This window comes from Carcharodon carcharias, chromosome 15 (genome assembly GCF_017639515.1).
Source record: "Carcharodon carcharias isolate sCarCar2 chromosome 15, sCarCar2.pri, whole genome shotgun sequence".
Taxonomy (NCBI): Eukaryota; Metazoa; Chordata; class Chondrichthyes; order Lamniformes; family Lamnidae; genus Carcharodon; species Carcharodon carcharias.
In genome coordinates, this window is record NC_054481.1 from 6,156,193 (window position 1) to 6,271,979 (window position 115,787).

The window sequence follows — 115,787 nt, forward strand, 5'->3', positions numbered from 1 at the left end:
ACCAGGGACGGGAGGCGGTTACAAAGTCAGGACAGGCAACGGAGTTGGTCTCAAACCCAAATCCAGGCTCGCAACCATATCCCTCATCCTACAGTCCGATCAGCACCCTAACAACCACCACCTCCCCAACCCCAATCCTACAGCCCCATCAGCCTCTCCCCCCAGCCCTATGGTCCCGCCAGTGAAGTGTGCCCCATTTCCACCCTCCCCCCCCCCCCCCCCCCCCCCCCCCCCCCCCACAAAAGAGTTAGTCTCCCTGGCTTTTGAATACTTCAATCAAATCTCCTCTCAACTTTCTCTTCTCCAAAGGAAACAGTCCGAACTTCTCCATCTATGTAGCTGAAGTTCTTCACCCCTAAAACCATTCTCATGAATCTTTTCTGCCACTTGACTTGATGGAGATGAGATAAAAATCCTGTTCTATTTAGTGTCAAAAATCATCCAGTCAGGTAATAAAGAGTCTATTCACTTGCCAATTAGCATAGAAAGGTAGAGCACCATGAGGATGGACATGCCAGGCAACTAATGAAGAGGGTGTAAGGGCAGGCAGTAATGGTAGGGAGCCATGTAATGAATCTTCCAGGAATATGTCCAACCACAATTGACAATTCCAGAGTAGATTGGTCAATGTTTAATTCCCATTCAATACAGAATTGAAATGGCAAGAAATGAAACCCGGATAATTAGCAAAATTAGCTTCAAAAAAGTTTAAGATTCCCCCAAAAATTGACAGACAAAAGTGGGAATGTGCACAACCTGAGGAGATGATTGTGGGCCCTCTGGTTAACATTGGTAATGTACAAGCAGCCAGAATTAGAGGATAACAGGTAGGTTGTGGTGTTGGAGGAGACTATAGAGACAGGGAGGCTATGAAGAGATTTGAAAATTAGGATGAGAATTTAAAAGTCAATATGTTGCTTGACTGAGAGCCAGTGTGGATCGGCGAGCACAGAGGAGTTGGGGAAATGGGACTCACTGCAAGTTCAGATAAGGGCAGCAGAGTTTTGGATGGCCTCATGTTTATGGAGGGTAGAATGTGGGAGACCAGTCAGGAGTGCACTGGAATAAGTCGAGTCTAGAGACAACAAAGGGTTAACACAAAGGGTTCCAGCAGTAGATGAGCTGAGATGGGGCAAAGTTATAGAGGTGGAAATAGACAGAACTAGTGATGGCATGAATAGATCATCAGAAGCTCATCTGAGGATCAAATGTGACACCAAGATTGCAAACAGACCAGCTTAATCTCTGACCCCAACCCTCTCCCTGGTGACAGTCTATGGCTAGGGAACAGAGTTTGGAGTGAGAGCCAAAAACAATGGCTTCAGTCTTCCCAATATTTAATTGTATATTTTTTCTTAAAGTCCAATGAGACATCTTCCTCCACTTCAGTGCTGGATGTGAAGTGATAATAGTAAATGCTCAAACAGATCTGCATAACTATCAGTGGTCACAGAACAATAGGCTAAGGACAAACAGGAAAGCATTGGAGTTCCAAGGGAAGGAGGGATGGAATATGTTTTACTAAGATATCTGATTATTATCTACAAGTAATGCCTGTGCATGGAAACATGGGGCTGGGACAACATTGACCATGAGTGATTAATATATAACTCTAATGATAATAATAAACATAGGCAGAAGGATTAATTAACCACAGTAGATGTTTATTTTAATTTAAGTAAATAAGTCGTCAATAAACTGTTCTTGAGAGGATCAGAGAACAAATAAACCACGGCACTTCATCTGTACAAAGTACTCCTTGAAGTAGGCAAATTGGGATGTACAAGGGTGAGTTTTTCCAGGAGGTTGAGAGCTGGAATGAGCAAGATAGCCAAAGCTACTTTGTTGTGCTGTATGCCGTATGATTAAAGTCTATTCCATATACTCCATTAGCAAGTGTCAAAAGCTGCCAGTGAATCATGGAAGGAGATTGATTAACAACTAACTCAACAATGAGCACAATTTATATTCTTTACATCAATGCTTTTGGATGAAATATTCCATTATTTGTCTGATTCAATAATGTATTATAAGTAAACCAAGAGATCTTTATTATTCACATTATCTTCATTTCCTGGATAACACTTCCCCCCCACCACTTCTAGGAAATATATTTTGTGCCATCAGAGCTCATATCCCCTTCAAAACTTTGTAAATACATTGCTGCAAAAAAAATGCATGCATTCACTTCAGTTTTAATATCACTAATGGAATATTGGATCTAGATATAACTTAAATTATGACTAGTTCATATCCCATTGTACCCTAGTGCACTTCCATTGAAAATGTTTCACTCCAAATGTCATACATAAACCCATTATGGTTTCAGCTTTCACAGGAAAACAAAAATGTGGAATGAGATCCTAAAGTACAGTACAAAAAGCAATTGTCACTCCCCATAGTCAGCTCATATTATGAACTTACAGTCAATACTTTTTAAAAAATTGGACACAAACAATGTTAAGGTAGCTACTGCAAATGATGTGACCTTTGGCACATGGACTACAGAAAAGATCAAGTCTCTGACAAAGACCTAAATAAATATGTACATAGGTGAGGCTATCTCTCAACCATCTGTGGAATTCACACATCACACTGTTTAAGGATGGGCCAATACCTAAAGACTATGGAGTTTCCAGACTGTGTCTCCAGGTTTCATCCTGGACAAAAGGGAAGGTTGAAACTCAATGGGCACTACCAATACCCCACTGTATCACGATGGCCTCCCCCATTCCAAAATAGTCTGGCTGGGCTTCAGAGGTGTTAACCCAGTGGTCATGTGATCAAAGCTGGTTTCAGGGGCTGCACCTGCACCTTTATTACCCCAGGACCCAGCAGATCCATCAGAACCATCCGTTGTCAGCCAATCTCAGAACCAGGCTCTGAAACTAGCTGCAAGTCATCAAGCAGCCAAAATACTTAACCTGTTCCAAGTTCAAAGTTCATCTTAGAACCAATCTCCTATATATTCGACTTCAAGAAACCTCGCACTTGCTTTGAACCCTTCACTTTACAAGGCCCTCAATTCAACCTTAAATCATTGAATCCATTCAAGAAACCACAGGCCTGCTACATGGGAGACTGAAAATTATAAATTAGACAATAAATTAAATGTAATCTGTAAAAGTGCACCATTTTTATCTGAATCCAAACTTTGTGTCTATAAGCGTGAGACCGAGTGTGTGACATTGCATTAATTCAGGGTAAGTGTATGAGAATGAACAACTTTACTTTAAACTTATGAAAGCTTGCTGATGAATTGTTTCATTGGAATACACACTACGAGGGTAAGAGAAGACACACCCCTTACACCCCTTTCCATACGGAACAGAGTGACTATAGGCAATAAGAAACAAAATACATTCTGTCCATGATGCATTTAACTGGCTCAGTTATCAGTGGCTTTTATCATAAGCCTTTATTCAGGGCTGCTTTTCCATCGAACATTATTTCTTTGACTTGTCCGCTTTTTATGGAATTGTTCCATATTTTTTGATGCTACTTTTTAGCTTTTGAATTTTGTAGGTTGTCATTTTTGCTTTCCATCCTTCCCGACATCAGAAGTGCCACTCACAGCTTCAGCCCCCTTTCCCATTCACTGGCATCCCTCCCTTATCTGAGTGCTGCTGCTCATTGAAGAGATTCTGGCCGCTGAATACTGCAGCGGAAACTCTTCTTCTCAACAATTTTTGCATACAACATTTAGCAGCTGAGGTGTCTTCCATGAGCAGCAGGATTTCTAAGTGTGTGTGGAAGAGAAAAGGGCCAATTAACGTGGATTTTTTTTTTCTTAAACCAGAGTTGCCAGTCCCACTAAATAGTGGCTGTTGATGCAAATCATTGATATTTAGCATGTACAAAAATACACACTAGACAAAGGTAGACAAAAGCGAATGGGATGCAGGTGAGGGCAGAGAGATACTTTACAGAATCTTTGCTCAGGAGATGCATTGAGCTGAGTAAAGCTCAGGTCAGGGTGGATCCTGCACAGTCCTTGGAAGGGTGGCCTTACCTCTTTCCAAGCTTCGATTTGTGAAACCACAGCAAACTAAACCAATTTTCTCACTGCATTACAATCCATTTAAGGCAAGAATATTCTTTTCTTAGCCTATCCTCGCTCTTCCCAAGGTTTACTTTAAGAACTTTAGCATCTTAACACATCCAACAGGCTGCACATCTCATCCATTGAATTACCCTTTTCAGTGGAATCGCTGTTTTTCTATAGGAAAACATTAGGTAGTCAGTTTGAAAAAGCAAAACATAGTGAACACAAAGTAAATGTTTTCCGATTAGACATTATAAACTGAATAGCGTTTTCCTTACCCAAAAGGATATTTTTTTTTAAAAAACGTATTTGTTTCCTCATAAGACATAGGCGCAGAAATTAGGCCATTCGGCCCATCGAGTCTGCTCCACCATTCAATCATGGCTGATAAGTTTCTCAACCCCATTCTCCTGCCTTGTCCCCATAACGTTTGATCCCCTTACCAATCAAGTACCTATCTATCTCGGTCTTAACTACACTCAATCACCTGGCCTCCACAGCCTTCTGTGGCAATCAATTCCATAGATTCACCACTCTCTGGCTAAAGAAGTTTCTCCTCATCTCTGTTCTAAAAGGTCTTCCCTTTACTCTGAGGCTGTGCCCTCGGGTCCTAGTCTCTCCTACTAATGGAAACATCTTCCCCATGTCCACTCTATCCAGGCCTTTCAGTATTCTGTAAGTTTCAATCAGATCCCCCCTCATCCTTCTAAACTCCATCGAGTAAAGACCCAGAGTCCTCAAACATTCCTCATATGTTAAGCCTTTCATTCCTGGGATCATTCTTGTGAACCTCTTCTGGACCTCCAGAGCCAGCACATCCTTCCTGCGATACGGGGCCCAAAATTGCTCACAATATTCTAAATGTGGTCTGGCTAGAGCCTTATAAAGCCTCAACAGCACATCCCTGCTTTTATATTCTAGTCCTCTCAAAATAAATGCCAACGTTGCATTTGCCTTCCTAATTACCGACTCAACCTGCAAGTTAACCTTAAGAGAATCCTGGACTAGGACTCCCAATTCCCTTTGCACTCCAGATTTCTGAATTCTCTCCCTATTTAGAAAATAGTCTATGCCTCTATTCTTCCTACCAAAGTGCATGACCTCACGCTTCCCCACGTTGTATTCCATCTGCCACTTCTTTGCCCATTCTCCTAACCTGTCCAAATTCTTCTGCAGCCTCCCCGCCTCCTCAATACTACCTGTCCCTCCACCTATCTTTGTATCATCTGCAAACTTAGCCAGGATGCCCTCAGTTCCTTCATCTAGATCATTAATGTATAAAGTGAAAAGTTGTGGTCCCAACACTGACCCCTGGGGAACTCCACTAGTCACTGGCTGCCATTCTGAGAAGGACCCCCTTATCCCCACTCTCTGTCTCCTGCCAGACAGCCAATCTTCTATCCAAGCTAGTACCTTGCCTCTAACACCATGGGCTCTTATCTTACTGAGCAGCCTCCTGTGCGGCACCTTGTCAAAGGCCTTCTGGAAGTCCAAGTAGATAACATCCATTGGCTCTCCTTTGTCTAACCTACTCGTTACCTCCTCAAACAATTCTAACACATTTGTCAGGCATGACCTCTCCTTGATGAAACCATGCTGACTTTGCCCTATTTTACCATGCACTTCCAAGTATTCTGAAATCTCATCCTTAATAATGGACTCTAAAATCTTACCAACGACCAAGGTCAGGCTAATCGCCTGTAATTTCCCGTCTTTTGCCTCACTCCCTTCTTAAACAGGGGGGGTTACATTAGCGATTTTCCAGTCCTCTGGGACCCTCCCTGACTCCAGTGATTCCTGAAAGATCACCACTAATGCCTCCACTATCTCTTCAGCTATCTCCCCCAGAACTCTGGGGTGTAATCCATCTGGTCCAGGTGATTTACCCGCCTTCAGACCTTTCAGTTTTCCTAGCACCTTCTCCTTGGTAATGGCCACCATACTCACCTCTGCCCCCCCGACTCTCTTGAACTTTGGGGATGTCACTCATGTCTTCCACTGTGAAGACATGCAACACATTTGTGTAAATAATTAAACTTGTGCATGCAATATGTATCAAATCTTTTCTTGTCCTTTTCAAGATCAGTTTCTCAATTTTCTCCTCAATTAGTTTCTCATCTCAGGTATTATCATGACGGATCTACACTGCATTCTCTCTTTGACTTCAATGCCCTTCCAATAAAAATGTTTTGTTTTCGCCAATGGTGATGGTTGCTTTAAAGCCAGTCACAATGTGCAAGGAGTTTATAAGCCAGCTGCAATTAAATTCCACATCTCCAGCCTACAAAAGCCGCAAGTACAGTTCAAATATTTATAACATGTTTTGAGCTATTTGTAGGACTAATTTTTATCAGCCAGTTTATTCTGAATTTAGCTGTCAGTTATTTAAATCTGCAACTGTTGTAGTGTGAGTGAGTGCATGCACATGTGTGTGTGTGTGTCGGGGTGGGGGTGGTGGTGTGGGCAGGGAGGAGGAAGGAGAAACTGGGATTATCATAATAAAAAGATTTGCATTTATATAGCACTTTTCATGACCACCTGATGTTGCAAGAGTTTAACAGGTAATAAAGTACTTTTTGAAGTATAGTCACTTTTGTAGTGTAGGAAACGTGGCAGTTAATTTGTCTCAGCATATTTGAGTTGAAGAAGCCAATTGGAACTGACAGGGTTAAGTCAGGGTGATTCAACTTCCACAGTGATGAGAAAAATTCTGTAAATAAAACATTCATGCAAATGAATAGTATTTTGTTATAAGAATTGTAGCTTTGTATTTTTTCAAGGAGCAAAATATTAACATTTCTACTGTAAACAGATATATCTTAATATTCATTTGTATGTTCATTTTTTTTTTGTCCCATAGATTCACCTGAACCCAAACTCAGATCTGATACTGAAATACTCCACCAAATATTGAAGATGGGTGAAGATTACAGCAGCTGGATGGGTTAGTTCCAGTAGCTAAAATAATGAAAGAAGTTTGTTATGGTGGGCTGCGCATTCCTGAAAGCTTACCTAGATATCAAAGCTATTGAAGGTGCTCTCAAGTCAAAGGCACAAGTCGATCCACTGAACTACTGCCAAGAGCACTGGTTCCTTGGTGTTTCATTCCCCACCAGCAAATCACTGATTACAGCCAAAAGGCCCCTTCAAGAGCATTCTATTGTAATATCAGGACTTATTGTAAAATCATTTGAAATTGGAAGAAAGTGGACGTTGGTCTAATGTAATGCAAACAGTGGAGAAAAAAATGGTTTTGGAATAGGGTAAAAATATTTAGTTTGTCAAAAATGAGAATGAGGCTTTGGGGAGGGTACAAACAAAATTGCTTTATCTCAATTTTTGCACTTTGTTAGGTAAACAATATTACAGCTATATCACCAAGGCTTGTACCTTTCAGCATCAGTAGCATGCAACATGTTTACTACATCGGATGTGCTTTATAGAGTATTAGTAAATTTGCTGACTTCATTGTAGAACACTTCAGTACTACACTTAGGCCACTATGTGGTTGCAGTAAGCAACATATCATGCACTTCAGGTCCTCAAATACCCTAGAGCAATGCTACAGAAGATCTACTTGTAATGATATAATGAGATGATGTTTAAATTCAGCCAACCAGCAGTTTTATTATTCATTCCTCATGATTTACAATATGCACATTAACACAATTGTCAAAAATAAATGCAGTACCATAAAGCACTACAAATCAACATTTTGATGCCTTGCACCTATTATTTAGATCTTCATATTTATAGGTACTATAAATACTTAAATAAGGAAGAATGTACCACCTTAAAGAAAAACTCAAATCTATATAAAAAAGTCAGAGGTATATGAAAATACTTTGTTTTATACAAAACTCCTTATAAACAGATGCCAATTACCAACTTAAAAGGTTTTACATTCAAGTTTTGGTTCACTATAATATGTTTAACTCCTCCAATTTCAGGCAAACCTGAAAATATAACTAAATTACAAAAGACCAGAGTCCATTGCCATTTTGTAAAAGGTTCCTTTTCTGCGGAGAAGTTCCGGTGCAGTATCAAACTCTATAATCCGGCCCTTGTCCAGAACCATAATCCTGCAAAAACAAAAAAGGACTTCAGGAAAATACCCATGTTTGTGGTGCCCCTGAATATTAGCCACAGTAAATTACACAGAATATATTTTTAACCACATAACGGGTTTTGAGCCCGACTCATTGTTTGCCCATTAGATTGTCCATCAGCAATGTAGGCACCAAATCAAATTACCTGCCTTTTTAATGCTAGCAACATTTCTGAACAAATTATATTCGTAAACACGCTTATAGATTATCAGTGGGAAAGAATCAGGAATATTTTAAAATAATTACCCTGAATACCATCATGACTGTTCACACAAGCTTTACCATTAACTCATTCTGCCACAGGCTAACAGTTCCTAGGTTGCAATGCTCAAACACCATATCATTCAGTTTGCTGCAGGAGGATGTAAACGGAATCCCAGGCTGTTGTAAGTGAAGTGCAAGACTCTCTTACTCCATTGTCCATAATATTAACATAACCAGGGCACTATAAAAGCAGGTCATGCTTCAGCCAACCTCCCATTTTTATACCACAAACACATAATAGGTGCAGCTTCGTCTCAATTTTCTACCTCAATTCAGGAGTAGCAGATTTGGAAAAGCATCATGTACATGGTCCGTCTGTTTAAAGGACTCCCTCCACCAGATGGTGGTGTTGCTTTACTTTTACATAATCAAAATAAAAGTAAAACCAACCATCATCTGCTGAATCTAAATTGGCATATGTACTGGTTTGGTATTGAGTACCTTGCTAAAACATGAGCCAAAGTAACAATTTGGCTAGGCTATTTTGCCACTAATTAATTTAACTTCTAAAGAAGAAAATCTGGTCTACAGCATATAAGCGGCACAAAAATCAGTTGTGGATGTCCAAATTCAAGTAATTTACTATGCTGTGGAATGAAGACACTTAGTTCCCAAGACTGAATTTGAACGTGCAATGTAATTTTATATTTACAAATGCAATTACCCTCAGAATACATCATATTAGCATTTTTGACAAATTAGCATTTGCAAGAATAACTAATTTATGAGGATTTCACTTCAAAAATACGCTGCTGAGAGAACATACTTCTATCTCAACCTGTTTTTAAATACATATTTTTTTTCTCTCTTCAAGTTTCTGCATGGAAGTTAACATGTGGCTTATTCATGTGCTTTTGAACTTAGTCAATTATTGGATGCACATGCAAGATCAATTGCTAAAGTTTCCCAAAATCTACCCCCATAGGGGAAGCATAGATTCTATATCCTTCCATGAGAGTACCACCGAGATTGGAACTTGCCACGGGGAGGAACCGGAGGTATGACTCAATACACTGCAACACCACAATACTACAAAATATACAGTCCCCTGAATTCAAAGTGCTCAGTTATGCACTGTTATCTATGTGATTCATTCAAATTATTGGATAATTCAAGCATTATAAAAAGACTTCAAATTATCAGGAGTCAACTATGTGTACCAGCTCTCCAAACGAGCATCATGGCTTAGTGCCATTCTCCTGTTTTTTCCTTGTACCCTTGCACATTGTTCCGATTCAAATAATCTATTGTCCTGCAGAATGCCTCGATTGAACCTGCCTCCACCACATCACAAGACCATAAGATGTAGGAACAGAAGTAGGCCATTCGGCTCAACAGGTCTGCTCTGCCATTCAATGAGATCATGGCTGATCTGGAGTTGAGGATTATCACAGTCCTGTCTTTTCCCCATAACCCTTGATTCCCTTACTGATAAAAGTGCGTCTATCTCAGCCTTGAATATATTTAACGACTGAGCCTCTACAGTCCTCTGCAGTAAAGAATTCCAGATTGACTATCCTCTGAGAGGAGAATGCACTTCCAGGAAGAGCATTCCAGACATGAACCACTCACCTTGTAAAAAAGTTTCTCATCACATCCACTTCTTTTGCACATCACTTTAAATCCGTGCCCTCTCGTTCTCGATCCTTTTACGAGCAGGAACAGTTTCTCCCTATCGACTCTATCTAGCCCCCTCATGATTTTGTATACCTCTATTAAATCTCCTCTTAGCCTTCTCCTCTTCAAGGAATACAGTCACAACCTCTTCAATCTGTCTTCATAAGTTTCTCAGCCTTGGAACAATTCTTGTCAACCTCTTCTGCTCTCTCTCCAATGCGATCACATCCTTCCTATAGTGTGGTGCTCAGAACTGTACACAATACTCCAACTGAGGTCTAACTAGTGCCTTATATAAGCTCAGCATAACCTCCCTGCTCTTGTATTCTATGCCCCTGTTAATAAAGCCCAGAACACTATGTTTTATTAATTGCTCTCTCCACCTGTCCTGCCACCTTCAATGATCTATGCACATACACATCCAGGTGTCTCTGCTCCTACACACCCTTAAGAATTGTACCCATCATTTTATATTGTCTCTCCGTGTCCTTCCTACCAAAATAAATCATCTCACACCTCTCCGCATTGAACTTCATCTGCCACCTATCTGCCCAATCCACCAGCTTGTCTATGTCCTTGTGAAGTTCTATACTGTCCTCTTCATAGCTTGCAATGCTTCCAAGTTTTGTAACATCCGCAAACTTTGAAATTGTCCCCTGCACACCAGGATCTAAATCATTAACATATATCAGGAAAAGCAAGAGTCCCAATACCAATCCTTGGGAAACTTCACTACAAACCTTCCTCCAGCCTAAAACATATCCATTGACCAATACCCTCTGTTTCCTATTACTCAGCCAAGTTTGTATCCACATTGCTACTGTCCCCTTTATTCCATGAGCTATAACTTTTCTCACTAGTCTGTCATGTGGCACTGTATCAAATGCCTCTTGAAAGTCCATATACACCACATCAACAGCATTACCCTCATCAACCCTCTCTGCTACCACTTCAAAAAACTCCAAGTTAGTTAAACACGATTCCCCCTTTAGAAATCCATGCTGGCTCTTTCTAATCAACCCATATTTTTCCATGTGACTGCTAATTCTATCCTGAAAAATTTTCTCTAGAAGCTTCCCCACCACTGAAGTTAAACTTACTGGTCTATATTTGCTGGGCTTATCCTTGCAATCTTTTCTGAACAAGGACGTAATGTTTGCAATTCTCCAGTCTTCTGGCATCTCCCAAGTCTAGAACAGACTGAAAGATTATGGCCAATGTCCCTGCAATTTCCACTCTTACCTCCTTCAATATCCTTGGATGCACCTCATCCGGTCCCAGTGCCTTGTCAACCTTAAATACCGGCAGTTTATCCAACACTTCCCCCTTATCAACTTTGAACCATTCTAGTGACAGAGTTTCCTCCTCTGTCACCGTGGCGTGGGTAGCACCTGCTTCCTTGGTAAAGACAGGCGCAAAGTATTGATTTAACACCTCAGCCATGCCCGCTGCCTCCATGTGTAAATCCCCTTTTTGGCCTCTAATCAGCCCTATTCCTCCTTTTACCACCCTCTTACTATTTATGTGCTGATGGAAGACTTTGGAATTCCCCTTTATGTTGGCTGCCAATCTTTTCTCATGATCCCGCTTTGCTTTCTCACCTCCCTCTGAACCTTCTGTATTCTGCTTGGTTCTCAATTGTATTTTCTACCTGACACCCGTTATAAGCACACTTCTTCTTCTTTATCTTAATTTGTATCTCCTTTTTCATCCCGGAAGCTCTGGATTTGTTTGCCCTGCCTTTCCCTTTTGAGGGAATATATCTTGGCTGTGCCCAAACCAATTCTTCTTTGAAGGTAGCCCATTGCTCAGCTACAGTTTTTTTCCACCAACCGTTGGTTCCAGTCTACCTGGCCCAGCTCCATTCTTGCCCCACTGAAGTTGGCGGTCCCCAAGTTAATTATTCTTACTCTGGGTTGCACATTTCCTTTTCTACCATCATCATAAATCTTAGGATACAATGATCACTGTCTCCTAAATGTTCCCCACTGACACTTGATCTATTTGGCCCACCTCATTTCCAAGAACCAAGTCCAACAGTGCATCCTTTCTTGTTGGACTGGATACATACTGCCGTAGAAAATTTTCCTGAACACAATCTAGGAACTCTTGCCCCTCTCTTCTCTTTACACTATCACTGTCCCAGTCTACTTTTGGGTAATTAAAGTCCCCCATTATAACTACTCTACAATACCTGCTTCTCTCTGTAATTTCCTTGCGGATTTGTTCCTCTACATCCTTCTCACTAGTTGGCAGTCTATAAACTACACCAACCAATGGTAATTGTAACCTTTTTGTTCCTTAGCTCTAGCCAAATTGATTCTGTCCTTGAACCCTCTGGAACATTCTCTTTCTCCAGCACTGCAATGCTCTCAACCAATACAGCCACCCCTTTCCTATCTTTTCCGAACACCTTGTACCCAGGAATATTCAACACAGTCCTGTCCTTTCTCGAGCCAGGTCTCTGCTATCGCCACAACATGGCAATCTGCACCTGTAACTCCCCAATCTTATTTACTATACTCTCTGCATTCACATACATGCACAGTAACCCTGATTTAGACTTCATGACTTTCTCCCTTACTCCGACTCCACCTATTAATTTACTATTCTCTATACTAGTGCTATCGGTCTCTCCCCGTTTTTTGTGCACCCTGGTGTTCCTCTCGAATACTCTCTCCTGGTTTCCACACACCTGCCAAGTTAGTTTAAAGCTACCCCCAACAGCACTAGCAAAACGTAAGGAACTCCGTCCCAGCTCTGTTCAGGTGCAACCTGCCTGGCTTATACAGGTCCCATCTTCCCCAGAGCCAGTCCCAGTGCCCCAGGAATCTAAAGCTCTCCCTCTTGCACCATATTTTCAGCCACGCATACATCTGCCTTATCCTCCCATTTCTGTACTCACTTGCACGTGGCACTGGGAGTAATCCGGAAATTACTACATTCGAGTACCTGTTTGCTAATTTTCAACCTAGCCCCCTAATTTCTGATCATAGGACCACATCCCCCTTCCTAACCAAGTCATTGGTGCCAATGTAGACCACAACCTCTGGCTGATCACCATTCCCCAGGAGAACGTCCTGCAGCCGCTCTGTGACGTCCTTGGTCCTGGCACCAGAGAGGCAACATACCATCCTAGAGTCACGTCTATGGCCGCAGAAACGCCTATCTGTTCCCCTAACTAATGAATCCCCTATCAATATTGCTCTTCCACTCTTCTTCCTCCCCCCCTGTACAGCCGAGCCGCTCGTGGTGCTACAAACCTAATTCTGACTACACTCCTAAGGAACCAACACCCTCACCAGTATCCAAAACAGAAACCCAATTTGCGAGTGGGATCCCACAGGACTCCTGCACCGCCTGCCTGCTTCCCTTGGGCCACCTGGCGGCCACCCATTCCCTTTCTGCCTCCATGCTCCTAGCCTGCGGTGTGACTACCTCTCTGAACGTGCTATCCACATGGCTCTCAGCCTCACGGATGCACCACAGTGACTCCAGCCGCCGCTCGAGCTTCAAAACCCAGACTTCAAGTTCCTGCAGCTGGCAGCACTTCCTGCACAAGTGGTCAGTGAAGATGCCAGCAGTGTCCACAACTTCCCACATGTTAAAGGACGCGCATTCCACGCGACCGAGCTGCCTTGCCATGTCTTTACTTTGGTTTACTTATATTACTTTATTTTACTGACCCTGACTTAAATTTACTCCCCTATTCCAAGTGTTTCTTGTTAAAATCCAAGTAGCTTCTTCTTTAAAGGTAATACACTTTTCTAAATTAACAACTATTTAAAGGATACTCCCTAACAGCAGTTTCTCACCAACCAATGAACTTGCAGTTTTCCTGTGATGTCACTTCATTTTGCTTCTTCAAATCTGGCATTCTAGAGCCAAAGCTGAACCTGTGCGTGTTCTCCAACTAGGTTCGCTCTCTGCCTCTCTCCCGGCTAATTCTAGATTTTTATTGAATTCAAATTTCACCATTAGCCATGGTGGGGTTCGAACCCAGGTCCCTAGAGGGTCTCTGGAATACTAGTCCAGTGACAAAACCACATTGCCACCACATCTCCCCAAGCAGGCACAGAGCATGTAGGGACCTAAAATTAGCCTGGGGACAAACCTCATCATCCCTCAATAATAACCTGCTGCACTCAGCAGACAAGGAGGACACACAGAGGGACCAACAGAGTCCTCCTTTAAATAGGCAGATTGAGATCCAATGATGCAATTGCGGTAAAGTGGCAGACGATGGCTTAGGATTGACTCGACAAAGCGTTTCCAATCATACAGGCAAAATTACTTCCTGTTTATTAATTAATGGCATAAATTGGAGAATACGGATGCAATTATCCAACAAGTTCCAGAGATAAGATCATGTAAATTTCAAGCTAAATTTTATATTACCGTGTATAATCCATAATGGTTTTGAGACGATGTGCTACTGTGAGCACAGTACATTCAGCAAACTGGTTTCTTATTGTTGACTGGATGAGTTCATCTGTTTCTAGATCCACAGCAGCTGTAGCTTCATCAAGAACTAGAATTTTAGATTTCCGAAGAAGAGCCCGTGCTAAACAGAGCAGCTGTCGCTGTCCAACACTGAAATCACAAAACATTTTGATCTTGTGTTTATTGTTTATCCATACAGTGCCTTGATGTGATCCATATTCCGAATCTAAAATAAACCATGCCTTTCTGACCAAAATGAATTTTGTCTGTTTGCATTATAAAATGCTGAGTAGGGAAGATCGGTAGAGGATTTCCAGAGATTTTCTCCCACTCATCCACTAACTTCAGCAGAAGAGTTCTAAAAACCAAACATTTAGATCGGATCAATTCAGTACATTAATATTGATGGAGTAAATGGAATTTGTTATACGAAATACCAATTTCTTTGGCCCCCTCAAAGTGAAGGGACATATTTCTGATACATGCCATGAAGCACTAGACACAATGTAGTGTATATCCCAGTAATTTCACCATTTTATTGATGTACAGCTTTCTCCTGTAGGATGGGAGAGGAGAGAGAGAAATCACCCCAGATTCATAATGCTATTCTAATCTTAGCTGACTGATACTTCGGCATTCTAGTATTATAATTCCAGTAGTCCTTTTACAATAGGGATAACTTTCTTCTCTAGCTTCCTTTCAACTTTCTAACTTCCCATTATAACTTTCTGCCTTTTACCCTTTAAGAGTCAGGACAGATCATTTGGATTATGTGCATTTACCAAAAAATATAACAGCGTGCTTTTGCCACACTTCCTGAGTCATAATTTTTGAAAGAACTTACTTGCAGCTGAATTTTAGAAGTGACCATGAGCACCATCATGGGTAATCGACAACTATATTGACACATTAGAAACAGCACACTAATGGGCTCTAATGTCTCACTTCTTCAAATATACCAGCTACTTAATGTTACGCTCATTTAATTTGGTAGTCATAACTGAATCACTTCACAATTTGCAAAGATCTTTAAACAACAACTGAACTCAGGGCGCCACAAACTTATTTAAACAAATAAACTTGTAAAATTCGAGAAACTAAAAGTTGCTATCAGAACCAATCAAAATCTGTTTCTATTGTTATCACATTATCGCTAGATTCATCAGATCGGACTTATAAATTGAAGTCTAAATGCATTGTTTCAGGAAATATCAAAACCACAGGTTTTGTTTAGTGGTGTTTGTTTAATAACTCTCATTCAAAATGAAATAGACAGAATTAACTGCTACGTTATAATGTTAAAACATATATGTTTGCATTTTACCTGAGATTCTCTCCTCCTTCAGAACATTCATGATTCAATTTGTTAGGCAGACCAGACACAAAAGTTTTCAGGTGAGCCAGTTCCAAAGCTTTCCACAAGTCTGAATCCGAGTACTGATCAAAGGGATCCAAATTCATCCGAAGTGAACCAGAGAACAATACTGGGTCCTAATTAATTAAGTTCATATTGTATGGTGTAAGAATTACATTATACTTTGTAGCTCAGGTTTACAAAAATATTATACTTCAAATAAAATCAGACTGCAATTATGTACCTGAGGTATGATAGTAATCTGAAACCTGAGGTCATGAAGGCCTATTTTTGCAATGTCTATTCCATCAATAGAGATTTGTCCTTCAGCAGCTTCAATTATTCGAAACAGGCCAAGTGCAAAAGAAGATTTTCCTGCTCCTGTTCTCCCAACTATTCCAATCTACAGAAGAAAAGATAAGATTTTCAGTGAAATTTAAAACACATCATATCTACAAATAAATATGAAAAATCAAAGGCTTGTGCTATCATATTGTACAAACATACCATATCCAAGAAAGCAGAACTATTTCATAGACCCTATAACAAATAAAACTTATAAACATAGACATGTAGTTAAAAAAGGGACAATAGCAATGTTCAAAATGCATGCTATTCCTTTGAGACTTGGTATTAGATCTATATCCTGTTTTTTTGACTTTTTAAAATAATATGTATTCAATATTTATTGAACAATTCTAATATTCAGCAACGTTTTCCTCTCTATATACATTGACAGTTTTAGATTTGTTATAATTTACACAAGTGCTCTGGAGCCGTCAACAACAGGGGAAAAACATGTTTCCAGGGAAAGAAAATACCAACCAGTTTCTATGTATTATTAGTACAAGAATCTGAGCAGACTGCATGGTGGTAATTGTAATCTGTCATGATTCACATTACAACTCTACTCATTAAGCTGCAAGCATCTGCTGTAAAAATGTCCCAAAACTTAACCATTTTCAACCGGATTTACATTCCATAAATTTCATGAATGAAAAATAGAAATTGACAAACTTTTGCTTGTTTCAAGAAATATTTAGATGTTAAAAATTAATCAGCAGCTGAGTAAAACCAGGAGGCATTAAATCTAGAGTTAGCTTATTATGCAAAGATGGCTACAGTCAAAGCATGAGCACCAACTCTGCTAAACATTAACTTTTACTCAGTGATATCAGTCAAAGTTCCATCACTCACCTTTTCGCCTCCATTTATGGATACAGTGATGTCCTTCAGGGCCAAGTCAAGATCTTCTCTATACCGTAATCCATAGTTTACAAATTCTATCTTGCCTTCCGCAGGCCACGTTTCAGGTGGTCGATTATTTCTAATAATCCAACGCGCCTAAAAAGAGAAGCCTGGATCATAACGCCATTTCCGACAGTTATATTCGCCAGAATGTTCTGTACATTTGTTCTAAGAACTGCTCCATGTTGAGGCCTTTTATTATCAAATTGTTGAGGAAATATAAATTTAAACCCACAACTACATAAGAGTGGAAGACAATATGGCTCAAAATGTTTTTATTAATCATTCTTTTCTCAAGTCATTGAGTAAATTTTTAGCGACATAGTTTTACAATTTTGCATTAAAAAGGTAATATTAATGGCAGCAATTCATGTCATCAATGAGGGTCCTGCCAAAAAGCATTCTGGGATGTACTTGAGATGCACAAGTAACAGTAACATCAGGTCAGGGGAGTCCTGACTGTCGTCTGATTGGCAGGAGATGTCGACTGGCTAGAAGCAGCCGAGCTGTGATGGTGTGTATACAAACTGTCCTCCTCTTTGAACTCCTTGTGGGGCAAGAACTGGGTGTCCCCGGTTGAGCAGGGTGACTCCATTCCAGCAGTACTTGGAATTCCCCAGTCCCAAACCCTCTCCGACTGCTGACCTAGAGAATCCAAAGCACTTCCCAATCACCAGGCTCAATTTCCCTCCACCCACTGACCAGGGGTGGTTGGGGTTGGGGGGGGGGGGCGCATTCCAACAAATACCTGGCAGCAACTGTCACCACCTGCAGCCAAAATCAGGGCTACCACCCAAAGAGTCTAGGAAATTTTAGTTAATTGTGATCCTGCCATTAGGATTAGCAGGGGTCTACATCCCCCGACCGATCCAGGTGAGGCACCCAACTACTGGGCTTATGCAAACACCAAATGCTATAAATTTATGTTTCGCAGATTGAGATGTCAGAACAAGCTTGGTGTTCCAAACCCAAGACTTCCAATCTCAGAGGACAGATCTGTTTTATTTTCTAATTTGAATCTTACCTCTTTGGGAGTACCAGAATACTCTTGCACTCTTTCCACTGCAACAATATTAGTTTCTACTTCAGAAGTCATGCGTACCAGCCAGTTTAGTGTCGATGTTATCTAAACAATAATGAGACATTTTTAGGGGACATAGGAACAAGAGTAGAACATTTAGCCTTTTGAACTTGTTTACCATTCAGTTTGATCTCCTTCTTATACTGTCCCTAGGGCTAGAGGACAACTTCCTTCACACTAAAAATAAGTTCTCGGGTGACTGAAGAGTCCACTGCATGACCTACAGTCTCTGTCACAGGTGGGGCAGACAGTGGCAGGGGTGGGTGAGGTGCCCGGGTTCCCACTCGCTCCTATCGCTGTCGCTTGGTTTCAGCTAGACCTTGGCGATGAGACTCGAGGAGTTCAGCTCCTTCCTGGATGCTTTCCCTCCACTTCGGGCAGTCTTGGGCCAGGGATTTCCAGATGTCAGTGGGAATGTTGCACTTTTTCATGGAAGCTTTGAGGGTGTCCTTGAAGTGTCTCCTCTGCCCTCCTGGGGCTGGCTTGCGGTGTTGAAGATCCGAGTAGAGCGCTTGTTTCGGGAGTGTCATGTCAGGCATGCGGTCAATGTGGCCCACCCAGCCCAGCTGGTCGAGCGTGGTCAATGTTTCAATACTGGGGCTATTGGCCTGAGCGAGGACACTGATGTTGGTGCACCCATCCTGCCAATGGATCTGCAGGATCTTGCAGAGGCAGCGCTGGTGGTACTTCTCCAGAGTTTTGAGCTGCCTGCTGTACATGGTCCATGGCTGAGCCATATAGGAGGGCAGGTATCACTACTGCTCTGTAGACAGTGAGCTTGGTGCTGGGTTTGAGGTCCCGGTCATCAAACTTTCTCTTCCTCAGGCAGCCGAAGGAACTCCCTCCCAGCAGCACTGTGGGTGTGCCTACATCACATGGACTGCAGCGGTTCAAGAAGGCAGCTCACCACCACCTTCTCAAGGGCAATTAGGGATGGGCAATAAATGCTGGCCCAGCCAGCGAAGCCCACATCCCATGAAAGAAACAAAAAACTTTGCTCTCAATTAAATTAAATTGTCATTACTAACAAAAAATAAGTAATCTGCACAGTTGTCAGAGTGAGGTAATCTCTCAAGATATTCTGCCATTACTGAAAGCTACCATGTGGTATCAAATTCATTACTTTATAAAAGGATCTACTATTATTGTCATTCAATGCTTCAGGACAGGAAAGTATTTTTCACTTCACTTTGCATATCTAAAGGTATAAAAATATTACACTACTCCACTGCATCAGTGTAACAGCAGAGGCTGGATATTTTGTGAAGAGTGGACCACTTTGTCACCCCTTCAAAACTTTTCCACCATCCAGAAGGCGCAATTCAAGAATTGCCCCTTGCCTTGCCTGTGGGCAGCCCCACAATGACACTCAAAAAGATCAACATCATTCAGGAAACAGCAATTTGGTTGAGTGGCACCTGCCACCAGGCTCATTATCCACCTTTGCCATCACTGGTATACTGTGGCTGCAGTATGTACAGAATGCTGCAGCAACTCGCCACAGTTACCTTGACAGTAACCTTTATGGCCAAGGACAAATGCGGCAATATTGAAGGAATACAAGGCACATCACCACGCCCTCAAGACAATTAGACACAGATAGTATATGTGGTCTTTCCAGCTGTTCCCCCAGCCCAAGGAAAAATTTAAAAAAGGAAAGCCAGAAAAAATACAGCAGGCTAAAACTGATCAGCTCAAAAGGGCAGTGAAGTTTTAAACTTTTTTTATTCATTCACGGGATCTGGGCATCGCTAGCTAGGCCAGCATTTATTGCACATCCTTAATTGCCCTTGAGAAGGCGGTGGTGAGCTGCCTTCTTGAACCGCTGCAGTCCATGTGGTGTAGGTACACCCACAGCGCTGTTAGGGAGGGAGTTCCAGGATTTTGACCCAGCGACAGTGAAGGAACAGTGATATATTTCCAAGTCAGGATGGCGAGTGACTTGGAGGGGAGCTTTCAGGTGGTGGTGTTCCCTTGCACCTGCTGCCCTTGTCCTTCTAAGTGAAGATGTTGCAGGTTTGCAAGGTGCTGTCAAAGGAGCCTTGGTAAGTTGCTGCAATACATCTTGTACCACTGTGCATCAGTGGTGGATGGAGTGCCAATCAAGCTGGCTGCTTTGTCCTGGATGGTGTTGAGCTTCTTGAGTATTGCTGGAGCTGCACTCATCCAGGCAAGTGGAGAGTATTCCATCACACTCCTGAATTGAGCTTGCAGATGGTGAGTAGGCTTTGAGGAGTCAGGTGGTGAGTGACTCTCTGCAGAATTTCTTGCCTCTGACCTGCTCTTGTAGTCACGATATTTATATGGTTGGTCCAATTCAGTTTCTGGTCAATGGTAGCTCCCAGGATGTTGATAATTGGGGATTCAGTGATGGTCATGCCATTGAATGTCAAGGGGAGATGGTTAAATTCTCTCTTGTTGGAGATGGTCATTGCCTGGCACTTATGTGGCACGAATGTTACTTACCACTTGTCAGCCCAAGTCTGATTATTGTCCAGGTCTTGCTGCATTCGGACATGGACTGCTTCAGTATTTGAGTCGCCGCGGATGGTGCTGAACATTGTGCAATCAGCAGCGAACATCCCCACTTCTGACCTTAAGATGGAAGGAAAGTCATTGATGAAGCAGCTAAAGATGGCTGGGCCTAGGATACTACCCTGAGGAACTCCTGCAGCTATGTCCTGGGAACTGAGATGATTGACCTCCAACAACAGCCACAAGCATCATCCTTTTTGCTAGGTATGATTCCAATCAGCGGAGAGTTTTCCCTGATTCCTATCGACTTCAGTTTTGCTAGAGCTCCTTGATGCCACATTTGGTCACATGCTGCCTTGATGTTAAGGGCAGTCATTGCTCAAATTCTAGAAATTTTGTGGAAACTATCATGATTTTAAAAATTAAGTCAGCTATAATGTAGTTTAATTGCAAAAGTTTATAATGAGTAAGAGTATTAATATTAAAATTGTAAACATATTTCTCCATACCTGTAGGGCATAGGATATAGACAACCCAACGATCCCTGGACTGACTGTATCTCTGTAAGCCACAGCAAACAGGGCAGCAAAAAGCACAATGCAATTGCCAACAAACTCCAGTCTCACAGCCAACCACCTGGTGGAATGTTAACAAGATGAAAATAGTTAATCTAATTATTGTGGGATCGGTCAAACTTGCTCTCCTGCTCCCGCACAAGTGATTTTGGAACATCCCACAATGCTTAGTTGGTGTAAGAATAATAAGCACCAGGCATCTACATTAAATCTGATTTGACAATCAAGACTAATTGAGCATTCATTCATTCACTTTTAATGACTTCTGCATTCCCAAAACAGTGGCGTGAATGACCCAAATGTAGAAGTACAGTAACATTATATTATTAAGTTACCTGTTGGCAACAATACTGGGGTAATAAGCTTTCTGGTTTTCATCTACTCTGAAGTCATTCTGGTGTATAAAACGGTCTTCTTCTCCAAAAGCACGGATAACACTAACACCAAGCAGAGTTTCATTGAAGTTTGAAAATATGGGTGATCGGCTGGCTGATTCTAATCTTTTCAACTGACGTGAGGTAGCCACATAGTACCTCTAAAAATAGAAAAATACGTTAATGAGTTAAAATCATTTTAATTGTCACCAAAAATAGATACAAGCAGCATTTGTTTCAATTAAACAGAATTAGTCACATCTCTTTCACAAGCCCTCACTCTAGATTTGCTACAAAACTCTCAAGAGGTAGTGCCCATGTCTTCTCCATTAAGTATGCTTCAATAACAATTAGTCGGCAATTATTTCCTCTCCTATAGTCATACAGCAGGCTTCCTGTCATATCTTAATTTCTGGGTCACAGACAGTTACAACCATACAATTGTCTCATTGGTAAAAGGTCATCTTTAGAAGCCAATTGTGAACATTATGGCTCTGACATAACAGAATAACAAACCTCCATATTCCGTAATTTAAACAGAGACTTGTGAAGGAAAAGAGGTACCAGAGTAGGTCATTCAGCCCCATCATTTTATTCTGCCACTCAATTAGATCATGGCCGATTTGTACTTCATTCCCATTTAGGATGTTGAGTGGTCAGCTGCCGTTTGCTGAAAGAGTGAGTAATGAATCCTGAGAGGGGTTACAGAAAAGGAGGCTGGTCCTAGAAACCCACAATTCCTGCCTTGCAGAAAGATCAAGACAAAAACTTTTAAAGAGAATTGCAGCTATTTGTGTCTCTACCCGATTCTGACATTTTTATTTCCTTTTCAGATTTCCAACATTTGCACTATGTTACTTCTTGGTCATTCAAGTGCTGCCCCAAATAAAGAAAGGGAAACCAAAGCCCCCTAATTGGCAGCCGTTTGGGCCAAATTCAGGTCACAGCTAGTGATAAGTTCGAGATGAAAAGAGAAAATCAGGAGGACTACAGAGAATGACAATAATTATAAAACCCAACAGGCACATATTTACAGAGTCATTCCAGAATATTATACAAACTTGTTGGGCTCTAGTTTCTTAGCCAATAAAATTTGAGGTACTAAAGGATCTTTAGGATGCTCATGATGGGATCTCTGTTCTTGTCTCTGTGTATAAGAACTAGTTTGTCTGAACTCCAGTTATACTATCACAACAATGTGTTGTGTGCATATGGAACATTAATCTTTAATTTCATCAGTTGATCAGATATATATTGAGCTTCTTTAAAAGAACTTTTACCAAAGACACTGAAGTCACCTAACTTACAAATTGGCCGAGTCTAGAAATATCTGAACATGGATTTGCCACGAGACAGTGATAAGCAGTTCCCCTGATGCACTTCAGACCTGCCTTTTACTGTCTAAACTCTCCACAAAACATAAGAACAATGGGCCTCTAGACTTTCTGACCCCAGAAACTATCAGCAATAATGAAGGACTAACACAACTTATTACGTAAGGAGGGTGCTAAGTGCAAAGAGAATCCAAGCCATTTGGTGAAGTCAAAATCAAGCCACACAGCTTTTCTTTACTTAAGTAATTTATTAACTTTGTTCAGTCTCATAAGATCTCCTCTCACACCCAGTGTCCCAGCTGTCCCCTACTTGTATGTCCTCAAAGTACTTAATTAAACAATGCCCTTCGCTTGTGTATATTAATATAATTAAGATACCATTAACACCAAGGACCCCCATCTGTTTCGAAGGCATCTTGATAGCTTTCACAATGGGACATCAAGGCTCTTTCATCAACATGGATCACCCTGTATTGTGTGCCAATAACAGTTATCACATGACCAAAACTCCACATGTGAAAAGTTATGATTATAAGCTTGCCTGTTGGTTACTCTGACAACCAGAAGAAGCCTGCAGAATGGAAAAGTAACACCATCTCTCTCTCCCTGCTGTTCTTAAGTCCAGAACCCTATCCCAGTTAGAATGTGAAATACACCACAGAGATAGAGAATTTCAATCAAAAGGGACTTCAGGTGTCATAGTATCCACTTTGGAAAAAGACGAATTGCAGTTTAAGAGACTGTCTCCTGAAATTACAGCATTCATCAGCTGCAGCACATCCAAAGCATAAGAAAATAGTTACAATTACTGCATTAATTTGAACTTTGTTTCCAGCTCATTTGCTGTGATTCAAACAATATTTTAATGTCAGGAATAAAATTATAACATTAACCCAGGGCTACTAAAGTAAAACAATTTCAGAAAAAAATAAAAAAAGACATTGCACCTACATTCTTCTTAACTGGATATTCCTTTTTCTATTTTTTTTATATTAATTCACAGAATGTGGGCATTGCTGGAAAGGACACTACTTAATGCCAATCTTGAATTACCATTGAGAACATTTCAGGAGGCAACTAAGAGTCACCCACATTGATGTGGGTCTGGAGTCGCCTTTAGGCCAGACCAAGTAAGGATGGAAAACGTCCCTCTACATACATTTAAACTGAATCTTCCTCTTTTCTCTAATATTGCTCTATTTTAACTACCCGCCCCTTCAGCCACCCCAATTTTTTGAGGCTAAGTAACTTTCACATGCCTTTTCTCTTTGAGCGTCCTGTCCCTACTGTCCATTTCAGAGGCAGGACGAGAACAAGGTGGGATTCATTGCTTAAAAAAATTGCTTCCCAGCTCTATCAGCTGCACCACAGCTTAGTAGTGCCCAGATCAGTAAACACAGCTGCACTAGCAAAATAATTAACACTGTGGGCTTATGAGCTCACTTTAAATAAACTCATCCATCATCATTGGGTCCTTCCCTCTCCAGTCCAAGCCACAGCCGATTATTAATGCATCGACACAAGCATGTGACAAACAGTAATATGTTGATGCAAGTGTGTCTCAGAGTAAACTCTTGCACACTTACGAAATACACTTCACAGTGAGGGAGCAAGACATGGACACTGCTAATTTGGTGCCACTAACAGTTAGGTAATAAATACCTAAGCTTTTGGCGTCACTTTTGAAACCCAGTATTATTTCTCCACCTAATGCTCAATAATCACAGAGGTTAAAAAAAAAGTTAAAACGCATTTAAAATTTCTCCTGTATTATTGAGATATTGTAAAACACTTAAAAAAACACAAAAAGCATTTTAAGTGCAATATTTTTGCATTATGATGTAGCATTTTTGATTTTTTTTTTAAATTACGCTTCAGCATATTTGGAATTAACAAAGGAAAGCCATCCTCTCTTTAAACCAACTGCAGATAAATGTCAGACAAGTAGCTGGGTCAAAAACCCAGTGAACCTGGTACATCATTAAAAGAAATAACAACACGCACCTAAATTCTAAATTGTTTTCACTGCCTCATGTTCCAAACAGAGGAGCAAAATTGGTGGCTTTGCTTTGAAAATCTCCCATGTAAATTACAAAAATTCAAATATTCTAACTTATTAATTTTCATATGGATATTATGATTTGTGAAATTAATTATTTCATGCGTTAAGTGGACTGCTTCAAAATCACTAGATTTAGAATTTAATCAGAGTGACCATGCGAATTTTATAATTAGTGCTTTAGTTTTCTTTCTACCTGTTTCAGAAAAATGTCTTGAATCTAAGTCCAGCCTATGAAACCTGAAATGTGACATACATTATAAAATGTATAATCTCTTACCATTGGTGCCTATAAAATTGGGTAGAATGATACACGATCACATAATTGCTACTATATTTTCTTCACTGATGCAAAAGGTGGCTAAATTATGCGATTATGGTCTTAAGTGCCTAATGCACAATTAGCAACTGCCCAGAGAACCTTTAAGACATTTAAATGGTAGAGTTGCAACACAATTCCTTATTCTAGGAGATGCTACTCCAACTAATTCTAAAATATTTTTCTAAACCAGATTTATTTAGGATGAGTGAGCAGTTAAAATTTGACTTAATTCTTCAAATTGAGCTGTATCCCACGCATGTTTCAGATCATAAACGATCTGTATTTTTAACCACCAATATGCATACTCTTGTCATGGAGCCAACATCATTAGATGCCACTGTTAGTCAATAGTTTATCTAGTTAAAACTAACTAGTTTTAATCAGAATGTCTCATGTTAAATAAACAGTACCACTAGAAACAAAACAGCCAATGGTGCATTAGCCTTAAAACCTGCTGTGTCACTCTTGCTTTTCAATACCCACCAGGTTGACAGGCATTAATTAATTACTTTCCAAAAACAAGTTTGAGCCCCAATTTTTCAATAATTTTATGGAGACATTATTAAAAATATTCTGTTCTCTATTAATGTCTACAATAAAAGACCACCAGCAGGGTTGCTTTGCAGCAGCTTTGAGACTGACAGACAGTTTGTGATTTGCTACTTCAGATAATATTTTTTACTAGTCAGTGATTTTAGACTTTTTAATATCAAATGTTAGAAAATTTCATTGTTGTACTATGGAAGTCACACAATGAACTGAATTACTTTTTTGTATCACCAAAAGAGCAAGCACCTAGCATTCCATGGCTCCATGACTACAGAACTGTCATGGAATTACTCTCCTGGCTTTTTATTTCCTCCTCTGAACATCTCTCATCAGTGTTACTGCTGCAGAACAAATTACCTGGTTTCCAAATTCCAGTGATGTCAACCTACCTAAATTTCCTAATGATATGCAGCTTTTTATTGATATATGTCCCCCATGAAAGACTTGTTGCAGAATCCACATTTGCAGTAGCTGCAGATTGTTGACCCGAGCACAAAAAACAAATCTTAGAGGCTCAGCATGAGAGCAAATTTATATCCAATAATCAGCGACCAGACAGGAAAATGAAATTCTGAATAATTTTGCAAAGAATGACTCCTATACAATTTTTGTTAAGCACAACTATTTCATTAATACTGACCTGTACAAATATGTAGATAAATCCCAAGGGTGGTATGATGACTGTAGCTATTGGAGTGGCCACTAAAATCACCGTGCAAGAAACAAGAACATTAAATAGTGATCCTAAGAACATTTTAATCACTACTGGAATCACCGAGTCTATTGTATCGATTTCTTTGGCAAAGCGGTTTACTATGTTACCACTAGGCGTTCGCTCAAAAAAGCTCATTGGTGACATCAGGATATCATAGAGCACGTGATCGTGGAGCCAGCGTGAAGCCGATATTCCTCCAACACTCATCGCCACCGATGAAGAGAGTACAAAAAGACCTGCAAAATTTTAACAAAAATTTAGTTCCAGACCTACGAGCAACAACAACACCAAAGGTTGTTTAGCAGTTATTTAGCACCTTTAATGTGGAAGCACATCCTCAGGCACTTCAAAGATGTAGGTAAAAGAAGAGCCAAAAGGAGGACACTTTAGGTAGGGTAACCAAAAGCCTGGTCAAATATATGGGTTTTAAAGGAGAGGGGAAAGTTTAAGGCAGTGAATTCAGGCATGAGGTCTAGGCAGTTGAAGGCACAGTCAACAATGGAAAGGTGATGCACAAAATATTGAAGTAGGGAATGGTGAATTAGGGAAGCTGTAAAGCTAGAGAAAGCTACAAAGAAAGAGAGAGAGAGAGAAGGGAAAATCAATGCTTGGGCTTAGTGTGGAGAATTGTGAATCTGAGGCATTTGGCACCGAAAGCAATGACAGAGGTGAAAGGGCAGGACCAACGCAAGACAGGGCATCAGACTTCTGCATGTGAAGTTGTCGAAGCATTGAGCATTAGAGGTCAGCTAGCACAGCAGTGGAATAAATCAAGTCGGGGCGATAAAGACATGAATGAGGTTTATGACAGGTGGACTGAAATAGAGATAGAGGGTGGCAACGTTATGGAGATGGGTTGAATAGAGATGAAAACAAGCAATACTATCAAGATAGAAGCAGGCACACTTCATGTTTGAGAGGATGTGGGGTTAGAAGCTAAAGCTGGGTCAAAAATGGCACTGGGGCCATCAACTGCATGGATCCTCCTAACAGTGGCCAGGGAAGGAGCTGGAATTGGTAACAATGGTATGAAGTTTGTAACTAGGTGGGAAAACAACTTTGATCATTAATGAGGTTCAGGTTACGGTTACAATGGCAGGGGGCAGGACTGCACAGGGGGAGGAAAGTAACAGAGGCAATTAAACAGTAAGTCCCTTTCTTGGTAATAAGCAAATTCATGAGCTCCTCATAATTGTTTTCATGAGGACTAAGGGAATAGAGACAAAGGGTTTGAAGAGATGGACTGTAATGCAGAAACAAAGCCAGTGGTTATCTTTGCTCTCTAGGATCATCCTAAGGTAGTATGCAGTTTTGGAAGAGGAAAGAAGGGTCCAGTTGAACTTGATATGGTGCACCCAAATCTGGACGATGAATGGTCAAGCAAGTTGCGTGCCATATATGGACATATTTGCATCCATTAGACTTGAGTGTGTAAAGACGAGGGTAATTATAAGGGGGAGGAAAGGGAGGGGAACGACTGGGAGAGGAACACTGAAAGCTTTCCTCAGGAAAAGGACGTCAAAGTTTGAGCTTAGGACAAAGATACAATTGAACAAACCAGGTGCTGCAGGTGTGCCAATAAAAGAGGTTAGGTGATTAGCAGATTTTAAGTGCAGTGGTGGTTGACTTGTGGTGTGGCGGAGGGGCAGTTAGCTGTGGAGGGGAGAATGCAGGAGAAGAGTTAAAAAAAGTTCAAAGTTAAATATGATTTATTTTCTAATATAATTCTGATCAATACATTTCAAGAACATCTACTATTATGATGCCAAGTCAAAATATACAAAAGCATATTTGTTTCACTATTTTGAAGAATGTAAAACTGCAACTTTCAGTTTTACGCAAACTAAAGCCAATGACTTGAGTTATCTGCAATAAAATCTAACAGTTGTGACAAATAAGAGTCACGCCTTAAAAGCAACAATTTATCAAAAGAAACTACTAACAGGAAATGCAATAATCCAATTCTGGTCCAAACGCCCCAGACTAAAACACATAATTGTCCTTAACATATTTTCAGAACCAGCAAACTTATATTAAGATTGCAAACCAAAATCATTTTCACAAACCTTGAATTATTCCAAGTGCGCCATATACTCCTAGTCTGAGTGAAGTATGCTGTTGGGTGCCATTAACAACTGGATCATCTGTCCATAAACTCAACCAGTAATTAGAGGATAAAGAGGCTACATGTTGGCATAGGTAGAATAGAACAATGCAGAAAGAAGTGCAGGTTCCAATTGCCTTCATATATGCCCAGAAAACAGAGGACTTTACCTGAATTTAAAAAACAACATTGTTAAAAATATCAGAATTACAAGCAAACAGATCATCAAATTGAGAGAAAATACAAAGCCACACAATAAATGCTGCTTACTGCATAACCTTGAGGTTAATGATTCACACTCCAGGCTGACAAATACCTAACCATACATGAGGAATTATAACAGTTTCTTTTGCTTTGCTTCACTATGAGATGAATGTCAACTTAAAGAAAAATTGCTGCCATCCATTTCATCACCAGGCAAACACAAATCCAATTAAACAAAAGTGATTTGCGTATCACCAGGTAAGTTGCTTGACACATCAATTTTATTGCCACATATACCACCTTGAAGTCAATTCGGCCCAAACAGATTCTACATATTTCCTTTCAAAAGAACATTTTGATTTGGAAAGGTGCATCATAGCTTACAAAAATATAAAGAAATTGATTCTGTTTATTCATTCTCACGGGTGTCACCAACAAGGCCGGCATTTATTGCCATTTCCTAATTGCCCTTAGGAAGGCTTGATTTTTTACAAAAAGGTGAAACCATAACAACTGTGTGGTTCCTTTTGAGAAACATTGTAATTGGTTAAAGATTCCTCAAACCAATCTTAGAATGATTTAAATGAACTAAGAGGTTCCAAATCTCAAGTAAACATTAAATTTAATTAAGCTTCTGAAGCTGAAGGCTTCATTTGAGTTACTGCCATACTGAAATTCCTACTGCAGTCAAGCACTTACTTTACAGTTCTTGACCTACTGGCATGATTTTGTCCGAGTATAATTTGAGAAAATGTCAAACTGAAACTGCTCCTTAAAATGCGACATATTAGAAACTTACAGATTTGTTCAAGCATTACATTGATCCTACAACATTCCACAAGTCAAAATATATATAAAATGTTAAATAAAATAGAAGACCAGATATATCAAGATGCCAAGCATGGAATTAAAAGATTTAGAAGGAAAGGAGAACTGAGAGAGATAAGTAGCTCCAAAGTTTAAGAAAAGAATGATTTAGAATGATTAGGGAGGACTATTTTAACATCGTGAGGATTGCATAAAAGAGGAGCGTAAGTTTAGAATTTGGAGGAAAAGTTCAAAAGAATAATTTTTAAAAATCAGTAAAATAGACAGGAAAAAAGTTACCATAGCAAGATGACAATCTTTGCACACATATGCAGACATAATTAGATTGGATTCATATCATATGCTGCACCCTGTTGCAACATTACACATCTACCACCAATAGAAATCTCGCTCTGAACACTCAGCCAGCAGATCCATCTTCAATTCTTTGGTGCCAAATGGGCAGAACAATATTTAATGCCATATCCAGGTTAAAGGGTGATAAAATTACAACACGTAGTACCATCCTTGAAAGTTACACGTGGGGAGGAGGCAATACATTAACAAGAGCTAATACGATAAATAGAATAAACTCTGCTGCCTCTCTCGTGTCTAGTTTCAGCACAATTAGATGAAAGATAAAGACTCCCCCTATTTTACCATCTTCTGACCTCCATCTGAATCCGCCAATTTAATGGCGAACACCTATGCCCACCAGGAAACGGATTGAAGTTGCCCAAACCTATTTCTTAAATCAGCAAACAGGGCTGTGTGGGCCTGAACTAGAACCTCGAGGAGAAAGACCAATGTCTAACCCATGATGTCACCGAGTCCCTGGGAATTTTTCCATCTGCGTCAGCCAACATAAACTAATGAAAAAGAAACCAGATCTCCATTTACGTGAACTTCTTGAGCTCAATCATAAAAATATTGTATACACACTCGTACATAAACTAGCCTATTAGGCAAACGCCAACCAAGCTAGTAAAACGTTTAGTTTCTACATTATTAACCTTGCGCAATTGAAAAAATATGAAGCTAAGTGTATCTAGGTAGTAGTGTTTTTCAAGCTTACAATAAAATAAATAGCGTTCCTTTCCTAAGTAAATACTGAGACCGCTGGAACACTAGTATCCTTTCCAACAACACTAAATTTGGCACACCCATCAGGGGAAGTATCATTGACAGCATCAATCAGGTGTTCATGGATTAGAGAGTTTCCCACACAAAAGGTTGGAAGGGTGATGATTGGGGCTTAAAACAATGACAATTTTTCAAATTTAAATTGTGCAGTGACTAAAGTAGCCTTCAAGTTTAATTGGAAGACTTTCACTCATTGTATGCAGGCAAATCCGATATAAAGATTTATGCATTTCCTTACTCTACCAGTCAGAGCTTTGTCAGCTTCTGTCAGTTTCAGACCAGCTGCTTGTTTTGCTTTTTCCCTGGCATCTACTGGATTCGATGCATTTTTCTGCTGCGAAAGTGTTGCTTCCTCATCATTAGATGCTGAGCTTGATTTGTTCATTCTATAATTATCAAAAGAGAAAGTAACGGTGAAGTACAGTGGAATCTCTCTTTGATCATTTGTCTCAAAGTTAGTAATGAGAGGTTTGGCTGAATTAAATGAAAAAGAAATTTCAATAAGTTGTGATTATCAATCTCATTGGGAATCCAATGCTGTACAGAGTCACAATCACATACACTCCTAAGGTTTGCAAAATATGGCTCAAATTAAGATAAAAGCAAAAAAACTGCAGATGCTGGAAATCCAAAAACAAAAATACTTGGAAAAACTCAGCAGGTCTGACAGCATCTGCGGAGAGGAACACAGTTAACGTTTCGAGTCCGTCTGACTCTTCAACAGAACTAAGGAAAAATAGAAGAGAGGTGAAATATAAGAGGTTGGGGGGGGGCGCGGTGATGGGACAGGTAGAGCTGGATAGAGGGCCAGTGATAGGTGAAGATAATCAAAAGATGTCACAGACAGAAGGACAAAGAGGTGTTGAAGTTGGTGATATTATCTAAGGAATGAGATAATAGCTGACGTTAAGGGTAGAAAGCAGGACGAGCAAGGTACAGATAGCCCTTCTGGGGGTGGGGTGGGGGGAAGGGATCGAAATAGGCTAAAAGGTAGAGATAAAACAATGGATGGAAATACATTTAAAAATAATGGAAATAGGTGGGAAAAGAAAAATCTATATAAATTATTGGAAAAAAGGGGGGGGGGGATCGGAAAGAGGGTGGGGATGGAGGAAAGAGTTCATGATCTAAAATTGTTGAACTCAATATTCAGTCCAGAAGACTGTAAAGTGCCTAGTCGGAAGACGAGATGCTGTTCCTCCAGTTTGCGTTGAGCTTCACTGGAACAATGCAGCAGGCCAAGGACGGACATGTGGGCATGAGAGCAGGGTGGAGTGTTGAAATGGCAAGCAACAGGGAGGTCTGAGTCAGACCGAAGGTATTCCGCAAAGCAGTCACCCAGTCTGGGTTTGGTCTCTCCATTGTAGAGGAAACCGCATTGGGAACAGCGAACGCAATAGACTAAATTGAGGGAAGTGCAATTGAAATGTTGCTTCACTTAAAGGAGTGTTTGGGCCCTTGGACAGTGAGGAGAGGGGAAGTAAATGTGTTGCACCTTCTGCAGTTGCATGGGAAGGTGCCTGGGAGGGGATTGAGGTGTAGTGGGTGATGGAGGAGTGGACCAGGGTGTCCCAGAGGGAACGATCCATGCGGAATGCCACCGGGGGTGTGGGGTGAAGGGAAGATGTGTTTGGTGGTGGCATCATGCTGGAGTTGGCAGAAATGGCGGAGGATGATCCTTTGAATGCGGAGGCTGATGGGGTGATAAGTGAGGACAAGGTGGACCCTAACATGGTTCTGGAAGGGAGAGGAAGGTGTGAGGGCGAGTGTGCGGGAGATGGGCTGGACACGGTTGAGGGCCCTATCAACCACCATGAGTGGAAAACATCGGTCAAGGAAGAAGGAAGACATGTCAGAGGAACTGTTTTTGAAAGTGGCATCATCAGAACAGATGCAACGGACGCGAGAGAATGGGATGGATTCCTTACAGGAAGCAGGGTGTGAGGAGCTGTAGTCGAGGTAGCTGTGGGAGTCGGTAGGCTTGTAATGAATATATGAATATTGGTGGACAGTCTATCACCAGAAATTAAGACAGTGAAGTCAAGGAAGGGAAAGGAAGTGTCAGAGATGGACCGTGTGAAAATGATGGAGGGGTAGAAATTGGAAGCAAAATTAATAAATTTTCCCCCCACCCCACCCCCACTAGGGCTATCTATACCTTGCTTGTCCAGCTTTCTACCCTTAATGTCAGCTATTATCACATTCCTTAGATAATATCACCACTTTCAACACCTCTTTGTCCTTTTGTCTATGACATCTTTTGGTTATCTCCACCTATCACTGGCCCTCTATTCGGCTCTACCTGTCCCACCCCACCTCCCTTAAACCAGCTTATATTTCACCTCTTTTCTATTTTTCCTTAGTTCTGTTGAAGAGTCATATGGACTCGAAACGTTAACTGTGTTCCTCTCCGTAGGTGCTATCAGACCTGCTGAGTTTTTCCAAGTATTTTTGTTTTTGTTATGGATCAAATTAACTTCGATGCAAAACTTTTCTTCTTTCAGTTGCAAATCTACTTGCAAGACCCATTCTCTGGGATATACTTTGCTTTTAAAATATATAGTATAACATGGATTATCACCTTTTGTTAGCATTCTTTTTTATTCATTCAAGGGATGTGGGCTTCACTGGCTGGGCCAGCCTTTATTGTCCATCCCTAGTCACCCTTGAGAAGGTGGTGATGAGCTGCCTCCTTGAACCACTGCAGTCTATGTGGTGTAGGTACACCCACAGTGCTGTTAGGGAGGGAGTTCCAGGATTTTGACCAACAACAGTGAAGGAACTGCAATATATTTCCAAGTCAGGATGGTGAGTGGCTTGGAGGAGAACTTCCAGGTGGTGGTGTTTCCATTTATCTGCTGCCCTTGTCCTTCCAGGTGGTAGTGGTCATGGGTTTGGAAGATGTTATCTAAGAGCCTTCGTGAATTCCTGCAGTGCATCTTGTAGATGGTACACACTGTTGCTACTGTGCGCCGGCGGTGGAGACTGTGAATGTTTGTGGAATGGGGTACAAAGCAAGTGGGCTGCTTTGTCCTGGATGGTGCCAAGCTTCGAGTGTTGTGGGAGCTGCACTCATCCAGGCAAGTGGAGAGTTTTTCATCACGCTCCTAACTTGTGCCTTGTAGATGGTGGACAGGCTTTGGGGAGTCAGGACGCGAGTTACTTGTCACAGGATTCCTAGCCTCTGATCTGTTCTTGTAGCCACAATATTTTTATGGCTAGTCAATGGAACCTAGTAATACCCCCAGGATATTAAAGTGGGTGATTCAGTGATGGTAATGCCATTAAACGTCATGGGGTAATGGTTAGATTCTGTCTTGTTATAGATAGTCATTGCCTGGCACTTGTGTGGCACGAATGTTACTTGCCACATGTCAGCCCAAGCCTGAATATTGTCCAGGTCTTGCTACATTTAGACATGGACTGGTTCAGTATCTGAGTCACCGCAAATGGTGCTGAACATTGTGCAATCATCAGCGAACATCCCCACTTCTGACCTTATGATGGGAGGAAGGTCATTGATGAAGCAGCTGAAGATGGCTGGGCTAAGGACAGTACCCTGAGGAACTCCTGCAGTGATGTCCTGGGGCTGAGATGACTGACCTCCAACAACGACAACCATCTTTTGTTGTGCTAGGTATGACTCCAACCAGTGGATAGTTTTCCCCCTGATTCCTATTCACTCCAATGTTGCTAGGGCTCCTTGATGCCACACTCGGTCAAATGCAACCTTGATGTCAAGGCAGTCACTTTCAACCTCACATCGGGAGTACAGCTCTTTTGTCCATGTTTGAACCAAGGCTGTAATGAGGTCAGGAGCTGAGTGACCCTGGCGGAACCCAAACTGGGCATCAGTGAGCAGTTTATTGCTAAGCAAGTGCCGCTTGATGACACTGTTAATGACCCCTTCCATTACTTTATGGATGATGGAGAGTAGACTGATGGGGCGGTAATTGCCCAGGTTGGATTTGTCCTGCTTTTTGTGTACAGGACATACCTGGGCAATTTGCCACATAGTTGGGTGAATACCACTCGATGTCACTAATAAATCATATCAAGAAACCTCTTTACTCAAGAGTGGGACTCGCTACTACATGGAGTGGTTGAGCTGAATAACAGATGCATTTAAGGGAAGCTAGATAAGTAAATGAGGAAGAAAAAAATAGAAGAACATGACAGTAGGATGAGAATAAGGTGGAAGAGATGCATGTGGAACACAAACACTGGCACAGATCTGTTGAATCAAATAGTCTGTTTCTGGCAGTAAATTCTATGTCATGCCAATTGATTTGGATGGCCTGTAGGTCTTGGTGTTTCATCAAAATGCATCCCTTAATAATGCTTCTATTTTATAAATTTTTGAATCTGTTATATTGCAGATTTTTGTGGAATTGGTAAAGGAAGAAGTTCACACCAGGTCTGTTGTTTCATTGAACTACACAGCAGAAAGCAAACTGGCAAATTTGATATTTCACACAATTAACAAAGTTTCATTATATTTGAATGTATGTTTCAAAGGTAGTTTGTTTCAGCATACAATGACAGCTCAAATTTACATAGAAAGCATACCTTAGGAGGACATTTTGTAATGTCTTGCGTGGAATAATGTGATTATGATCCTGTCTCGTTTCTGCTTGGTCATCCAATTCTGAAACATGAAAGAATTTAAAAATGAAACATTTTAGTATCTTTCTGTTGAGCTAGGTGGGAGAAGGGCAATTATGGTCTCAGATTATAAGAGTTTAAATACAGCAACAGTACCTGTTTAGCAGTATCTACCAGCATCAAACTACAGGCTAAAGTAATTTTTTTATGTTGCTATCATTTTATGACATGAATTAGGGCATTCTTCAGGTGTACACCTGAATATACAAAAGGCACTGCTAAATTTTTTTTTAATATAAGGAACTAGTCTACAAATAACGTTTCTTTCCTCATTTACCTAAAGAATCAACCATTGACCTACAGAATGGATAAAGTGAACATCAAATTTACTAGGTTCCAGGATGGAGCATGTGCATTGAATATTATGTTAGAGTTTAGAATCACAGAATTACAGAATAATTGCAGTGCAGGAGGCCATTCGGCCCATCGTGTCTGCACAGCTCTCCGAACGAACATTATGGCTCAGTGCCATTCTCCTGCCTTTTCTCCATAACCCTGCACATTGTTTCTATTCAAATAATCATCTAATGCCTTCTTGAATGCCTCGACTGAACCTGCCTCCATCACAATTCCAAGCAGTACATTCAAGACCCGAACCACTTGCTGTGTGAAAAAGTTTTTCCTCACATCGCATTTGCTCCTTTTGCAAATCACTTTAAATCTGTGTCCTCTCGTTCTTGATCCTTTTACGAGCGGGAACAGTTTCTCCCCATCTACTCTGTCCCTCATGATTTGAATACCTCTATCAAATGTCCTTTTAGCCTTCTCCTCTCTGAGGCGAACAGTCCCAACCTCTTCAATCTGTCTTCATAACTGAAGTTTTTCATCCCTGGAACTATTTTTGTAAACCTCTTCTGCACTCTCTCCAACGTGTTCACATTCTTCCTAAAGTGTGGCGCTCAGAACTGTACACAATACGCCAGCTGAGGTTTAACTAGCGTCCTATACAATTTCAGCATAACCTCCTTGCTCTTGTACTCTATGCCCCTAATAATAAAGCCTAGGATACTGTATGCTTTATTAAGTGCTCTCTCCACCTGTCCTGCCATCTTTAATGACTTATGCACATGTACACTCAGATCTCTCTGCTCCTGCACACCCTTTAGAGTTGTAACTCTTGTTTAATGCTGTCTATGTTCTTCCTCCAAAAATGAATCGCCTCACACTTCTCTGCCTTGAACTTCATTTGCCACCTATCTGCCCAATCCACCAACTTGTCTATGTTGTTTTGAAATTCTACACTGCCCTCCTCATAGTTTACAATGCTTCCAAGTTTTGAATCATTCGCAAACTTTGAAATTGTCCCCAGCACTACCAATATCTAGAACAAAAAGCAAGGGTCCCAATACCAACCCCTGGGGAACTCCACTACAACCCTTCCACCAGCCTGAAAAATATCCATTAGCCATTACTCGCTGTTTCCTATTACTCAACAAATTTTGTATCCACATCGCTCCTGTCTCCTTTAGTCCATGAGCTATAACTTTTCTCACAAGTCTGTTGTGTGGCACTGCATCAAATGCCTTTTGGGGGTCTATATACACCACATCAACAGCATTGCCCTCATCAACATTCTCTGTTATCTTTTCCAGAAACTCCAGCAAGTTAGTTAAACATGATTTTCGCTTAAGAAATCCATGCTGGCTCTTCCTAATCAACCCACATTTTTCCAGCTGGCTATTAATTCTATCCAGAATAATTGTTTCTAGAAGCTTCCCCTCCACCGAAGTTAAACTGACTGGTCTGTAATTGCTGGGCTTATGCTTACAACCTTTTTTTTTTAAACAAGGGCATAATGTTTGCAATTCTCCAGTCCTCTGGCACCTCCTGAGTCTAGGGAAGACTGAAAGATTATGTCAATTTCCACACTCACTTCCTTCAATATCCTTTGATGCATCGCATCTGGCCTCAGTGCCTTGTCAACTTTAAGTACAGACAGCTTATCCAATACCACCTCCTAATCAATTTTGAACCCTACTAGTGACAATTTCCTCATCTGCTTCCATGGTAAAGACAGATACAAGGTATTCATTTAACACCTCAGCCATGCCCCCTGCCTCCATGTGTAAATCCTCCTTTTACCACCCTCTTACTATTTATGTGCCTATAGGAGACTTTTGGATTCCTTTATGGTGGCTGCCAGTCTTTTCTCATAGCCCCTCTTCACCTCTCTTATTTGCTTCTTCATCTCTCCTCTGAGCCTTCTGTATTCAGCTTGGTTCTCAATTGTATTTTCTACCTGACACCTGTCATAAGCACACTTTTTCTTCTTTATCTTAATTTCTATCTCCTTTTACATCCAAAGAGCTCTGGATTTGTTTGCCCTGCCTTTTCCTTTCGAGGGAATATACCTTTGTTGTGCCAGAACCATTTCTTCTTTGAAGGTAGCCCATTGTTCAGCTATTTTTATCCCGCCAACCTTTGATTCCAGGTGCCTGGAACCATCACAGAGGATCTCCAGCACAGCACAAATGACTAAAAATAGTTGTTTGCACCATTTCTATTTTTAATCATTCGTACTGTGTTGGAGATCCTCTGCGGTGGTTCCAGGTACCTGGAATGGAATTACCTTAGTTGGGCACAGACTTTGCCCCATAATTATCGAGATGTGAATCTACTTTTGGCTATGTCAACAGGGAGAAGCATTGTGTGCACGACACAGGGAGGGAAAAATTGAAAGTCATACTGTGTCACTCTCAAATAAGAGCAACTTGTAATCATAAAACATAAATATCTTGCTTTTAAATGAAGAGCAGAAAAGAACTCCTTATAGAAGAGAGCAATGGGATCATGAAATTGTCATCTATTTATTACGGGTACCCAGGGTGGAGAATGGGATTAAATCGATAACCCGGGCTTTTGATTTTAGGATCAAGAAGAAACTTCTTCGCGCAAAAAAGTCTTACTGGTGATTAATTTTAATATGTAAAATGAGGAACCAAGTCAAGTCAACGCATTGTCTGTTCAAATAGGTGAACTATCCTAATTTTCCTACAATGCCCTCTTAAAAAAAACCACATTTTAATTGAACTTATTCCAATTTTAGCTTACATTCATTTAGTTCAGCAATATTTCAAATTCATTTTCCAAAAAGAAAATCCGCATTAAATTATTTGCATGCAAAAAAAAAACTGAGCAAGGATGCAATTAAAAATGCAGCAACACTACACAAAGCACCAGGAATGCAAATTTAGAGTATTTTTCCTTGAAGATTGCAATGGTGGAGAAATTTGATCTCCTAGACATCCAGAATATCCTCCACCTTTTCACCGAATAACTGGCATCTCCAAAATGAAAGGTGATACTCAAAGAGTCCTGCATAATAGTCTGTGAATCTTACCAAGATAAAACATTGGAATCAATCCAGGCAAAATCCAAACACAAGGATACAAGGAGGACATCACCAAATAAATGCATTTAGGCTACATAATTTTGAAAGTTGAATAGGAATAGGACCATCTTCGAAGTCATAGTAGCAGGAAGGGATTCTGGTCAGACATTTGTAACAAATAAGTCTTATTTTACACTCAAGCAGAAACAATTTCCATAACAGTGTTAATGTTCATACATAATGTGCAGTCTGAGCTGGCATCAGAAAAGGTTCATCTTAAAATAGCTTGCTTCAAATACTGCACAAGTTAAAGCAAATAGTATTTTTCATATTTATAATCCTTGTTCACCAACATTCTCTTAGGTTTCATGCTGCCACACCTACTTTTTTCAGCTGTGTAGGCAAGCCTGGAACCCTGGACAGTCTCCATTCATGGCAAATACTTTTGTGGAATATACCTAGAAATGGTACTCCCCTCCATACAATTACTCTGTGCTCCATCAAAATGATAAAACTCACTCAATAAAAAGCAGATTTCTAATGTTGACTAAGATTAGAATATAAAAATCAAGCAGTTTGGATATCCAACACGTTACAGTTAGAAATTAAAACAGAAAATGCTAGAAATAGGATCAAAAGAATTTAGTCCTTCGGGCCTTCTCCACCATTCAATTAAATCATGGCTGTTCTTCTCCATGTTACTACCTTTGCACCTAATCGCTTACCTAACAAGAATTTATCTACCTCAGTCCTAAAGGCTCCTATTGTCCTGGACGAAAGTTCTAGATTTCTACTACCCATTAAATGAAAAAATGCCCCATGAGTTCAGAGAATTACATCGTATATACAGCACAAAACACTATTCGTCCTAACTAGTCTGTGCTGGTATATATACTATACCTCATCTCCACCTTTCATTACATCTTTCCATTCCATTTTTCTCTCATTTACTCATCTGGTTTCCTTTTAAAAAACAGTTAAGTAATTTGCATCATCCATTTCTGGAGGAAGCAGGTTCCACATTCTAACCTTGCTGAGTCAAGAAACTTTTCACTATTTCACTATTGGATTTATTGGTGCTAGCACTAACTGAGCAAAATGGGAAAGGGAGAAGAGCGCCAGTATTAACTGACTGTAAATGGGGAGGGATTGAGAAGACAGAATAGCACTGAGCAGGATTAGAAGTGAGAAGACTGCTCCCAGGGCCTGAGCAGGATTTGGAAGCCCTCCTGAATGGCCTAGTTCTTGGCCCCTTTTTCTTAATTCCCTCACTGAAGGACTTCATTTCTCCAAATCTACCCTACCAAAATTTTAAATACTTCCATCAGGTTATCCCACAATCTCCTAAAGTCTAGGGAATACAAGCCAAGTTCTCACAACCTGCCCTCACAGCAGATCCACCAGCGTCTGACTAGGGAAGGGTCAGATTAAGGTTTCAGGTATGGACCCATTGGGCAGAATACGTACCTTGCCCAACTTTCTTTTCTATTGACGTTCCTGGTGTTTACATTCCTGTGGGAGTTGAAAATCCTGCCCTTGCCTGACTCAAAAATTACGCTTGCATTTGGGAAAATTCCAGCTGTTTATTTCATTTCCAATTTCCAGCACTTTCACATTTTTCTCTTCATAAATATTAGAAGTCATTGCATTGAGTAAATTTTAGCAAAATACTTTGATGTCTGTAATTTTCCATATATGAACACAAACAAGTATTAAAATTCTGATTCTGATCTAACAATGAAATGTGACTATGCATGTCTTTAATTAAGGTCAATTTAATCATGCATATAACTCTCTACATAAAAGTTATGGTGTTGGATATTCTTACTTCAAAATTCATCATGCATCTACAGGTTTTTCAGCTATGCCGCTGGCTATAAAAAAATGGCAATACAAACCTTCCTCCTTTTCCACACTATTGTCAGTAGCTGCATGACAGGAAAGGAAATAGTTGATCATTTTGAAAAAAGATATTACTTTATGCTGCACCTTAATTAGGGCTCGTAGACGTATCAAATGTTTATGAACTGATACAAAAGTAAAACATCAACATCTGCTTTACACTGAATGACTGCCATATACAAAATAAGAATTTATATCCCATAAAATTACCTATTTGCACCTAAAAACTTTATTGCACTTTTTGCTAGATCCAGTTTCAAGATTAAAAAAGAGGTGTGTCCAATCAAGAACAAAAGCATTTAAAAAACACATACAAAAATTATAAAATGTCTCCCACCCCAATTTTCAAATTATCATATGGCAGATTCCTAACATCAGCAATTGATTTCTGACTCCTCAAAGCCTTTCCACCATCTACAAGGCATATGTCAGGAGTGCAAATGGAACACACTCCACTTGCCTGATGAGTACAACTTCAACAACAATCAAGAAGCTCAACACCATTCAGGACAAAGCAGCCCATTTGATTAGCACCCCATCCACTACTTTAAACATTCAGTCCCTCCATCACCAGGGCATGGTTACAGCAGTTCGTACCATGTACAAGATGTACTGCAGTAACTCCTCACACCTCTTTGGACAGCACCTTCCAAATCCACAACCTCAACCACTTAGAAAGATAAGAGCAGCAAGAGCAGCAGACACATGTGCACATCACCACCTGAAAGTTTTCCACTAAGCCACACAACATCCTGACTTGGAACTATGTTGCTATTCTTTCTCTATCATTGAGTCAAAGACCTGAAACTCCCTCCCTAACAGAACTATAGGTGTACCTACACCAGGTGGGCTGCAGCAGTTCAAGGAGGCAGCTCACCACCATTTTCAAGAGCAATTAGAGATGGCTGGCCTTGCCAGCGACACTCACATCCCAGGAACTAAAAAAACAATTAATCTTTTAAACATGAAGTCCACTCATTAGCTGAACAATTACTGTCCTGAGCAGAATAGGTTCAATACACTTTAACAAATAATCAGAGTGACTTTCCAAATCAGGAGTACAAGCAAGTTCTGCAATCTTAGTAACAATTACAACTTGCATTTATACAGCGCCTTTAATATAGTAAAACATCCTAAGCCACGAGAGCAAAATTGACACTGTACCAAATCTTTGATTCTAAATTCAGATGCAGGAGCGCAGACAACAAGTGACCAATAATCTGATGCCTGTCAAACAGCTGTGCAGATAAAATGGAAGATTTTGAAACCACACTAAACTGGATTTTTACAGCACTGGCAGAAGGCAATATTGAAGAGGTGCTTTTGCAGAATACAATGGATATTATATTTTGAAATAACTCACCTTCATTTTCTGTAGGAGCGTAAGTGCGAAGGAATTCTGCAAATGCCCCATTTTGTGCTAAAAGTTCCTTGTAGGTACCCGACTCTGAGATTTTCCCATTGACCATCACAAGAATCCTGTCCATTTGATGTAGGAAGCTAACACCATGAGTCACCAGGACACGAGTCTGTGAATAAAGTTATTTTTACCCAGATGTATTTATTATGCTAGGTGAGGGACAACAATGTTTACAACACAAGCTAAATTTCTAAGGTCGCTCACCTTGCCTTTGAGTAAACCTTTGGGTCCGATTACTTTCTCGAAAATATGCCGACCAACATGTGCATCAACAGCAGAGAGTGGATCATCCAAAAAATAAACCGAATTATCACTGTAAACTGCTCGAGCAAGACTCACCCTCTGCTTCTGACCTCCTGATAAATTCACACCCTGTAAAAGGAAACAAGATTAATTCTAACTTAGAAATTTGATTATTTGATCCTGCTTATATAAACCTTCGTTTGGACATAAGTATACTATTCGCGTTAAAATGGATCACTGTGCCAATTTCTGGCCTCCATCATTGTAAATCTTTCTATGTATCTTAGCATGGATCTGAACTGTTACTCCTGGAAGCCTCAAATGTTGGATGCTATTAAATATAAGACTGAAGGATTCTTACAAAAAAATGGAAAGGGGCCAGTGAAAAAGAGCTTTTCTTTCTCCAAGATACAGATTTCAATAATTTGTCATTTGCAGTTCTGCTGTAGGTGTAGACCATACTCAGTACTTTTTGGAAATTTATATAGATTAAGGACTTAGTAAATAATAAGCGCTAGAAGTGTTGCTTTTGGTGACATTATTTGAGCAAGTATCTAATATACAGAAGAAATTCTCAACATAAAGAGCATAATCCTTATATTATTTATGCCCTTTTTGTTTAAATGTTTCTTCCTCTTTTTAAATTCCCAGCCAAGATGATGGTCAAGAAATTTGACACTTGCTAACCAGACAATAACCTGCATATATTCAATTCCTGATTTATTCATCTCCCATTCAGCGTTTTCCACTGCTTCCAAATAATCAAACAAACAATTGAAATCCACCATGTGGCAAATTCCAGCCACAAACTCATATGAGCTGTTAAATGGAGTTGAAGTACAGGTTAGCCATCAGCACACTCAAGTCTACTGCTATTCCTAATGCTCCTATATATGCACACAAGTATATCCTGTCAAGCACTGTGTTTACACAATGTTTTCTACCTTTTTTTTCTATTATATTTCTACCAGGGGCAACATGTGATCCACCAATACACATTAATCTATCATCATACATAAAGAAAATAAATGTCTTGCACCCACAAACATTTTAAACCTTACTCTCAGACTTTTATTTTAAAGTCACTAAATCTAAAAGCATAGGGATCACATATTTATAAAATGCACATGCATACTGAACCTTCTCGCCAATTTCTGTCTCATCTCCTGCAGGCAGACTCTCCAGGTCAGGTAGAAGTGCACAGCTCTCAAACACTCTTCTGTACCACTCTTCCATTAATTCCTGACCAAAGATAATATTGGCTCTTAAAGATGCATTTTGGATCCATGCTTGCTGTGGGACATACGCCACTGAACCCTGTACATAAATAGAAACAAAGAGTAATTTTCTTTTCTAAATTTTGTCCTCAATGTACTCTACATTTTCATAGATTTGCTATTTTAAATAAACAAGCATGATAACTGATACAACACAATAAACAGGAAACATTCACAGCAAGGAAAACTTATGTTCAATTGTTCCCACATAACCTTAGGCTATATCTATATAAATAATGAATTAGAACAAAATCACAATACCAAGCAAAACAAAACAAAATTATCCCACATGGCATGGCACAGGACACTGTATTATTTCATCTCATACAGTGTAGTTTTGTTTGTCCACAGGAACATTCAAACCTCTGGGCTTCTGGTAAAGGTTAGGGCATTTGGAATCAGGGACAAATGGCTGAATGGATAAATGTGCTGAAATGTAGAATGCAGGGAGTCAGGGTAAAGGGTTATTTATTCAGATTGAAGGAAGAGAGAATGCAGTTTTCCACAAGGATCAGTGCTGAGATCACTGTTATTCATAATTTACATTAACGAATTGGATTGATGAATAAGTAACCCAATGCCAACATTCGGAGATGATACCAAATTCGTAAATGCTACCGCTGGAGTGCAACATAACACAATAACATATCAGAAAACTTGCAGACGGGGCAGTTAAGTGGCTACGATCTTCAACATAGATAAATGTGAGGTAATGCACTTTGGTAGGAAAAAGCAGAAACGTCACCTATACTGTAGAAAATAATGAAACAAATGGGGTACAAGAGCAAAGGGATCTCATGATACAGGTGAACAAATCATCGAAAGCAGGTCAGCAAAGCAACTGACAGTACTAACAAAGCACTAGGATTTATTTTCAGGGATATAGGATTCAAAAGCAGTGAAGGTGCATTAAATTTATACAGAACCCTGGTCAGGCCAATCTTGAGTTTACCATGCACAAATCTGATCTCCATTTATAAAAAGGACACAGGAATATTGGAGGAAAGTGCAAATATGATTTACAAAGATGGTGCCAGAACCGAGGAATTACAGCTTTTTTTTTGGATCAACTATGGCCCCCACTTAACAGCACTGTGGGTGTACCTACACCATTTGGACTGCAGCGGTTCAAGATGGTAGCTCACCACCACCTTCTCAAGGGAAATTAGCAATGAGCAACAAATGCTGGCCCAGCCAGCAACACCCACATTCCATGAAAGAACTTATAAAAAATGTTTGGCATACACAGACACACACTAGTATGTTGAACGATCTCCAATTCCATCCACTGAGAAAACCACACTTACCTATTCCGTTTACCCAACATGAAGTCTACAAATTCTCCCAAAATGGACATATCCTATTTACCCAAGCTCATAGAGCATAGGTGCAAGTTTACAAAGCCAAGGCTTATGAATCCTCTAGTATGTACAATGGCTATACCACTAAATTAACATAGCTTACTGGAGCAGAGCACTAGTAAGCTTTTGAAGCTTGTCCAACCAGGACTACCCTACCCATTAAGGCGTTGCCTCATACAGTTAGTCATCAAGAACCAAGTGCAAAGAATCCGAGTGATCAGTGACAGATATGCTCTACCATGTTCCATTAATGGGCAAGGCCAGCTGGTTGATCATCAACAGTGCCCTGGGGTACTATATACTTGCATTGCTCAGGTATCATTTTACCACGTCAGGTCAAATTAGTATTGAACCATCAGCAAACATCTTTTTAATTATTCTAAATGATACTGACACAAAATTAGGAGCGAGAAGCAGCAGCAACCCAATCATAGTTGGCACTAAACCTTAACTACACGAATGTGTGTTCTTTATCCAATTCCAGGTTATGCCAATGTTTTAGTTATATCATTTTCGTTTCTTGTTAATTTGGAATTTTGAGACACAAGAGGAAGAGGGCAGAAAGATGATTTACCTTAACAGCAATATAACCTTCTATTTTCTGCATTTCCCCAAGCAATGCAGAGAGCAGGGAAGATTTTCCACATCCAACATGTCCAACAACAGCCACAAGAGAACCTTCAGGAATTTCTACATCAATGCTGTGAGAAAAATATTGCGATAGAGCAATAAGTGTATAGTACAAAACAGGAAACTAATATGAAAAGGCATTAAAAGAAATTTAGTTCTCAGCAGTAGTAGAATAGTAAAAGCATGTCAAGTATCTGTATTTGATCAAATACTGTCCGAATACTAGTGTTGCCTTTGCTATAACTTCTTGCCAATTATTTTGCTCTAGACATACATAAAATAGGGCAAGGCTAATTGATCATACACTTCATTTGCTATAACATACAAACATTCATTACCTGTAAAGTTACAGCTATTACTATCCTAACGGTTAACAAATCATTAATAGTAAGTTATGATTACTGAACTTTACATAATTCACTTCTATAACTTGAAACAACATTACTTGTGGTCTCAAAATTAGTTAACATTGCTTTTATGTACTCAGGTGTTCAAATAAGTATATTTAAAGCTTTTAACCATTTACTCAAGATGACAATTTCTGCACTGCTATGTCAATAGGCAATATTATTGTACTGTTTAATGAAGTCAGTTATCAATCATAGAAAGGCTTTGCTATCATATAATGGCTTTTCAATTATGGTCATTAAATTTTAAAAAAAGTTTATTTTAAAAAAGACAACTCTAACCAGATCAAGCATCTCCAATATGTTTTTGTTTGTGGGTTAAGGGTATTTCCCCAAGGGGCACTGGGGAAACTTACTAAAACAATCTTGCGGGGGGTGGGGGGGAATAGTATTGGAGAGGCAGCCATGAGGGACAATGGGAGGAGGAAAGGAAAAAAAGAAAGAGAAAGGGAAACGGGAGAAGGGAAAATGGAAAGAGAACAACAACTTGCAGTTATAAAACACCTTTAACAAAGTAAAATGTCCTAAAGTACGTCACAGGAGTGTTATCAAACCAAATTTGACACTGAGCCACTTTAGGGGGTCATTACCCTAATATCTCCTTAGACCTAATCAAAGAGGTAGGTTTTGAGGAGCATTTAAAGGAAGAAGGGGAATTAGAAAGTCAGAGACATTTAGGGAAGGAATTCTAGAGCTTAGGGTCTCGGCAGCTGAATGCACGACTGCAGATGGAGTAATCAAAGTCAGGAATGTGCAAGAGACCAGAAGAGCAGAGATATTTTGGAGGGTTGTGGGGTTGGTGTAGGTTACAGAAATAGGAAGGGGTGAGGCCATGGAGGGATTTGAAAATAAGGATGAGACTTTTAAATCAAGGCATTGCTTAACAAGAGGCAAATGGAGGTCAGCGAGCACAGCAGTTATAGGCGATTGGGACTTGATGCGAGTTAGGACGCCAGCATCAGAATTTTGAATGACCTTAAGTTCATGGAGGGTGGAAAATGGGAGGCTGACAAGGCATACATTGGAATAGTCAAGTGTAGGGGTAATAAAAGCATGGAGGAGAGGTTTTGTCAGCAGATAAACTAAAGCAGGCAGAGTCAGGTGATGTTAGGAGGTAGAAATGGGCAGTCTTAGCAATAGCATAGATGTGTGGTCGAAAGCTCATCAACGCCAAATACAACACTGAGGTTGCAAACAGTCTGGTTCAGCCTCAAAAACAGTTGACAAAGCTGAGGAAGACAGTCAGTGTCTAGGGAACAGAGTTTGTGGCAGGGAAGACAGAAAATGGCTTCTATCTTCCCAATAATTAGTTATAGTTGAGAAACTGTGTGGTCAGCAGTTTAGTAGCCATGAGATCCACAGAACACAAGTGCTTGAAGAGGGCATGTGGGGAGATAGAAGAGAAATTTTTTAAAGAGGCAGGTTTGAAGGTTAGGACAGGGTAGGGAACCTTGAGGGAAGCTTATCACAATGGATAAAGGGGAAGGACATAACGTGGAGGTGGCAACTGAACAGATGATTGATCTTAGTGACAAAGAACACCATAAGCTCCTCACACTTGTGGCAAGTGAGGGTTGAGGACAAAGAAGAGGGGTTTAAGGAGGCAGTTCATGGTGGAGAAAGAAAAACCAGTCGTTACCTTTGCATTCTAGGATGACCCTAAACAATTGAGCAGTCTTGATTGGGAGAAAGCTCCAATAGTGCTCAATGCAGTTCAACCAGATCTGGTGTTGGATTGCTCAACCAGCTGTGCAACAAAATACATTCAAATTTGTACCCCTTAGACTCAAGGCAGCAAAGCTGCAGGCCATATCATCAGCAACTACTCAGGTGGAACAGAGTAAGGACAAGAATAAGGAACAGGACACCATAGGTGGAAGGAAGGTGGTGACTGAGTAGACTAACAGCTATAGAAATATTGTGATGAATGAAGGACCGAAGGATATTCAGTTTGGAGTTTGAAAGTGCAGTTGTAACTGGCCTGGGAGAGCTTTGTCCAGGGTACATGCAGAAGGCAGCTGGAGAGAAGTGAAGAGGACTACTAGGAAGTGATCCAAGATGGCCTTGTGTGTGATTTAGACTTTGAAAATAGAAAGGTCAAGTGAGATGGCAAGGTCAAAGAGGTAGCATGAATACTGCTAATTATTTTTGTTAACGGCAGTTTTTAATGTCCTTTTGTTTTAGTAAATCTCTAATGGTGTTTAGATGGTATATCTGAGGCTGACCTTTCCCCCCACCCCACACCAAATTAGCCAAACAAGCATAGTATAGGCACAAAGACTCTATAATAGCTTAATATTGTCCAAGATGTAAACAATCACTTTTCAGAGATCACTATTAAGAGTTGAATGCTGTTGGAGCAACTGTTGTTTTGGCATTGAGGAAAATAGTATGGTGCATAATCACAGTAAATATACTATTTGTGCCAAGTTTTGTTCATTTATATGCATAATATTAATTACATTTGTCTTGGTTTTTACCTTAAATTTTTATCTGGTAAGAGTGTATATTATTTCATGGTGTGATTTTGAGAAGGTCACACATTATTCTAATAAAATAGGTTACAAAGGCAAGCTCTCAGTCACTCACATTTCCAGAACCGCTTCAGCCAATTCAGGGTCGCAGGGAGTGGGAGCCTGTCCTGACAGGCAATGGGCGCGAGGCAGGGTGTACCCAGGACGGGACGCCAGCCCTTCACAGGGCACAGGACACATCATGCACACACACAGGGACAATTTACCGTAGCCAATCCACCTAACCAGCACATCTTTGGACAGTGGGAGGAAACCAGAGCACCAGAGGAAACCAGAGCAGCAGGCAGAAATCCATGCAGACACGGGTCGAACATGCAAACTCCACACAGACAGGCACCAGAGGCCAGGATCGAACCTGGGTCCCTGGAGCTGTGAGGCAGCAGCGCTGACTGTTTCAAAGCTACGGCTTGCTACAACATTGGATGGGTAAAGGCTCACTCTGGTCCTTAGAGGACACGATTCGCTCTACCCAAGTAATCAGTGATGCTGGTTCCATGGACAGTCTTGGTCTATTTATTCCATTGTAATTTAGATCGTCATTGAAAACTAAGGAAGATGTACATAAATGGTCTGTATTGAAAACAACAACCGAGGAATAAACGTGTGCACCTTCCACTCCACGAATACAGATGACTATAAATTAAAACATTAGATTACATTTCAAATACTGTCCAGAAAGTCACAGTAGTATCAGTGGTAGCAATAGTAGCAGTGATTTAAATAGAAAAGCCGTTTTTGCTTTCACCAGACAATCCGGCGGAGGTATGGAGCAGCAATATAAAGTACCAAACTTAGCTTTCTTTTCAAGTTGGCCTTCCTGAAAGAAAACCCTCAGGACCTCTCCTGGCCTTGCAAACTACCACCCCATCTCCATGACCTCTCCAAAATCCTTGTATGTGCAATTGTCTCTCAAATCAATGTTAATATAGATTATTAAAATGAAGACATGCATTCTGTAAAAGCACAAACCTAGGCATCTTTCCACAAATAATTTTTTTATTAAATTGCTAACATTAGCATTATTTAAAATAAATTACAATATCTGCAGAAAACACAAGAGACATATACACTATATAAATATATATATATATATTATATATTTACATATAAAATCAATCACAAAATATGCTCATTTTGCTTCTTACTTGTTCAGGCATGGGGGATCTTCTTTGGACCAACTGAAAGTTCCATTTTTCACGATGATACTGTTCAATGCTATTAGACAAAATATAATTTAACTTTCATGCAAACAAAATGACCTACGTCTAGTCCTAAATACTTCTACCCATAAGAACCATAGGTTTGGTCCTTGGCAGTCTCTGATCTAGCTGATCTTAGCCAGGACATTATGAGGTATTAAGATTGCCCTACTGTCCATGAACCAGGAAAGGAGGGGGTGTGGGTGGTAGTGGGAACAGTCAACTTATTTAGAATTAAAACGATTCTTATCAAATTTTCAGCATTACAGCAAACTAATTCTAGGGAAGAAAGTTTCAAATGAATTGAAACGAGAATGCACGGCACTTCAAGAGCAGTCAATTGACTGAAATGCATTGGAATATTTTGAGGACATGAAATGTACCATATAAAAGCAAGCTCTATCTTTTAAATAATCTACTAATAAACAGAGGGAAAAAAATCACCTAATTAGCAGTCTTTTGCGCACAATACCAGTCAGAGTAGGGTTTGTGGGGGGGGGGATGGGGGGGGGAAGAGGTGGCGGAAATGGCAGGGGTGGCTAAGTCACCTGTTCCTAAACCTTTGCCAAAAGATTTGTGATCCAGCACCAGAAATTTTTGAGAATAATCCAGGATGACACTTCCTTCATATTTTCTCTTTCGCTTTTCGCTAGGTTTTGTTTTTAAATGGCACGGACTGGCTAAAAAAAAAAGAAAACTTCCTAGCTTGCTCAAGGCCTCTCCCCAAATGCAAACGCAAGTCTGGAAAGCACTACGTCAGAAAGCACATCCTAATATTCTGTATCACCATCTCTTTTTACACCATGTTATCTAACTAGGAGTCCATTAAACAAATAGGATTGCAACGCTAATCTTGAATTGACAAATCAGTGAAAAATTAACTTTTACAAAAGGAGAGCTTATGTACATAAAAAAAGGACAACAACATCCTAATCATTTTTATTCCTCGTTTTGTGTAACATTGATAAGTGAAAAGCCCAAATACAGTGCAGGATGTTGAGCAGAGATTCATTATTAACCATTTATTCGGGCAAGGATCTTCTACTACTTACAGGAATGGACTAAATTTCTGTCCACTGTGTCTAGATCCAGTTCCTCATGAGAGAGGAATGTACCGAGGCGCTTCATGGAAACATTTGCCTACAGAGAAAAGGAGGGAGTTAAAGAGATCAGCAAATTAACTAATTTTGGAACAAACCTTGACAAAAAAGATTAAGTGCAGCTTATTTATATTTTAGCGTGGCCAAGAGATAACTGAGAGAAGTTTGGAATTTTTCTCTTAAATCATTGACCTTTCTTGGAAGGTTGACTGGCCAACTGTCTTTTGCATGAAAAACAGGTGACTAGCGATGCAAAAGTCTGAAGGCGCCTTGGACATCCATCTGTCTGGCCAGAAGCAGTCTTAAAAATTGGACAGAATTTTTAGCTCGGCATGGAGGCTTGACCCGCTCGAGTCTAAAACAGCGCGTGGTGTTGCCGGGCGAGCATCCCGACATCATCCCACGCTCGCGTGATATTTCAGTCAATGGGCATGGGCGAAAGTCAGAAGCGCGCTCACCGTCGATTAAAAGGGCACTTAAGCCCATTAAAGTTCCAATTGACTCCAACTTTTCATGGTCCACCCAACCTTACAGTTGGCGGACAGGCGAATCTGCCAGGTGGACTTTGCATTTTTGATGAAACTTCATCCAAGGGCGGGATGAGGTATCCGTTATTAAATTTAAAAAAATAAAAATGTTTAGACAGAATGAGCATTTCAGCGCACATTTCTGGCCAGCCAGAATGAGATCATGGTTGGGGGCTGATTGCTGTCAGCAGTCAGTTCCCTAGACACGCGCGCCCGGCAAACTAAAAATCCTGCCCATAAAATTGCAATTAGATTCAATTTATAATGTTCAAATGAGCAAAACGTATGTCATGCATGCTAATCTCAGTTGTACTGGGCATTAAATGACATAGCCAGCAGTGCTTAAAAGGACCACTTGAGGTTGCTGTATAAGGTCATTAAAAAAAATAGGAACAACAGTAGGCAACTGAGCCCAATAAGCCTGCTCCACCATTCAATAAAAATCAGGGCTGATCTGATTGTGACTTTAACTCTACTTTCTTGCCTGTCTCCCATAACCCTAGGCTCCCTTGTCGATCATAGATCTGTCTAACTCAGCCTTGAATATATTCAATGACCCAGCCTCTACTCCCCTCTGTGGAAGAGAATTCCAAATACTAATAACCCTCAGAAAAGAAATGATGCCTCATCTCCATCTTTAAATGGGATTCCCCTTATTTTTAAACTGTGCTCCCTGGTTCTAGACTCCCGCACGAGGGGTAACATCCTCTCAACCCCGTAAAGCTCCTTCAAACTGCTTCAAGTATATCCCTCAAGTAAGGAGGCAGAACTGTACACAGTACTCCAGTTGCAGTCTCACCAATGCCCTGTACAGTTGTAGCAAGGCTTCCCTACTTTTCTACTCCATCCTAGAACTAGGGGTCGCCTATTTAGGACAGAGATGAGGAGAATTCTTTTCTCTCAGAGGGTCATGAGTCTTTGGAACTCTCTTCCTCAAAAGGCAGCGGAAGCAGAATCTTTGAATATTTCTTTTTTTAGGGCAGAGCTAGATAGATCCTTGATAAGCAAAGAGGTGAAACGTTATCAGGGGTAGACAGGAATGTGGAGTTGAGCTTGCACTCAGATCAGCCATGATCTTATTGAATGGTGGAGCAAACTCAAGGGGCTGAGCGGCCTAGTCCTGCTTCGAAATTGTATGTTCGTATCACTCTTACAATAAAGGCCACATCCTACTTTGCTTCCTAATTACTTGCTATACCTGCATGCTAATTTTTTTGTGATTCATGTCCAAGGACATTCAGATCCCTCTGTATTGTAGCATTCTCCAGTCTTTCTCCATTAAATAATATTCTGCTTTGCCATTCTTCCTGCCAAAGTGGACAATCTCACATTTTCCCACCTTATACTTCATCTCCCAAATTTTTGCCCACTCACTTAATCCATCTTTTACAGACTCTTTGTATCCTCCTCAAGTTTATTTTCTACCTATCTTTGTATCATCAGCAAATTTGGCTACAATACAATCAGGTCCCTCATCCAAGTCATTAATATAGATCGTACAAATGGATGAAGCCCCATTACTGATTCCTGTGTCACTTCATTAGTTAGTTTGCCAACCTGAAAATGACCCGTTTATCTCAACTCTCTGCTTCCTGTTAGACAGCCAGTCCTCTATCTATGCTAATCTTTCACCCCCAACACCATGAACTCTTATCTTGTGAAGTAACCTTTTTATGTGGAACCTTATTGAATGCCTTCTGAAAACCGAAAACCACTACATCTCCTAGTTCCCCTTTATCCACCCTGCTTATTGCTTCCTTAAAAAACTCTAATAAATTTGTCAAACACAATTATGATTTTCTATATATCCTACGATTGCCTCCCTAATAATGGATTCCAGCATGTTCCCAATGACAGATGTTAGACTAACAGCCTATAGTTTCCTGCTTTCTGTCTCCCTTTCTTGAAAAGTGGTGCTACATTTCCGGTTTTCCAATCCACTGCAACCTTTCCAGAATCTGTAGAATTTTGGAAGATTCCAACCAATCCATCCACTATCTCTGCAACCTTTCAGGACCTTAAGACACAGGTCATCAGACGGTACCCATCGGGCTTTGGTCCCATTATTTTGCCGAGTACTTTTCCTGTAATGACCATGATTATTTTAAGTTCCTCCCTCCCTCCCTTCCCTCCCCCTCCTTTTATACAATTTTTGGGATGCTGTGTGTGTCTTCTACTGTGAAGACAGATATAAAATACTTGTTCAAAGTCTCTACCATTTCCTGTTTCTCATCAAGTCCCCAGCCTCACCCTCTCAGGAGTCCAATGCTCATCATTGCTACTCTTTTCCTTTTTATGTTCTTGTAGAAGATTTTACTGCATGCTTTTATATTTCTTGCTAGTTATCTCTCATGCTCCAATTTCTCTAATATTTTTTAGTCATCCTTTGCTGGTTTTTACAATTTCCTAATCTTCTGGCCTACCACTAACCTTAGCAGCATTGTGCATCTTTTATTTTAATTTGATGCCATCCTCAACTTCCTTAGTTAGCCATGGTTGAAACAACCTTCTCTTCTTCTCAACCCCCCTTATCAGTACATCCTTAATATAATACATGCTAAGATCAATATAAGTATTTACTTACTTGCACTATACTAGTAATGACCATGGGGAGCATGTTGAGTGGAAATCTGAGAATATTAAAAAGTGCCAATGAAACAAATGCTTTCTGGGCATCCAGCACGTTCTTCTCATCTACAAGCACATACAGTGCAAATGTAGATAAAGCAACCTATTAAAGATGAAAGGGAAACAAGTTGTAAATGATTAATTTCTTGCAATTCTATAGACGTGGCGGCATTACAAATAAATGAAATGGGCTTCATTTATAATAGAAATCTTCCAACATTTTGTCAGGAAATGTTGGGCATAAATCAATGATATGCACTAATTGTTTCAAACAGACAGTCAATCCGTTTCTTCATCAGCAACACACTACCATACTCATGGGGGTCACAATATATCTTAATTAACAGCATACTTTAACAATATTACCCAACAGACTACTACTAGATTGTGCCTATAGGGTTCATCTCCAAAGCAAAATAAAGCACATACTTCACACTAAAAATAAACTGTTTTATGAAACTAGAATTTGACCTGAGAGCACCAACTACAAACCTGAGTCTGGCATTTCAGAAAAGCAGCAGTTTACTGCTCAATCGCCAGGGTGTTGATGGGTCCGAGACATTATCTGTAAGGTATGATTCGGTGAGTATGACAATGTCAGGCTGTTACTTGACAGCTCTCCCAATTTCAGCACAAGCCTCCACAAGCCTCCTTAAGTAAGGAGGACTTCGCAGGGTCAGGTGTGCCATTATTGTTTTTGATGCCTAGGTCAATGCTGGATGGTCCATCCACTTTCATTCCTTTTTGACTTTTCTGTAGCAGTTTGGCATTTCAGAGTCAACCACATTGCTGTGGGTCTGGTGTCACATCTAGGCCAGGCTAGGTAAGGATGGCAGACTTGCTTTTCTAAAGGATATTAGCAAACCTTATGACAATCAACAATAGTTTCACGGTCACCATTAGTGGGGCTAGTTTTTATCCAAATTTAAATTCCACCTGCTGCCCTGTGGTATTTAAACCTGTCCTCCCAGACCATTAGCCTAGACCTCTGGATTAGCAATATAATTACCACTATGCCACCACTATCCCTCAAATGCAGAGTGAGGGCAAGATCAAGTCCATCTCCAATACCATGGGCAAATAATTTTTCGACACTTACTTCAAGAGTCATTTAGATAGCCTACAGCTGCTGGCATACATTTCTAACAAGTGTCAGTACCATCGTGTCAAGAAGGGAGGAAATAATTCTTAAATATAAAAGAGTGGAATCTGTGTGGAAAATATGCAGTCCAGATAAGCTCAGAGTAATGTCTGACACAGGCAAATTGTTCCCAAGTCCCAGTTTTGTTCCTTACATAGTCAGTGAAGGTATCTCAAGTCCTGTTTTATGTGAATCTTGCTTGCAACTTATTGAACAGAACTCTGCTGTATAAACTATATTGGACAGTGATTAGTTGGTCTGGAGCACATCAGTTTTTTGGAAAGCCAAAAACAACACAAAGGCATACTGCTGCAGAACTCACTGAATTTTACCTTTATTCTTCAATAAGTTCCCTATAATAAACATGCTCTTAAAATAGGTCCAGGATTCTTTCCAGTCATAAATTCTTTGCTCAAGACAAGTCTACCACTATAATATACTGCAGGCAGCAACATAACTCTGCTGTGCATACTTTAACCTAATGTAGACATAATAAAATCGCATCAGCCTTTACACAGGGCATCCTTGTCAGCTCCAAGCTCTGACAGATATATACAAATATTATCTACTCTCTTTGCTTCTCTCCTTGCTGTTTTTTCCTATACACATGCAACCAGGAAAAACACAATTTAAAACTCTTTTCTCAAAGAGCTTTTTTCATGAAAAGTCTTGTTTTGAAACATTCTTTGATGCTATATTTCTCCATTCCACAGATGAATAGGTTCATCATGAGAGGTTATATTATCTAAAATTATATTGCTTAAATAACATTGTACAAAGTTGGATTTGAAAATGTGAGATACAGAAGTAGTTAACAACCATCAAGTTTAATAGGAATGAAACTTAATTCAACTTTTGCAGTAACATTTTAATGCAAAAGTCAAATAAAAAGGCTCCAAAATCAAAAAATCATTATTTTCCCTATTGCTTTTGTACAACTGCTATTTATGCACATACCATCAGATACGCAGAATAATAATTCTGGCTTCAAATAATTCACACTGAGTTACAACACTTATGCATAAAAACTACCTTCTTGTTTCAATATTCACCAGTGTCAAATTTTTATGCACACAGTAAAATCCTTGATTTTATGGCAGTATACAGAGACCAGGGAGTGATTTCCTTCGCTCTATTCTAAAGTGACTTCAAAAAGGTCACTGAAAACAATTGAAACTGATATTGATTTATCTTCATATTAATTTATGTGTGTTAACTGTGACTAGTAACTTTTCAATTGTGGCTCTCTCACCAGAGATTTAATATTCCTTTGTTAAGGACAAATCCTGCAACAAGGCCCTGAGAGAGTGTAGGTTCAAGTGGACATGTAGACAACACAGCATCTAGTAGGTTGCTGATCTTTAAACATCACAGGGATGCAGGAGAGGTCTGACATTTTTATGGTTAGGTAGCTGTGATGCTGAAGATGGCAGGAGAGGGTTGTATTGTTCAGATATATACAGTCTAGAGTGTTGGAAACAACTTCACAGTTCATCAGAAAGCTTTTAATAGTTCATGAAGTTCTGTAACAATCTTCAGCCTAAGGATTTGATTGACAGAGCAATTAGGATACATAAAACTAAAGTCATTGATCAGGAACAAGAAAGAAAGATTTGGCAACACTGAAACATAAAAGGATTGAACAAGTATCTAAGAGAATGATTGCCAGGAGAGAGACAGAAAGGTCTGATCAGCTTTGAAAACTTGGGACAGAATTTTGCCCTTGGTTGGCTGGCGGGCGGCCTAACTCTGCCACCGAAGCGGGCCCTGCCGCCATATTAAGTGGGCGGGACAATTAAGGCCTGCCCAGCGGCCTGCCCGATGGGAAGCGCTATGCACTTCCTGTGCAGGGGGGGGGGGGGGGGATTACCCATCTGTCAAAGTGTGCTCTTTCGCGCATGCGCATGAAAGAGTGCACTGCTTCCTGAGACTAAGTGCTGTCTCAGGGAGATCAGTGAAAGTGTTACAAAGTTTAGAAAAATAAAGAAATTATTAACACGTCCCCCTCATGTGACAATATCACACGAGATGGGACATGTTAATAAATATCACGTAAAATTTGAAGTTTTTAAAAACAGACTTGAAACCTCACCCTGCCAGTGGATGAGGTTTCATGTACTATCAGAAGACCGCTGGGGCTCCTGGCCTGCCCGTCAGCCTCATGGTTGGACAGGCAGGGTCTTTAATTATCTTAATTACCTCCGTTGGCCATTGCCAGGTCGGCGGGAGGACAGCTGATTTCGCTGTCCGCCCGCCTTCCTAAAGATTTAAAGGGACCGGGATGACGTCAGGGGTTCCTCCCAACCTCATCCCAGGTCATTTTCCCGTCAGTAAGTGGTGCCCCGCCCCCAAATCGCCAACAGGAAAATTCTGCAGTTGAGCTCAAGGCTGCTAAGGTCTGTGTAATTCTTTGGTGAACTCACAAGGTTCTGTGTTGCTGATAAGTGTATGTTTAACTCGTCAATAATTGTTACCATATACTTAATGAATCTGTGAATGGCTACTGTGAACATTATTATTTTAAAGGTATCTTCTGAACCACTTTTTTGGATTAGCTTTTATTCCCCACCCCAAACATTCTACAGATTGCATTTCACTTACCAGAAATGGTGCACAGACCCATGCAAATGTTGAAACTGCTGAGTAATAGGCTGCACTTTTGAGCACTTGGAGCTCCTTCTGTCTAATTTGCAGCACCTTCTCCTTAAACGCCAGCTCCCAGGCATATAACTTCAACACTCTTATTCCACTTAGAATCTCATTCATCAGTTTGATGCGATTGTCTTTTTCTTTCATCTGCGTCACCTGAATATTAAAAAATTAAAAGTGCATATTTAATCAGTTCAACATGACCTTTCTAAAAACAAAGTGCCGGAAACACTCAGCAGGTCTGGCAGCATCTGTGGAGAGAGGAACAGAGTTAATGTTCCAGGTCTAATGACTCTTCTTCAAAACTGAAGTAAAAATGTGATGGGTTTTATTGTGTGTGTGTGTGTGTGTGTGTGTGTGTGTGTGTGTGTGTGTGTGTGTGTGTGTGTGTGTGTGTGGAGGGTACGGGAAGGGGGACAAGGGATAACAAAAGGAATGGTCTGGGATAAGGTAGAGGGCAGGAGAGATTAAATGACAAAAGATGTCATGGAACAAAATGCCTTTTACGAATACAGTATACTAAATTGAAAGTACAACAAGTAAATCACGGTTTCACTTGAAAATAGCATTTGGGGCCTTGGATGGTGAGAAGGGAGGAGGTAAAAGGACAGGATACTGTATTCACTTGCTCACAATGCAGTCTTTCCCCTACACTGGGGAGACCAAAGACAGACTGGGTGACCGCTTTGCGGAACAGCTCCATTCAGTCTGCAAGTGTGACCCCTTGCACCCACCTTGACATTTCAATCCCTGGTCTGCTACAGTGTTCCACTGAAGCTCAACACAAGCTTGAGGAACAAGACCTCATCTTCCAACTCAGCACTTTTAAAGTCTTCTGGACTCAATATTGAGGTCAACAACTTTAGGTTATAATCTCTGCCTCCATCTCATTTTGTGTGTTTTTTTTTGCTGGTTTTGGTCAGGTCTTGTTTCTTTCTTTATTGCTTCCATGTTTCATTCGGACAGTTGCTACGTAGCCATTCATGCCTCATCTGAACACATCTTTTGGTTCTTTACATACCCGTTACTACTCTCTTTGGCTTTTGTGTACCATTTAATCCCTCATGCTTTCCACCCAGTTATAAACCTTCCCTTTTGTTCTTCCTGCCCCCCTCCCCACTGCCACTGGCTTAAAAACCTATCATATTTCCATCTCTCTTTAGTTCTGATGAAAGGTCGTCAGCCTGAAACATTAACGGTTTCTCTCTCCACAGATGCTGCCAGACCTGCTTTATATTTCTAGCGTTTTCTATTTTAACTTCAGATATCCAGCACCCAGTATTTTGCTTTTGTGTCACTGTACCTGGAGGTTTCTCATCTTCATTGCAATCACAGCATTTATAGGGACCAGTAGAATCATGACAGCCACGCCCGCTAGCACTGAGGGCCCAAGATTCTGAACAGCGCAAAAACATCAAAATTGTAATATTTAGTTACCAAAAATTTAAAGATCTTGCACTATACTCTCCAATGAAAACCATCACACACCACTAATTTTGGCATCTAAACTCATATCATTTGGCAATAATACTAAAACATGAGGATTTTTTTTTAAATAATAAGTGAAATTTGAAGAACTAGACCAAGATTAAGTCCTCAAGTGACATGAGACCTTCATTCTCCCCGTATGGTTTAAACTAATCCAACTCCACTTTACTATAAAAGTCAAAATGCAATAACTTACCACATGTGGATTTGGGGAAAATTTCATAACAGGTAGAAATTTTAGTATTATGAAAATATTTTTACTAAACTGGATTTGAAAAACACCACTGGTGAATTTCTTACCCTTTTGAGTATAGTTTTCCCAGTAAGGCACAAGCATACCCTTGCAGGGCTCTGCTTTTAATTCCGCATCAGTTTTCAGGTGAGCTTTGGCTTCAGTTTGAAACGAACCACAGCAGCCAAAAAGATATCCAGGGTATTTAACTCCCAGGGCTAACCTTACTAGCTGATTTCCTGTTAAATCGGCTGACCCAGGGGCGCATTTGAATCAGGAATGTACCTCTAAAAGAGAGGCTGAATTCCATTTTGGCTTCTTTCATGTCCAAGGTGCAAAAAGAAGAATCTTCACTGGGATGAATGACAGGCAGGAACCAACATTCACAGTCGATACCCTGTATGTACTTGTAGAAAAGATCAGGGTGAGGAAGTTCCCCACAGTGCCTGGAGGGTTGGCAGAGGCTATCAGTTCATTCACAGAACATGGATACAGTACAGGAAGACCTTCAATGCCCTCATAGCAAGGGCATGCATTGCCCTTAAATTTATCATTCCCTCTGGAACACATGGCAGCAGTCCTTCAACCCTTTCACCTTCAGTTTCAACAAATTGCTTCACTTATGGTTCCCTCATGAATCTGCACAATACCATCTCCCATCCTAATTATACACACCTCTTCTTTTACACCAAACAGCAGCACAATTTTCCTCTCCCTTGATAGCCCTTGCACAATTACCAACTTCTCTCGGGACTCCTTCCTCACTTCACATCTTATGCACTTGCTTCCCATGCAACATTTTATTCACCCAGCTTTGTGCTGGTTTCTTTTCCCTCTTGGGATGTATCATCAAAATTCAAACCTGCTGCCTTGATGATTTTTCAATAAAATAATTGATCTAATCCCAGCACAAGCTCCACATATCATCACTCTCCTTTTCAGTAGCCAGTCTAACTCTCAACCCTTTCTTTTTGAGGATAAATAATGAGAATAAACGCAGCAGTAACAAGACCAGGAGGACTAACCAGCTTTATGAGTTGGAGTGAGCTACAGGCCGAGAAAGCTACGTCCATCAGGAATATCAAATCTGCCAGCTTCACTGAACAGGATCTCTGACCATTAATAGCATTGCCCCCAATGTGTACGGCAGACATGATTATGTAAACACAAATCATCCGCTATAAGCGGTTGATACTAACTTCAGATTCCCTATGATTTTGAAGAGGACAGGGTACAAAAATTAATGTAAAGATCTGAAGGTTTACAATATTTAATAGTAATTGACAGATTGGCTATATTTAGTAAACAGCTGCTGGAAGCTGTCTGAAGTCTCCCATCATGTGTTAGCACTGTTAACTACAGCAGCTGGGCAGCTTCAGCCAGCCATTTCTGGGGTATTAAAATTAGATAAGGGGGGTGACAGCGCTCAGTCGTACTCAGCTATGCAAGTAAATAGTAAACAACACTTAATTTGACATTAATGGAGGTGCGAAAGCCTACCAAACTAGCCAAATAACTGGCGCACAATGTTATTTTCCTGCGTAACTGAATTCAAAGGAAATGGACAATAGTTAAATGTCTCATGGCAGATATTGGTGGCTGCCCAGAATAAGCACATACAATGCAAATGCAAAAATAGACAATTTCATACTTTCCCATTTTATACTCCATTTGCCAGGTCTTTACCCACTCACTTAACTCATCTATATCACCCTGAGGCCTCCTTGTGTCCTCTTCACATCTTACTATCCTACCTATAATAAGGAATATAAATCAAAAGGTAGATAAATTAAGTTGTGGGACAGATCAGTCATGATCTGGCTGAACGGCAGAATAGGCTCAAGGGAATGAGTGGCCTAATCCCGCTCCTATGCTCCTAAATCTATAAACTTTGAAGCAGGCTAGTGCTGAACCCTTCAGATTCAGTTATTGCATTATTGTACTACAGCCTGGAGTGTGAAGCCAGTAAAGACAAACATAGAGACAACCTAATCTATCCAAAAATAAAAACAATTTAATAAGCCTCGATAAATGGTGTCTTAATAACTAACAGTGTTGAGGACAAAACAGACTTTTGCCACCATCAAATTAGTTACCTGCCACAGGAAGTACATAGCCAGGATCACCTGAAGTGGTGCAGACCAGATCATATTTAAGTAAGTTATCAAATCCATGAACTTCTGTGCATCCACAGACATCAAGTTTACAATTTCCCCAACTGTGGATGTTTTTCTTGCTGCATTTGAAATGACCAGGGCCTTAGTACAGAGCAAATAAAACTGATTACTCCAAACACATTCTTACAGAAATGCAAAGAGCAGTTAATACATACAATAAAATGTAAATAATTCTGCTTAAACTATAGGTGAGAATAATATATGGTCAGGCAGGTAAACCTTTATACTGATTATTTCTAAAAATGTCGCAACTATTCTGCAATAGTAAGTACATTTTAAAAAGCAGTAATCATTAGAAGCACATTTTTTTCACTAGGATTTCTCTGCTTAAAGGAAACTTTCTTCGGCTGGCAAGCAAGACAAACATGGGGCTCGACAGTGTTGATAGTTATTTTCCCAGGAATATTTCAAAATACTAATTTCAAAATGGTTAACGTAACTGTCAGTTGAAATTTAAAAATTAAAATTTCCATGTCCCTGTTAATCAAGAAGCAGCCACCAACTTAGATATTTTACATAAGATTACTTGACAAAGTTACAGATTTCCTACTCAGTGTATCAGCTTTTTACTGATTAATAAATATGTCCCCAGTTTAATATCTTCAGCTTATACCATTACAATAAACTTCAAAAAGCTCTGTCGTGTGGTTTATTTTTCACATTTTTGTTCCGCTAACAAGATAGTAGAATGAACCCATACCTTTCTATAAACTGCTCCTATAATAGCAGTTTTTAGTCTCATTCCAGTAACAAAACAAATTTGGAAGTACTGATGGAGGAAGAGAGTCTGTATAAATGCACATAAAAATAGTAGCACAACATAAAAGTAGCCTTGCCAGGCTGGAGCCTTTTCGTTATTGATAAACTGCAACAGAAACCTGTTACAAGAAAAAAGAAAAGTGATTAAATGTCAGGGGTTATGTTTACATGCAATATGGCAAACTGCACACAAACTTAAGTTGCCCAATTTCACAGTAGCTTAATGCAATATTACATTGTGCCACTGAGAGGGAAGACTTAGATTCATAACTTGTTAAAATTATCTCAATTGAGTCCACAAATTCAATTAGAAATATTGCAATGGTCATGAACAAAGGCTAATAAAGGATCAACTTTGATTATACTATTTGCTACACAGAGCAGCATTAGAAGAACTTCAGGTAAGCCATCATCCACCATAAATTTAGCTCCCCTGGCAAAGGTGCCATCCACTCCCAGGCCACTGAGACTAAACAAAACCACATGCAATGTGGGCATTCTATTCAATCCCAGGCTAATCTTCATACTCCATTTCCTTTATCAGTATGAGGTCCACTTATTTCCACCTGTGCAACAATGCCCCCTTTCCACACTATCTGGATTTTTGACCAAGCCAGAATCCTTTATCTTAATGTTCTCCTTACTAATCTCCCATCACCTGCAGTCCACAACTTCAACTGGTCAAGAATGGTGCCATGCATACCCTATCCCTCTAACACATCATCCCTGTCTTCACTAACTTAGCACCCCCCCATTCCTCAAATACATCAAATCCAAAGTAGTTATCCTCCACTTCAAATACCTCATCGACCTTACAACCTCCTCCTTACTACCCCTCTGACACTCATTGGCCTTAAGAATCTAGCCTCTTGTACATCCTCCTTTTTTCACCACTGATGGCAGAGCCTTCAGCTATCTTGGCCCTACCCTCTGAAACTCCCTTCCCAAGTCACTCTGCCTCCCTACTTCGCCACTATCATCACCCTGGAATTCACTCACTTCTCTAAACCGCTCCCCAATGGCTTGGGATCCATTCTCATTATTTCTTTGTAAAGTGCACCAAGAAAATCTTGTACATGAAAGATATTACATAAATGCAAGTTATTCCTGTCTGACATATCAGTTGATGTTCATGCATGCTATCCAAATGTGCATAAAGGGGAAGACAAACTTAAAAAATGGCATAAGCCCCACCTTTTTTCCCACCCTGTGGTGTTTGAGCTGAATCAGGCACAAATCTGCCATACTTGTATTGTGGCATTTTTTCAGTATTCTATTGCAGTTTTCTCTAAAGCACAAGTAGATTCTTGACATTGGAACCATTATCACCAAAACTGTCATTTTGTAATGTGTGTAGGGAGAAAATGAAAACAAACTGTCTTTTGTTGAAGACAATAAACAATTGTGTTGTGCTGGTAGATTTCAGCTTAAAATGTTAACTTAATGTGTCAGCTCCTTCTAAAACATATTAACATCAGCTATTATCACAAGCTAAAAATAGCCAAAACAAATTATTCTTTTATTACTGAAGTTCATAATATGAAGCACAGTCAACACAAATTTATGAAAAGGAAATAGTTTGAGCTTTTTTGAGGAGATAACTAGTTAGATGGATAAGAGGGAACTGGCAGATGTAGTGTACTTGAATTTTCAAAAATCACTCTGTAAGGTGTCACGCACAGGTTAAAACACAAAACTAGGACATATGGAATTGGGATCATTAAATTACCATGGATTGATAATTTGTTTAGGACAGAAGAAAAAATAAAAATAAGTTGACATTTCAAGTTGGCAGACTGTAAAGAGCAAGAATCAGTGCTTGGGCCTCAGCTATTTACAATCTGTATTATTGTCTGAAATAAGAGGACTGACTATTACGTATCCAAGTTGGTTGACAATACAAAGTTAGATGGGAAAATAAATGATAATGAAGTTACGAAGAGCCTGCAGAGGGATATAGATAGATTGGGTGAGTGGGCAAGAACATGGCAGATGGATTACAATTTGGCAGAGTGTGACATTATCCACTTTGGTCGGAAACATAAAAAAGTGGGAAATGTTTGCATTCAGAGATACCAGAGTTTTGCACTTGAATTACAGAAAGTTAACATGCAGATACAACAAGCAATTTGGAGGAGAAATGTTATGTTAGCTTTTGTTCCAGAGGGATTGGAGTAAAAGAGTAAAGTCTTACTACAATTATGCATACATGGCATTGGTGAAGCTACACCTGCAGTACTGTATACAGTTTTGCTCTCCTTACTCACAGAAAGATATACTTGCCCTAGAGAGAGCACAACAAAGGTTCACTAGATTGTTTCTCAGGTTGAGACGGTTTTCCTATGGAGGAGAGACATTGTGTATATTCATAGAAAAAGCTTTCTCTGGCTGAAAATCTAGAACATGGGGTCACAGTCTCAAAGTAAGGGGTCAACAATTTAGGACTGCATTGAGGAGAAATTTCTACACTCAACAGGGTACCCGGACAGCTGTGAATGCTCAGTCAATTCAAGACAGAGGCTGATCAATTTTTTGGCATTAAGGGAATTAAGGTGGAGTTGGATTAGATGATCAGCCAGGATCTTGCTGAGTGGAAAAGCAGGTTCATTGGCACAAATGGCCTACATCTCATATTTCTTATGTTTTATGAGTTATATTTATGTGGCACAAACACATGTAGGGTCAGATTAAAATACATCAGTATGGACCAACGGATGATATCAGTAATTGTCCTGCAAAGAAAGATATTATAGAAATCATTTTGCTTTTGATAATTATTCTTCGAACTATTGTGCAACTTACTTCAGAATTTCAGGGCTGGCAAACATCAATAAGTCATGAATAATCTTATACAAGAAGCTCATCATAAAATATGGCCCAAAGGCTCTACAAAGTGCTTTCAGCAGTGAAGGTTGCAAATTTTTTTTCTTCTTTAAAAGCAACACATGTGCTTCATCAGGTTCCTCAGTATTCTCATGCTCCTTTTTGGTTCTGTTCTTCTTAGGAGAGTATACCATTTCACTTAGCCTTTTACAAATGAAGAAAGAAATTTAAATTTGTTAAAAATTACTTTGAGCATAATAATAAAAAACACCATTTACACAGACTATTTAAAAACTTTAACAAAAACAGAATTACCTGGAAAAACTCAGCAGGTCTGGCAGCATCGGCGGAGAAGAGTTGATGTTTCGAGTCCTCATGACCCTTTGACAGAACTTGAGTGAGTCCAAGAAAGGGGTGAAATATAAGCTGGTTTAAGGTGTGTGTGTGTGTGTGTGTGTGGGTGGGGGTGGGGGGGGTGGTTTTGGGTGGGGGGAGAGAGAGAGAAGTGGAGGGTGTTGGTGTGGTTGTAGGGACAAACAAGCAGTAATAGAAGCAGATCATCAAAAGATGTCACAAACAACAGAACAAACGAACACATAGGTGTTAAGGTTGGTGATATTATCTATACGAATGTGCTAATTAAGAATGGATGGTAGGGCACTCAAGGTATAGCTCTAGTGGGGGTGGGGGGAGCATAAAAGATTTAAAAAGATTTAAAAATAATGGAAATAGGTGGGAAAAGAAAAATCTATATAATTTATTGGAAAAAACAAAAGGAAGGGGGAAACAGAAAGGGGGTGGGGATGGAGGAGGGAGCTCAAGACCTAAAGTTGTTGAATTCAATATTCAGTCCTGCTGTATTGAATTCAACAACTTTAGGTCTTGAGCTCCCTCTTCCATCCCCACCCCCTTTCTGTTTCCCCCTTCCTTTTGTTTTTTCCAATAAATTATATAGATTTTTCTTTTCCCACCTATTTCCATTATTTTTAAATCTTTTTAAATCTTTTGTGCTCCCCCCACCCCCACTAGAGCTATACCTTGAGTGCCCTACCATCCATTCTTAATTAGCACATTCGTTTAGATAATATCACCAACTTTAACACCTATGTGTTCTTTGGTTCTGGTGTTTGTGACATTTTATGATGAATTGCTTCTAATACTGCTTGTTTGTCCCTACAACCACACCAACACCCTCCACTTCTCTCTCTCTCCCCCCACCCACACACACCTTAAACCAGCTTATATTTCACCCCTTTCTTGGACTCACTCAAGTTCTGTCGAAGGGTCATGAGGACTCGAAACGTCAACTCTTTTCTTCTCCGCTGATGCTGTCAGACCTGCTGAGTTTTTCCAGGTAATTCTGTTTCTGTTTTTGTTTTGGATTTCCAGCATCCGCAGTTTTTTTGTTTTTATATTTAAAAACTTTAATACTTTTTGTCATGAATAATATTTACAAATATATCCATTACCTGGTTATTTTGGAACATTCCTTCTCCCATTCTTCAACCAGGTGTGGCACAATCACTTTAGATTTATCCTTCTTATTCAAGGTCCATAAATCATCTGGCTCCAATGGCCGTTTATATCCTAAAACTGTCATCCTGACGAAGTAATGTAAGAAAGCACAAGTTAATGTGTCACTTGCTTTTTCAAAAGCTAAGAAACTATGGTAAAGGATGAAGACCCATAATGTGGAGCAATTCAGAGGATGAAAATATTTTGAAAGTTAAGAAAAATTAAAAAGTAGTAATTCAAAAGACAAAATTATGTACAGTATGGAATTGTAAAACCACACAATTGAAAATGTTCTTGTAACAGAAACAAATAAGAGGAAATTAGATACTTCAGTGTCTACAGACTGAGGAATTATATGACTAATGCACAATTAAAACATTAGTCTTACATCACTGCCAATATTAATAAAAATTATAGTTTCCCTTCAATCGCTTTACAATAATGAATTTTCTGAAAGAAATGTTTACTAAACTGAAAAAACATTTGATTAAAAATCTACAAAGGGGTTTGTTATAATTTCTTCACAAGTAGAAACATTAACAGTTATTTCTTTACTTTGGGCAGGAAACGGGTACAATTTTTATTGCCTTCAATTTTGGCTTCAAAATACATGCATTAATAAGCCAATTTCCTGCATCATTGCTTTCAATTCTGCTAACATAATATTTAGAAGATATGTTTTGCTTGATATAACATTATATACTATGACTAAGATAGCACTGTCTCTCCAAGGTCACAAAAATTTATTTCAGCAAAGAAAATGTCAGTGCACAGCAATGTTCCCTGTTAAATGTTGTTGTTGTGAATGGCCAGTTTTTCACATTTTTAAAAAAATATTTTGTGTGGACAGAAAAAGGACTGTGCAGTCCCCTCCATACTGCTGTGTGGTTGCAGCTTAGTGAGAACATTAGTTGTCTGAGGTGGGGTCTGTGGAGATTAGAACATAGCGGGGGCTTCCATCACTGGCATTAAGTGACAGGCTTTCTTTCTTTTTCTTAAGGTTTCCTTTATACCTAGAACAAACTATAATTTCTGATCGACAAAATCAACTGGTTTTATTTATCTAATAGCAAACTCCTATAGCATTACTTAATTACTGGTGGGAAGTATAGTTTGATAAAGACATGCAAGGACTAAGCAATGCATTATTCTACATTTAAAGTAAAACTTTCTGGTTTTAAGGTCACAATGTCTGATTTTTGTTCACTAAATACAGCTTCAAGTTAAGTAGTGCTTGATTAAAGGAGAATAAAAGATTTCCTCTTGTCAATTTAGACTCTTGGCCAGAAGCAGCCAGCATTAAATGACTGATTTTGCATTTTCAGCGCATTTGCATCATGTATTAATAGGTTAGGTCTCATTGCTTGAGCAACACAAATCCATATCCATCTAAAACGTTTTAAGTTCATCATTCGGAAAATCAAACTTTTTGACAGAAAAGTTCTACACATTAGAAATGAATGATATTACAAAATAAAGTTCTATTAGATTATCTTGCTTATTAATTTCAGGAAAATACTCGGTATAACTGCAGTTAGGCTTAAATGCTTTATATTTTTACATACCCTGTAAACCACCAGAACGTTATCCGGGACAGGAATGACGCACTTAGCTCAGGACAAAGATTCTAGATAAAGAAAAAAGAAAGTATTGCCTCAACAAGAAAAAAAAATCCAACCGATACATCTAATGCTTAGTTAAATACAAGAGGTGCGATGAAGTCCCTGGGAAAAAAACACATTAGGAAAGATGTGGGCTTACATTATTAAAGAAGCTGCAGCAAAATAATGGGATACAATGAGCTACACAATAAAATAGCTGAACATTCAGATGAACAGCAACAAACTGTGGAGTTCCCTTCTGTTCCTATTTTTTTAGCAATCAAACAAAGCAAGTAAAAGGGTTTCAGAATTAGATGAAGGCAGAATTTTATGGTAAGGAAAAGAGTAATAAAATGGCTTACTAATATTCAAAAGGGATGGGGCATGTCGCAACAGTTGCCAAATTATTGTTTGAATGCTAATTAACCAAATAGCTTGAAATAACTAATGAAGAGTCATACAGACTCGAAACGTTAACTCTGTCATCCTCTCCACAGATGCTGTCAGACCTGCTGAGTTTTTCCAGCAATTTTTGTTTTAATTTCAGATTTCCAGCGGCCACAGTATTTTGCTTTTAGCTTTAAATAATTTTGGCTGAATTTTAAACAGGGAAAGCGTTCTGAATTAGTATTTTTAAAATAAAAGTTCTCTTCAGTGTGAGGTGGCAATTAACAAGACAAACATAAGAGTGAACTGTGGCCAAGAATGCAGTCAAGTACTGTTAACACATCTGATTGACAGCATTTGCAACACAACAGGAGCCAATTACATAAAAGCAAAAAACTGCGAATGCTGGAAATCTAAAAAAATAAAAATAAAAATACCTGGAAAAACTCAGCAGGTCTGGCAGCATCTGCGGAGCGGAGCACAGTTAACATTTCGAGTCCGTATGACTCTTCAACAGAACTAAGTAAAAATAGAAAAGAGGTGAAATGTAAGCTGGTTTAAGGTGGGGTGGAACAAGTAGAGCTGGATAGAGGGCCAGAGATAGGTGGGGATAGCCAAAAGATGTCATAGACAAAAGGACAAAGAGTGTTGAAGGAATGTGCTAATTAATACTCGAAACGTTAACTGTGTTCCTCTCCGCAGATGCTACCAGACCTGCTGAGAAGCCAATACAGCCTTTGAGTAAGCCCGATTGTTTATTATTCATATTCTATGTGTCATTGTAGTTACAGTGTATGTTAAAGCTTTGAAATACTTTAACAGCTTAGTGGTTTTTTTTACACTTAACGACAAAGAAAAATGGTAATTTTGAAATTATTTTAATAGTTTATTTATGCTATTTGTACCACATTGGATTGCTATATTTACCAAAGGAACTGAGTATCAGAAATGATGAAGGTGGTAGACTTAACTCCTAAACTTTGTCCTTAGAATATAACCTTGTGCTCCTATATTAGGATTTATCATCCTGAATTTACATTAAATCAAATCACACATTGATCTGACTGCTTATCCATCGCTAAATAGATAGCTCCATGTGAAATGCAACTTTCAAAACTTGTACCTCAAGTCCCTTAATATGCTCACATTTTGTGTTTTGTCTGCTTTATTTGTTCTTTATATGACTTTCTCAGGAGCAAATATTGACATATGGTGATATCAGGTGATCTTTAAAAAGAGGGGCTGCAGACTGGCTAGCAGGTTAGCTCTTATCCCTTTGTCTTAGTTGTTTGTTCAGGAACAGTCAACTCTGGACGTTCAACAATTGGTACTGATGGCCAGGCTGGTGCCAATGCTCTAATGACCGCCAGATTTGAAAACTGCAATACAAAAACAGAATTACCCGGAAAAACTCAGCAGACCTGGCAACATCGGTGGAGAAGAAAAGAGTTGACGTTTCGAGTCCTCTCTCTGCAGCTTGAAAACTGCAATATTTGATAATCTCACAAACCATTTAACAACAGTTACATCTGTGAAAGCTCTAGTTTTCTAATTCTAAAAATTGAAGAAAGATTGTGCAAGAAAATGAGAATGCCTCACCGGAGAAGAGCTGGCATAGTTGTGGGATAAGAACTGACAGCAGCAGAGTTCTCAGGTTTGTATCATACCAGAGACTACATATTGCATCCGCTATCTACAAGATCAGGATTACATTTTCACATGCATGTTTTACATGGGATTTCTCCAGAAACTAAATTATTAGGCTTTACTCCTACATTGATTCTTTTTTAGGTATTCTACACAATGAGATTTTGATGTAATGAGTAGTATCAAAAAATTCCAACTTGGGCTCTCAGAAGCTTCTTGGTTTTCCAGCACAGTAATTAGTAATTGATAACACAGAAAAATAGAATTATAGAATGATACAACAGAGGGCCATTCTGCCCATAGTGCCTCTGCTGGCTCTTTGACGAATCAATTGGATAGCTGTCAGTCCCCTTCTCTTTCCCCATAGCCCTTTAATCATTTAACCTAATTCTCTTAAACATTTCCACTGAATCTGCTTCCATCACATTTTTAGATAGTACATTCCAGATCACAACTCTGAAAAAAAATGTTTCCTTGTATCACCTCCAGTTCTTCTGCCAATCACCTTAAATCTCAGTCCTGTTACCAACTGTACTGCTAGAAACAGCTTCCCCTTATTTACTCTATAAAGGCCACTCAAAATGTTGAGCACTTCTAGTAAATCTCCTCTTAACCTGCTCTGTTCTAAGGAGAACAACGTCAGCATCTCTAGTCTCTCCACATAACCGAAATTCCACCTCCATGGTACCATTCTAGTAAATCTCTTCTGCAACCCCACCAAGGCTTCACTATCCTTCCCAAAGTTTGGTGCCCATGTTCAACAATATACCAGCTGTGGCCTAACCACTGTTTTTTTTTTAAGTTTCAGCATAACTTCTTTAGTTTTATATCTCCATTAATAAAGCAAAAAATCCCATGTGCTTTCTCAACACCCCCTCAACTTGCCATGTTACCTTCAAAGATTGTGCACATGTACCCCAGCTCTCTGAAAAAAAGTGAGAAAATGCAGGGAAAAAAACTCAGCAGGTCTTCTTCAGAGCCCTGCTGACTTTTTCCAGCATTTTCTGCTTTTGCTTCAAATTTCCAGCATCCGCAGTATTTTGCTTTCACCACCCCAGCTATCTGTTCTTCATGCCTTTAAAATTCTACCAACTAATTCTTACGGCCTCTCTTCATTCTTCCTATCAATATGCGTCACTTCACACTTCTACGTTAAATTTCACCTGCCACTTGTCTGCCATTTTAACCTATGTCCTGCTGAAGTCCATTACAATTCTCCTATCCTCCAGAACGCTCTGTAGCTGAGGGGTGACCAAATCCTGGAAAGTGTACACCAGGAAATTCTCAGCCTCCCATATGCCCTGCAGTGACTGTAGCTGATCCTCAAGCTCAGAAACCCCGAGCTCAAGCAACAGAGGCACTGCCTGACACAGGATTATCCAGGACACAAGAAGAATTCTGGAGTTAGGAACATAGAATCAGGCATAGGTCATTTAGGCCTGCAAGCTTGTTCCGCCATTAAATGAGATCATGGCTGATTTATGCCCTAACTTCGTATACCCACCCATACCCCATAATACCTTTAGTTAAAAGAGGTCTATCAATCTCAGATTTTAAATTAACAATTAGCCCAGCATCAACTGCGATTCGTAGAACGAAGTTCCAAACTTCTACCACATTTCGTAAGTAGATGCGTTTCCTAATTCACACCTGAAAGGCCAGACTCTTAATTTTTAGGCTTAATCCTTAGTCCAACATGCTCTAGCAGGCAGAAATAATTTCTCTCTATCTACCTTATCAGTTCCCCCTAATATCTTGATAACTCCCCTCGTGGCACATGAGTTACAGCCAACGGTTCACATTATCGCATCATTCTGTTTAATGAAATTCCTTTAGATCCGTTAAGTGACTAAATATTTATATATTTACTCTTGGTTTAATTTTTTTAGCACCTCCTTCCCTCTCTGCTCCAAATTCCCACTCTAACCAAATTTGTGCCGCCACTCTGCTGAACCCACCACCTTATTTTGTAGATTCTACCAGCGCCTTGCACACATTATTGTGAAGGGACCACATCATTTGTAAGTGGGATCAGAATATTGTAGGAAACAACTGAGCTGAGCTGGAAAACAAACTGCTACAATTAATTGTCCATGTCCAAATGCAGCAAGACCTGGACAATATCCAGGTTTGGGCAGACAAATGGCAAGTAACATTCGCGCCACACAAGTGCCAGGCAATGACACTCTCCAACATGAGAGAATCCAACCATCGCCCCTTGAGGTTCAATGACATTACCATCACTGAATCCCCCACTATCAACATCCTGGGGGTTACCATTGACCAGAAACTGAATTGGCCGAGCCATATAAATACTGCGGCTACAAGAGCAGGTCATAGGCTTGGAATCCTGCGATGAGTAACTCACCTCCTGACTCCCCAAAGCTTGTCCACCATCTACAAAGCACAAGTCAGGACTGTAATGGAATACTCTCCACTTGCCTGGATGAGTGCAGCTCCCACAACACTCAAGAAGCACAAGATCAACCAGGACAAAGCAGCCCGCTTGATTGGCACCACATCCACAAACATTCAGTCCCTCCACCACTAATGCACAGTAGCAGCAGTGTGTACTATCTACAAGATGAACTGCAGGAACTCACCAAGGCTCCTTAGACAACGCCTTCCAAACCCATGACCACTGCTATCTAGAAGGACAAGGGCAGCAGATAGATGGGAACACCACCACCTGGAAGTTCCCCTCCAAGACACTCACCATTCTGACTTGGAAATATATCGCCTTTCCTTCACTGTTGCTGGGTCAAAATCCTGGAACTCCCTCCCTAACAGCACTGTGGGTGTACCTACACCACATGGATTGCAGCAGTTCAAGAAGCAGCTCACCATCACCTTCTCAAGGGCAATTAGGGAAGGGCAATAAATGCTGGCACAGCCAGCGAAGCCCACATCCCATAAATGAAAGCATTTAAAATATTTTTTCCTGGTTTAAGATTTTCAGCTCCAAATAACTATTTTCACCCACAAACCCACAGTTTTCTCATTTCACAGAATCACAGAATTATTACAGTGCAGGAGGAGACCATTCGGCTGGCTCTCCAAAGGAGCAATCTACCTAGTGCCATTCCCTCTTTTTCTCTCGACAGTCTTGCACACTCTTCTTTTTCAGATAATAATCCAATTCCCTTTTGAATGCCTCAGTTGAACCTGCCTCCAGATCCCAACCACTCACTGCAGGAAGTTTCTCCTCCTGTCACCATTGCTTCTTTTGCAAATTACCTTCGATCTGTGCCCTCTTGTGCTTGATCCTTTCACCAAGGGAAACAATTTTTCATTATTTACACTGTCCAGGCCCCTCATGATTTCGAATACCTATGTCAAACCTCTTCTCGACCATCTCTTCTTGAAGGAATACGGTCCCATTTCTCCAGTCCAGCTATGTTAATGAAGTTCCTCACCCTTGGAACTATTCCTGTGAATCTTTTCTGCACCTTCTCTAATGCCTTCACATCCTTCCCAAGCTGCAGCACCCATAACTGGCGCAGTACACAGGTTGAGACCGAAGCAGTGCTTTAAACAAGTTTAACATAACTTAAACAAAATTACCTGGAAAAACTCAGCAGGTCTGGCAGCATCGGCGGAGAAGAAAAGAGTTGACGTTTCGAGTCCTCATGACCATTCGACAGAACTTGAGAACCTTAACATAGCTTCCTTGCTTATGGACTCCAGGACTCTATTAATAACGCCTAGGTTGCCGCATGCTTTATCATCCTGTCCTGCCACCATCAATGACTTAAGCACTTATAGACCCAGGTCCCTCTCTTCCAGCGGTTCCTTTAGAATTGCACCCTTTATTCTATATATCTCTCCACATTATTCCTAACAAAATGATTCACTTAATACTTCTCTAAATTTAAGAGTAACAAAATCAGCTTTTAAAGCACCAGCAGCATGCATCATGAAATTGTGAACTCCCACTTGAAGTTCTGCATCATTAATTTTACTACACACCTGGCAGTGCAGAAGCTGAATGTTTACCCTCTAGTTTCCAGAAAAATATTTTGTCACGCTTTCATATCATGAAAATTTATAGCATTTTTTGCACAATATAAAATCCTGCAAACTTTATTTTAAAACGATCAATACTCACAGAATCCTTAACAGATTCAGAGAAGAGAGGAGGCTGATCTGTTAAGCAGGAAAGGACAAATCCTATCAATACTAGAACAAAATAGAGGTAAAAGGTCGTATCCCGAAAAACATCAATGTGAGAGACCTAAAAAATAAAAAGACAACAAATTACTACACAGCAGCTATTTTGTTAACACTGTGAGCTTCTTTCTGCTGAAAAGTTATAGTTTGTGCAATAAGAGAATCGGAAGAGTGAGGAGAACAACAGTCCCAAGAATTTAAATAGCAAAGCAGCGAGAAAAAAAATACCAAGTGATGCCACAGCACAAGGGAGCACAGAGTGGAGAATTTTACAAGTCGCGTGAGTTAACCTACCCTGTACTTAATCTAGATCAATAAATTAATTAAAACTAAAATAAAATAAGCTAAGTTGAATCAGAGAGCCCGAAAGAAAGGGAGCACAAACGTCAGGGAGGCCAGTTAAAAAAACACCTAAAATGATATCAGCGCAAGGGAAGCAGCTGATTGGTGAGTGTCTTTTACTTAGTCCTAACTAACAACATAAATAAACTTAATAGTCTAATAAATAGAGAGATGGGAGGGCACCTCAGTCCCATCAAATGCATGTCCTGTATCTGTGGAAATTCCAAGTGCTTCTCATGCCCTGGCCAACCGCCTATACAGGAAGTGTCATCAGCTGAGCAGCTCTAGCTCTGGGTTTCGGATCCTAAATAGCACCTGACTGCCTCGTGGATGAACTGCAGCAACGTGGATAGCACGTTTCTGGAGGTGGTCGCCCTGCAGCTTAAAATTGTGTAGGAAAACAGGGAACGGGTGACTGCCATTTGAGGACGACCAGGCAGGTAGCTCAGGAACAAATACAAAAAAGGCTGAAAAACTCAGCAGGTCTGACAGCATCTGTGGAGAGAAAGACAGAGTTAACTTTTCGAGTCTTCTTCAGAGCTCTGTAGCTCTGTTAACTCTGGCTTCCTCTCCACAGGTGCTGTCAGGCCTGCTGAGTTTTTCCAGCATTTTTTGATTTTTGTTTCAGATTTCCAGCATTCGCAGTATTTTGCCTTTATCCAGGTAGCTCAGGAGTCCCCCAAGTGCATCTCATTCTTCAACCGGTGTTCAGCTTTGACTACCTGCGAGCGTAATGGTTCTTCTGGGGAGTGCAACCAGAGCCAAATCCACAGCACCAGGGGTCGCTGAGCTGTACGGGGCTTGGTGGAGGAAGATTGTATAAGTAATAAGGCCAAGGGATTCAATGGTTAGGAGTACAGACAGGCATTTATACAGTCGTAGATATGATTCAGAATGGGATGTTGCCTCCCTGATGCCAGGCTCCATGATGTCACTGCGTGGTTGCAGAACATTGACAGGGGAGGATAAACAGCCAATGGTTATGGCCAACAGCATAGGTTGAAAGTTGGATGAGGTCCTGCAGACATGTTTTAGGCAGCTAGGGAAGAGATTATTAAGCAGAATATCAATCATAATTACTTCCAAATTACTCCCGGTGCCATGCATTAGTGAGTATAGAAATAGGAGGATAGCGCTGATGAACGCAGGACTGAAGAGTGCAGGAAGAGGGTTTTAAATTCATGGGACATTGCGACTGGTTGGGTGAGGTAAGGCTTGTAAAGCCCAAACGGTTTGCAACTGGCACTGTGGGGCTCTTCATTATTGCTGTTGGAGAGGGTGGGCACCAGAAAGGACAAACAAGGTACACAAAGGATTTGGAAAGGCAACAAAAGAATAAGAAATAGTAAAGTATTAGGTGATTAGGTGGGATCAGACCAAGAGGCAATAAAAGGATGTCTAAATTAGGCTCACGGTACATGGCGTTGTGATGACCCACGTGCGTTTGGGGCAAAAAAAAATCCTATATTTTATCTTGGGGTGATGGTCTCATTAAGAAGTAGGCTTCTCAAGGTTATGATTTATGTTAAAGCACCTTGCTTTAAGATTATGTGACCAGGTTGCCTAAGGGACAAAAAAATGGAGTAAAAGGTCAGCATAAGTTAATTATAGCAGGTGAATCCATGTTCAGATTTTTCAGTTGGAGAGCAAGCTGTCTGCAGAAGAGGAAACATCTCTCTCAAACAAAGTTCAGTTGGTGTGTTGGTTAAAAAAAGAGTGTAAAACTCTTGTTAACTGATGGGTTGAACTTTAGTATAGCCAAACTGAGTGCAAGAGAGCACACTCAGATGTAAAACTCCAGAGTTAAAGAACATTAGAACCAGGGGAGTTCTGACCCAAGGTAGCTATGCTTAAGATGCCAGTGTTGAACAGGGGGTTTGCAATCGTAAGATGGTTGGAGGAGATCTAAAGAGACAACCTTGCTGGAAGCCCAAGCAATCTCAATCCTTGTACAAATCTTCAAAGCAATACTCAGACCAAGTAGCTAATCATCCAATTTTTCATAAGTATTGGACTTGTGTTTTGGGTGCAAGTCTAACAGGTGTGGAAGGCAAATGGAGTGAAGATAGATAAGTAATTGAGAGTTCACTGCACTTATATTACCTTTAACGCAACTATTTAAGAAAGTGTGTATTTATTAGTATTCATGGTCTTTGAATTTGGTGTAGTAAAATTATTTTGATTTAAACCCTGAAGCTTATGGCTTCATCCTTTTAGTAAATACCTGGGCTTTTGAATTCTTAAAAAAGAATTTACTGGTTTTCACCAAGATCAAAATAATTGGGGGTTCCAGCAGAATCGCGAATTCACAGATTGTGACAGGTGATAAGGTGACTAGGATATTGGCTAAGGTTTAGGCTAACAGGAGTTCATGGCAAATTTTACTACATGAAGTGAACTGCAGGAGGCTGTGTCAGTTCGAAGACTTTTCTGAAGAGAGAAGATTTATCCCCAGGTGATTTGCATTAACGAAGGTTAGGTTAATAAAATTAGCAGGAAAGTTGAAGTTAGGGATAAAAGCACATGAACCAATACTGTGTAAACTCAAAAAGTGTGGTGAATAAGGTTGGGGAGCTGCAAGGGAAATAAGCACAAGAGAGTGTGACATGGTGACAAGAGAGGCCGGCTCAAAAAACCCAATCTTAAAAGGGACCACGCAGTGCAACAAGCTAGCCATGCACAGCAAGCAAATTAGAGAGAACATTGCTGGATACAAGCAACTGGATTGTGCACTCCCTGCTGGCCTTTTTGCTACCTGCAACCCACTCCTGAACTGTCTGAAATTTTACAGGGGGTCAATTTAATGGCTAGTTTAAAGTCTCATCCCAACCCTATCATTGTCAGGCAAGGGGGTGAGTCCCCCTTTGTAGAGGTACCCCCCCACCCTCTTCACACAAGGCATACCCCCACTTTAATCCTTCACCAGCCTCTGGAACACAGCTCCCCTACTCTCCCTGCTGAGACCCCCGACCTTGTCATTATCTGGGCTCTTCTGTAACGTAGGACAGTTGGTAGTTGCAGCAGTGACCACCACTCCCACTGCTGGAATGACAGGCCCGCTGGCCAATTAAAGGCAGGACTCCTACCAAGATAGGGGCAACATCTCATCTGAAAGCAATTAATGCTACTCCTAGCATTACAATTGCTGCAAAGAAGCAAACAGGATCATGGGCAGGCTTCCCCATTCCTGACTTTTTAGATGAGCTGGTTGGGTGGTGGGGGTGGGGGGGCCCTCTCCACGATCAAGCACAAGCAGGAAAAACAGGAGAGGAGTGGTAATATTGATTCTGAATAATATTACAGTTCTGGAGAGAAAAGATGTCCTGGAGGGATCAAGGACAGAATCTGTTTTGTTAAGAAACCACAGAGGTGCTATTACACTACTGGATGTATTCTACAGGCCACTATTGGGAAAAACCTAGAGGAACAAATTTGCAGTGAAATTACAGAGGGGTGTAAAAACAACAGGCTACTAATAATAGGTACTTCAATTATCCTAATACTGGAATAGTAACAGTGTAAAGGACAGGGAGATGGAAGGGTTTTTGAAGTATGTTCAGGAAAGTTTTCTGGATCAGTCCATTTCCAGCCCAATGAAGATGGAGGCATTGCTGGATCTGGTTCTGGGGAATGAAGTGACTCAAATGGATCAAGTGCAATGGAGGAAAATGTAGGGAACAGAATAATGGAATAGTTATAGCACAGGAGGCGGCCATTCAGCCCCATCGTTTCTATGCTGGCTCTCTGAAGGATCAACTCACTTGCCACTTCCTTGCCTTTTCTCTGTAGCCCTGCATTTTTTTTTCCTTTTCACATAATGACCCAATTCACTTTTCAAAGTATCTATTGACGCTACTCCACCACAATCTCAGGCAGTGTATTCCAGATCGTGGCCACTCACTGCATGAAAAAAATTCTCAAGTCACCATTGCTTCTTTTGACAATTACCATAAATCTGCAGCCTCTTGATCCTTCAAACAATGAAAGCAGGTGCTCCCTATCTACTCTGTCCAGACCCCTCATAATTTTGAGTATCTTTATCAAATCTATTCCAAATAGAACAGTCCCAACTTCTCCAATCCTTCTACGTAACTAAAGTTCTTCATTCCTGGAACCATTCTCGTGAATCTTTTCTGCACCCTCCCTAATGGCTTCACATCCTTCCAAAAGTGTGGTGCCCAGAAATGGACACAATGCTCCAATCCTGTTTAATATAAATTTCCTTGCTTTTGTACTCTATGCCCCTATTGATAAGCCCAGGATGCTCTATGTTTTTATTAACTGCTCTTTCAACCTGCGCTGCCATCTTCCATGATTTCTGTACATTAACACCCAGGTCCCACTGCTCCTGCACCCCTTTAGAATTGTACCCTTTATTTTATATTGCCTCCCTACGTTCTGCCTCCCAAAATGAATCACTTTACACTTCTCTGCATTAAATTTCATCTGCCACTTGCCTGCCCATTCAACCAACTTGTCTATATCCTTTTTAAATTCTACACCATCCTCTTCATTGCTCACAATACTTAGAAGTTCCATATTATCTGCAAATTTTGAAATTGTGCCCTGTACACCAAGTTCTAGGCCAATGAGATATATCAGGAAGAGCAGGGGTCCTAACACCGACCTCTGGGAACCTCCACTATAAATCTTCCTCCAGTTGAAAAACAAATCGCTCACCATTTCCTGTTACTCAGCCAATTTTGTATCCATTTTACTACTGTCCCTTTTATTCCATGAGCTCTAATTTTGCCAACAAGTTTATTGTGCAGTACATTATCAAATGCCTTTTGGAAGTCCATGTATACCACATCAATAGCATTACCCTCATCAACCCTCTCTGTTACCTCTTCAAAAAACAAGCAAGTCAATTAAACATGATTTACCCTTAACAAGTCCATCTGGCTTTCCCTATTTGTCCAAGTGGTTATTAACTTTGTCCCGGATTATCGGCTCTAAAAGTTTCTCCGCCACCAAGGTTAAACTGACTGGCCTTAGTTGCTGGGCTTATCTTTTACACCTTTGTTTAAAAGAGGATGTAATATTTGCAATTCTCCAGTTCTCTGACCAAAAGCATAGTAAAAACAACAGATTTAAGAAGATATTTAAAGGTGGAAAGGAGCAGGTGTTAAGCTAAGGAGCTCCTGAAAGTGGGGTTGAACTGCTTGAACGCTCAGACAGAAACAGCAATGTAGAAAAAGGACAGCAACAAGTGCAAAATGTCAGACCAAGGGGTCTGGGATGAGATGCAAGGGTGAAAGTCACTTAATAACTTAATTGACAAGAATCAAGGATTTAAAACCTAACACATTGGGGACAGGAGGTCAATATAAAAGGAAATTAATCAGGCTTTCCTGCTCCTAATTAATATGAAACTGTACCTGGTTTAAAGTGCACCATGTAAACATGAATGGTCTTGGCACTAATGACCCCTTCCACCCAAGGTGGAATTGGCTCTGTTCAAGTTGACACGCAAATGATCACCAATTGGACAAGACAACAGAAAGCTTCACTTACAACACAACACAGTATTCAGTGCAGAGTGCAAGAAAGCCAAATATAACCACTGCCTTCAGCATGAATGTCAAACACTTCATCTTAACCTCTTGACATAACCACATGCAGATTCAAAATGTTTACAGCAAAAGAAAAAGATCCCCATGTGCCTTGACCTGTGCAAAGCAAGTATAAAAGCCACAAAATTCCTGCAGCTAGTTCCTTCATACAGCTAGGTGTAACACTGAAAATTAAAGTTCACAAATTAACCAGCACAGAATTAACTGGAAGGGTTGCATTTTGATTACAAAATACATTAATCCAACAATGTTTCTCACCTTGCCATCCTATTATGAAACATTGCTTTGTTCTTAATGGCTGTCAACATACCTGCCAACTTTTCAAAATAAAGAATTCTCAAGCACCAGCATAGAAGCTGCTGCAATTATTTAATGGATTAAAACAAGAGTGGTTTGAAACTAAACCATACAGATATCAGTTTCAATCCCTGGGCTATAACCAAGTTAGCCAACTCAGTAGTCTCAGTGACCAGTAAACTCTTCAGAAAAGCAGAGCAGTTAAAAACATGACTGAGCTCTACAATCGGATAACCCATCAACACCCTCTGCTGAGTTCACACGTAAGGCATGAGGTATCAGAGGGCAACCAGGCTCCATGAAACCACACTCTGCAACAATCCCCACCTTCATAAAAGAAAAGATACCGGGGTGGGGGAGGTGTAAACAAAGGTACTTTGAAATTAGATTTTAAATATAAAAAATAAATACATGTAGAATTAAGAATACCTTAAACGCATCAAAAAAGTTAATCTTTTCATCATCCTTACCTGATTAATAGAGTGCATTATTTTGGACCTCAATGGTGGTATGGCACACACCAACGCAAGCAACCAAAAGATCAAAAGAACAGCAGAGGATTGGACACCCTTCAGCCTCTCATACTGGATGAGGAAAACTGCAAGCAACTGATAACAGGATTAAATTTTGTTTGTAAAAAAGTTCACTTAGCTTTGACATACTCTCAACTTCAAGTGTGGCTAGGTTAGGTGGTCTATCACAAATCTCACATGTACAAGTTAAACTCGTGTGCGCTAGAAAGCTAGTATCTACATCAGCCAACAACAAAGTGCATTTTACATAGCACCTTTAACAGTGAAAATCATCCGGCACTTCATTATGCAGAAAAAGTTGAAACCAAGTGAAATAAAGAAATACTGGGGGGATAACTAAGATGTTAATCAAAAATGTAAGTTTTAAACAAGGAGAGAGAGGCAGAGAAACAGAGCAGTTTACAGACAGATTTTCAGAATTCAGGGCCGAGATGACTGAAGTCCTGGTGTTCAATACTGGGGTAACTGGAGTGAGGGTATGCTAGAGACCAGAGATTGAATTAGAGGCATTGAAGTACAGGGTGGTAGGCCAGCTAGGAGGGCATCGGAATAGGTGTAAAAGCAAAATACTGCGGATGCTGGAAATCTGAAAAAAAATAGAAAATGCTGGAAAAACTCAGCAAGTCTAAGAGCATCTGCGGAGAGAAAGACAGAGTTAACGTTTCAAGCCTGTATGACTCTTCTTCAGACCTAAAAAAGGGTAAAAATGTGATTAAATTTATACTGTTTAAAGTGGATGGAGCAGGTGAAGCCGAATAGAAGACCAGCAATAGTTGGAGGCAAAGGAGAGAAGTCATGAACAAAAGGACAAACGGGTGTAAATGGTAGTGGTACTGGATAAAGGAGGTGCTGATGGTAGCATTAAGGTCAGAAAGCTGAATGTGGTAATAGCAAGACAAGGATAAGCACTCTGGAAAAAACATGAACAATCCTTCTCTTCCTTGGCCTCTCTGTCTCAACTTCTGATGATAAGACTGTCCACCAATATTCATTACAAACCCACAGACTCCCACTGCTACCTCGACTACAGTTCCTCACGCCCTGCTTCCTTTAAAGGACTCCATCTCATTTCTCAGTTCCTTCGCCTCCATTGCATCTGTTCCGATGATGCCACTTTCCAAAATGGCACTTCTGACATGCCTTCCTTCTTCCTTATCCGAAGTTTCCCACCCACTGTTGTTGACAGGGCCCTCAACCATGTCCAACCCATCTCCCGAGCCTCTGCCCTCACACCTTCCTCTCCCTCCCAGAACTAAAATAAGGACCCCTTGTCTTCGCTTTTCACCCCACCAGCCTCCACATTCAAATGATCATCCTACACCATTTCTGCCAATTCCAGCCTGATGCCACCACCAAACACATCTTCCCTTCACCACCCCCCCTCCCCTCCTCCTCCCCCTTCGGCATCCCATAGGGATCATTCCATCCAGGATAGCCTGGTCTACTCCTCCATCACCCCCTAACACCTCATCCTCCCTCCCACACCACTTTCCCATGCAATCACAGAAGGTGCAACATCTGCCCCTTTACCTCCTCCCTCTTCACCATCCAATAGTCCAGACACTACTTTCAAGTGATGCAGCACTTCCTTTGCACCTCCTTCAATTTAGTCTATTGCATTCGCTGCTCACAATGTGGGCTCCTCTACATTGGAGAGACCAAATGCAGACTGGATGACCACTTTGCAGAACACCTTCGGTTTGTCCGCAAACATGACCCAGACCTCCTGTCGCTAGCCATTTCAACACAGCATCCTGCTCTCATGCCCACACCTTCCTCCTTGGCCTGCTGCAGTGTTCCAGTGAAGCCCAAAGCAAGCTGGGCAAACAGCACCTCATCTTCCGATTAGGCACTTCACAGCCTTCCAGACTTAACATTGAGTTCAACAACTTAAGACCATGAACACTCTCCCCCATCCTCACCCCTTTATTAAATATTAATTTTCATTTTTAAATTTTTTATTTGTTATCCACTCATTCTTATTTATTTTCATTTTTATTCATTGTTTTATCCCCAACTTTTATCCTATTTTCGATCTTTTTTCCCACCACCGTCCCCTCCCCCCACCCCCACTAGGGCTATCTGTCACTTGCTCGTCCTGCTTTCTACCCTTAATGTCACCATTAGCACATTCCCTAGGTAATATCACCACGTCAATACCTCTTTGTCCTTTTGTCTATGATATCTTTGGCAATCTCTTCTTTGCCTCCACCTATCACTGGCCCTCAATCCAGCTCCACCTGTCCCACCCCCCCTCAACCAGCTTATATTTCACCTCTTTTCTATTTTTTCTTGGTTCTGATGAAGAGTCATACGGACTCGAAACGTTAACTGTATTCATCTCCGCAGGTGCTGTCAGACCGGCTGAGTTTTTCCAGCTATTTTTATTTTTATTTCAGATTTCCAGCATCCGCAGTATTATGTTTTTGTCACTTGTTCACGCTGTTCTTTCCAGAGTGCTTACCCTTGTCCTGCTATTACCACATTCTGCTTTCTGACCTTAATGCCACCATCAGCACCTCCTTTAGCCAGTACCACTACCATTAACACCCCTTTGTTCTTTTGTTCAAGACATCTCTCCTTTGCCTCCAACTGTCGCTGGCCTTCTATCCAGCTACACCTGCTCCACCCACCTTAAACAGTATAAATTTCATCACATTTTTACTTCCCCTTAGCTCTTAAGAGTCATACAGACTCGAAACATTAACTCTGTCTTTCTCTCCACAGATGCTCTTAGACCTGCTGAGTTTTTCCAGCATTTTCTGTTTTTGTATCGGAATAGTTGTCTTTGGTAGCGACAGAAGTCTAGATGAGAATTTCACCATCAAAGCAGCGAAGACAACAGTGGAAACAAGCAATGTTACAAAGGTGGAAATAGGCGAGCTTCATAATTGTAAGGATAGGAGGTCGGAAGCTCAACCCGGGGTCAGAGAACATCACAGGTTCAAGTAGTCTGCTTGTAGTGGTCCAGGAGAAGGATGAAATCAGTGGCAATTAAGTGGAGTTTGTGATGGGGCCCAAAGACACTGGTTTTGAATAACGCATAAGCTTTCAACAAAAAAAATATAAAATCTTGAATTATTTTTGTTTATTCAGAAAAGAAGAGGGAATATTTAAGTATAACAATACAGCAAGCTTTCTCGCTTCAACTGTAGAAAATTAATTTGCTTCAGTATATATGGCAAAAGTGCTTTAGGGTTCAGGTTGCACGTACATGGTCATATAGCCAGGAAGTTATTTTTTCTAGAATCATCCACTGTAAATTTAAAGAAACCTTGTTGTTTCGGAGAAATTCTTAAACTTTCACGTACTCTATTTAAAAGTCATGTTTTTCAGATGTTAGAAAAGGGAAAAAGTGTCATTTTGGCAAGCTCATTCTCTTAGCCAGTATTAGAAAGGAACAGGAGGTAATTCCACAGTGGGGGGGTGGGTTCTCCTGCTGTGACTTAAGTACAAGCACTGCAGTAACAAAGTAAATAGCAAGAGAAAAAAAACCTCTCGTTTCTCTAGGATTTCACCAGTTATGGTGGTAGATCAAGAGAACCTCATGAAAATTCTTCCTTTAAAACCTGAATTTATAGAAACTAGTTCCCTAGCAGACTGGATGATGACAGAATGTAAACATTAGAAATCTGAATTGGCAAAGGCCAAAAGTGGTGCCTTTTGTGAATGGGAAGTCAGCTCACAATGAATGAACAGATGAGATGAGCAAGTTCCTTAAAGTAGAATTTTTCGCTCTCTCTAACTGCAATAATTGCGTTATTCTTCTAGGTGTGTAACACCTTATTATACATCTCTAACCAAGCTCTCCGAGGGAAGAACAGGGAAAAAAAATAAACAGATTCAATGCTCCCCAAGGAAAAAAACATTTTCCTTGCATCCAAATTTTGCATAAACCGTTGACTCAGTGCTCATATATGCCTGTGCCCTATCACCTCAAAAGTTCTTCAGCGTCTGCAGAAAGTATCTGCATTTATTGTTTTGAAACAATGATGATCTATTTTGGGGGCTTTAAAAAGTGGATTAACTGCATTTCACAATTCTTTATCTGTATTATTATTGCAAGTAAGCAAATTACCTCAATGCTTTCCTGCTTTTGTCAAAATGGGATCCATTTTGCTATCCAAAGCACATATAAATAGTAGATCTCATTACAGAATGAATTTCTAACAGGAACCAGTACCGAGGAGTACTTTTTAAATAGGCAATTTAGTTAAAAGAATTCCCCCTGGAAGCTGACAACACCACCACCAACTTGCACTTATATAGCAGTTGTAGTAAAACATTCCCATGAATTTCATCAGACCACTATCACTCAAAATTTGATACTGAGCCAAAGGAGGTTTCAGGACAGGTGACAAAAGCTTGGTCAAAGAGGTAGTTTTAAGGGAAGAGAGAGAAGTAGAGAGGCTGAAAGATTTAGGGAGGGAATTCCAGAGCTTCAGGCCTAAACAGTTAAAAGCATGGTTGCCAATGCTGGAGTGATCAAAATTATGGATGCGCTAGAATTGGAGGAGTTCAAAGACTTGAAGGAATGGAGGAGGTAACAAAGGATAGGGAGAGGTGAGGCCATGGACTGATTTGAGAACAAGGATGTAATTTGTGATCTGTTTAAAAATGCATATTGCAGTTGTTTTTATTCCTAAAAAGTGGCCTACTCAGTTACTGTAAACATAGAACTTTATGGTTTTTGGGCTACATTTAGCTAGTATAGTTTTTTTTTAAGTACTTAGCCAGTAGACAATTTGTTAATTAGTATCTGTGCGGGTCTCGCTGGGAAATAATGTGCACAAGCAGTGTCAGGGGTGTCATTTCCTTTGCCATGTAAGGTGCTAGTTAAGCTTGGTGGCTGATCACCCAGGGCAGTGTTAGGAGTGCAGGTTTATATTTGCAGTTCACGTCAAATTCAGGGGTGGATAGGTGACAAGCTGAGGGCAGGAAAACATTGGAGGGAAAAAGTAACTCAAGATTTTTCTTTTCACCCTGGCAGTTGAATGGAGACCAGAGATCTGGCTCTTAATCTTGGGTTGACATCCAGTGGGACATTGGCATCCAGAAGGGATCAGTGGTAACTGGATCAGCCCCCATCGTGTGGATGTGGGAGTTCATAAAATCCTTCCGCCATATGGAACTATCCACCCTATGGACTAGTATAAACGTACTTACTGTCATGAGAAAAAGGGTAACATCATGCCCCATCTGACTGATCATCTACCATGAATCCTTCAACAAATACACATCATTCTCCAGAGGAAGAATGCAAAGAAACAAAAACAAGAACATGCAAGAGATTTCAAAAAAAATATTGGTTGAAGCCTGGTAGGAAGCCTCCTGTCAGGAAAGGTTAATCAGATCGACTTCCAAGCATACTAATAGAACAGCACGATTGATTTGTCTTTATGTTATTTTGTATTAGCTTTTATCAGATAGGAAAGTATGATTCTTATACTGTAATATCTGAGAAATGTACAGCAATTTTGTATTGATGACCAGTGAACATTTGAACTGAGACAGACTCTTACAGAAGGTTTAAGAGGAAGTAACCACCTGCTTAAATGAGAGAAATTAATTGAAGATATCACAATGCATACTGGCTTCCAGGTTTCAGGTGAATTTTAAACATTGATATGGATGCAAGACAACAAAAGAGTAACATTTGGTTAAAAATATCTTAATTAAGAGTTCTATAGCATGGGAAAAAATCAGCTGATGCCGAATGCCCCAGAATCAAAGGCAGACTTACAACTGAAAGTTTCACAAGGTGATTAGCAATTATACGCAACAAGAAATTTCTGTTAGTTTTATCAACCTAAAGAGAACTATTTAGCTAAGAAAGCAGATACATTAAAGTTACTGCTAAAGTATGAATTTCAATACCTTCTTCCTTATTTAAATGCTTTTGTCTTTTGATGTTACCATGTAATATGACAACATCTCAATGGTCACATAGTAGGGGTGCGCGAAATGTATAAAAGTGGCAATATTACAAGTGGCAAATTATAGTCAGGATTTTAATTCAAATGATTCAATTATCCTGACGTCTTAGCTCAGAACTGTAATATGTTTGATGCCTCTATCTTAAGTGTTTAAGAATATACTACTGCATGTAAGACATACTTAACCTCAACATTTCAAGAACCTTATTGATTTTGAGGAATAGATAAAGCATCTAAATCAAAAATGAAAAAATCCTCTAACACTATCCATACAATGATTTATAAAATATACTTGGATAAATTACAGAATTTGCAATAAACCACTGAACTTCAATTTTTACATTTTTTAAATAAAACAAAAAAGAACATTTTTCACAATGCTCCCCAGTCATTCTACTCAATAAAGCAAGATGCAATAGATGATTTACAAAATGGCCTTGGTTGAATATTCATAATTTACATCCTATGTCAAAACAAAATAGCCACTACAAATCAATAAAACTTTCCATGCTGCTGTTCTTATAGCATTGATAGTGTGAGGGAATTTTAAATGTGTACAAAAATATTACAACCAGTTTGTAAAGAGCAAATTGGGAACACTTGGATTGAACTAAATTCAGGGTTTGTCACTATTATCGAAGTGTCACGCTAAATCAGCAAACCACGGAGGGGCTATTCAAATTAACGGCTGTATGCTACAAGTTGATTTTTAACATAAAACATAGAAACATAGAAAATAGCAGGAGTAGGTCATGCGAGCTTGCTCCACCATTCAATATGATCAAGGCTGATCCTCTATCTGAACACCATACTCCCGCTCTCTCCCCATACCCCTCGACACCTTTAGAGTCTAGAAATCTATTTCCTTCTTAAATATATTCAATGGCCTGGCCTCCACAGCCTCTGTAGTAGAGAATTCCACGGGTTCACCACCCTCTGAGTAAAGAAGTTTCTCCTCATCGCAGTCCTAAATGTTGTACCCCATTTTCTGAGATTGTGATCCCTTGTTCTAGACCACAACCAGTCTGTCCAGCCCTGTCAGAATTTTATACGTTTCAATGAATGGGGTCTCATTCTTCTAAACTCCAGTGAAAACAGGCCTAGTCAGCCCGATCTCTCCTCATACAACAAACTTGCCTTCCCAGGAATCAATCTGGTGAACCTTCACTGCACTCCCTCTACAGCAAGTATATATTTTCTTAGGTAAGGAGGCCAAAGCTGTATGCAATACTCCAGGTGTCCCACAATTCTCTTTTCTAAATAATAAAGCATGGCCTGCATCATCAAAACCATTTTTAAAAATGCTTTGCACGAAGAGCAACAGGTTATACAAAATTTCCCAACTTAAATTAAAAAAGCAATGTAATTACCATTGTAACCCCAAGTATTGCAGGGCTCACTATGTAAACAGGAGCTTGCCCAAGTCCTTCACTTCTCTCCCAGAAAGTGTAGAAAAGATCTGTCCAGCAGATTAGCCACAACACAAATCCCAAAACCTGTAATAAATATTATACAAAAAGTTAAACTTTATTAATGCTATAATGAGGGGGCATTAAGATCTCTATGAATGGATTAACTAAAATGTTCCGAATGGCTTCCTTATCTCTGGTTATAATCCAATAAATAAATACAAAAATAAAATCACAATACATAATTAAACATTTTTATAATCTTTTCCCTGAAAGATCTGCAGTGAAGCAACATTAATCCCATTTACACTGACAACTTGATTCTCAAAGAGTTGTGTGTTCAGTGTAAACTCTGAAAATCCTATATTGCTCCAGTGACACACATTGTGCCCCCAAGGCAGTCCTATGACACTGCAGAATTTAAATGCTAGAAAGCAAAAGGGAGAGCAGTCAGAGAAGGGCAAAGAGACTGCAAATATAAATGAAGTGAAGGTAGCAGAAGAGGCAGTGCTAAAGGTTATGGATCTGGGTCAAACAGAAATGTAAATGAATATAACTCCATAGATTCTTCTAAAACCGAAATTGACATTCAAAAGAAAATCTGTTGCTAAAGTGTAGATGTGAATCCTTTCAATGCTGACATTTTGGATTTCAAAACACAGATCAGTTTAGAGACTGCAGATACACTAGTTCCAGTGTTTTCTGCTGCTGAGCACCTGTACGTTCCAAATGACTGCTTTTATTTCATTATACTTAACTTTCACCAGTTGGGCAAAGTCTAGACAATCATATAATGCGATGGGATGCCAATGTCCCCAGCATCACAAATGCCAATCTTCTGCCAACTTAATTCACTCCATGATAACAAGAAACAGCTGAGCCCACTGGATACAGCAAAGATTATGGGCCCCAACAACATCCTGGCTGGAGTGAAGAATCGTAGCCCAAAACTACCTTACAAAAGTAATAAATTGCCCAGGAAAAATCCCAATCAGACCAATTTCCCCATCAGTCTGCCCTTAAATCAACCAAATGATGGAAGGTGCCATCGACAGTGCTATCAAGCAGCACTTACTTAACAACAACCTGCTCACCAATGCTCAGTCTGAGTTCTGCCTCCAGGTCTCACTACAGTCTTGTTCCAAACATGGACAAAGGAGCTGAATTCATGAGGAGAGAGTGGCTGCCCTTAGCATCAAGGCAGAACTTAGCCAAGTGTGGCATCAAAGAGCTGTTGCAAAATTGAAGTCAATGGGAATCAGGAGTAGGCTCTCTGGCTGGAGTCAGATCTGGCACAAAGGAAGATGGCTGTGGTTGATGGAGGCCAATCATTTCAACCCCAGCACATCACTGCAGGAGTTCCTCAGGTCCTAGGTTCAACAATGTTCAACTGCTCCATCAATGCTTTCCCTTCCATCATAAGTGCAACAATGGAGTTGTTCAATGACAGCTGCTCAATGTTCATTTCCATTTGCAATTCCTCAAATTATAAAGCAATCCGGGCGAGCATGCAACAAGACCTGGACAACATTCAGACTTGGGCTCATAAGCAGCAAGTGAGATTAATGCCACACAAGTGCCAAGCAATGACTATCTCCAACAAGAGGAAATCTAACCGTTTCCCCCTGATATTCAACAGCATTACCATCACTAAAACCCCTACCATCAACATCCTGGGAATTAACAATGACCCAAAAATTAACTGGACAAGCCACATAAACATGGTGTTACTAGAGCACATCTAAGGCTGGGGATTCTGCGGCCAGTAACTAACCTCCTGACTCCGCAAAACCTGTCCACCATCCAAGGATGGAATACTCCCCACTTGCCTGGATGAGTGCAATTCCAACACTCAAGGCACTCAACAACATCTAGGACAAAGCAGCCCACTTGATTAACTCCCCGTCCATCAGTATCAGAACAATGTGGCAGCAGTGTGCAATTTACCAAGGCTTCTTTGACAGCACCTCCCAAACTTGCAATCTCTACCACCTATAATGACAAAGATATCAGGCACATGGGAACATCACCACCTCCAAATCACACTCCATACTGACTTGGAAATATATTAGCTTTCCTTCATTGTTACTGGGTCAAAATCCAGGAACCACTACCTAACAGCACTATGGGTGTACCTACACCACACAGACTGCAATGATTCACTACCACCCTCTCACCCTTGCCAACGGTACCCAAAGACCACGAACCAGTAAAGAAAACATCTAATCTGTGAAAGACAATACGTACGCAGATATATACTGTAGAGTGATTAAACAGCTGTATCTCTTACCGTTTTAATTTTATTGAGAATTGACATTCTAATATAACCTCGGTCATGATAACGAAGAAACAAAAAGTAGAATGGAAAACAAATCCAGATGTAGATGCAAGGGATCCAGACTAAGATGGTTAGTTGGAAGCAGCGTGTAAAATCTGGATTATCTGTATACCAGGTTTTGTTTGAATCCTGCAATATACAAAATGAACAAGTTAACACCTGGAGCAAAACACGTTTTTCCTTCAAATCAAGGTACATTCATATCCATAAATGTAATCCACCTGTCTGCTCACACTCAAAAGCTACGGCATAGAGGCACACTTTTTTTGATGCCTTCTAAGCAAAGCATAGTCAGATACCGTAGCTCTTCCAGCAGCACAGGCTTTGCTGGAGACTGGGGAAAAGTCGGCTGAATACTTGATCATATTCTATCTAGAGCCAGATACTGTGGCCACACTGGTTAAAATCAACACCACCATCCCCTCCCCACCAAATTCAAAAGCATAGGCTTTTAATTTTAATAAAGTGAAATCAAAAAGTGCTAAATATACTCAACAGTTTGATCATCATTTGCAAAGAGAAAATATAAATTAAACTATGCAATGGTAAACCCTCTGGCAATGCTGAATGACAAAGATATCAGGCACATGGGAACATCACCATCTCCAAATCACACTCCATACTGACTTGGAAATATATTAGCTTTCCTTCATTGTTGCTGGGTCAAAATCCAGGAACCACTACCTAACAGCACTGTGGATGTACCTACACCACACAGACTGCAATGATTCACTACCACCCTCTCACCCTTGCCAGCGGTATCCAAAGACCATGAACCAGTCAAGAAAACAAGGAAATAAGCATTCTCCTTGATAGGACTATATAAAATGAAAGGTACGACGAAAAACAGATAAAAGTCAAGCACATCACTGCTGTCACTTAGTGGCAGTTGATGGCTTAAAGTATGACTTTTTTTTGAAGAGTGAAAGTTGTTACAAGATGGAAAGCAAGAAGTGTTGAAAAAAGTGAGACAATAACAATGCATGGCAGTAGAGAGCCAAGAAAAGAAAACATGTCTAAAAATAACTCCAAAATGGAGAGAAATGAAAAGGAGTTCGATGAGAGAAACAAAAAAGACAATGCAGCCTCACTCTGAAATTTCTACATTCTTTATTAAGATCAGAGTGCCCAGTAGAAAGATACCAGTCATGTCTGCATTGAATTTGTTTCGAACAGTGTTGGTGACTAAATCTGAAAGATAACAATTGGAACAAAGGGAAAATGGAAGAGGTGAACCACAAAGGAGAACACAGATGCTTAAGCAAGGAGGTTTTCCAATCTTCACAACGTAAAGGAGACCACGCTGTGAGCAGTAAGCAGGCGGTGGCATAGTGGTATTATCACTGATCTGGTAATCCAGAAGCTCAGGGTAATGCTCTGGGGGTCCTGAGTTCAAATTCCACTACCCAATTTGAATTCAATAGATATCTGAATTAGAAGTCTAAACCCATCTGGTTCACTAATGCCATTTAGGGGAGGAAATTTGCCATTTGGTCTGGCTTACATGTGACTCCAGATCTACAGTAATGTGGCTGACTCTCAGTTGTATCAAAACCACTAAAAAGTTAATAAAAAGGAATGAAACCGGACAGGCCAGCCAGAAACAGCAATGGCTGTCGAGTCTGCAAAGTCCTCCTCACCAACACCTGGGGACTGTGTGCCAAAATTGGGAGAGCTATTTCACAGATTAGTCAAGCAACAGCCTGACATAATCATACCCTACAGATCATGTCACATCACCACCGGCAGGACAGACCCAGCAGAGGTGACAGCACAGTGGTATACAGTTGGGAGGGAGTTGCCCTGGGAGCCCTCAACATCGACTGCAGACTCCATGAAGTCTTAGGTCGAACCTCCTGTTGACTATTACGTACTGCTCCCACTCAGCTGATGAATCAGTGCTCATCATTACATGTTAAACAGCACTTGGAGGAAGCAATGAGGGTCGCAAGGATGCAAACTGTACTCTGGGCAGGGGACTTCAATGTCTATCACCAAAAGTGGCTCAGTTGCACCACAGACTAAGCTAGCCAAGTCCTTAAAGGCATAGCTGCTAAATTGGGTCTGAAGCAGCTTGGTTCCCTCACCACAAGAGGGAAAAACATACTTGACCTTACCCTCACCAACCTGCCTGCCACAGATGTATCTGTCCATGACAGTCCTTGCACATTGAGGATAACACTACCACCTTGCTAAATGGGAAAGACCTCAAACAGATCAAGCAACTCAAAGACTGGGCATCCATGAGGCACTGTTGACCATCAGCAGAATTGCACTCAACCACAATCTGTTACCTCATGACATATCCCCTACTCTACCATTACCATCAGGCCAGGGAATCAACTCTGGTCCAATGAAGAGTACAGGAGCAGCACCAGGAATAACTAAAAATAAGGTATCATGGTGAACATAGAACTCAGGACTACTTGCATGCCAAACAGCACAAGCAGCAAGTGATACAGGTAAGCGATTCCACAACCAACGGATCAGATCTAAGCTCTGCAGTCCTGCCACATCCGGTCGTGAATGGTGGTGGACAATTAAACAACTCACTAGAGGAGAAGGCTCCACAAATATTCCCATCCTCAATGATGGAGGAGCCCAGCACATCAGTGCAAAAGATAAGGCTGAAGCATTTGCAACAGCCTTCAGCCAGAAGTGCCGAGTGGATGATCCATCTCGGTCTCCAATGTCACAGATGCCAGTCTTCAGCCAGGTCAATTCATTCCACATAATATCAAGAAAGGACTGAAGACACTGGATACGCAAAGGCAATGGGCCCTAATAATATTCCAGCAACAGTATTGAAGACTTGTGCTCCAGAACTTGCCTCGCCCCCCAGCCAAGCTTTTCCAGTACAGCTACAACACTGGCGACTACCCAGCTATGTGGAAAATTGCCCACCCCTGCCAATTACTGCCCCATCAGTCTACTCTCCATCATCAGTAAAGTGATGGAAGGGGTCATCAACAGTGCTATCAAACGACACTTGCTCGGCAATAACCAGCTCAGTGACACTCAGTTTGGGTTCCACCAGGGTCACTCAGCTTCTGACCTCATTAAAGCTTTGGTTCAAACATGGACAAAAGAGCTGAACTCCAGAGGTGAAGTGAGAGTGAATGCCCTTGATATCAAGGCATCGTTTGATCGCGTGTAGCATCATGGAGCCCTAGCAAAACTGGAGTCAATGGGCATCAGGAGGAAAGTTCTCCACTGGTTGGAGTCATACCTAGCACAAAAGGAAGATGGTTGTGGTTGTTGAAGGTTAATCATCTCCGTTCCTTAAGGTACGTCACTGCAGGAGTTCCTCAGGGTACATCACTGCAGGAGTTCCTCAGGGCAATGTCCTAGGCCAAGCCATCCCCAGCTGCTTCATCAATGACATTCCTTCCATCATAAGGTCAGAAGTGGGAATGTGCGCTGATGATTGCACAATGTTCAGCACCATTTGCGACTCCTCAGATACTAAAGCAGTCCATGTCCAAATGCAGCAAGACCTGCGCAATATCCTGGCTTGGGCTGACAAAGATTTGCAGCACACGTGCCAGGCAATGACCATTCCCAACAAGAGAGAATCTAAACATCGCCTCAATGGCATTACCATCGCTGATCCCCAACTATCAACATCTTGGGGGGTACCAGACCAGAAACTGAACCGGACTAGCCATATAGATACTGTGGCTACAAGACCAGGTCAGAGGCTAGGAATTCTGCGGTGAGTAAGTCATCTCCTGACTCCCCAAAGCCTGTCCACCATCTACAAGGCAAAATCAGGAGTGTGATGGAATACTCTCCACTTGCCTGGATAAGTACAGCTCCAACAACACTCAAGAAACTTGAAACATCCAGGACAAAGCAGCCCCGCTTGGTTGTTTGTGGAAGTGGTGCCATTCACTCCCTCTACCACCAATGCATAGTAGCAGCAGTGTGTACCATTTACAAGATGCACTGCAGAAACTCACCAAGGCTCCTTAGGCAGCATCTTCCAAACCCACGACCACTACCATCTTGAAGGACAAGGGCAGCAGATACATGGGAACATCACCACCTGCAAGTTCCCCTCCAAGCCACGCACCATCCTGACTACACCCCCAACCCCCAACTATCCCCACCCCCCTGGCTATCTCCCTCCCTACCACCCTGGCTAGACCCCAACTGCTCTCCCAACTACCCCTCACCCCCCCTAACTCCGACTGCCTCTAACACCCAAACATCCCCCAGCCCCCGACTGCCCTCCCCACCATCCCCGACTGCCCCCCCCACTCACTGGCCACCCAACCCCCACCCATCCTGCACTGCCCCCCCCCCCGGGCCACAATCCTGCCCATTTCCCTTGTAAACTTACCTTCTCCCTGGTTCCTCAGTGGCTGGACCTTTAAATTTACCTGGTTTACGGTAACTAATGCCATAAAAAGGGGGCTTGTCCACATTCTGTGCTGCAGCCCTAGATAGAAGGGCACGGGAAACCGTTAACTGCACAGATCTTGCCCAGCCGGAGTCAGAATGTTGGGCAAGATAGGAGCAGCTGGATTTACAGGTAAGTAACTATGAGCAGAGTGGCACTCCAACTCAATTGCCTCTCAACCCAAAGCTGCCACCCAACTTTATTCTCCACTCAACCCACCTTGTAACTGACAAGGGTGCTAAAATTAATAAAGCATTCCTTCCTCGTTGCAGTCACTAATACTTGCTCCTCTCAAAGGCAGTAAACTCCCTTCACATCGAAAAGAATCAATCTTGAACTGGTCTATATTTGAGTGTAATGTTAGCCTTTTAAAAGGTGTAACTGACATTCTTGCAGTTAAAGAATCTTGAACCCAAAGTACTAAAGTAAAATACCACAGATGCTGGAAATCAAAAATAAATACAGAAAATGCTGGAAACTCAAAAAGGTCTGGCAGTATTGTTGGTCAATGACCCTTCATCAGGACTGAAAAAAGTTAGAGACATAACAGGTTTTAAGCAAGTACAGAAGCAGGAAAAGGAAACCTAAGGTTAGGACTGTGATAAGGCAAAAAGGATTAAACAACAAGAGCGACGTTGGTGCCTGGAAAAAGGGAAAGGTAATGGGGCAAATCCAGAAACAAAATATGGGTTTAGAAGAAAAAAAAAACAAAATTACCTGGAAAAACTCAGCAGGTCTGGCAGCATCGGCGGAGAAGAAAAGAATTGACGTTTCGAGTCCTCATGACCCTTCAACAGAACTATTGAAGGGTCATGAGGACTCGAAATGTCAATTCTTTTCTTCTCCGCTGATGCTGCCAGACCTGCTGAGTTTTTCCAGGTAATTCTATTTTTGTTTTGGATTTCCAGCATCCGCAGTTTTTTGTTTTTATGGGTTTAGAGGAGATGTAAATGGCAATAGTACAAATACTACCAACAGCTGTTTTAAGATATCCATTTCTACTTTAAGGAAGCCTCGAAAGGCCCGCCAGGAATTGTGCTGTGAAAATGGGAAAGCTGCCCGTTTCCCAATGGAATCAGGTGGGGAGCCCATTAATCATATTTATAGCATCTCCAGGTTTCTCCACCATGCCTCTTCTGATGATAACAGCAATTTGAACATGTCTGACTTTCTCCTCAACCAATGATTCCCTACCCGCCAGTCCCCCACCACTGTGATTTACAGGGGTCTCGACTGGATCTGTTGCATTTTCCATACATCTGCTGTAAGCCTCCCCTTCCCTCGCAGAACCATAATAGGGTTCCCCTTTTCCTCATCCTCCACTACATCAGCCTCCATCGTTTCCACCACCAAACATATCTTCTTTTCCCCTTTCAGCATTTCCACCTCAGCACCGTGGTCCACACCTCAATCAATCCCAACCACCACCTCCCCTTCCGACACTAGCTCAGGTGATGCAACTGCCTTTTCACCACTTCATTTCTCATCATCCAAGGCCCCAAACACTCCTTCCAGGTAAAACAATGACTTAAGTGTACTTCTCTCAACTGTGGTACACTTTAGCCACTGCCCACAATGCAGTCTCCTCTAAATTGGGGACATGAAATGCAGATTGGGTGACCACTTTGCGGAATGCTTCAGTTCACTTCGCAATCTCGAGCCCCCCCAAGCTTGCAGTCACCTGACATTTTAATTCTCTGTCCCAGCTCCAGCCTGACCTCTCTGTACTCAGCCTCCTACACTGTTCCAATGAAGCTCAATAAGCAGCGGCTCACCTTTCAATTGCTCTAGAGCCTTCCAGACTCAAGACTGAATTCAATAATTTCAGATCATAGCTTCAGCTCCCATTTTGTTTTGGACAGCTGTTAGCGATGACCTGTCTTTGCCATTAACACCTCCTCTAAATCTATCTTTTGCTAACTCATTAGCATCATTTCTCATTACCATCTCCTTTTGCCTTGCACCATCATCGCTTTTGCCACTTAATCTCTCTTTCCTTGTACCCAATTACAGACCTTCACATTCGTACTCTTCTACCACTACCCCGCTGCCTCTGTACTTGCTTAGAACTCGTTTCATATAACCTTTCCGGTTCTGCCAAAAAGTCACCAACCTGAAATATTAACTCAGATTCTCTCCCAACAGATGTTGACAACACTTTGTTTTTATTTTGATCTAAAAGTTGTTTAATGGTGTCCAGATCTCTCTGCATTTCATGTTTTTAACTCATCATAAAGCTATAGCAATACATAACCTATTTAAAATGTTTAAACCTCTAATCATATTTTAGACTATAACCACTGCATGTGATGCTTAACAATGAACCTACTTCAAATGGCTTAAGAATTTAAGCTTATTAAAAGTGGAATGCTATAATCCTGAATTTGGCAGTGTCCAAAATATCCAGTTTTGTTTTGAAAAGACAAAGCATGTGAAATACGCAATATGACACTCAGTATGGATGACAAGGAAAAAGATGAAGCTCTTAAGCTCGCAGTTCCAGAGCGTCTTCAAGGAAGGAATCAGAGCACCTTGTACTGCAGTACAAGGGAAGCCTTACAAGAACATGCCTGATGTGATAATTACAACAAAAGATGTTGAGAAACTCCTCCATAACGCTGACTCATTTAAAGCTTGTGGTCATGATGATATTACAAACCATGCACTTAAGACTGCAGCACAAGAGTTTGCACCAATGTTATAGTACATTTTTCAACAACCCATAAACTGAATAGGAGTAGTATGCCCCTCAGACTCACAAAACTGGAAGAGTCAGTTGTGTTAAGGAGATAACTTGTTTATTACAAGACATGCATTCCTTTATTCAGGGTTATTAAGAATTTTCTGTTGCTCAGTTTTTCCTCAACCTACCTAAGATTGCAGAATTTACCAAACTACTTTAACTTGCAACACTGACAATGGACAACGACATGAAAATACAATTGACGGATATAGTGTGTGTTCAAACACATTGCTAGACTGAACAGGGTAAAAACGAGTTTGGCTGAGATAAAAGATTCAAGTAGAAGGACGATATCCAACTAATCAGGGCTGTACTTTCTCCATCTGCAGTTTGTTCTGATTGCCACCTCTTATCTGCACAATGAATCCTAGCTACACAACGTTATCTTCATAGATAAACATTTCATCAGAACAACCAGTAATTTGCCATTGACGTACATCAGCCTCAAATCCTGTGACAAAAAGTGTTGACAACTGGCAATCCATCTACAATCATATTGGAGGAGAAACTTAAATTAAGTTACTCTCATTCCTGAATCTTGGCGAGTGACTTGGTGTCCAGCCTTGTGCTATATACTTACAGTTTCATTAGAAACCCTCGCTCACCAAACCCAAGTATAAAAGGCCTAGCATTATTTAACCACTACTACAATTAAAATGAAGTGAGTATGTCTTATGATTGGCTGTTTGGCAGAAAACGGACAGTATGGTTAAATGGGTCTTTTCTGATTGGCAGGATGTGACAATTGAAGTCCCACAGGGGTCAACTTTTTACAATTTATATCAATGACTTAGATGAGGGGAGTGAAGGCATGATAGCTAAAGTTGCAGCTAAAGGAAGATAGGGAGGAAAGTATGTTGTGAAGATGACATAAGGAGGTTGTAGATAGATATAGATAGGTTGAGTGAGTGGGCTAAAATGTGGCAGATGGAGTATAATGTGGGAACATATGAAATTGTTCACTTTGGAAGAAATAAAAGGCAAAGTATTTCTTAAACAGAGAACTGCTGCAGAATTACGAGCTGCAGAGGGATCTAGGTGTTCTAGTGCATGAATCACAAAAAGTTAGTATGCAGGTACAACAATTAAGATGATTAATGGAATGCTATCATAAGACGTAGGAGCAGAAGTAGGCCGGTTGGCCCATCGAGTCTGCTCTGCAATCCAATGAGATCATGGCTGATGTGATAATCCTCAATTCCACTTTCCTGCCTTTTCCCCATAACCCTGGATACTCTTACTGATTAAAAATCTGTCTATCTCAGCCTTGAATATACTTAATGACCGAGCCTCTGCAGTAAAGAATCCCACAGATTCACTACCCTCAGAAGAAATTCCTCATCTCTATCTTATATGGGTGACCCCTCACTCTGAGATTATGCCCTCTGGTCCTAGACTCTCCCACAGGGCAAACAGCCTCTCAGCATCTACCCCATCAAACCCCTAAGAATCTTATATGTTTCAATAAGGTCACCTCTCATTCTTCTAAACTACAGTGTATACAGCCCAACCTCTCCTCATAAGAAAATCCCTCCATACTCTGGATCAACCTAGTGAACCTTCTCTGGGCTGCCTCCAATGCCAGTATATCTTTCCTCAGATAAGGGGACCAAAACTGTTCACAGTATTCTAGGTGTGGATCTAACTTGTGCCTTATATAGTTTTAGCAAGACTTTCTGGTTTTTGTACTCCATTCCATTTGAAATAAAGGCCAGCATTCCATTTGCCTTCCCTATTATCTGCTGAACTTGCACGTTAGCTTTTTGTGATTCATGCACAAGGACTCCCAAATCCTCTGTACCGCAGTCTTTCTCCAGTTAAATAATATTCAGCTTCTGTATTCTCCCTGCCGAAGTGCATAACCTCACATTTTCCCACATTATATTCCATCTGCCAAGTTTTTGCCCACTCACTTAACCTGTTTATATCCCTCTGTCGACTCCTTGTGTCATCCTCACCACTTGCCTTCCCACTTCTTTTTGTATCATCCGGAAACTTGGCGATACTACATTCACTTCCCTCATCTAAGTCATTAATATATATTATAAATAACTGAGGCCACAGCACTGATCCCTGTGGCACTCCACAAGTTATAGGGTTGCCATCCTGAAAATGGCCCCCTTATTCCAACTCTGTCTTCTATTAGTTAGCTAATCCTCTATCCACGCTAATATACCACCCCCAGCAACATGGGCTCTTATCTTATCAAGTAGCCTTATGTGTGGTACCTTATCGAACGTCTTTTGGAAATCCAAAAATATTACATCTACTGGTTCCCCTCTATCTATCCTGCTCGTTAACTCCTCAAAGAATTCTAATAAATTTTTCAGGCATGATTTCCCCTTCATGAAGCCATGCTGTCTTTTATTACAAGAGGAATTAAACACAAAAGTAAAGATGCTATGCTTCAGTTATACAGGGCATTGGTGAGACTGCATCTTGAATACTGTGTGCAGTTTTGGTCTCCTTATTTAAAGATGGATGTAAATGCACTGGAGGCAGTTCAGAGGAGGTTTACTAGATTGATAGCTGGAATGAGCAGGTTGTCTTATGAGGATAGGCTGGTCTCGTTTCCACTGGAGTTTAGAAGAGTGAGGGGTGACTTGACTGAAATATCTAAGATCCTGAATGGTCTTGATAAGGTGGACGTGGAAAAGATGTTTCCTCTTTTGGGGCAGTCCAGAACTAGGGGGCACCGATTTAAAATTAGGGCATTCTGTCCTTATAGGACAGAAATTAGGACAAGTTTTTCTCTCAGAGGATTGAGACACTTTGGAACTGTCTGCCTCAGAAGATGGAGGAGACAAGGTCACTGAATATTTTTAAGGCGGAGGTAGATAGATTCTTGTTAGGCAAAGAAATTACATGATATCAGGGACAGATGAGAATGTGGAACTCGAAACACAAACTGATCAGCCATGATCTTATTGAATGGCAGAGTAGGCTCAAGGGGCCAAATGGCCTACTCCTGCTCCTAAGTCATATGATCGTAAAGACATCAGAAGCAAGAATTCAGATCAAAAAGCAAAATACGATGGATGCTGAACACCTGAAATTAAAAACAGAAAATGCTAGAAACTCTCAACTGTCCATTTAGTGTTTCTGGCTGCATTCAATTAGCTTTTTGATTATGTTTTGTAACTGTGCACTAGCTTTTTGGCAATTTGTGAACATGGACACCCAAATCTTTTTGCTCCTCCACAATTACTAGTTTTCTTGCTTTCAGAAAATATTCCATTCTTTCTTTCTTTCTGGGATCCAAAGCGGATGACCTCATGCTAACCCACAGTGAACCACAAATGCTACAGTTGCGCCCATTCACAATCTATGGTGCTTTGTAATTTCCCACTCCAATTTGCACAACTCACTGTGCTTCCTAGCTCGGGGTCATCCACAAACTTGGATATTCAACACTCCAGTCATTCATCCAAGTCATATATTCAGGATGAAAGGTTTAAGCAGCATGGCTCCATAGGAAATTGGTCTACCTACTCCTTTAGCATCTTCTTGATGTACCTCACCTTGTTCCACCCTCCAACCATTCGTTTAAAATTCACATTTTTAACCACCCATCCAAGACTCACACCAGGTTTCGCACCATCACCTTCTTCCTTCAGCCTCTGCACCAAATGACCTCTCATCCTCAGTAATTTCAACTTACGTCATAATTCACCACCCCCCCCCTTTTGCTCTCCTCAGAATTCACTGCCCTCCTGTTTTCTCTTAACTCTTCCCTGCAGGTTAACTCACCTACCATATTCATGGCCACCCCCTTGATCTTCCCATCTTGCATGTCATTCCTACGACTATCCTCTCAATCATAGATAAGGCCATCTCATTTCATGGTCTTGTATCCCTCTCCATTTATATTTTAATTAATATTTTTCTTCCAACCTCACTTCCTTCTGCACCTTCCTCCTCCATGTCAACTGTCTAGCCTTTGGCCCTTCGTTCACCACACTACTTTTACCATCAACTCAACTCCCTTAAGTCCAAGGGATGCAGACTTGAAAGTTTATGTCTGACAACTGGTATAGCCATTCATCGCCAGATTTAGCCAAGCCATATAGAGCACTATGGGGTCCTGCTCTCCTCCAAAACTGCTCATTCTCTCCGCAGATGCTGCCAGACCTGCTGAGTTTTTCCAGGTGTTTTTATTTTTGTTTTGGATTTCCAGCATCCGCAGTTTTTTTGCTTTTATCTTTTTGCTCATTACTCAACCCGTCCACCCCCACCTTCCCCAGCTTCTGTTCTTCATTACCGACGGCCTTCTTCAACCGCTGCAACCGGCCAGAAATTGCTTTCGAGTGACCGGGTAGCTACAAATACACTCAGGTCACCTAGGATTAGGGACATTAGCAGTGGATTAATCGCTCTCGGCGGGGACTGTGAGCTTTCTGGCTCGGTAGGAATGAGGTTCACTGTCAGGGGGTTAGCTGGGACATGTCCTGTTTGACCCGTGTCGACCTCTAAATATAGAACCGCTGCATCAGTTTAAAATGGGGTTTGGCGATCTGCGGTCCCACCGCTTTGTGTTGGGTCATCTGCAGGTCACCCGGCAGCCTGTCCAGCCGATGGGGCGGGGCGGGGCGGGGGCAGAGAGAAACAACAGCTCCATCCCTTGAACCCTAAAATAAACAAGAGAGCAGCCCGAGTGTGTGGGTAAAAAGCTCAGGGAAGCGAGGCCAGGCCGCGGGAAATCAAAGCGGCGGTAGGCCGGCAAGGAACACCCCCCCACCCCCCCCCACCAAAGTCCGGCGGCGGCCGCCTCGATAACCAACCCACCCCCCCCCCAAAATGCAAATACCAAGGAAACGAGGTGGTGCTTCACTCACCCAGAAGACATCCGAGCCATCCCAGCTGCAGAAAGCCTCCATGCCGCCTGCTTCTCCCACCCCCGGCGCCGCTGCCTCCTGTTAAAGGGACCGTTCACACTCTCTGTCTCTCTCTCTCTCTCTCTGTCTGTCTGTCTGTCCGTCCGTCTCTCCGCCAGCGGCAGCCGCTCACTGACTGCGGCCAATCCCGACTCAAGCCCCGGCGGCTGACGGGTTAACGTCCTCCTCGCTCTGAAGCAGAAAGCGAGAAAGTTCAGCCCGTGCAAGTCCGCTGCTGACCCTATTGCCGAGCTCGGGTACCTCCTCCCCACCCTCGTGGCGAATTTGCCTGAAGGGACGACACACAATGAACGCCCAAAACCCAGCATGTCACAAACATATGAAATTTTGCGTGTGCAACTGGATTCTAAATTTGGTTGACTCAAAAGAGTTATATTCTAACGCCCTTATGACACCTAAAAGCAGAACGTAAAATCTGTTTCATAACATTTGGTGACACATTCGAATGTATGTAGCACCAAAACTTATTGGCCTTTTGGGGCGATTTGTTGTGTAACCTATGAAAATGTCTGTAATTCTGAAACGCAACTCAGTAATTTCACTTTCATCGGATCTTTCAGATTCCACGAGGAAGTGAGCACAGTCCAGTGTGCCTATTTTAAGTAAAATGTTGACATACACGTTTTCCCCCGTGTTATGAAAGTTTAGACGCACAATTAATAAAAAGTTAAATAAGAACAAAGAAAATTTATACCTTAAATAATTTTTTTTCTCCCTCATTTACCAATCAGCATCAAGTGTACCAGGATACACTGCATGCTCCAACTACAGGGCCAACTGGAGTGGACCAAGCCACAAAATAGATACAGGCAGGCAGTGACCGTTCCCAGCGGCTGCGTCCAACCTTGATGGACACTTTGGACAGTTGTTGGAGCAGATCAAGAAGGAGGTCCTCTGACTTGCCCTCTGCATCGGGTGGCCAAAGATCAGCAGGGATTGATGTGAACACAAATGATGATATAACAGAACAGGGTTTGCAACCTTGCACAGATGTGATGAAAGGCCCCTTCCATGCCTCAAAAGTTACAGCCGGCCTGGAAGTCCATGAAGTAACTTAAAAATCTATTTGGCAGAATGGTTGAATGAAACATTCTCCACCCCAGATTGCAACTACGGCATGGGGTCTAAAATGTGTCATGCCCTCCATTAGCGACCCCTGAATCTGCCCCCGCAGAAGACAAGGGCGAGGAAGTGGAAGCAGGCCATACTGGAAATCCCTCCATGCAGGCTATAATGGCTTTGAGGGAATAACTGAGAGATGGCTCAAATTGTGAGGAAAAGGCACCTGAACAAAGTTTCGAGCCTCACTCCGATGAAAAATTCTATCCCAACATGAATCAGTTTGGACAGCAAATTTCAGAATGTAGCAAGAATTTAAGGCAAAAATAATTATTAAAATTTTTAAAAAGACGTTTAGACCTCCCAGATGAAAAGCATAGACCTTAGTGGTTCACACATCAATACATAGATGTTCCTACATGGAAAAAGAATACCAATCCAAACTTGTCAGTTTCACCATTATCTTCCAAGTAGATAAATAGCTTTAATCGCATTGATCTGCCCTGAACCTATGTCTCATCAACCCCATTTTCCTTCATATACTGATTCAATCTAATCTTGAATATTGAGGTTTTTTTGCCTGAGCCACTAACCCTATTTACAACCTATATTAATGATTTAGGCAAAGAGACAGAGGGTAATGTATCTAAAACTTCTGACAATACAAAGCTAGGTGAGGATGCAAGCTATGATGAGGACATAAAGAGGCTGCAAGGAGATATAGACAGGTTAACTGAGTGGGCAACAAGGTGGCAGATGGAGTACAACGTGGAGAAATGTGAGGTTATTCACTTTGGTCCTAAGAATAGAAAAACAATATTTTTTAAAAGATGTGAAACTTGAGGATGTTGATGTTCAGCGAGACTTGACTGTACTTGTACAAGGAATACAATAAACTAGCATACAGGTCCAGCAAGCAATTAGGAAAGCAAATAGTGTGTTGGTCTTTATTGCAAGGGGATTGGAGTACAAGAATAAAGAAGTCTTGGTAAAATTTGGTGAGACAGCACCTGGAATACTGTATGCAATTTTGGCCTCCATTTTTAAGGATGGATATACTTGCATTGGAGACGGTGCAACAAACGTTCATTAAGTTGGTCTCTGGGATGAGAGGATTGTCCTATGATGAGAGGGTGAGTAAATTGGGTCTATGTTTTCCGGAGTTTAGGAATGTAGGAGCAAGAGTAGGCCATTCAGCCCATCGAGCCTGCTCCGCCAATCAATATGACCATGGCTGGTCATCCACTTAAATGCCTTTTTCCCCACACTATCCCTTTATGTCATTGGTATTTAGAAATCTGTCAATCTCTAAACACACTCAATGACTGAGCTTCCACAGCTCTCTGGGGTAGAGAATTCCAAAGATTCACAAAGCTCGGTCCTAAATCGCTTCCCTCTTATTTTGAAATTGTGTCCCCTGGTTCTAGACTCCCTGACCAGGGGAAACATCTTACCTACATCTGCCCTGTCTATTCCTTTAAGTATTTTGTAGGTTTCAATGAGATCACCTCTCATTCTTCGAAACACTAGAGAATATAGGCCCAGGTTCCCCAATCTCTCATCATAGGACAGTCCCAACATCCCGGGATCAAATCTGTTGAACCTCAGTTACATTCCCTCTATAGCAATAATATCCTTCTGAAGGTAAAGGGACTAAAACTGCACACAGTTCTTCAGGTGAAGTCTAACCAAGGTTCTATATAATTGAAGCAAGACTTTGCTACTCCTGTACTCCAATCCTCTTGCTATAAAGGCCAAAATACTATTAGCCTTCCTACTTGCCGGCTGCACCTGCCTGTTAGCCTTCAGTGACTTGTTGATGAGGACACCCAGGTCCTTTTGTACATCTACACTTTCTAATCTTTTACCATTTAAGGAAGAATGAGAGGTGATCTTATTGAAACATTCAAGATTATGAAGGGGCTGGACAGGGTAGATACTGAGACATTGTTTCCCCTGGCTGGGGAATCTAGAACAAGGGGGCACAGTTTAGGATAAGGGGACAATCATTTAGGACTGAGATGAGGAGAAATTTCTTCACACAAATGGTTGTGAATCTTTGGAATTCTCCAACCCAGAGGGTTCTGGATGCTCCATCATTGAATTTAAGACTGAGATAGAGATATTTTTGGTTTCTCAGAGAACCAAAGGGCTATGGGGAGCAGGCAGGAAAGTGGAGTTGAAGCCCAAGATCAACTATGATCATATCGAATGGCAGAGCAGACTTGAGGTGCCACATGGTTTTCTCCTGTCCCTAGTTCTTGTGCTCTTACATTCTTACATAAGTGAACACCAAAGCTTCAGATCCCTGTGAAGATGTTTCTCCTGCTCCTGGTCTAGATCTCTTACTTTTAATCTTGCATCTAAGTTCCCTTGTTCTTGACCCCTCAACTATTGGACACAGTCTGTTGTAGCCGCCCTGTCCCATCCTTTCATTATTTTAAACGCTTACAATTTATCACCTCTTATTCTATATTGATGTAACTAAAAATACCTAATTTTTCAAATCTTTATTTGTATTTCCTCATACGAGGCAGCATCCTAGTGAATTTGTGTTGTTTCTTCTCTAAAACCTCAATATTCTTACTATAATATGGAACACTATGCTGCACACAATACTACAACTGATGTCTTATTAAAATTTTATATGGACTCATCATTCCCTCTTGGCTTTTTTATTCTATACCTTAAGGTAAAATTGAAAGTTCCATTAGTTTGTTTTTACAGTTACACTTAACAGTTGCTAATATATCATATCTTCACGCTTTTCCCTTCCAATAGACTACACATACCTTATCATCATCATTGTATTTAACAAGGTCAGTATTATCACAGAACTCAAAACAAAGTTAGCAACAGAGCAGATGGGCCTTTTTTATATTCGTTCATGGGATGTGTGCATTGCTGGCAAGCCCAGCATTTATTGCCCACCCTTAGTTTTCCTTGAGAAGGCGATGGTGAGCTGCAGTCCATGAGATGTAGATACTCCCATGTTGTTGTTAGGTAGGGAGTTCCTTTTTAGCAATAGTGAAAGAGTTGAGAGAGGTGATAGTGTGATAGAGCTGGGTGTCATCAGCATGCATATGAAAACTAACACTGTATTTCGGATGCTGATGCTCAGGGGCAGCATATTGAGGAGAAATAGGACCAAGGCTAGATCCTTGGGGGACAGCAGAGGTAACAGTATGAAGGAAGAAGAAAGGGCTTGCATTTATATAATATCTTTCATGACCTCAGGATGTCCAAAAGCACTATACAGTGAATGAAATACTTCTGAAGCATAGTCACCATTATAATTTTGAATATATAGCAGCAAAGTTTGCCCAAGGCCAGATCCCATAAAGAGCAAGGAGCTAACGATCAATTAATCTGTTTTAATGATTTGAGCTGAGGGATAAAATTGGCCAGGGAACGAGGGAGAGCTCCCCTTTTTTAACAAATAGAACCATAGAATCATAGAATGGTTACTGCACAGAATGAGGCTATTCAGTCTGTCAAGTCCATGCTGGTTTTCTGCAAAAAGCAATTTAGTTAGTCCCACTCCTCTGACCTTTCCCATAGCCCTGCAATTTTTTTCTCTTCAAATACTGATAGTGCCATGGTGTCGTTTACATCTACCTGAGATGGCAGACAAGATTGCACTTTAGCGTCTCATCCAAATGACAGTACGTCTGACAGTGTGGTACTCCTTCAGAACTACACTGAAGTGTCAACTTAGACTGTGCACAGGTGTCTGGAGTGAGACTTGAAGCCATAACCCTCTGACTCAAAGGTGAGAGTGCTACCACTTAGCAAAGGCTGACACCATCTAGGGATTTGCCACACTGGGAAATATTAAATTACAATAATGTACCATAATGTAAAACACTTCATAAAGAATACAAACAAAGCAAAGAATACGTCGACACAAACTTTACAAAGGCAATTTGTTCTTCATAATCTTGCTGACCAGAAAATGTTGTACATTTGCATCCTTGAGATAGGTTTATCAACAACAGTAACATTTCCAAACATGAAAAATGCATGAGCAGAGAATTTTGAAAGACAAGGGTTGTCTTGACTGTTACAGTTTCAAGGAGACATTTAATGAGGTATTTTGAAAATGTAGAAATTTTAGACTATGATTTGTCACATTGTCTGAATTAATGTTTAAGTTGTGGTAGTTTAAGATATTAAAATTGAATTGCTTTTTTCCTTGGAATGAAAAAAATTATCAGAAAAGGACTTCCCATTTCCACCACCACACATTTATTTATTTGTTTGGCAACACTCTTTAGTTGCCACCAAATGATAATATAAAATTATGGGATGAGTTGCCATCTAACATAAAAATTCCAAAATTTAAATTTCTAATATTTTGAAAGAGAGACAAAAAATTTTGTTTAGTAAAGAAGGAATATTTACGTTTATATCCTGAGGTATAAATACAATTCCTTTCTTCTGTTTTCCTTCACACTGTTACTTCTGGTGTTCCCCAAGGATCTATCCGGACGGTTGCATCTGAACAGAGCCGGGACTGAGTTCCTTGTGGGTCATTTTGCTAGTGCTATTGGGGAGGGTTTAAACTAAGTCAGCAAGGATGTGGGAACCAGGAGAGAATATTAGAAAGTAATACCAGGCTTCACAGAATGTTGGGGGAGGGAGATAGCACTAAAATAGAGAATAGTAAGTTAATAGATGGAGTCAGAGTAAGGGAGCAAATAATGAAGTCTAAATCAGGGTTACACTGCATGTATGTGAATGCATGGAGTGTAGTTAATAAAATTTGGGACTTACAGGCACAGATTGCCTTGTGGAATTATGATGTAGTGATAACAGAGACCTGGCTTAAGGAAGGGCAGATCTAGGTACTAAATATTCCTGGTTACAAAGCGTTCAGAAAAGACAGGAAATGGAAAAATGAGGAGGGGTGGCGTTTTTGGTTAAGGAGAGTATTGCAGTACTGGAGAAAGAGGATGTGTCAGAGGATTCAAGGACAGAATCAATTTGGCTAGAACTAAGGAATATGAAGTGTGAAATTACATTGCTCGGTGTAATACATAGACCACCAGCTAGTGAGAAGGATATAGAGGAACATATCTGCAAGGAAATTACAGAGAAGTGTAAACATCATAGAGTAGTTATAATTGCGTACTTTATTTACCCGTATAAAGACCGGGATAGTGGTAGTGTAAGGGGAAGTGAGGGCAAGTATTCCTAGATTGTGTTCAGGAAAATTTCCTACAGCACTATGTATCCAGTCCAACAAGAAAGGAGGCACTGCTAGACCAGGTTCTTGGGAATGAGGTGGGCCAAGTAGATCATGTGACATTGGGGAAACATTTAGGGGACAGTGATCATTGTATTATAAGGTTTAGGATGATGGTGGAAAAGGATATTGCTCAATATGGAGAAAGAATAATCACTGGCACAGAGCGGACTTCAATGGGGCAAGAACGGAGCTGGGCTGGATAGACTGCAACCGAAGGTTGGCGGGAAAAACGGTAGCTGAACAGTGGGCTACCTTCAAAGAGGACATGGTTTGGGCACAGTCAAGTATGTTCCCTCAAAATGGAAGGGTAGGACAAACAAATCCAGAGCTCCCTGGATGACAAAGGAGATGGAAATTAAGTTAAAGAAGAAAAAGTGTGCTTATGCCAGGTGTCAGGTAGCAAATACAATTGAGAACCAAGCTGTATACAGAAGGCTCAGAAGGGATGTGAAAAAGCAAATACGAGAAGCTAAAGAGGGATTATGAGAAAAGACTAGCAGCTGACATAAAAGAAAACCCCAAAGTATTCTATAAGCACATCAATAGTAAAATGGTGGTAAAAGTAGGAGTAAGGCCGATTAGGGATCAAAAAGGCGATTTACATATAGAGGCAAGAGACATGGCTGAGGTGTTATATGAATACTTTGCATCTGTCTTTACCTATGAGACAGATGCTGCCCAGGCCATGGTGACAGAGGAGGGAACTCAGTCATTAGAAGGGTTTAAAATTGATAAGGAGGAGGCATTGGATTAGCTGTCGGTACTTGAAGTTGATAAGACACCAGGACCAGATGAGATACATCCAAGAATATTGAAGGAAGTGAGAGTGGAATTGCAGAGGCACTGGCAATAATCTTTCAATGTTCCCTGAATTCAGGGGAGATGCCGGAGGACTGGAGAATTGCAAACATTACACCCTTGTTCAAAAAAGATTGTAAAGATCTGTCCTGCAATTACAGACTAGTCAGTTTAACTTTGATGGTGGAGAAACTTCTAGAAACAATTATTTGGGATAGAATTAATAGTCACATGGAAAAATGTGGATTGATTCGGAAGAGTCAGCATGGATTCGTTAAAGGAAAATCATGTCCAACTAACTTGCTGGAGTTTTTTAAAGAGGTAACAGAGATGGTTGACGAAGGAAAGGCTGTTGATTGTAAACTGTGAAGAGGACAGAGTAGAACTTCAAAAGGACATTGATACATTGGTGGAGTGGGCAGATAGGTGGCAAATGAAGTTCAATGCGGCAAAGTGTGAGGTGATACACCTTAGTACAAAGAAAATGGCAAGATATAATGAAATAGAGGATACTATTCAAAAGGATGTTCAGGAGCAGAGAGACCTGGGTATTTATGTACATAAGTCATTAAAGATGGCAGGACAGGTAGAGAGAGCTGTTTCTAAAGCATACAGTATTCTAGGCTTCATTAATAGGGGCATAGAGTACAAGAGCAGGGAGGCCTTGATGAACTTATATAAGACACTGATTAGGCTTCAGCTGGAGTATTGTGTAAAATTCTGGATGCCACACTATAGGAAGGATGTGATCGCATTGGAGAGAGTGCAGAAGAGGTTTACGAAAATGGTTCCAGGGATGAGGAAAGATTGGAGAAGTTGGGACTGGTTTCCTTTGAGCGGAGAAGGCTAAGAGAAGACTTGATAGAAGTTATCAAAATCATGAGGGGTCTGGACAGAGTAGATAGGGAGAAACTGTTCCTGCTCGTAAACGGATTGAGAATCAGATGGTATAGTTTTAAAGTGTTTTGCAAAAGAAGCAAATGCAAGGTGAGAAAAAACATTTTCACACAGCAAGTAGTTAGGGTTTGGAAAGCACTACCTGGAAGTGTGGTGGAGGCAGGTTCAATTGAGGCATTCAAGAGGGCATTGTATGATGATTTAAATAGAAACAATGTGCAGGGTTACAGGGAAAAGGCAGGAGATTGGCACTAAGTTAAAATGCTCAGAGAGCCAGTGCAGACATGATGGGCTGAATGGCCTCCTTCTGCACCTTAACAATTCTGTGATTCAATCCTAGGTCCCCTTCTATTTCTCATCTACATTCTGCCCTATGACATTAGATATCTGAAAACACAGCATTTCATGACCTCAAAATTTTCAAAGTATTTCTCAGCCACTTTTAAAGTATAGTCACTGTTGTAAGAAAATGCAGCAGCTAATTTGCACACAGCAACATCCTACCATAAGATCATGGTAATGCTCATTTTTTGGGTTCTATGTTGGTCTGAAGTAACGTTTATGAGTTTTATCTTGACCACACCACAATTTTAAACATTTCAGTTTGAATTTCTGCTTCTGGGGTAATTTACAGTTAAGGCTGCTGTTTGTGAGGAACTGGTGCTGATGACTTAATTACTTTGAAGGTACCATGAAGTCTGGGTTTAAAGACTTGTATTCATTTTAATTACACTGTGTAATTGAGGGCTTCTTTGTCAGCTTTGAAGGAATAAACAAAAGGTTTGAACACAGCAGCGTGAATTTAGGACGACACCTTGGATGGGGTTTTCCAGTTCCACCCACCAAGCAACCGGAAATTCCTGCCCAAAGTCAACAGACATTTTTCTGGTCTATCAAATTATCTGTCCTGCCAACGATGATTCCCATGGCGGGTGGGACAAGAAAACGTAGGCTCTTATCCTTAAACAAAGCCAAATATAATTAGTTTTACAAAAACAAAAATAAAAATACCTGGAAAAACTCAGCAGGTCTGACAGCATCTGCGGAGAGGAATACAGTTAACGTTTCAAGTCCATATGACTCTTCAACAGAAATAAGGAAAAATAGAAAAGAGGTGAAATATAAGCTGGGTGGGTGAAATATAAGGGGGGGTGGGACAGTTGGATCTGGATAGAGGGCCAATTACAAACCTATTATTAGGTGTAAGTGGCTAACCATATCTGTACAGCAGAACATCTATATTATAGGATAACCTTTCTTTCTGGACATTAATAGGAACTGTTATTAACATTTTTCTTAGTAGCTTTAGTATCTGTGGGACATGGGTTAAATTATGTCGATGTGAATGTTTATGATAGGTTGTATTATTGATTTCAGGCAGTAATTGTTTGTACAGCTGCTCCGTATCTACAAAGATATGTCATTTGTTCACAATGGAAAGTACCTCCGGAGGCCAAGGGAATAAGGGATGGACATTTGTCTTCATTCTGTATGACTCTAGTTACAGAGGTGGGGAGACAGCAGATGACCCTCACCCTAAGCCAATGAGAGAGATTAATTTTGACTATTTCCAAATAAGGATGGGAAGCAAGGATAAAAGTTGGAAAATCAAGGTCTTTGTTGGCACAGTTTTACCGTGGCTTCTGTGGTATTATTCTTGAGACACAGTTCAATGTATCATCACTTCAGAGACATCACCTGTGCTGGCAGCACTCGAGGAATCCTAGGACATTGGGGAATAAGAACCTTCCAGGTTGTCTTTACTGCTTTTTCTTGCTTAATAAATTCTATTTGATTGTAATAAATTAAGAATTCAGAACTTAGTAATTTTAAGTAAAAGGGTTTTATACCTCAAAACCCCCAAACATAGACTACAAACAGCAATAGGATAATGACTGATCAGTCCATTCCAGCAATGTTGCTTGGGAGTTAAGTATGTGCCAGGAGAACTCCCTTGCTTTTCTATGAGATCACACTAATGGATCTTTGATTGACTACCCGGGAGGACAGAGAGAGCCTCCATTTAATCCAAAAAACAGAATCACCAAAAGTGCAGTCCTCCCTCAGTAATGCACTGAAGTGTCAGCATTGATTATGTGCTCAAATCTCTGGAATGAGTTTTAAACTCACAACTAACCAAGTCAAGAGCAGGAGTGCTAACAGCCGAGCAGCTGATTGCAACTGTAATGGTCACCGTGCTTAAAGAGATAGAAATAAGAAATGATCAGTTTTAAATCTATACGTGCTACTTCATAATTCTATTTCACCTCACCATATCAGACCACTGATGCACTGATACAGATCAGCCTGGATAACAGGTGAAAAGAAACATTAATCTGATTGAGAGCAGATCACTTAGACCACAAGCATTTTGTTTTTGTCCTATCACTAGTTTTCTAGGGAATTGTTATTCATAGTGATGATCCATCAAGATGAGTACTCAAAGAGAATACCTCAACAGGAAGCTCAGCTACAAAAAAATGATGGGATTGAGAAAAAATAACAGAAGATTTGAACATTTGAATCAATAAATTAAATTAGAGGGCAGATTATTAATTGTCATCAGGAAGAATTTTTTTATGAACCTATGCATAACATAACCTGACTATAGAGAGCATATGTCGTTTTGATAACAACATGATACAACAAGACAACAAATACTCTTCACATATTGGACCCTGGGATGAGTTTCTAAGAATATAATACACCATTACTAAGACCAGATTTTTCCACTCTATTACATCACCCAACTCCTCCCCTGACTCAGCTCATCCGCTGCAGAAGCCTTCATTCATGCCTTTGTTACTTCCATGCTAATACACACCTGGCCTACCTCCCATGTTCTACCTTCCATAAACTAAAGTTTATTAAAGATTAAAGATCATTCAAAACTCTGTTGTCTGTGTCCCAACTCACACCAAGTCCTGTTTACCTATCACACCTGTGCTCACTAACCTACATTGGCTCCCAGTTAAGCAATGATTTGATTTTAATATTTTCATCCTTGTTTCCAAATCCCTTATGGCCTTGGCCCTCCATACCTCTGTAATCACCTCCAGCCAACAAAGCCGCCTCTGTTTGATGTATGCTAACAAACTTGGGAGCTCTGCCTTTGAGAGGACTGTCACATTTTTGATTTTGTCCTGTCAGGATATACCCATAATGCGATCAGACAGTGAAGATGGAAATTGCTGAGCTTCTTTTCTCGATAGCTCTAGGTTGTCCATACTTCACAGCCATACAGCAAAGTGCTCTAGACACAAGCCTTATTAACCATCAGCTTGGTCCCAATGGTCAGCTTGATATTCCATGCATGTTTCGGGAGTCAGCTAAAGGTGGTAGCTGCTTCACGTGTATCAAGTTCTGCATTAAGGACGGTTTTCTGTCACGGTGGACCCAAGGTAGCTGAATTTGTTAACTACTTCCAAACAGGTGTTATTTAGTGTGATCAGGAACTGAGATGAATCACCTTGTCCCATGACTGCGGTTTTTTGATGCTTATAGTCAGGGAGAACAGATTACAGGCATGATTCAGACAGTCCATGAGTCTTTGTAGCTGAGTTTCCATGTGGGAGACTAGCACAATATCATCAGCGTAGAGGAGTTCCCTGATCAGGACGTGGTGTGTTCTTGTCTTTGCTTTCAGTCTTGATAGGTCGTAGAGCTTGCCGACTAACCTAGTGTACAAGTTGACTTTTTCCAAATCTACAGGTCAGGAGCATGGGGAAGATGATGTAAAACAGAATGGGGGCTAGAACACAGCCCTGTTTCACTCCACTATTCACTTTGAAAAATTGTCAGAAGTCGAGCCATCAAACAATACAATGCAGTACATGTTGTCATGAAATGAGACTGATGAGCTTTGGTGGACAGCCAATTTTCCACCAAATCTTGCAGAGTTCTCCTCTCCAGGTGGCATTACATACCTTAGTGAGATCTACAAAAGTAAGGTAAAGAGGTATACCATGTTCCCTACACTTCCCTTGTGGCTGATGTATGTCTGCAGTAGATATGCTGGCACAGAAACCGCACTGTGCTTCTGAGTACACTTGGTCTGCAAGTAGATGGAGTCTTCTAAGTATGACCCAGAAAAGGTCTTCCTCATATTGCTAAGGAATGAGATGCCCTTGTAGTTGTTGCAGTCTCCACTGTTGATTTGTATTGTAACAGGAAGGTGGTGAGCAGGACCTGAGCATCCTGACTTCAGTGTGGGGACAGAGGTCAGGCACCTCCCATTGAGGGACATTCCCTCTGGAGTAAAGGAACACAACAGCAGAGGTTGTTAGCCTAGGTGGATGCAAGCAGTGGAAATTGTTCGGCCTTATGGGCCCCCATAGGACAAGAAACAAAGACCTTGGCGGCTGGGGACGGAGCCTGAGTCCAGACAGAAGGGGGTGGAACCTGAAGGTATGAGGACTGGGGGAGAGAAGGGTGCGAGAGAGAGAAAAGCAGCAAGGAGCAGAAGCAGAAGTCCGGGACTAGTGAGTCGGAGCACAGAGGAGCCAAAAATTGGCCATAAATAGGGCAGTCTGAAATCTCTGACAGTGGCTAGAGAACCAGGAGGTGGAAGTAGAGCAGGCTTACAGCTGTTGGAGAACTAGGCGGATCGCCTGGACAGCACCCCTGAGTTCGAGAGGCCACAAGGAGAGGAAGATTTCCTCCATGTCGCAGAG

General features: G+C 40.7%; 1 protein-coding gene across 3 annotated transcripts; it reads right to left on the reverse strand.

Moving 5' to 3' along the window:
- Window positions 1–7,652: 7,652 nt before the first annotated feature.
- On the reverse strand, window positions 7,653–103,348 carry abcc1 (ATP-binding cassette, sub-family C (CFTR/MRP), member 1). 3 transcript variants are annotated; one of them, XM_041206163.1, is made up of 31 exons: window positions 103,050–103,348; window positions 91,019–91,195; window positions 88,690–88,815; window positions 81,321–81,458; window positions 74,574–74,699; window positions 68,396–68,457; window positions 66,785–66,916; window positions 65,295–65,519; window positions 62,434–62,611; window positions 61,653–61,814; window positions 59,140–59,232; window positions 57,789–57,992; window positions 54,003–54,149; window positions 50,844–50,931; window positions 49,738–49,807; window positions 45,596–45,722; window positions 43,524–43,700; window positions 42,345–42,512; window positions 42,084–42,249; window positions 35,392–35,470; window positions 31,061–31,208; window positions 28,631–28,838; window positions 26,490–26,800; window positions 21,547–21,746; window positions 21,146–21,272; window positions 18,105–18,206; window positions 17,030–17,176; window positions 16,077–16,235; window positions 15,803–15,969; window positions 14,434–14,628; window positions 7,653–8,127 (listed from the first exon to the last, which is right to left on the reverse strand). In XM_041206163.1, the coding sequence occupies exons 1-31, from the start codon at window positions 103,089–103,091 to the stop codon at window positions 8,019–8,021; spliced, it is 4,560 nt and encodes a 1,519-aa protein (XP_041062097.1). In that variant the 5' UTR covers window positions 103,092–103,348; the 3' UTR covers window positions 7,653–8,018. The 3 variants fall into 3 exon arrangements, with proteins under 3 accessions (XP_041062097.1, XP_041062099.1, XP_041062098.1); XM_041206165.1 differs by lacking the exon at window positions 91,019–91,195; XM_041206164.1 differs by lacking the exon at window positions 81,321–81,458.
- Between the last annotated feature and the right edge of the window lie 12,439 nt (window positions 103,349–115,787).

Excerpts from the sequence above, each read along its gene's own strand:
- abcc1 (XM_041206163.1), bottom strand. The coding sequence starts at position 103,091 with ATGGAGGCTTTCTGCAGCTGGGATGGCTCGGATGTCTTCTGG. Across the intron at positions 88,816-91,018 it reads TTCTCAATAAAATTAAAACG|GTTTTGGGATTTGTGTTGTG; the intron begins GTAAGAGATACA and ends TATTTATTACAG. Across the intron at positions 17,177-18,104 it reads ATTCTGGTACTCCCAAAGAG|GCGCGTTGGATTATTAGAAA; the intron begins GTAAGATTCAAA and ends TTCTCTTTTTAG.